The following is a 111,840-nucleotide window of genomic DNA, read 5'->3' on the forward strand; positions in this document are numbered from 1 at the left end:
ATAGGGTCCACCCTATACAATGTCTTTTTAAAAACTCTTTGAATTCAAATTAAGGAATCATATATAATTTTCGCTCTATTTAATTGAAATGTAACTGACATATATATTGTATAAGTTTAAGGTGTAAAACATGTTGATTTGATACATTTACCTATTGTAATGTGATTACCACCTTAGCCTTAGCTAACACTTGTTACCTCCCTTAGTCATTTCTTTTTTGTGATGAAAACAATTAATATCTAATCTTTTAGCAACTTTGAAGTTTATAATACAGTTATTGTTAACTATAATCACTATGCTGTGCATTCGCTCTATAGGATTTCTTCACCTACTATTTCCAAGTTTGTATATTCCAAACAGCATATCCCCAGTTCTCCCACCCCACCCACCCCCCCAGCCTCTGGTAACCATCAGAGGTAACCATCAAATTCGCTGCTTTTATGAATTTGCCCTTTTTAGATTCCACATATATCGTACAGTATTTGTCTTTCTCTGACATATCTCACTCAGCATAATGCCCTAAAGGTCCATCCATGTTGTCCCAAACAGCAGCGTTTCCTTCTTTCTCATGGCTGAATAATATTCCACTGTATATATACCACAAATTATTTGTTGACCGACACTTGGATTGTTTCCATACTTTGGCTGCAAGAAACATGGGAGTGCATGTATCTCTTAAAACTCCTATTTTCATGTCCTTTGGTTAAATCTCCAGAAGTAAAATTGCTGTATCATATGGCACTTCTATTTATAATTTTTTAGGAACCTCATATTGTTTTCCATAGTGGCTAAACCAATTTATATTCTCACCAACAGTGTACAAGGGTTCCCTTACCTCCACATCTTTACCAACACCTGTTATCTCTTGTCTTCTTTGTGATAGCCCTTCTAACATGTGTGAGATGATATCTCTGTGGTTTTGATCTGCATTTTCTAGATGATTAGCAATGTTGAGCATCTTTTCATGTACATGTTGGCCATTTGGATGTCTTCTTTGGAAAAACATCTGTTTAGTTCCTCTGTCCATTTTTATAAATCATATTAGTTATTGTTGTTGTGGTTGTTGTGTTGTATGAGTTCTTTATATATCTGGGGTATTGCTCTCATGCTGTGTCTTGCTCTCAAAAATAAATAAACATTAAAATTTTCTAAAAATAAAATCTAGTTTGTTTGATAGAAGTATTGGTACTCTGGCTTTCTATTGACAACCATTTTCATGATAAATATTTCTCTATCCTCTCACTTTCAATTTGCAGGTGTTTTTAGGTCTAAAATGAGTCTCCTGTGGGAACATATAGATGGGTCTTGTTTTTGTTTTTTGTTTTTTACCTATTCTGATACCCTATGTCTTTTAATTGGAGCATTCAGTCAATTTACATTCAGAGTAATTATTGATAGATACGTACTTAGTGCCATTTTATTTCTTATTTTGTCATTGTTTCTGGAGATTTTCTCTATTCCTTTCCAGTCTTTGTCACTTTGGGTCTTTCCTTCCCACTCAAAGAGTCCCCTTTAGTATTTCTTGCAGGGCTGGTTTAGTGGTCAGGAACTCCTTCAGTTTTTCTTTGGGAAATTCTTTATCTCTCTTCCTATTCTGAATGATAGCCTTGATGGCTAGAGTACTCTTGGCAGTAGATTTTTCCCATTCAGCATGCTGAATATATCATGCCACTTCCTTCTGACTTGCCAAGTTTCTGTAGAGAGATTTGGCAAAGCCTTCTGGGTCTTTGCTTATAAGTTGGGGACTTCTTTTGTCTTGTTGCTCTTAGGAATTTTTATTTATCACTATATTTTGCAAATTTAACTACAGTATGTCTTGGCCTGTTTTTGTTTATTTTGATGGGAGTTCTCTGTGCCTCCTGGATTTGTATGTCTGTTTCTTTCCTGAGATTAGGGGATTTTTCAGCTATAATCTCTTCAAAGAAAACCTTCTGTCCCCTTTCTCTTTTCTTCTTCTTCTGGGACTCCTATGATCTGAATGCTGTTATGTTTGATGGAGTCATTGAGTTCTATGTCTACTCTCATGATCCATCATTCTTTCTCTCTTCGGTTCAGCTTTATTATTTTCCGTAATTCTATCTTCTATATCATTTATTTGTTCTTCAGCTTCTTCCATCCTAGTGGTCATTACATCCAGCTGGTTTCAAATATCAGTTATTGCATTTTTCATTTCTGCCTGATTGGTTTTTCTTAATGGCTATTTATTTTGAGAGAGGGAGAGGGACAGCACGAGTGGGGGAGGGGCAGAGAGAGAGGGAAAGAGAGAATCCCTAGCAGGCTCTGCGCTGTCAATGCGGAGCTCGATGCAGGGCTTGAACTCACGAGCCATGAGATCATAACCTGAGCTGAAACCAAGAGTCAGATGCTTAACCAATTGAGCCACCCAGGCACCCCTATGCCTCATTGGTTTTTAGCTCTTTTATCTCTGCAGTAAGACTGTCCCCGATGTCTTCCATGATCTTCTCAAAACCAGCAAGTATCCTTAGGATTGTTGTTTTAAAATCTGTGTCAGGCATATTACTTGTATCTGTTTGGTAGGTCTCTGGCTATGACCTTTCCTTATTCTTTCTTTTGGGATGAATTCCTCCATCTTGGCATTTTGTCTAGGTCTCTGTCTTCTTCCCTGTGTTAGAAAATTCTGTTATGCCTCCTGCTCCTGAGAGTAATGGCTTTATGAAGAAGAGGTCATATAATTTCTAGGTCCTGGCACTTCAGGAAGTGTCTCTGGTGTATACCGCATGCACTCTGCTGCTGTGTTTTGGCCACTCCCTCAGGTCTGCTTGCCTACAGTGGGGAGTGTTTGGACCTTGGCCAGAATGTGGTGACTTTTAACTAGGTGTGCTCTCATCTGCTTGTTAAATGATACCTGATGTTATTTCCACTAGAACTGAAACTTTACAAAACCCTGTGGTCAGCAGACATGGTGTGTGCAGGGGTTTGTGCTGGTCTTCTTGGGAAGGGACCCACTGTGCTTGTCCTAAGGCACACTTGCTGTAGAAAAGCAGTACCAGCAGAACACAGAGGGGAAGGACTTGGGGTAAGCAGATTAGGCAGCCAGTGTTGGTGCTGTGCTGTTTACTGGTTTGTTTATGCAGTGGAGGGAAATGGCACCAGCCAGCTCCTTTGTGTCTGGAGATGGATGACTGTGCTTGCTGCTCTCAAGAAAGCCCTCCCAGAAGAGCAAATAATTTCCCCTTGTGCATCCTAGGCATTTTTCAGATCGCTGTTTTCACACTGTCTCTGGGTTGCTTGCCTTGCCTGAGGCAGGTCAATACACTTTGGGCTGTCTCCCAGCCAAGCCTGCTTTGTTTTTGTTTTTGTTTTACGTTTATTTATTTATACTGAGAGAGAGCAAAAGCTCGGGGGAGGGAGGGAGGGAGGGAGAGAGAGAGAGAGAGAGAGAGAGAGAGAGAGAGAGAGAGAGAGAGAGAATCCCAAGCAGGCTCCATGCAGTATCACAGAGCCCAGCTCAGGGCTGGAACCCATGAACTGTGAGATCATGACCTGAGCAAAAATCAAGAGTTGGATGCTTAACCAACTGAGCCACCTAGGTGCCCCAAGCCTGCTGACTTTTATAACTCCAAACTTTAGGGACCTGGTGTGGCAGGGACTTGCACTGGTCTTCCAGGAGAGGTTCTCACCAGGCTGGGACTGATGGAGGTTTGACTCAGAAGGGCAGTCATGCCAGAGTGCAGGGCTATGAGATTTGGAGCAAAGCAGGCTAAACAGCCAGTGTCCAGGTTAGCCATCCTCAGTAGGTGTCTTTGCACCTATGCTGAGGGGTGGAGGAGGGAAATGCCACCCACCGGCTCTTTTGTCCCTGGAGAGGCAATGCGACTTCTCACAGATGCACTCCAAGGAGGGAACAGTCTCTCCCATGCACCTTAGGTGATCCTCAGATAGCACCATCTGCCCTGGGGTTGCTTGTCTGCCTTTTCTTCCGGAGTAGGGCAGTGGCCTCAGGCCTCCATCCCAGCCTAGAACTCTAGCCACAGACCTCTAAAATTCCAGTATTTGAGCTCTGCTTATTGCAAAAACTCAGGAAAATCAGCCCTTCCAATTTTCCTAGCCAATGGCTTTGGGGAAGTGTTCTCTTTGTGCCTACCTCTGTGCACTCCACTTTCTCACCTTCCTCTGCAGCCAGGGTTCCTTCCCCTCCGCAGCACCCATGATCCAATTCCCCCCACCTCAAACTATGTCTCCACACTTCCTATCTTCCTTGATGTGGTCTCTTCTCTCCCTCTAGTTGTGCAGTTTGTTCTATCAGTCCTCGGGTTGATCTCTTGGGTATTCAGAATGATTTTTTAAAAGTTTATTTATTTATTTATTTTGAGAGAGAGAGAGAGAGAGAGAGAGAGAGAGAGAGAGAGAGAGAGAGAGAGAATATGCAGGAGAGGGGCAGAGAGGGAGAGAGAGAATCCCAAAAGAATCCCGACATGTGTGGCTTGATCTCACAAGCCATGAGATCATGACCTGAGCCTAACACTAAACTGACTGAGCCACGCAGGCACTCCGGGTTTTCAGAATGATTTGTAGTTATCTAGCTATGTTCGAGGGAAGAAGCAAGCCTAGGTTCCTCCTACTATGCTGCCATCTTAGCTCCCCTTAAAGTGATTTTTCTGAAGACAGCACAGTTGAGTCATGGTTTTATGTACCATATGACAAACATTCCTTTTACTCAGTATATTTAGACTTTAATTATTGATATGGTTTGACTTGGGTTACCATTTTATTATTCTCTGCCCTTTTCTGTTTCTATGCTCCACATTTTCTATCTTCTTCTGCATTGTTTGCGTATTTTTGGGTATTCCATTTTTATTTATATATTGTCTTTTTAGTCTATTACTTTGGTTTGGTGTTTTATTGTTTTGTTCACTTGTTTCAGTGTTGTTCTGGGAAATATATATATATATATATATATATATATATATATATATATAAAATCACAAACTCATGTGTGTGTGTATAAACTTTTGCATACTACTTTGAGTAAATATTTGACGACTTGACATAAAACATGGAAACTTTACAACTTTCCTTCAGGTCCTTCTGTCATCTCTCTTTATGTTATAGCAGCCATATGTATTATATGTATCTACATTGAAAAATCATACCAGGGGGCATCTGGGTGGCTCAGTCAGTTGAGCATCCAATTCTTGATTTCAGCTTGTGTTGTGATCCCAGGGTCATGGTATTGACCCCCACCTTGGGCTCCACACTGAGCATGGAGCCTGCTTGAGATTCTCTCTCTCTCTCTCTCTCTCTCTCTCTCTCTCTCTGCCTGTCCCTCTCCCCCACTCATGCTCTCTAAAATTCAATGAAAAAAAACTTATTATTTAAAAAAATCGTGCCAGACATTATGATTTTCTTATTCAATCATCATGCATATTTTAAAGAACTTAAATGGAGAAATACCATATTATATTTACTTAAATATTTACCATTTCTGTTGCTTTGCTTTCCTTCCTGAGATTTTTCATCTAGTATCATTTCTCATCTGCATTTCTTTTACAGTAGGTCTGCTGGTGATTAATTCTTAGTTTTCCTTCATCATTTTGTCTTCACATTTGAATTTTTTTCCCAGATATAGAATTTTGGATTGACAATTCATTACTTCCAGCATATTTAAAATGTTGTTCTACTGTCTTCTCACATACATAGTTTTTAATCAGAAATATGCAGTGATGTGAAACATTGTTCTCTTATTTATAATGTGAAATTTTTTTCTACTAGCTTTTAAGAATTTCAAAATCTATCTTTGGTCTCTTCTCTTATAGTTTAACTATTATAAGTCCAGTGACTTTCTTTTATTATAACATGTTTGGGTTTTATTGAGCTGTTTGAATATGAAAAATGTCCTTTTGAATCTGAAAAACTGGAGAAGTTTTCAACTATGATTCCTCCAAAATTTATCTTATACCTCTTTCTTCTCTCCTGGAATTCCAACAACACGTATATTAGGCTTTTTTATACGGGTCCAAAGGTCACTATGGCTCAGTTGAGATTTTTCTAATTTTTCTTTTCCTACTTCAAATTGGATACTTTCTACTGATCACTTTTAAAGTTTACTGAGCTGCCTTCGTCATCTCTATCTGCCATGATGCTCTTTGGTTGAATTTTTAAGTTTGTCATTGTATTTTAAAGTTCTAAAATTTCAATATGGTTGTTATTTCTCTCCTAAGAACTTTTATATTTCCATTCATTTCAAGAGTGTTTACTTCTGCTTCATGGAAAATGGTTATAATATTTGCTTTATTATTGTAACAAAATAATCTTTAGTAATTCAAACATCTGGAACATTTAGGGGTTGGCATCTCTTAATTGTCTTTTCCCTTGAAGTTGGTCAGATATTCCTGGGTCTTGTGTATCAGGTAATTTTGGATTGTATCCCAGACATTAAAAAAAATTTTTTTTTCTTGAGACAGAGACAGAGCGTGAACAGGGGAGGGGCAGAGAGAGAGGGAGACACAGAATCCGAAACAGGCTCCAGGCTCTGAGCAGTCAGCACAGAACCCGACGCGGGGCTCGAACCCACAAACCACAAGATCATGACCTGAGCCAAAGTCGGACGCCCAACCGACTGAGTCACCCAGGTGCCCTCCCAGACATTTTTAATGAAACATTAAGAGACTGTGGTTCCTATTAAAATCTCTGGAGTATATTGATTTTTTTTTTGTTTGTTTTAGCAGGCAATCAACTGGATTAGGTTCAAATCACAAAGTCTGCCTCACTTTCTGTATGTGTTGGTTCCAAAACATTGAATATACTGTTTGGGTCGGTCATTCACTAAGCCACTTAGAAATTAGTTGAGTTCTGAGCAATGTCTTTTCTGCACTTCTTTGGGTATATTCTGTGAATGTGCAGCTTATGGGTGACCCTCAAATTTTATCAGTTCATCCACAGAACTAAAGTGTCTCCTTTAGCAATGTCCTCTTCTCAATCTCCTCTTGAACTTTGGATCCTAAAGGCCCTCTTTCAAGTTTATTTGAACCAAAAGATTAGATTCTATCAGAGTTTTAGCCTCATACCCTATCACATATTTCTACACTACCAGATGACAATGGTGGGGTTACAGTGGTGAAAGTGAAACATACATTGGCCATTACTCCCACACTCTACATAAGAAAAGCTCTTTTCTCAGTTCCTGTATCTAGAGAAATGGGTTTTAACTCAGGACTTCATATGCACTCACGTTAGTGCAGTTCTACCAATGGTGTTGGCCTTGGGCAGGCACCAGGAAAGGGGCGGAAAAAAAGAAAAAAAGGGGATTACACCCCCCCCCCCATACTCTCAAGAATCACAGGGGCCCTCTTTTCTAGTGCTTGGGTCAGAAGATAAGCTTCTCTCAGAATTTTTACCTCTCTGTTTTCAGGTGTTTCCCAGTTTGGCCAACCATTAGTTTAAAGCCAGGAGATAAAAGGGGGGAATAGTAATAATGACAATAATAATAATAATAATAATAATAAATGGATTCACCATGCCACACTAATCGATCTTGAAGTTTTGACTTCCCTCCTTAATCTTCCTGCTATTATTTGCTTTTCAAAGCCCTCAGGTAGTTGCTCTGTGTATTTTTCTCAGAGTTTGATTGTAATCCATGGGGAATATAGGCTGTAGTGGACTTAATCTATCTTAGCTGCACCTGTAATGTTCCATTTATTTTTATACTTTATATTGAACTTATTAAATATGTTACATTTACATATGTTTTAAATTACACAACAAAAAGTTATAGTTTTGTTTAAACAGTCATGTGTTTTAAAGGCACTGGGGAAAAAAAAGATAACCCACACAGTTACTGTTTTGTGCATACTTCTTTTCTTCCTAAAAATGTTTTCATTTGATATCTTTCCCTTCGGCCTGCAGAAATTCCTTTGGCATTCTTTGTAGTTAAGGTGTTCTGATGATAAACTCTCTTTTTAATCTAAAAATATCTTCATTTGGCTCTCGTTATTGAAGGATTTTTTACTGGATGAATAATTTGGGGTTACTCTTTCTTATTTTTCTTTCAGCCCTGTAAGTATGTTGTTCAATTGTCTTCAGTCTTTCAATTTTTTAATGACAAGTCGGCAATCATTTTTGTCATTTATACATCTTCTTTCACAAATCTCTCTTTATATTTGCTTTAAGACAGTTTTATTATGTTGTGCCTCCCTGTAGTTTTCTTTGTTATTCATCCTTCTTAGAGTTCACTGAACTTCTGGGATTTATACATTTATATTTTTCACTTAATTTTTATTCAAAGGATTACTGTATCCTAGAGGATGGCATTCCAGCCTTGCAAAGTATGGCCTCCAACCTGGCATGTTAGCTGTGTCTTCAAAGGGCCTTTTGATGTTTTATCCGGTTGGCAGTTTTTGGTTGGTATAATATATAATACCGTGGAACATACGGTCATGAGCCCACTCCTGCATCTCCTTTAGAGAAAAGTAGGTTCCTGGTTGGATGGAATGTTATTGGGATCCATGACAACGGTCAAAAGCTCTGTAAGCCTTCATATGCTAGGGCTAGCTGAAGACTTTGTGGACAGGAAAGGTAAACCCATAATCAGAATATGTGTTAATTCCTGTCCAGTGTGGAAGCAGTTCTGCTTTGCCACCAAATGGTTGATTGGTCTCCTTGAGGGACTATGTCATATCTGGGATTCCGAATTTGTCTCTGTTGCTAGCAAGTTGAATATTTGGTGGTATTAATAGTTACATCATTTTTGGTAAATGAAAGCCCATGTTGTTTGGCCCAGAGGTAGCTTCTATCCCTGCCACCATAGTGCCACAATTAGTAAAACATGACAAGACTAAATGGTATTAACTGACCGCAACATTTTGTCTACCTGATCTGGTGTCGCTCACACAAGCTCTCTGGTGGGTACTAACATGAAATACAAGGTTGTTTACATACACTTCATGCCTACTACCATGTCTCTCCACATCCCTCTTCCTCAGACCTCCTTTTCCTTCGTCTTCTAATACTGTTCTTCTCAAATATCTTACCAATTGACAATCCATGTACCACTGCACATGAGTTTATATACGTTCTAACTTTAGGTCACTTATCCTTTCACACGACGTGGGTCACCAGATAGACCGATACATTTCTTACTCCACAGGGGGAATTTTCATTTGTCACTGTTCTTCAGGGCCACTCCTGAATGGGGTGATGGTATCCTGCCCATCTATTCCTGGCTTGCATATTGAATGAACACATACATGAAATCAAACTCGGGATTTCTCCTCCTCTATCTGCTGGTCATAAATGATCCCCCAGGAAGCCATGTACACACATGAGCTGAGGGAGAGGTGCTGATGCAACCATGGTGAATGAAATGGAACCAGGGTTACATACTGAGGTAGCTTGCTTGTGCACTCTGGTCCTGATCATACTTGATTCCAGATGTACCATTTTCATCTACAATGTTAGGACTTAGTGAGTCTGAGAGAACCCAACTCACAACGGACAGGTACAGCCACTATAGGAGCTATACCCTATAGGAGATGCATACTTAAGTATTTAGTATTGTATTTAAAAATGGAAAGAAATAGGGCCGCTTTGACCTAAACGTTCATTTTTAATTCTGATTTTAAAAGAATTTTTTTTTTTTTTTGTGGGCCTCCAAAAGTATTGTGGGCCCTAGGCATTTTGCCACCTTGCCTCATGGATGAGTTGGCCCTGCTAGGACACTTCTTGGACAGAAGTCAGTCAGAGTCGACGTTAATAGAAAGACAACTTACTGGGCACGAGGAATTTTGGGACGGAGATGTAGGCGTAAGGAAGAACAGGGCTTAATAAATTTTATACAGCCTTAAAATCTGAAAAACAAACCACTTTCGCATCCAAAGTAACAAGGTCTGAATCACACACAGAAACACAAGCACCGCGCGCGCGCACACACACACACACACACACACACACACGGTACAGACGCACAGTGGGTTCCCCAGTGTCACGGAGAATGAAAACCCAAACACACCTACACACACGGAGGCATCGTTTCTTTAAAACAAACGCATACTTAACACCCGCGGTGGTCCTGGCTCTACTGCAGGCGCAGGTGCCACCCTTGGGGCGCGAAGGACGAAAGTCCAGGCCCCCTCACAGAGCTCGCACCTAGGGAAATACGGTACCCAGGAGCCTGCTACCTCCACTTCCCGCCTGCAGGGTCGAGGCCCCGGAGTCCGCAAGCCCTTGCTCCGCGTCCTACAGCCTGGACTTACATCCCACTCGCCTTCTCCACCCACGCGGGACCACCTGAGATCACCGCCCTCCACAGGTCCGCTTCTTTTCCGCCGCGCGCAGGCGCACGCCTGCGTCTGCGCACTCTGAGCACAGGCGCCGGCACCGCCCGCTCCCTGCTGCCTGGGCTGCTCCCGCTGGACTGCATTTCCCAGAAGCCACCGGGCTCGCATTCCCCCTCGACCCCTGAGTCCTTTTCCGGTGTCCAAGCAGCTGTGGTCCCTACGTGGTGAGTAAGACCTATCCAAAGATAAAAATCAGCGGAGGCTTCCGCAGTCTGACCAGAGCGGGACGCAACCCGCGGAGGGGATGAGAGGCACTCCGGAAGAGAACAATCCGGGAGATGACAGGGCGTGTAGAGCCGGGAGTCTCAGGCCTGTGTCTGCGCGAGCAGCAGAGATTTGTGTGCCCCCGAGATGCATGCGTGCGTGCGTGTGTGTGTGTGTGTGTGTGTGTGTTGTGACAGCGTGTCTCCGTGACGTCGTCTGCGTTTGTATGCCAGTGACAGATACTTGATTTGTGCTTATTTAACTTCATGGCTTATGGGTGACCGACGGTTGTGTGGCCGTGTGGGTTGTCATTGGAACGCGCGGCTCTAGGCTCCGCGGATCCTCCGCTCTGTGTCCTCACGGCCACTTGGGGACGGCCGCAGATAAAAGAGGGAAGCCAGATTCGGGGCCTTAGAATGGAAGAATGGAGAATTATAGCAAGGTCACACAGACTTGATCCTGAGATGAGATTTTTTTTTTTTTTTTTTTTTTTTTTTGGAAGCTCGATGTGGCCCCAAGGCAGGCTTTTGGGAAGACCTGATGAGGCCCCAGGAGTAGGAGTAGGATCCCCCCTGGAAGCTCCTAGAGGTCACCTACATGTTTCCTAACCACAGCGTTTCCAGAACTCCGGCCCCAGGAACATGCTGTGAATTGGAGATAGATTCCACCCGAGACGTCAGTGATCCTGGCCTCTCTCATACCGGGAAGGTCAACACTGCTCTAGTGGCCTTTCTACTCCCAGTCTGGTTGTGTGTGGGGGACTGGTGTTAGAAGTTACTGTGCTATCCAAGAAAATCCTGATGTCTCATGATTGCTTTCTCTTTTCCCAGGGCTGCCAGTCTCTTAAAAAAAAAAAAAAAAAAAAAAGATACTGAGAACAAAAAGGATTTTTGTTACACATCTAAAAGTTAAAGTTCAGGTGAGTTTGTATAGCCTCATTATTCGTAAAATGCACTTTAATTGTAAAGTTATGAGACCCTTTCTTTTCCTTCTTCTGAAATGTCCTGCCTACCAGTGACATTATCTGTGAATTGTCTGTGAGGTCATGCAGGTGAATCATCCTTCTCGGGACCCCCCAGCCCTTCTCCCCATAATTTAATCTGTTGCCTACCGTTAGCTATTATGTTTCTAATTTTTGATCACCAACTAAATTAGTCTATAGTGAACATCATTATGCATAGATCTTTATGTCCTTTTACAGTCATTCCCTAAGGATAAATTTCTAGTTTTGAAATTTGAGTCAGATACCAGATATTTGCAATATATCCATATGCTTGTACTCGTTGGAATACAATGACAAAAAGATATAGTTGCTATCCTCAAATTACTTGTCATCCAGTAAGGAAATGAAATCAAAGTAGGAATAAGATAGACTATGTGAGAGGCCACTAGGAGAAATTCAGGTGATCTGCTTTAGGAGTTCACAGGAAGAGACACCATTCTGTCTCTAGCAGCCCTGTCACAATATGATCACATTATGCCAACTCCCTTGTGTCACCATACCACACTTTGTTTATTCTTTCTTGTGACAATGGGTCGTTCTCCGCATTTGACTGTTAGGAATAAACCTTCTATGAACACTCTTGTACAAGGCTTCATGTGGACATCTGTTCTTGGTTTTCCTGGGTATGTGCTTATGGGCGGAAGTGATTGACTTCATTTACTCTCCACTGCAAAGTATAGTTACTTTTCAAACTGGCCGTCACTTGATATTGTTAATCGTTTTCATTTTAGTCCATTCTGATAGATGCACAGTAGTATCTCATTGTGATTTTAATTAGCATTTTCTGATAAGTGGTTATGTAATATCTTTTCATATGATACTGTCCATTTTGATATACTCTTATTAAGTATTCAAATCTTTTGTCCATTTTTTGGTCTGTTTTTTTGCCATTTTCCTGTTGATTTGTAGGAATTATATACATATTGAATACAAGTCCTTTGTGTGTGTATGTAAGCATATGCATGCCTGTGTGTGTGTGTACAGAGACAGAAAAAGAAAGAATATCTTTCATTAGCCTAGAGCTTCTTACTTTATTAATGATATCTTATAATGAAGAGAAGTTCTTAATTTTAATCAGTATTTCTTTACAGTTATTGCATCTTTGTTCTGTTTAAAACATCTTTTCCTGGGGAAGAAGGGACAGCTCTTCCTTATGGTAGAATTCCAGGTGTTGAGTGTAGAAGGGAAGAGGAAGATAGAAAATGGCAATTAGGCAAACACCACAGAAATAGTTGTTTCAGACACAATCAACTGATAGATGCTGAAACTAGTGGGTGAAAATTTGAGGAGAGAAAGGATTTGTAGTGTCAAAATATTCCCCACGCTGCCTATTGACTACAAAGGGAAAGATAGTAACTTTACAGTGGGGAAACCCAGCAGAAAGCAGTCTAATCAAGTGTTCAAGGTTAACCTCACCAGTAATAAGGCATTGGCATCATGGGCCCTTTCTCATGGTGCGAAGAGAAGGACACAACATCATTGTGGTACTGCCAAAAATACGTGACCTCACTCCAATCATGAAAATATTAGAAAAACCAAGTGGGGGGACATTTGACAAAATGACTGGTATCCCCCCCAAGATGGCAAGGTCATGAAGATAAGTGCGGTAGACAGACTCCATGGTGACCGCTCGATTCCTGCTTGCTGGTGTCTGTGCCATTGCATAATCCCCACCCCGGGAGTACAAGCTGAGCGTCTGACTTGCTTTCAACCAAGAGAAAATGGCAAATGTGAGGGGATGTCACTCCTGTGATAAAGTTACATTATGGTCAAAGTCATGGTATGTCACTGTTGTGGTTATATCGTGTCGTGGAAGACTCCGTTATAGCAGACTAGAGCTAGACTCTCCTTCAGGGCTTGATGTAGTAAGCGGCCATGCGGGAGAAGCCCATATTGCCAGAAACTGCAGGTGGCCTCTAGGACCTGAGGGTGTCCACCAGGTGACAGCCAGCAAAAAGCTGGGGCCCTCAGTCGTATAGCTGCAAAGAAATGAATTCGGCCAACAATCCGAATGAACTCTGAAGTGGGTTCTTCCCCAGGTGAACCTCTGAATGAGAACACAGCCCAGCCAACACCTTGTTTGCAATTTATGAGATCAGCCTAAGGAGAGCATCCTGCTAAACTGTGTGCAAACTCTGGGTCCACAGAAATTGTGAGATGACAAATATGTGTTGTTGTAAGCTAAACTTGTGGTGGTTTGTTATGGCAGCAGTTGAAAACTATTACCGTGAGGAGACCATGGAGATTGGAAGAGACTAAGGACAAATAGTAGCTAAATGCAATGTGGGATCATGTATAGGATCCTGGAAAAGAAAAGGACAATAGTGTGAAAAACTGGTGATATTTGAATAAGATGTGCCATTTCTAGTATTGTCCCACTGTTAATCTCCCGGTTTTGATTACTGTCCTATGTAAGACGTTAACATTGGGGTGAGGGGTAAAAAGAACTCTCTGTACTATTGGAACTTTTCGCTAAGTCTAAAATAAGTAAAAATAGAAATTAAACTAAAAATGGGGGAAATTTTGCACATCCATAATCTTAAAGATATTTTCCTATTCTTCCAGAAGGGTTATTGTTTCAGTTTTCAAACTTAGGCGTATGATCCATCTTGAATTTATATCTCTATGTAGTAGAATCAGGGTCAAAATCATTTTTTTGCACACAGACACTCAATTGCTCAGGCACCATTTGTTGAAAAAGACTATCCTTTCTGACTTATATTGCAATCAGACTTTTTTGAAAAATGTGACTATATATGTGCAAGTCTCTGTCTGGAATCTGTTCTATTGGTCTGTTTGTCAATCCTGTGTCACTATCACTGTTTTAATTACAGTAGCTTTCTGTCATGTCTTGATATCTAGTAATGTGGTTTTGACAACTTTGTTCTTCAGAATTGCCTGGACTATTCTGGGTTCTTTGCATTTCCATATAAATGTAGAACAAGTTTGTTCATTTTCTGTCTTTTTTTTTTAATATAACTTGTCAAATTGGCTGTTAATTTTCTTTAAATAATATCCTGCTGATATTGTTGGAGTTGCATTGAATCATTAGATCAATTTAGAGAGAATTAAAAGTTAAAATTGAGTCTTCCAATTCTTGAGCATAGAATATGTTTCCATTTGTTTAATTGTTAATTTCTTAATGTTTTGTTGTTCTCAGTCTAAAAGTCTTGTACCTCTTTTGTTAGGTTTTTCCAAAGTGTTGTATTTTTTAGTGTTTTTCATAAACTGTTGGGATTTTGAAATTTCATTTTCCAGTAACTTTGCTTTAATACAATTAATTGTTTTATACTTTGACCTTGTATTCAACAATCTTGCTAATGAATTCATTTATCCTAATAGTTTGTAGAACTGAATTTTTTTTTCAGTGTTCAAAATCATGTTATCTGCAAATAAAGATGGCTTTACTTTTTTTTTTTCCAATCTTACCTTTCATTTCACTTTTTTTTTCTTTACGGTACTGGGTAGGTCTTATAGTATAAAATTTAATGGAACTGGTAAGAATGGACAACCTTACCTTGTTTCTGAACTCAGAAGGCCAGCGACCCGTATTTCACCTCTCCTATAATGGTAGCTGTAGTTTTATTCTGTAGATTCCCTTTAGCAAATTAAAGAAGTTCCCTTCTTTTCCTAGTTTGCCGAGAATTTTTATCGTGAACTGTGGTTGAATATTATCAAAGATTCTCCATCTGACAAAATGTATGAATGGCTTCCTCCTTTATTTTTTAAGTTTGGGAGGTTACATTGATTTTTTGAAAATTAAATGACCTTTGTATTTCTACATTAAATCCTTCTCATCGTCTATTATCACTGGTACTATTTGGTTTACTATGCTTCCTAATATTTGGTTTAATATGCTTCCATCTATGTTCATGAGAGAGATATGCTGTAATTTTCATTTCTTGCGATTAATATCCTTGTCAGGTTTTGATACTACAGTTATGCCTCATGATATGGTCCATTTTTTTTTTCTGTTTTCTAGAAGATACTGAGTTTTACTAGTATTTTTAATTCCTTCAGTGTTTGGGAGAATTTGCCACTGAAGCCTCTGGGCCTGACATTTTATGGGAAGTTCCTTAATAAAGGTTTTCTTTCTTTCTTTTTTTTTTTAATGTTTGTTTATTTCTGAGAGAGAGAGAGAGAGAGAGGGAGAGACTCTCTCTGGGGAGGGACAGAGAGAGAGGGAGACACAGAATCCGAAGCAGGCTCCAGGCTCTGAGCTGTCAGTACAGAGCCCAACACGGGGCTCAAACTCATGAACCCAGTGAGATCATGACCTGAGCCAAAGTCGGACGCTTGACTGACTGAGCCAGCCAGGTGCCCCAAAGATTTTCTTTCTTTAGTAAATACAACAATATTCAGAATTTCCATTTCCTATATCAGTTCAGTTAAATTTATTTCAAGGAATTTTAAAATGTCATCTACATTTTCAAGTTTATTGGCATGAAGTTGTTCATGAAATTCTGTCATCAATTTAATGTCTATAATATATGTAGTGATACCTCCTTTCATATTCCTGATATTGGCATTTATATTCTAGACCAGTATAGCTAGAGGCTTATCAATATTATCTCTTCAATGAAATAGTTTTTGGCTTTATTCATTTTTCTCTGTTGTATATGTGGGTTTTTTATGTCACTGGTTTCTAAATTTGCTTTTCTTTTTCTAGCTTCCAAAGGTAGATCATTGATTTTTAACCTTTATACTTTGATAATACATACATTTATGTTTAGCTGAAGGGGGTCAAAGAGTGTAAAGAAAGAATAAGCTAAGTGGACAATTATTACAAATGCTCACGCTGTCCACTGGGAGAAAATAAATTTCAGATTTATTAGCATTGACATAATTTGACACAGGGTTTCCATCGTAATTTCACTACTAATTTACTTGCTTTGTCAACATATCTGTAGTACATCTAACAACTATGATGGAGATTAAACAATGAGTGGCATTTATCTGCAGCATTTATTAAAAAAAAAAACTATAGGTAAAAAATGTTGGGCGTCTGGGTGGCTCAGTCAGTTAAATGTCTGACCTCAGCTCACTTAGGTCACGATCTCATGGTTCGTGGGTTCGAAACCTCGCATCAGGCTCTATGCTGACAACCCAGAGCCTGGAGCCTGCTTTGGATTCTGTGTCTCCCTCTCCCTGCCCCTCCCCCATTCACGCTCTGTCTCTCTCTCTCTCTCTCTTAAAAATAAATAAACATTAAAAAAAATATTTTTAAGGTAAAAAATATCTTTGTAAGTATTGGTTTGGTTGCATCTGACAAGTTGTGTTATATCATACTCTCAGGGTCATTCAGGTCTGGTTTCCATTATGATTTGTTTTTTGACCTGTATTTATTTAGAAGTGAACTTTTTATATTTGGAAACATTTGAGAAATACCTGTTTTTAAGTTCTAAGTTAATTCCAGAGGCTTCAGAATATATGCATTCTTTTTTGATATTAATCATTTGAAATTTATAGATGCTTGTTTTATGGCCCAGAATATTCTGATAAATACACTGTGAGCATTTGAAAAGAATGTGTATATAGTCTATAGTTTGGGAGTACAATGTTCAATTAGGTCAATTTGATTACTCCTGTTCAAAGTTTTACGGCCTTGTTTATTTTTTTTCTCTTCCTGTCATTGGTTACCAATGGAGGGTATTAAAATCTCAAACTTTTGAAAGGGTATTAAAATCTTAAACTATCCTTTAATTCTGTTGGCTTTCCTATACATATTTTATTTATTTTAATCTTTTAAGTTTATTTATTTTGAGAGAGGGAGCGAGCAAGGGAGGGGCAGAGAGAGAGGGAGAGAGAGAACCACAGGCAGGCTCTGCACTGTCAGCACAGAGCCCAATGTGGGGCTCGAACTCACAAACTGTGAGATCATGACCTGAGCTGAAACGAAGAGTTGAACACTTACCGACTGAGCCACCCAGGCGCCCCTCGCTTTATATATTTTAAAGCTGTGTTATTAGGTACATAAGAAATGTAAGACTCCCATTTTGTTCTTGTTGAATTGTACAACATGTCACTTATAATGCTGCTTGCATTGAAGCCCATTGTATCTGTTATTAATATACTAACATCAGCATTCTTCTAATTAATGTCTAATACATTTTTCCACTCTTTTATCTTTAATATGTCTGTGTCTTTATGTTTCAAATGTATCTCTTATAAGCAGCATAATTGATCCTGTTGTTCTTTTCAATCTAATCTGACAATCTTAGCTTTTAATTTTTTTTTTTCAACGTTTTTTTTAATTTATTTTTGGGACAGAGAGAGACAGAGCATGAACGGGGGAGGGGCAGAGAGAGAGGGAGACACAGAATCGGAAACAGGCTCCAGGCTCAGAGCCATCAGCCCAGAGCCCGACGCGGGGCTCGAACTCACGGACCGTGAGATCGTGACCTGGCTGAAGTCGGACGCTTTAACCGACTGCGCCACCCAGGCGCCCCAATCTTAGCTTTTAAATGCAATGTTTAGTACATTTATATTTCACTGTAATTACTGATAGAGTTTGATTTAAGTCTGTAATCTTGGGATATATTTTGTTTGTCCTATTCATTCTCATTTCCTGTCTTATTTTCAATTAATCAAGTATTTTTTATTATTTCATTTTATCTCTCTGTTAGGTTTTTCTGGTTGTACATCTTTGTATAATTCTTTAATTCTTTGTATAATTCTGTAATTCTTTAACTGAGCTATTTTTGACTGCATCTTTAATATAGTCTCCTTTAGATTAGGGCTTTTACTACATACCAAATAATGTGAGACCATTTTAAGTTTAACTCCATTTATGGTGTTACTGTCATTTCTTCTTCATCACAAGCCCCACAAGTGTTATTATTTTTGTTGCTTTAAAACGGTCCATCTGTTTAGTCATATTATTCATATATATACTGTCCTAACTTTTTGTACATCCCCACTTCCATCCGGGATTACTTGCCTTTAGCCCGATTGCTGTCCTTTAGTATTTCTTGTATTGTGGGTCTGTTAATAAGAAATTCTCCAAGCTTTTGTTAGAAAAGGTCCTTCTTTCATTTCTTTTTTAACTGTTTATCTATTTATTTTGAGAGAGAGAGAGCAAGCAAGGGGCAGAAGAGAGGGAGAGAGAAAAATCCCAAGCAGGCTCCACACTGTGAGTGCAGAGCCCCATGCAGGGCTCCATCCCACGAACCATGAGATCATGATCTGAGCCAGAATCAAGAGTTAGATGCTTAATTGACTGATCCACCTAGGTGCCCCTCACTTTCATTTCTGAACAATATTTTCTTCGGGTATAAAATTCACAGTTGTCATATTTTTCTTTCAACACTTTAAAGATCTGTTTCCATTCTTAGGCTACTATAATTTCTGTTGAGAAATGAACTCTTTCTCTTGTTGTGTTCTTATAACTGATATCCTTTAACAACATACTATTAAGATATGTTTTTAAACTTTGTTTTTCAGTTGTTTGGCCATGCTGTGCCTAGGTATGGATTTGCGCATTTTATCTGGTTAGGTTTGATGAGTTTTTTGATTCATACATCAAAGCATTTCACGAGATTTGTGATGTTTTTGTCCATTGCTTCTTCAAGTAAATTTCCTGTCTTCGTTTTTTAGGTGTTCAATCTCATGTCTTGACTATCTCTTGTATTTCTCTTACGTTCTGCTCTGTTCTTTCCTTTTTTCTCTCTGCGTAAGATTATTGTTAATTTGACTTTACATTGACAATTCAATACATTCTTAATTTTCAGTATTCTATTCTTATAAAATGTTCATGTGAATCTCTTAAGATTCTAAATCTCTATTGATATGCTTCATTTTGCAGTCTGACTGAGCCAGCCAGGTGAACCCCCCTCCCCCACTTTTTTTAAGTAAGCTCTACACTCAGCATGGAGCTTGAATTCACAACCCTGATATCAGTAGTCATGTGATCTACCAATTGAACCCATTTTGCATCCCATTTTGCCCATATTTTTCTTTATTTTTTTGAGCATCTTAATATAATGTTTTTAAGTCCTTGTCTATTAGCTTCATTATGTAGATAATCTCTGGATCTGTTTATACTGAGATTTTTTTCTATTGATTATCAGTAGCCTTCTCCTGTTTCTTTGCATGTTTAATAATTTTTATTGTATGCTGGCATTGTGGATAATATACAGATTCTGGATTAGGTTATCTTCCTTTAATGAGTTTACTTAAGGGTTTCTCATTAAAAATTTTTTTTTACTGTTTATTTATTTTTGAGACAGAGGGGGACAGAGCATGAGCAGGGGAGGGGCAGAGAGAGAGGGAGACACAGAATCTAAAACAGGCTCCAGGCTCTGAGCTGTCAGCACAGAGCCCGACGCAGGGCTTGAACTCACGGACCACAAGATCATGACCTGAGCCTAAGTCAGACGCTTAACCGACTAAGCCATCCAGGTGCCCCAAGGGTTTCTCAGTCTTAATGCTGTTGATATTTTCAGCTAGATAATTCTTTGTTGTGGGGAGGAGGGGGCTTTCCTGTACATTACAGGATGTTTCACAGCACCTCTGGTTCTCTACTCACTAGAAACAATAGCAGCCCTTTCCATATTTTGACAACCAAATATGTCTTCAGACATTGCTAAATGTTCCCCTGTTGAGAACCAATGGTCTGTACAGTCATTTTCAAAGTCTGCTTCACTTTCCTTTGCATGAATGCACTATAATTTATTTAATTAACCATCTATCTAAGTACCTTTAGATTTAGTACCTTTAGATTTCTCTCCAGTTTTTTCTTTTAATTTTAACTAGTATCTATAATATTCCTTTATACATCTCTAGGCAAATTTTACAGTTATTTCCTTTGGATGGAAACTCACAAATGGCCTTTCATGGATAAATTCTTATGGAAAATTCTACTTACATGTCTCAACTGCACTAGGTTTTCAGAAGTCCACAGGACACCATAAGAATGCTCTTAGGGCACCTGGGTGGCTGTTGAGCATCTGACTCTTGATTTCGGCTCAGGTTATGATCCCACTGTCATGGGATTGAGTGCTATATCAGGCTCCTCACTGAACAGAGAATCCCTGCTTGGGATTCTCTCTCTCTTCCTCTGCTCCTCTCCTGTGCTTGCGTGTTCTCTCGCTCGCTCTCGCTCTCTCTCTAATTAAAAAAAAAAAAGTTCTTTTCCCCACAACCTTACTGTATGTGGTACATCATCAACCTTTGAAATCCAACAATTGAATACCTGTAAATGTTAGTACTTTATTGCTTAAAAAACATCTCTTTAGTAAATCTTTTGATAGGTGAAGTTTTAATTACCTATTCTTAGGTTTCACACAAGGGAACAAAAAATCTGGGTCTCAAAGGCAATAGTTGGGGGGAGAAGTTGGCCCTATAATTATAGAAATTAAATTCAAAACATATCACTTCTACTTATTGTTCGTGATATAGGGAAGAGTCTTTAATTAAATGTTAATGTGTATACACTACCTATCACGTAAGGTTGCAAACATCTGTATGTTGCTGTGTGGTTTCAGTAAGCAGGAATTCACTCCTCTCTTGTGGGTACTGGGTGGGTTGGGAGCTGCGGGCACAGGCAAGGACTCGTGCCAGCAAAGTAGATCCTGATAGGGAAATCCAGGTTGGTTAACCCAGAGGATCTTAGAAGTCAAAGACTTCACATGGGCAGGCAGTTTTACAGTGGTCAAGGTTTCCAGGTTTGTCTCTACTGTTTTCTGTCTTTGGTGCAAAAGATTTTATGTCCAGGTCCATGAAGGATAAAGGTTGTTGCAGTTTGTGTTGTATGACTTGGTCTTTACCCTGGAACATAGGCCTGGATGGGGGAGGATCTATTCGGTATCACTGAACAACCCAGGCAGGGTTCAGTTGGCTTGGTAAGAATGAAAAATAAGGCACTGTGGGTGTCTGGATCAAGCTTTGGTGCAAGAGTGCCCCTGTTCTGTATCCACTCTTGTGTGGCTTGTATCTGTAGGTATGGGGAAGGGCTTGGGTTTCTCTGGACTTCTCATATCCCCTGATGTGCATTAATGTGTTTGGGAGGGTGGAGAGTGGGAAAGAACAGTGGGAAGCAGAAATAAAGAAGAAAAAAGAAAGGTTCTCCTACCTTAAATAATTTTTGGAGTTCCGAGATACACAAGGTCTCAAGGCCTCTTTTTCCTCTCTCAGCTCTGGCTTCTCTGAACTCAGCTTCCCTAATAGAGGAAACCTGAGGAAGACAGGTGGTTTGAAAACCATGGCCCAGGTAGGTGTCTCTATCCCGAAATACTGTGATTTTTAGCTCATATAAAACTTTCATTCTTTATCCCCAAGCCCCCTATCTAGGAAAGTTGTATCTCTGACCCTATTTCATGGTTTCTCCCCTTACAGAGAAGGATGATGTCCTCCTCATTTGCTCCTTGTTTTTTTAGAACTGATTTTCAGTTATTCATCAAATAATTCATTTATCTTCTATGTGTTCAGTCTTCTCTCGAGAGCATTGTTAAAGGAGTGAAAGAGTAAAGTACCTGGAAGGAAGTATTTGAGCTTCTCTTATCAGGTTTGTGGTTTCGTGAGATAGCAGTGATGGTCCTATTTGATCACAGGAGGGTACACTTTCTCCATAGTTTTCCAGGGAGGTAAGGGAGAATTGGGTGATGAATGTTCTCAGGGTCAGGTGTGAGATGAAACCTCAGCTTTGAAAAGCTTTTCAGTTTGGGTAGAAATGGTATTGGTGCCGAGAGACAGACAGACAAGACAGACAGACAGACAGACAGACAGACATCAGGGCCCTGGCTAAGGAATCACTGAGAACCGAATAAGGTAGTAAGGTCCATTTTGTATTGGAAGATAAATAGCTGGTCTTGAGTCAATCAGTGTTGGTCTGATCATCCTATATTAGTGTGTTCTAACTCAGGAACAGGAATTCAGTAAGGGATTGTAGAAAGGAAGATCATCTGGAACTACATGTCCTAGATGATACTGAACAGTGGGGAAAAGCTTAGGATTTGGGTCCACCCTAAATATCATAATAGCATGATACTTTACATTTAATATTATTTTAATAACATTAATAACACCTTAAGACTTTAAGAAAAATTGTATCTGATGTCTTTAAGAGGGACTAAATGAAAACTTTAACTTGTGAAAATAAAGGAGATGCTTATGATACACAACCTGACATATATTACATCTTGATAAAATTACTTAATTTTATAGAAACTATTTCCGAAGATAGAAACTTTATCAGCTTTTTGAAGTATAACTGACATATAATTGAGTGTATTTTGTCTCTTTAGAGTAGCTTTATTGAAATTTAATTTACAATAAATTGCTCATATTTAAAGTGTGGAATTTAATGAGTTTTGACCTATGTATATACCTGTGAAACTCTTACCATTATCAAGATAATAAAAATTTTTCTCATGTCCCTTTATAATCGCCCCCTCCTTACCTGCTCCCAACCTTGCCCTTTGTGTCCAGGCAACTGCTGTCTTCCTTTCTGTCACTATAGGTTAGTTTGCATTTTTCTAGAATTTTATATAAATGTAATCCTACATCATGTGCTCTTTCATTAGCTTATTTCATTCAGCATAGTTATGTTGAGATTCATCCATATTGTTGCATATCTTATTCCAGTATATATTCCATTCCAGTAGTATATTCCATTTAATTACTGATTAGTATTCTCGTCTCAGGATATACCAAAATTTTCCATCCATTCTTCTGTTGATGGATATTTGAGTTCTTTCCACTTAAAAAAAATTTTTTTTTTTTTATTTTACTTTTGAGAGAGAGAGACAGAGCGTGAGCAGGGGAGGAGCAGAGAGAGTGGGAGACACCGAATCCAAAGCAGTCTCCAGGCTCTGAGCTGTCAGCCCAGAGCCCGATGCGGGGCCTGAACCCACAAACCGTGAGATCGTGACCTGAGCTGAAGTCGGAGGCTTAACCGACTGAGCCACACAGGTGCCCCTAAGTTCTTTCCACTTTTTGACTACTACAAGTAAAGCTGCTGTGCCAAAATGCTTCATGCCAAAATCTTTGTGTGGACATATGCTTTCATTTATCTTGGGTGAACACCAGGAGTGGAATGACTGGGTAACGTGGATGTTTAACTTTTTAAGAAATAAACTGGGACACCTGGGTGGCTCAGTCAGTTAAGTGTCTGACTTCGACTCAGGTCATGATCTCGCAGTCCATGAGTTCGAGCCCCGCATCAGGCTCTGTGCTGACTGCTTCAGATTCTGTGTCTCCCTCTCTCTATGTCCCTCCCCCACTTGTGCTGTCTCTCTCTCAAAAATAAGTAAACATTAAAAAAAATTTTTTTAAAGAAATAAGCCGTTTTTCAAAGTGATTGTACCATTTTACATTCCCACCATCAGTATTTGAGAGTTCCATTTCTTTCCACATCCCTGGCAACACCTACCACAGTCTATTAAATTTTAGCCATTCTAATAATTATGTAGAATACTGTCTCCTAGCAGTAAGCTAGGGCAATCATAGAGTTCACTTCATTTGTTACTTATCTCTCAAGGATCACTACCTAATGTTTTCGTTTTGAAAACTATTGTCTCATACATTTTGTCCATGTTTTTGGTTATTTCACATGGGAAGGTAAATCCAATCCCTGTTACTCCATTTTTGCTGGGATAGATTTTTTAATTCATTTTGGGGAAGAAAGTGAACAATGCTCCTTACATATACACCGAGGAGAAAAAATGTCAGAACGTGCATTTACTAATAGTGTCTGATTTAGGTACATAGTAGGTAATGTGCTTATATATACTGTTTCGTTTAATTGGGAAAGTCTTGGTTACTTAATTCATTTTCGTACATTTAAAGTTTTCCTCTATTTTTAAAGAAATTTGTTGTACTCCAACAGGATTCTTCAAGACTGTGTTGGCACTCTACTTCAGAAGCTAATTTATTTATCTTCGTCTGATCGTGTCATGACCTTGTAACTCAGCTTACTTGTTTTTCTGTATTGCCCCCTTACTGCAATTCAGTCATTCCATCTTGAACATTTTTTCTTTACTGTTACAAATAATACGTGGGTTTGTCATTTCAGGTGCCATTGACATTCAGTGATGTTGCCATAGACTTTTCTCAGGAGGAGTGGGAATGCCTAAATTCTGATCAGAGGGATTTGTACAGAGATGTGATGTTGGAGAATTATACTAACTTGGTCTCACTGGGTAAGGACATCTGCCTGAAGTGATGTAGAATCTGCTGTCTGGAATAGCTGCTTTCTCCACTGTGTATTTTATGTTCTATAGCGAGAAACCAGATAAATGTCTCCATATTCATATTCTCCAAGGCCTAGTTTGACCTTTATTAGGTGGAAATGGGCATCTCTCTTCAGCACCTGAATCTTTTCTTTCATTTACCTCCCTCTGCCCCATCCAATTCCTTCTTTTTCTAAATCAATAAAGGTTTGAATTATTGGACTTTTTCCTGCATAACCAATGCAAAGGAAACAAATTTCATATTAGGTGTATGTCCAGAATATCTACAAATATTCCACTTTAGTTGCTGGTCCACCTACATGGAGAAAAGATAACATAGGGTCCTGGTTTTCTCTTTGCTACAAAAGAACCATGGTAATTTCTACAGTGTAGAATGAATCAAGAGTATTATCTGCTTAGTATTATTTTTGCATTTACAGCAGGAGAAAAGTTGTTTGCAGTGCTTTTATAGATTCTACTGAGAAGTGAAAGTCTTTGTTCAGTTTTTGGAAAATGCTTGACCGTTATTTCTCCTGGGATGCCAGTTATGGTGATGTTAGATATTTTGAGTGTATCGCACAGTTGTATCATGTATTCATTTCCCTTTCTCTCTATTATTTTCTGTTGACGTGTATTTCAGCTCATTTATCCCATATTCTGCTATGATGAGTCTGCTCTTAAAGATGGATTTTTCATATCAGATGTGGTCTTTTTCAGTTCTAGAAATTCAATTTGGTGGTCTTTTATGGCATCTAATTATCTGTTGAAATTCTTCATCCTTTTATTTACTTTATTTTCATTACTGTTTTCTCATCTGTTTTCTTAAACATTTTAATCAAAGTTATTATGGAATTCTTGAAGGCCTTCATTTTTTGTACTATCCTTGGGTATGATTCTCTTTCTTTTTTTCTCTCATTATTCGTCATCTGGTAATTCCTCTTTAAGTCACCTGGAATTGTGATTGTATGCTGGACATCGTGTTCACAAGAACTGAACAGTTTCCATATGATGGGATCTTCCACCAGAGTATTTACATTTTCCTCTATTAATTGATAGGATGGCAGGCTGATCACTATAATACAATCAGGGAATGAGCTGGGTCAGTGCTAGTTTTCAGTTTGGGTAATGGTCAGCTACCTCTTTTTTATCACTTTACTGCTAGCTGCACTCGGAATCAATGAGTTTCTACAGGGGAAGAGTAGTGGATCCTCAGGACCAAATCATCACTTCTTCATGGCTCTTATTGCTTATCTGTTTCGATGTTAAGCTGCTTCTCCCAAACGATCTTTAAAAAAAAATTCTTTTTAATGTTTATTTATATGAGAGAGAGAGGGAGCAGGGGAGGAGCAGAGAGAGAGAATCCCAATCATAGAGCCTGATGCAGGGTTCAATCTCACGGCTGTGAGATCATGACCTGAACCAAAATCGAGAGTCAGACGTTCAACCGACTGAGTCACCCAGGTGCCCCTCTGAATGGATTTTTTTGATTCCAGAAGAATTGTTGAGAATTAATAAGTGAATCATCCGCTTGGCATGCCAGGAAAAGAAGAGCATGACAGACTTAAAGAAAGTAGAAGAAAGGAAATAGTAAAAGAAAGTAGAAAGTAATGAAATGAAAGCCAAACACAAAAGAGCAAGTCAAATCAATTTGCTTCTCTCTCAACATGAATCCAGAAAAAAAAATCTGTGTAAGGAAAAAAGCCACCTCATTACAAACCTTGAAGCCGTGAAATACAGTATTTTGAAAATCATCCTGCCAAAAAGAAACGAAAAATCAAATGAAATAAATGTTTAGAAAATTTTAATCTACAAAAATTTCCACTCAAGAAAAAAACCTGAAAAGTCTCATAAGCACTAAAGGAACTGAATCAGTCATCAAGAGTCTCCCCCAAAATTAGAAGATTCAGGCCTAAATCATCTGTCATTAAAGTATAGGTGCAACAGTTTGAACATGTAAGAATTTGGGGAAAATATTCCCCATAAATGCTTTTGCATGTTGAGTCTAACAAAGAATAAACTATGGAGAGAGGGACAAACCATAAAATAGACTCTTAACGACAGAGAACAAACAGGGTTGAGGGGAGGAGGGAGGTGGGGGATGGGCTCAATGGGTGATGGGTATTAAGGAGGGCACTGGCTGTGATAAGCACTGGGTGTTGTAGGTAACTGATGCATCACTTTCTGTTCCTGTAATATTTCACTGTATGTTGACTAGCTAGCATTTAAATAAAAACTTGAAACAACAAAAAAAAAAGAACATTAAAAGATGAGAAGAGTAGCCATCTTTTTAAAATATGGGATATACTTACAATAGCTTTTTCCAGTATCCTTGCCTACTAATTATATTATCTGCATCATTCCTTGGTCTGTTTCTTTTGATTCATTTTTCTCCTAGTAGGGGTCACATTTTCCTGCTATTTGCATGCCTGATCATTTTTTATTAGATGCCAGACATTGTGAAGTTGACTGTGTTGGGATGCTGGATTTCTAATATTCTTTTACACATTTTTGGGCTTTGGTCTGGGATACAGTTATGTAATTTGGAATCTGTTGATCCTTTTGTGGTTTGCTTTTAAGTTTTGTTAGGGTGGGTCCAGAACAGCTTTCAGTCTAGGGATAATTTGCCCCACCCTCACCCCCACCCCACTGAGCCCGTATCCTTCTGTGGATTCTGTTTGAGGCCTCATGTGTTATGGGGTCTTTCCATTCTGGTTGGTGGAAACAGGAATTTCCCAGGCCCTTTCTGACTTCCAGGGGATGTTCTGCCTACTTCTATCTGGTAGTACATTCTTTGTTATTTGTTTCCTCACAGATGTCCAGATTCATACTCATCCAGCTTCAAGGAGATTCCTCTGCAGATCTCTAGAGATCTCTCTTCCTCCTTTCTAGTACTCCAGCTTGCAAATTCTGCATCTCTTTCTTTCCCTTCATTCTCTACTCTGTCTTCTCAACTCAGGGATATAGCTGCACTGTTTTAGTTTCCCCTCCTTGTGCTTTGTTCTGGAAATTCTCTTTAGGCAGTCAGATGTGGTACTTGTGGGGCACACTTCATTTGTTTCCCTTCTCTCAGGAGATTTCTGTCTGGTGCTGTTTTCCAATATTTGAAAGATACTGTTTCATCCGTTTTGTTGGGTTTTCTAGTTATTTAAGGTAGGAGGGTAAATTTGATCCCTCTTAATGTTACATGACCAAAATCACAAATTATTCACTCTGTCTTTGAGAGCTTCTTTGCACTTTAATACAAGAGGTTTTAGACTCACCTTATATCTTCCCTGCCCTGGACCAGGAATTAGCTATTTCTCCAAGGCACTCTAGTTCACATTAGTGGGAAATAGTTTACAGAGACTGAAACCTGGCCAACAGGGAAGCTAATTGTAATCACCTTTTTGTGGGCATAAATACACATTTTTAAAATTATTTCTTCTATGGAAATTGGTTTGTTTAGATTTTCCATCTCTTCTGGGGTCTATTTCTGTTATTGTCTTACGTTTTATTTTGAAATAATTTTAGATTCACAGAAGAGTTATAAATGTGGTACAAAGAGTTCTAGTATACCATTCCCATAATGATGAGAACATCTTACATAACCATGGTACATTTGTGAAAACTACCAAATTAACATTTTACAATTACTATAAACTAAATATTTTATGTAGATTTCACCAGTTTTTGCACTAATGTCTTTTTTTCTGTTTCAGGATCCAATCCAGGATACCACATTACTTTTAGTCATCACGTGTCCTTAGTTTCCTCCAAATGTGACAGTTTCTCAGTTTTTCCTTCTCTTTCTTGACCTTGATACTTTTGAAGATACAGTTTGGTCAGGTATTTAGTAGAGTGCCTCCAAATTTTGGGCTGTTTGTTTTCTTATGATCAAACTGAGATTATGGATTTGGGGGAAGAATACCAGAGAAGTACCCTTCTCATTGTATAACGGGAGTACATGATATCGATATGATTTATCAGTGTGCTGTTAACCTTAAAAACTTGTATAAAGTGGTGTCTGTCAGTTTTCTTCACTGAAAAGTTATTATTTTTGTTTCCTTTTCATATTCTATTTGTTAGGACCAAGTCAGTAAATCTCACTGGGGTCAGTTTTTATAAATAATATTTTCAGAAAAAAACGTCATCATGTACATCGCAAATGTATTTGCATAGTTCTTTAAGGATTTCTTAAACATTCTCTATTTCTTTATTGATGACTGACTGCCCGTTGTCATTGCGTTTGGATTGTCCTCCTATCTTTTGTTCCTTGAATAGGTAGGCTAGTGGTTTGTTCGTATGTGTTAATTGTACAGTTTTATTTAAAATTTGTTTTTATTGATTTTCTTTTTCTGCTTTCCTTCAATATATTTTATCATTCTTTTTCTAATTTTTATCTTTTCCTAATTTTGGATTTCATATTTAATTTATTCATTTTAATTCTTTAATTTTTCATTAGATGTACGCCTTTTGGTCCATGTGTTTGTAGCAATACAGTTGAAGGCCATAGATTCTGATGTGTTGTATTTTTACTATCATTCTTTTCAAGATGTTCTGGGGGTTCAGTTTGTATGTTATCATTCTCTAACAGTAGTTGTTGGTTTTTATTTCTCCAGAGAAAGGGCTTTGGCTTTTTGAGATTGCTACTCATTTTTCATTGATTCAGAGAATATTGTTTGCTTTACTTCAACTTTGTGAACATATCGTACTTCATTCATAGAAGAATCCCACTTGTCTTCACCTCATACTCGACCCATTTAGCACATGAGAGTCTTTCAGGCTGCTCCACCATCCAGACAGCCCATTTTTAGCCTACATTCAACGTATTCTTTGTTGCAGAGTCCCAGGCATTTGGTTTCCCAGGGTCTGTTCCCATGGTATTTAGTTACTTTATTTTTCCCCGACATCCTCAAGTTTAATTTCTCAGATGTTCATAAGCATTTAAAAATAATATTAACTGTTGCAATTCCTGAAATGCATTTCTGTGAAATTCAAGGACAATTTGCCTTGCCTATAAAGGAATGGAAGGGAGGATTTGGGAAAGTCATTAGAGAAACAAAACACAGTTAGCATCAGTAGGATGGATAAACAATGTTAAAGTTCTACTGACGAAGCTAATACACCATCTGATTATCTTGACTGAGATAAAGCAGAAAAACAATCATGACTCGGCACAGGAAGGATGGAACAATGTACGTCAATTTAAGGGGATAAGCAGGTGGAGAACGATCAGGTATCACCTCTTTCCATTTATATTTTTGACTAAGCTAGTTTGGATGTACATTTTTCTCACCTGTAAGGTAAATGATAGAGGAAAGCATGCTTTACTATAATAAGGCATGAGAGATTAGGATCAGCGAGAGATAGTTGATAACTGTTGCATCATTTTCAGAAACTAAATGGTTATTTTGCTTGGCTGTCTTCCCCAGTGACCTTGATTTTCATCCTTATTTACCTTTATTTTCATCCAAGTTATTTTTTAAAATTCAGTACTTTATTCTACAAGTAAGGACTTGTTTTGCAGTAATAGTTGCAAGAATTTTTGAGTTTTAGAGTAAGAAACTAAGTAGTAAAACAAATGAGAAAATAAGTATGTAATAGAGAAAAGTATTTTGAAGACAAAAAGTTAGGTGTTGGAGTACAGGATAAAGGATATGAATTTACTTAGAGTTAGCGGAGGCAGCCTTTCTGAAGAAGTGATTTCTAACCTGCAACACCTGAAGATAGTAATTTAAAGGGGTGAGGTGAGAGGATTTCTGAAAGGTGGAGCCCCAGGGAATGGGAAAGGTCATGGGACATCTTAGTAGCTGAAGAGATGCGTTGGGATAGTATATGGGGAACGAAGATGCCAAGGGCTTGAAATGAATTTGTGTAAATAAGACATCCTTCTTATTCATGATTGTGTATTTAGGTTTCATGCTAAGATAAAGACAACCCACCGAAAAAATTACATAGAGCCTCTGATAGATAATGTTAGAAGTGTAGATAACCAGAACCTACTCCTACAGAATCTGATTCAGTCTCAGTGGATCTCTAAAAGGCACTATATATAAAAAGCTCTCTCTGTAATTTTGACCCACACTAAATATGAGAACTACTGACTTTTTCTCTTTGCCTTCTCACAAACCTTAAAATTCTCGTATGAACTTTTATAATTTCCTGAGGCCTTCTTGCCTCTTAAAAATTTAATGACACGATTTTAGGATTTTATAACCCTTTTACTTCCAGTGAGTATACTTCTCAATTTATCCCTATTTTTACTCTAGAAGGCCCCTCCTCACCCCCAGCACAGGAAAATAGCATTTATTTTCTCATTTTCTTTCAGACTTTGATTTTACAACTGAGACCAACAAGTTATCTTCAGAAAAAAGCAGTTATGAAGTAAATTCATACCATCGGGAGACAATGAAAAGAAGTAAAACCTTCAACCTAATGAGGTTTATTTTCAGAAATGACCCACAGTGCAGAATTGAATTTGGGAGAGAACAGGGACCCAACATGGGATGTTTTAGTCAAATGACATTTATAAAACATAGATCTCTTCCTCTACATCAGAGAATTCACTCTAGAGAGAAATCCTATGAATGTAAGGAATGTAGGAGGGGCTTTAGAAAAAAATCACACTTTACTGAACATTTGAGAGACCACAATGGTGTGAGACCATATGAATGTAAAGAATGTGGAAAGGCCTTTATAGTTCTCCAGCATTTTATTAGCCATAAAAAAATGCACACTGATTTGAAACCCTATGGATGTAATGGATGTGAGAAGGCCTTTAGGTTTTATTCACAGCTTATTCAACATCAGATAATTCATACTGGTGTAAAACCTTATGAATGTAAGCAATGTGGGAAGTCTTTTAGACGTTATTCTCACGTTACTGAACATCAGAAAATTCATATTGGTTTGAAACCCTATGAATGTAATGAATGTGGGGAAACTTTTAGATTGTACCGACATATGTGCCTACATCAGAAAATGCATCATGGTGTGAAACCCTATATATGCAAGGAATGTGGGAAGGCTTTTGGTCATCGCTCAAGTCTTTATCAACATAAGAAAATTCATTCTGGTGAGAAACCATATAAATGTAAACAATGTGGAAAGGCCTTTGTTCGCAGCTATCTACTTATTGAACATCAGAGAAGTCATACTGGCGAGAAGCCTCATGAATGTAAGGACTGTGGAAAGGCCTTTAGTAGGGGCTCAAGCCTTCTTAAACATAAGAGAATGCATAGTAGTGAGAAGCTCTATGATTGTAAGGAATGCGGGAAGGCCTTCTGTAGAGGCTCTCAACTTACACAACATCAAAGAATTCATACTGGTGAGAAGCCACATGAATGCAAAGAATGTGGGAAGACATTTAAGCTTCATTCATACCTTATTCAACATCAGATAATTCATACTAATTTGAAACCACATGAATGTAAACAATGTGGGAAAGCCTTCAGTCGTGTTGGAGACCTCAAAACACATCAGTCAATTCATGCAGGGGAGAAACCATACGAATGTAAGGAATGTGGAAAAACCTTTAGACTTAATTCTCAACTGATTTATCATCAGACAGTTCATACTGGTTTGAAACCATATATATGTAAAGAATGTAAAAAGGCCTTTCGTTCTATCTCAGGTCTTTCTCAACATAAGAGAATTCATACTGGTGAAAAACCCTATGAGTGTAAAGAATGTGGTAAGGCCTTTAATCGTAGTGATCGTCTGACTCAGCATCAGAGAATTCATACTGGTGTGAAACCACACAAATGTAAGGACTGTGGAAAGGCCTTTACTCAATGCTATCAACTTACCCAACATCAAAGATTTCATAGTGGTGAGAAACTCTTGATGTAGTGAGAGTCAGAAAGCCTTTTAGCCATGGCACATCCTTTACCATTATCACTATTCCACCACCTAATGATGTTATGGTAAAGATTAAGTTATTTAACATAAAAATATAAATGCTTAGAAAGGCATCTGGCACATAGTGTTTGTTTACTAAGTATTGTGGTTTTTAAATGATAATCACTAGTATTACTGTATATAAATTCATGTGGAAGGAGGACTCTATAAGCATATTTTTTTCAGATAATTCATTCTGGACAAAATCCCATAGACTATATTAAACAAGACCCTTTTTATTCAAAGCTCAACCCCTTGAAGGTTAATAAGAAGAAACCCTGTGCCTTTATTGAATATTGAGAGTTTAGCTGTTGAAAAATTAGAAAGTAGTTTGCAGAAACTTTTCTTACAATAAATTCTGTAATACAGATAACATACAATCCACGTTCCCTACAATTGAAATAAATTAAAAACTAATAATTTGGTAGCCAAAGACATACGTTGACTTGGAAAAGTTTTCCTCAAGTTTTTGAAAGTTTCCAAACTTACATAAAAGGTACAGCAGTGTTACAATGATGTTTTTTGCCCTCCACCTAAATTCAATATCTAATATTTCTCTATGTATGAACATGTATATATACAGATGCACAAATACCATATATCATTCTTATTGCATATTGAATGTATTTTACATATATCATTTTGCTGTGTTTTTCAGTGAATGTTTTAGATATCACTTCACCTCTAAAAAGTCAACATACAATTCTTAGAATTAAGGATAATCTTCTAGATGACCATTAACCCACTGTTACCTAAAAAGACATTAACAATAACCCTATATTGTTTTACAATATTCAGCCCATTTACAAATTTCTCTGATTGTTTAATGAACATCTTCTAAAAGTGCTGGATTTTTAAAAAGTCAAAAACCAAACTAAGCTCATATATGTTATATGACTGGCTTATTGAGTCTGATAAGAATTGGTCAAGAATTTACTCTCCACCTCCTTACCTTTTTTGAAGACTCAGAAGAAGTAACCTACATAATATTGTTAATTCCATATTTGTCCTTTTTCTCAAGGTGGGCTTAACTTTTCCTCTTTCCTTTGTATTTATTTTGAACTGAAGGTTATGTCTAGAGGCTTGATTAGGTTTCAGATTACATATTTTTTACAAGACAACTTCATAGGTAATAGTGTACTTAATATTATACAATATCAGTTGGCATACCAGTGAAACTGTGTTTGGTCTCTTGGTTCATGTATTGATCACCATTTCTCTCCGTTGTACTGGTACATTTTTTCTTTGCAATTAGTAATCCACGGAAAGTCACATTGGCATTCCACTTGAAATTTAAATTGGTTATTATTTTAAAGAAATTAAGACCCCCCCCAAAACTCCTCATATTTTATATTTATCCATATATTTACTTTTCCCCATGCTCTTCATTATTTCCAGTTACCAATTCCCAATGGTCTGAATTTCCATGTGGTATCATTTTCCTTCACCTTAAAGAACTTTAGCATTTCTTAGAGTGCACATCTGCCGGTGATGAATTTCCAGTTTCTTTTACTGAATGCCTTTGTTCTTGAAGGGAGTATTTTTCTTAAAATAGACTTATGGGTTTTATTGTGTATTTTGAAAAAGATATTGTAACGCTGACTTCTTGCCTCCATAGATTATGATGAGAAGTCATTTGAATTATTTTCCTTCTGTGTCATTTCTCTTTGCATGTTTTCAAGATTTTGTCATTATCTCTGTTTTTCATCTGTTTGACTATGCTGGTCTAGGTATGGTTTTATGTTAATCCTGTTTGGAGTTCTCTGAGCCTCTGAAATCTGTATGCCTTTCCCCAAATTCCAGAAACTTTTATCCATATTCAGATTTTTTTTTCTGCCCTGGCCTCTCCTTCTGGGATTCCAAGTACTCATGTTAAATCTTTTGATATTATTCCACAGGTCACTTGTTCTGTTTTCTTCAACTGTTTTTCTGTTTTTCAGATTGGATAATTTCTATTACTCTATCTTCAAATTCACTGATTCTTTTTCCCATCATTTCAATTATGCTGTTAAGCTTATCTATCGAGTCTTAAATTTGAGATGTTGCACTTTTTAGTCCTATAGTCCTCATTTAGTGCTTTTTTTGCACTTTTTAGTCCTATAGTCCTCATTTAGTGCTTTTTTTATAGCTTCTATTTCCTTACTAAGATTTCCTGTTTCTTAATTGCATATTTTGACAATGCTTTTGATTCTGAAGAAAACCTTTCATATATCGATTCATGATAGGAAAATTAGTAAAATTAGTATTAACTTATGAAAAGTGTCACTTTCAGGAAATATTCCTACCCTTTTAGCTAAGTCATAAAAACAGTTTTTCCTTTCCTTGGAATTTCAGATTTTGTTTGTTCAAATGCAGTGTGATACTTGTGAGAAAGCAAATCACACTGTCATTTTGGGGGTCTTGATTATGAAATATTTGCCAAGTATTTTTAAATTTTTTTAAATATTTATTTTTGAGAGAGAGAAAGAGCACAAGTGGGGAAGGGGCAGAGAGAGAGAGAGACTGAGAGAGCACAGAGCCCGACGAGGGGCTCAAAGTCACAAACCACAAGATCATGACCTGAGCCAAAGTCAGACACTTAACCGACTAAGCCACCCAGGCACCCCACCAAGTTTGTTTTTTTTTTTAACGTTTCTATTTATTTTTGAGACAGAAAGAGACAGAGCATGAACGGGGGAGGGGCAGAGAGAGAGGGAGACACAGAATCGGAAGCAGGCTCCAGGCTCTGAGCCATCAGCCCAGAGCCTGACGCGGGGCTCGAACTCGCGGACCGCGAGATCCTGACCTGAGCTGAAGTCGGATGCTTAACCGACTGAGCCACCCAGGCGCCCCAAGGTGGTTTTTTTTTTTTTTTTTTAAGAAAGCCTCAGAGTTGAAAGTACCGTAAATCTTTGTATAACTCTTCCACCATTCAACCAATGAGCACTGGCAAAAAACATAAGATAAATAAATTCATTGTTTTCTGTTTCTTTCAACAGCTCCATAAATGACAATGATTCATAACATTTACATGTATATACCAAGACATCATACTTTTCATACTGGGAAGCAAGTCAATTAGGGAGACATTAGGCTCTTACCTTAAAATTCCAAGGAATCCACATTTTTTTTTTAAATTTTTTTTTTTCAACGTTTTTATTTATTTTTGGGACAGAGAGAGACAGAGCATGAACGGGGGAGGGGCAGAGAGAGAGGGAGACACAGAATCGGAAACAGGCTCCAGGCTCCGAGCCATCAGCCCAGAGCCTGACGTGGGGCTCGAACTCACGGACCACGAGATCGTGACCTGGCTGAAGTCGGACGCTTAACCGACTGCGCCACCCAGGCGCCCCCAAGGAATCCACATTTTAACAGCATGGCTGGAGCACCACCTATTGTAATAGAAATTTTTTTTTTTCATATCTAGAGGAAATTCTTTTTTTGACATATATAGAAGTTTTTTAATTATCTATGGCATGAATCTAATTTTGTAGGCTGAAAATTGACAACATTTCTATTTGATTTGGAAGTCTTTGAAACAAAATGTACCCAGAGTGTTAATTTGGCAATATTTCATATTGTACAACTCACCTAAAAACTAAAGAAGAATATATGTAGCTTTACTAATTTTGAATTAATCTTTAATATTGTTAGAAAGATCTTTTATGAGCAGTTGACTGGTGGCTTAATTAAAAAAAATTTTTTTTACTTAAAATTTTTTTAAATGTTTTTATTTATTATTGAGAGAGAGACAGAGCGTGAGCCAGGGAGGGGCAAAGAGGGGGACACACAGAATCCGAAGCAGGCTCCAGGCTCTGAGCTGTCAGCACAGAGCCCAACATGGGGCTGAAACCTACGAACTGTGAGATCATGACCTAAGCAGAAGTTGATGCTTAACCAACTGAGCCACTCAGGTGCCCCTTTTTTTATAAAATATAATGTTTAGTCTTCATATCCTAACAAAACTCCATAACTAAAATAATTTATCTTTCTATATTTCCATCTGAAAATTGATATTTTGTGTGTAAGACACAAAGCCATTTTATAGCTACACACAGTTATAAGCTCAGATTATGTTTCAAAGTTATTTAAATATTTCGGTTGCCCATTTAATGCTGCTTTCAGGTAAGTGATTTTATCTATTCCTTTTTGGTTATTGAAAGGAAAATTTTCATCAATTCTTTTTCCAAAAAATTTTCAAAAATTTTTTGTTTGTTTGCTCTGTTCACAGCAAATTGCAATTGGCATTTATGGTGAAATTCATATCACTTCTTCCAGCCTCTTATTTTTTACTACTCTGGCCAGAGTACTGGCTTCCTTTTGACTACAGGCCGTTAGTATGCTTTCATTTTAACTTTTAAAATTCGTACATATTTATTTAACCTAGAATAATTTAATTATGATTAAAGTAATAAGTATTTATATTTAATTGCCAATTATTATTTCCTTCATATCACTGCAACTCACGTTGTCTTCATAAAATACCCAAATAAACCCATCGATGGCTTGACATCAGCTACATCAGTGATGTGATTACGTGTAACACTAGAAACAACATCTACACAGGACAGGTACATTATAATACAAAAATAAGATCTATGCAGTGGTTGAAGTGAAATGTAGTCCTTCCAAAACAATAAAGTTGTCAGTAATGGCAAAATATGTCAACACTGCTTTTTTTTTTTTTTTTTTAATTTTTTTTTTTCAACATTTTTTATTTTATTTTTGGGACAGAGAGAGACAGAGCATGAACTGGGGAGGGGCAGAGAGAGAGGGAGACACAGAATTGGAAACAGGCTCCAGGCTCTGAGCCATCAGTCCAGAGCCTGACGCGGGGCTCGAACTCACGGACCGCGAGATCGTGACCTGGCTGAAGTCGGACGCTTAACCGACTGCGCCACCCAGGCGCCCCAACACTGCTTTTTAAAAAAGTTTTATTTATTCATTCATTTAAGTAATCTCTACACCCAACGTGGGGCTTGACCTTATGACCCAGAGATCAAGAGTTGCACACTCTTTGAGCCAGCCAGTTGCCCCTACACTGCTTTTGTTTGTATATTTAAATTAACTACAATTAGATAAAGTTTAAATCAATTTCTCAGTTACACTAGCCTTGTGTCTTAGAAAGTTCAGTTGGGTGGCCATATAGTATGTATTGGATATAGGACAGGAATGAGAAGAGCATCAGGAAAAACTGAATACAAAGTATCTGTCCAATATTACTAGGGACTGCAATAATCCAGGCTGCATATAAGGAAGATTCACTACAGCTGTGATGGTAGGGAAAAAAGTCAAAAATTTTTCATATATTAAGTAGAATTAGCAGGACGTAATGGGATGTAAGAGACCAAAAATTCCAGAAAGACTTTTTTTAAATTTTTTTTTTTTTTTTTTACATTTGTTTATTTTTGAGAGACAGAGAGACAGAGCACAAGTGGGGAGGGGCATAGAGTGAAGGAGACAGAATCCGAAGCAGGCTCCAGGCTCTGAGCTGTCAGCACAGAGCCCAGTATGGGGCTCGAATTCAAAAACCGTGAGATCGTGACCTGAGCCGAAGTTGGATGCTCAACCAACTGAGCCACCCAGGCGCCCCCAGAAAAACTTAAACACTGTAAGTGTACCTGTAAACTCCCATTTCAATTATTTAAAAAAAAATTTTTTTTAATGTTTATTTTTGAGAGAGGGAGACACACAGAGGACAAGTGGGAGAGGGGCAGAGAGAGGGAGACGCAGAATCCAAAGCAGATTCCAGGCTCTGAGCTGTCAGCACAGAGCCCAATGCGGGGCTCAAACCCACAAACCATGAGATCATGGCCTGAGCCGAAGTCGGACATTTAACCGATTGAGTCACTCAGGCACCCCTCAATTATTTACTCCTTAGCGTTTTTGTTCAATACTGGTATCCAAGAAGATGGTTTCCATGGTTCGTATTCGAATTAGGGCCAAGTGTGCTAATTATCTCCTATATTCATCCACTTTCTTCCATAATAAAAGAATGACCACTTCTTTATTTGCTTATGTGCATAACTCAGAATGATGATTCCCCCGCCTTATTATGGATCTTCTGTTATGGCCAACTGGAGACCATTGAGATTGTGTGGCAGTTTGGGGAAATCTGGCTGATATCTAGACACTGATATTTCCCTCCTTAGGGACATGCTTTTCTGCTTTTTTAACAATTCAAATAGTGCTAGATGACATTTTGGAAGACTACATGAACTTTGGAGGAAAAGGCATTAGTGGCTGTTATTTGAGACCTTCCTTGGGGAAGAGGAGCTAAGATAATTTATAGAACACTGTAAAATAGGAGCTTAAGTAAAATAAATGCTTCTAAGCTTGGGAAACATAAGCAGTGAGCATTAGCAGAAGATACTGGAATTATCAAAGCCTGCTATCCTTGGCTTTTAAACTGATTAGTCCCCCATGTCTATCTTTGGGAAGTTGAAACAGAAACTGCTTTGAAGCAGGTGGAGAAAGAGGAGCTACAGTCCATGAATGAACAGTGCTGACTTATCACGCCTAATTAGGCAACTTGCAGTAATTCCATTCTGCAGCTCGCACTTCACAGATCCGGACTGCTACCTCCAACCTCGGGAACCCTAGGTTCTTTCAAGAGTGGAGACAGAACTCTAGCCTATTAGATGCCATATCCTGATTCATTCAAAATTTGCAGAAAGGGGTTACAATTTTCCTTACAAAGGGTAGAATTGAAACTGGACCCAAAGAAGAGTCTGAGGATTGAGGTCTAGGCTAGGATGTTTGTCCTTAACCTTTCCTGACCTTAATTCCTGACAGAACCAGATACATGACTTAAGTCCTTGGCACTGTAAGGATGAAGGTTTTTGCCCTAAAGCTTGGGATAAGTAAATACTCCTGTGAACTCTTAGACCCAAATTATCCCCTTCAGACATGTGATTGGCCCTTCTCTCACCTAGCCCAGAAACAAATATTTTAAGTACTTCTTCCATGAGCCTACTATTTACTAAATTTGCATTAGTTCCAATCATGACCTCTGACACTTCGTGATTTCATTTCCTGTCAGGATTTTGGGACCAAGAACCTTCTTTTAACCTAGAGATAGCTCTTCTACTGAGGACACGGAGATGAATCTGAAATGTATGTCCCTTCAAAGATCTGCCTGTTGAGTTAGAAAGGAAGACCAATAAAATGACACTTATAATGCCATACAACTAAGAGCTATCAAATAAGAGTAAAGGGGGCAGAGGTAGGTAGGCACTGAAAACAAACAGAATCTGGCAGGACTTCATGAAATAATATGAAGACTTCTATTTGGAGCAGACTAGGTAACTTGAAAAATCCTACAAAATATCAGGAAATGCTCAGTAAAATAGAAAAATTATCTCAAATGCTGATAGATATTCTATAAATGTTATAGAGCTGAGTATCTGAGAATATTAAATCTGCACTGGGGCAAAAATGAAAAAGTTAACTGAAAAGGCAATAATGCTGGGGCTACTTGGGATGTTACAAAATGAATGGACCTGGAGAAAAAACAATGCTAGAAGCTACAAGGAGTAACAGACATATCCATACACATAGTGGGAGATTTTAACACATCTCTCAGTAAAACGTTCAAACAGATAGAAATTGCATGATCAATATGTTGATCTTATGAGCATATTATAAAAGCCATGTACTTAACAAGCACTGAATAAAATGTATATGGGTTGTTTAAAGATTGGCCAAGTTAGAGAACTCACACATCCTGATTTCAAAACTTACTACAAAGCTATCATCAAAACTGTTACTGACATAAGTGATAGACATACACATGAATAGAATAGAATTGAGAGACCATAAATAAACCCATACACTATACTGTCAACTGATTTTGACAAGGAGGCCAAGACCATTCGATGGGGAAAGAACAGTCTCTTCAACAAACGATGCTGGGAAAACTGCATACCCTCATGCAGAAGAATAAAGCTAGACCCTTGTCTCACACCATATACAAAAAATAACCCCAAATGGATCAAAACTAAGAGCTGGTAGAATTCGTAGAAGAAAACATAGGAGGAAATCTTCATGAAATTGGATTTGACAGTGATTTCTTGGATATAACACTAAAAGCACAGGAAAGAAAAAACAGATGTGTTGGACTTCACCAAGATTAAAAACCTTTGTATATCAACAGTTACTATAAATATAGTGAAAACGCGGCCCTCAGAAATAAAGGAAATATTTCAGGTTATCTATCTGGCAGATTAATATCCAGAATATATAAAGAATTACTACAACTCTACAACAAAACAACAACCCAATTTAAAAAGAGCGAATGAATATATGTATCTCCCAAGAAGATATGCAAATGGCCAAAAAGCACATGAAAAGATGATCAATATTATTAATCATTAAAGAAATGCAAATCGAAACCACAAATAGATACCACTTCACACTGAGCAGGATGACTATTTAAAAAAAGAAAAAGAGGAGTGCCTGGGTGGCTCAGTTCGGCTCGGGTCATGACCTTGTGATTGGTGAGTTCCAGCCCCACATTGGGCTCTGTGCTGAGAGCTCAGAGCCTGGAGCCTGCCTTGGATTCTGTCTCTCTCTGCCCCTCCCCGCTCGCACTCTGTCTCTCTGTCTCTCTCAAAAATAAACAAACATTAAAAAAATGTTTTAAAAAGAAAAAAAAAATAACAAGGGTTGATGAAGACGTTAAAAAACAGCAACATTTGTGCATTGCTGGCAGGAATGTAAAACGGTGCAGTTGCTGTGGAAAACTATGATGATTCCTCAAAATTTTAAATATAGAATTACCATATAATCCAACAGAGATTATAGAATTACCATATAATCCAACAGAGAGAGAGAGAGAGTGTGAGCAGGGGAGGGGCAGAGAGAGAGGGAGATACAGAATCTGAAGCAGGCTCCAGGCTCTGAGCTGTCAGCACAGAGCCCGACGTCGGGCTTGAGCTCACGCACTGTGAGGTCATGACCTGAGCCAAAGTCAGATGCTTAACTGAGCCACCCAGGCACCCCTAAAGATTTTATTTTTAAGTAATCTCTATACCCAATGTGGGGTGCAAACTCACAATCCTGAGATTAAGAGTCACATGCCTGAGTCAGCCAGGCACCTCAGTAAGCAGCTTATGTACAGCAATACAGAGATGAACACTCTGATATGAAAAAGAATGAGCTAAGGATATAAATGGAGATTTAATAAAACAAATGTGTACATGAAAATATATCTAAATTTATGACATGAGTAGAAACGTTACTAAATATTACGTATTAGCCTAAAAACTGGCAAACTTTTATAAAAATAATATCGATTGTACCATAATTTTTATGTGCTATCAATTCCAAGTTAATTTGGTGTAAAATAATCCATATACAACTTTCCTAAATAAATATGCCCTAGGGGCACCTGGGTGGCTCAGTTGGTTAAGAGTCTGACTCTTGATTTCAGCTCAGGTCATGACACCAAGGTCATGGGATCAAGCCCTGCATTGGGCTCCATGCTGAGCATGGAGCCTGCTTAAAATTCTCTCTTTCCCTTTGCCCCTCTCCCCTAATCATGAACTCTCTCTCACCCTCTCTAAAAAAGTTTTTAAAAAATAAGTATGTTCTAAGAAAATAAAAATAAAATAAAATATGTTCTTTAATCCGGCAACCATTTAAAAGAATATACTTCAGGGGCACCTGAGTGCTTCAGTCAGTTAAGCGTCCAACTCTTAATTTCAGCCCAGGTCATGATCTCACAGTTTGTGAGATTGTGATATCAAGCCCAGCTCTGGGCTCCAGGCTGATAGCATAGAACCTTCCTGAGATTCTCTCTCTCCCTCTCTCTTTGCCCCACCCCTACTCGTACAATGTGCACATGTACTCTCTCAAAATAGATAAACATTAAAAACAAAAACAAAAAATAAACAGAAAAAAGAATACTTTGCAGTAATGGATAGAGTGAAAAAAATTTTATTTTTCATAGGATTAATTATATTAGCAAACAATAATTATGAATAGGCAAATAAAGTATTCTAAAAATGGGAATCTGGGCAGGTGTTAATAATAGTAATTATGTAGAGGTATAATGGCTGATAGTCACAACATTTCAAGAAATAAGAAAAAACAGGTTACATACAAAAATAGGTCTCCCCAATTTTGTATAATTGTAGATGTGCCCTAAAATATAAATCTGTAACATAAACAGCATTTTTAAGAGTATATATGATACTAGACACTGGCTAATTCTAACTAGTTGATAAAAATTTGAAATTCAAGTTTCTTCATCCTTAGGAAGATAATAATTCCTCCTTTAATATTTGTATAATTAAAGATTATATATAAAGAGTGGTTAAGCCACAACCATTTCAGTTCAAATCCATGTCCCCCCTCTTGGAAGTTGGTGGGCCTTGGACAAGTTTTTTAACTTTCATAAGCTCTATTTTTCCTCTTTGTTATAATGGCAATATCATTACCATACATGCAGGGTTTTGTTTCTAGATTTAAATTGGTTAACTATATGAATCTTTTAGCACTGCACCAGACACATTAAGCATAAACATAATTTACTTAGTCCCCCTCCTTGGGGTAGGCATGTTGTCGCTGGAATAAAGCTGACAATGATCGTTAGGGTGAACACGAATTGCATCTATTGCTTTAGCCAAAATCCCCCTATCATATCAGAGCTGTGATGGTTAATTTTATCTGCCAGTTTGACTGGGCCATAGGTGTTCAGATATTTGGTTAAACACTATTTCTGGGTGTGTCTGTGAGGGTGTCTTGTATGGATGAACACCTGAATCAGGACTGAGTAAAGCAGATTGCCCTCCCCTGTGTGAGGAGGCCACACCCAAGCCAGGGAAAGCCTGCATAGAATTAAAAAGCTAAATAAGAAAGAATTCTGTGTTTGTTTTGAAGCTGGGACATCAATCAGTCTGCTCCTGCTTTCTGACTCAGACTCCAATTGGAAATTAAACCGTCATCAGCTTTAGCCTTCAAACTCCAACTGGCACTATATATGGTGATATATGTATCACTGACTCTCCTGGGTCTCCAGTTTGTCAAGTTCAGATCTTGGGACTTCTTGGACTGCCTACCTCTCTCTCTCTTTCCATCCTATTGGTTCAATAGATAATAGATAGATAGATAGATAGACAGATGGATTGACATACATATATAGTACTCTACAGATTTCATCTATCTATCTATCTATCTATCTATCTATCTACCTACCTACCTATCATCTATCTAATCTTTCTTTCTATCTTTCTATCTATCCTATTGGTTCTGTTTCTCTGGAGAACCCAGACTGATAAAAGAGCAAAAGAAATCTCAGGCATACAAGGGCTCAGCAATTCTGCCATTTACTGTAAGTGACCCACATAAGCTGTCTAAGGGAACTCTTAAGAAAGGGGATCCAGGGGCGCCTGGGTGGCTCAGTCAGTTAAGCGTCCAACTTCGGCTCAGGTCATGATCTCACGGCTCATGAATTCGAGCCCCGCATCGGGCTCTGTGCTGACAGCTTAGAGCCTGGAGCCTGCTTCGGATTCTGTGTCTCCCTCTCTCTCTCTCTGACCCTCCCCTGTTCATCCTCTGTCTCTCTCTGTCTCAAAAGTAAATAAACGTTAAAAAAAAAAAAAAAAAGAAAGAAAGAAAGGGGATCCAGCCAAATGACATTTAAACATTTAAATCAGAACTAAGCTTTCACAGAGGAGGAGGATGAGGTGAACACCCAGCACTGATATTCCCACATCTCTGAACCTCCTCCAGTTCCTCTCAGAGTCTCGAGCACTTTCTTTTCTTGGGGACTTTGTGGTACCAGGAATTCTCTTCCCCCTGGTCTTTGCCATAGGAATGTGTTCTCATCTTTCAAACCGTAGTGTGTTTATTAATTTCTCTTACAGGCCTTTCTTATATCCATATTTAAATCAATATCACCCATCATTGGTTCTCAAAAAAAATCCTTCTTGTTCTTCATTATCACTCATCATAATGTGTAATTTTATGTTTATTTATATTTGGATTTTCCTAAGTCCATCTCCAAAGGCCAAATAAAATGTCCATTACAGCATGATTGTTGACTTTTCAGTTATTCATCTTTAAAAGGAGTCAGAAAATTATGACCTATGGGGCAAATCTGGCCCACTTTTTTTGTTTGGCGTTGGCCAATCACCAGAGTAAGAATAGTTTTTACATTTTGAGGTTATGGGGTTTTTCCATTTTTTTAAAAAATATCTTTATTTACTTTTGAAGGAGAGAGAGACAGAGCATGAGTGGGGGACGAGCAGAGAGAGAAGGAGACACAGAATCCGAAGCAGGCTCCAGGCTCTAAGCTGTCAGCACAGAGCCCGATGCGGGGCTTGAACTCAGGAACTGTGAGATCATGACCAGAGCCAAAGCCAGACGCTTAACCGACTGAGCCACCCAGGCGCCCCTTGGTGTTTTTCTATTTTTAAGTGTTGGAAGAAATAAAAGGACAGTCCTTTGTGGAAGTTGAAAATTTTAAGATTCAATGTCATGTCAAATGTCATTGGACCATAGCCACACCCAATCATTTATATATCATCTATGGCTTCTTTTCATGCTACAACCCCAGAGCTCAGTAGTTGTGATCAAGAAGAGACCCCATGAATAAAGGAGTACTGATGCATAGGGGCACTTGTACCCCAATGTTTATAGCAGCACTCTCAACAATAGCCAAATTATGGAAAGAGCCTAAATGTCCATCAACTGATGAATGGATAAAGAAATTGTGGTTTATATACACAATGGAGTACTACGTGGCAATGAGAAAGAATGAAATATGACCCTTTGTAGCAACATGGATGGAACTGGAGAGTGTTATGCTAAGTGAAATAAGCCATACAGAGAAAGATACCATATGGTTTCACTCTTATGTGGATCCTGAGAAACTTAACAGAAACCCATGGGGGAGGGGAAGAAAAAAAAAAAAAGAGGTTAGAGTGGGAGAGAGCCAAAGCATAAGAGACTGTTAAAAACTGAGAACAAACTGAGGGTTGATGGGGGGTGGGAGGGAGGGAAGGGTGGGTGATGGGTATTGAGGAGGGCACCTTTTGGGATGAGCACTGGGTGTTGTATGGAAACCAATTTGACAATAAACCTCATATACTGAAAAAAAAAAAAAAAAAAAAAAGAGACCCCATGAAGGGGTGCCTGGGTGGCTCAGCCGGTTGAGCGACCCACTTCAGCTCAGGTCATGATCTCACAGTTCATGAGTTCGAGCCCCAAGTTGGGCTCTGTGCTGACAGCTCAGAGCCTGGAGTCTGCTTCGGATTCTGTGTCTCCCTCTCTCTCTGCCCCTCCCCCACTCATGCTGTGTCTCTCTCTGTCTCAGAAATAAACATTTAAAAAAAAAAAAAAAGACCCCGTGGCTCACAAACTACAATACTGACTGTCAGGCCCTTTACAGAAAAAAATCTGCCAACTCCTGCACTATATTCAGTAGGGAGAACAATGCCTGGCAGGTCATGGAATGGATTGGTCTAAGTCTGGTGTCGCACTTAGACATCAGGCATTTACCTCAAGAGCTAGACTTTTAAAAGCAATCATTTATACGTAGGCATAAATTTAACACAATATGACCCAAATAAGGAGACACTAGAAACAGAAGGGTAGAATAATTTTTTTAACCACATGATTTCAAAATCACTTCTTCTAAGAAAGCAACTAGAGGTTTTCCACCATATAAATGAACAGAAAATTAAAAATTCAACATAGGAGAGAAGTAAAGAAAATCACCATAGTCATGGTGGTAGAGGAAATCACAACATCTCTTGAGCAACAGGCATAAAAAGCATTAAGAATGGATAATATTGAAAAATTGTGGCCAAGGATAATGCAGACCCTTTCCTCCACAGTAAACACTCAGGAATAGTAAAAGTAAACTGAATGACAATTTTTATTGGTGAAATCCATAATAATGGCATATGGGTGACACTGAATTATGAGGCATTAATGGAATATTTTCAGTCTTGAATGTCTACTCTGAGGCAATATATTCTGCTATTTTATACAGAATATCTGCCCACGAATACAGAAGATGAAAAATGTAGTTGTCTCTGAAGAGTCATTGTATAGGAAAGGGGACAGAATAACACTTCTTTTGTATTTAGCACTATGTTTGTGTGCTATAAAAATAAACTTAGCAAATAAATTCCCCCCAATTCTACTTACACCTTTGACTTCATTTCCACATTGCCAGCCTTGACCTTCTCATCCTTGAAACTAACAGAATTCCAGGAGCTAAAAGAGTAGGCTTCTCTGACTCTGGGAACAAAAAAAAAAACAAACACTTTACAAGATTAAACCATTAATATTTCCCCTGTCCCTCATAGGTGCACACACACAAAAAAATCAGATGATAAAAAGGTACTAGTAAATGTTCTAATAATATTGACTACTTCAGAATTTTTGTTGTCTTTGCAAAATAAACGCAAACCTCTGATTAGTCTGTGATTATGTTTGGTGGTCTTAATATATACATTTAATTTTAAATTGTCATCTGTTTTGTGACATGTGTACATGTAAAATTTTTTGTTATTGTTAAAATAAAGGATCACTGGTTCTTTCTTCATACATGCATAAAAAGATAACGAAGGGGCACCTGAGTGGCTCAGTGAGTTGAGTGTCTGACTCTTGATTTCAGCTCAGGTCATAACAGGGTCATGGGATTGAGCCCCATGTCGGGCTAGCGTGGAATCTGCTTAAGATTCTCTCTCTTCCTCTGCCCCCTCCCCTGCTTGTGCTCGCTCGCTCACTCTCAAAAAAAAAAGAAAAAAGAAATCTTTGAGCCTGATCTGTTTATTTAAATAAAACCTTCAAGAGTCTGTGATTAACTTAAAGTAATACCAGTGATTATTTCAGAAATTACCTGTGACCCAATTTAACAATTAGGATAAAAGCAGACATACACTGTTGGCTAATGGGAAATGTTCCTTGCTCCTAAAAGTCACAAAAAATGATCTCTCATACTCTTTGTCCTGAATATTGTCATGCCTGTATATAATGTCTAAAATGTCTGTCAGCCATCATGGTACCCTAGTCAACACTGAGGAATGCATAGTAAAAAACAGAAGAGAATCTGCGTCTCTGAATATTTCCTTTTGCTGATGAATCAAAAATCTCTGGAAACTCCTCTCCTCCCAAGAGCCTGTTATTTGACTCAGTATACTTCCTCATTGCTTCAGCTAGTTTGGTATTCTGATTTTTCCTGAGTATATCCTAACTACATCAAATAACTAAGGGTCATGGCCCATATTGGGAGCTAGAGAGGCAAAGATAAAACTGATTCCACCACAGCCATCACCCAGCTCATGTCTGCTGGGGGATGAACACACACACACACACACACACACACACACACACACACACACACAGTCACTGCCTATCACTGCCCAGGTGTTACATCCTGCCCTGCATGTTTTACAAATGCTTTGTGAAACCAGATACCCCTAATGCATCCAATGTCAGGAGCAAGGAGTAGAGAAATTGCAAGAATATCCAAACAGCTAATACATAATCAGAAAAAAAAAAAAAAAAAAAGGAAATGCAAACCATGATACCTACCAGAGTAGCAAACATTGTTTTAAACTGATGCCAAATGTTGTCAAGGATACAGAGAAAGCAGAACATTCATACAACTGTTGGTGGGAGTGCCAGTTGGTACACTTGTTTGGGAATGTATTTAGAAGAATTAAAGTTGAACACGAGCATATCCCTGACCAAACCCAAACAACTCCACTTCCAGTATGTGGAGAAAGACATGTACAAGTATGATCATAATAGTCTGATGAGGAGCTCTGACTTCCCAACATAGTATTCCCAAGAACACATAATGAAGGGTTTTCAATGAGGGGCCATGTTGGAATGCTCGTTTATGTGGATCGTGACCGGTACTACATGGCTGAAAAGTCTCCTTAAAGGAACTATGCTGGGCACTCTGAATTTGTTGTGTCCAAAGCAGAATTCAAAGACAAGAAAAATCAACAGATAGAACTAGAAATGTGATTAAAGATCTCCAATTCGAAACACCCCAATACAGTTTTAAAGAACAGGTAATTGCAATACAAGTGTGTGTGTGTGTGTGTGTGTGTGTGTGTGTGTGTGTGTGTGTGTATACCTTAAAAATAACACTATTATGTAGTCTCACTCATAAAATCTCAATATTCTAAGTGGGAGCAAATGAAATCCAGCAGTGCATCAAAATACATACAAAATATATATCAAAGTAAAATAAATATATCAAATAAAATACATCAAAATATATACACAATTAACCTGGGTTTATCTGGGAATGGGAAAAAGATTCAAGAGAATCTGTCAATATAAATTATCATGTTAACAAATTAAGTACTATACGTTGCAGGAAGGGATGGTGAAATGACATTTGGTAAGACTCAGGAGCCATTTCGACTTAGCTACAACAAAGATTTTTACTCACGAGTAAGAGAAAACATTAGAAGGCAATTGTTTGAGAGCATCATGCTGACTGCCCATTCCCTCATAGCTCCCAGGCAGGTTTGGTGACTGAAATGCCCAACTTTAGGGCCTCTAGTTATGGCAGCATTTCCCAATACAGTTTCATATCCCTAAGATGGAAATACATAATGGGAATCTGTATTTCCATGGCAAAGTTTGAGATACACCAACTTAAAAGAAGTTGAACAACTTTATTCACTAGAATATTCTTTAGTTTTCCAATAAATTGATACGGTGCGTTTGATTTTTCCTTGAGAGATTTAGTAAGTGCTACTTCATCAGCTTCTTTAACCAGGGATTCCCACGATTTCTCAAGCACTATTCAGTACTGGTAATTTTTGACACATAACTTCAGAAGTTCTGGGACAATTTTAGTGGTATAAATGGTTTCTGTATATTGGCTTAGGGTTTGTTATTTTGATAGCTTCTTAGTTCAGTGTGACAGGGACCATGTAGATACTGGGGAAAACGAGGCATAGGTCTGGCCCTCCATTTGGCCAGATGCATCTTGGTTTTCTCCAAGACACTTTAAAAGGCATTTTCCAAGGAACAGAGCTTCAGGCACATTCTACAGGTTCTGATACGCAATTTCATCATCACTTTTCGAACAACCTATAATTGTTTCAATGTTCTCTTTAATTCAGAACTTATATATACATATGATAGGACTACATTTTCAAAAGTAGTTGGCCAAGTAGTTGTATAATGGACCTTTATGATGGGGAGCTCTAGCAGTCACCATCGGAATCAAATGAGCAAACTTAGTTTTGGCAAGTGTCTCTGGTGTTGCAATATGAAGTACCTATCACCACCTATGATGTATTTGGCCAAAAATGTTTAAGCTTCTGGCTCTAACTTGACTTTATCAGAGATACAAAGGACAGAGGCACACTTCAATTTCACCACGAGGGAAGAAACAAATCTAGAATGCATAGGATTCTACAAACCAGCTTTCCTTAATTTTCAAAAAGTCTGTTCAAGGGGGTGCCTGGACGGTCCAGTCGGTTAGGCATCCGACTTCAGCTCAGGTCATGATCTCACGATTTGTGAGTTTGAGCCCTGTGTCAGGTTCTGTGCTGACAGCGTGGAGCCTGGAGCCTGCTTTGGATTCTGTGTCTCCCTCTCTCTCAAAAATAAATGTAAAAAAAATTTTTTAAGTCTGTTCAAGATTAAAATCTAGAGACATGAAAACCAAATGCAATGCATGAATATAGATGAGATGCTTATTAGAAAATACAAAGCAGGGGCACCTGGGTGACTCAGTTGGTTGAGCATCCGACTTCGGCTCAGGTCATGATCTCACAGTTCATGAGTTCGAGTCCCGTGTCAGGCTCTGTGCTGACAGCTCAGGGCCTGGAGCCTGCTTCAGATTCTTTGTCTCCCTCTCTCTGTCCCTTCCCCACTCATGCTCTGTCTCCCTCTGTCTCTCAAAAATGAATGTTAAAAAATAAAAAAAAAATAAAATAAAAAGAAAATACAAAGCAATAGGGTAGCTTGGGAGTACTGGGACATATAAAGTTAATATAAAAGAATATTACAGAATTATTGATAATTTTCCTGTATGACCATGGTCTTAAAGGCTGTGCTTATTCTTTAAAAATCTTTTTTGAGAGGAAGCACGAGCAGTGGAAGGGCAGAGGAAGAGGGAGAAAATCTCAAACAAGCTCCACACTCAACATGGAGCATGACACGGGGCTCAATCTCACAACCATGAGATCATGACCTGAGCCAAAATCAAGAGTTGGACACTTAACTGACCAGCCACCCAGGCACCCCAAGACTGTTCTTATTCTTAAAAGATGCACGCTAATATGTTCAGGAAGGAAGTGTCATAATTTCTACATCGTAAGTCAAATGACATGAGTATACATACACATATGTACGTATAAATTCATAGAGAAAACAAATATGACCAAATATTGACAATTATTGATTCTAAATAGAATATATGGATATTATACTATTCTTTAAGTTTTTCAGAGTGTCTGAAATTTGTCCTAATAGTATCTGGGGAAAGAATTCCCAAATGCACAACTTTTTGTTTCTTTTTAATTTGTAATTTATCTTGAAATGTGAACAGAGAAATTTTAACTACTGGCTACCTCTCTGTTGGGATTCATTACAGGCAAATTGCTTTACACCCCCTGCGCTTCAAGAGGTACATTCCCAACATCTTAATGCTTTCTAAATCCACATTTCTTTTCAGCCTTCATTTTTTTATGCAGCTTAAGGGATAAACTGAATAAAAACCCTTTCGAGTTTTTCTAAATTGTATCCATAATGGACTATCTGAAATTTAGATGGATGAGTAGTTATGAAAGCTTTTCTAAATTTATTACACCAATGAGCATTCTCTTCCTAAGAATTCACTGTAGTAATACTAATGATGAGGATAATAAGAATAGCAAGTTTGTATTGAGCATACGCTACATACCAGATATTCTTCCAAAGATCAGATGCATACTAAATCCACCCAATCTCTGCAACAGGACAGAAAGTTACTATCACTAGCATTTTAAAGATGATGCCCAGAGGGGAGGAGCATTTTGCCCGACATCCCAAAGGTAGTAAGGAAGTGGAATTGTGATGACACTGAGTATGGTTTGTGCCATGAAGGAGGGATTTCCTACATTTGCTACATTAATAGGGTTATTCTCTAGGAGGAATTCACTTAAGTTTTATAAAGATTGGATAGGGGCACCTGGGTGGCTCAGTCGTTTGAGCGCAGACTTCGGCTCAGGTCATGATCTCGTAGTTCCTGAGTTCAAGACCCGCATCGGGCTCTGTGCTGACAGCTCAGAGCCTGGAGCCTGCTTCGGATTCTGTGTCTCCCTCCCTCTCCCTCCCCCACTTTTGCTCTGCTCTCTCTCTCAAAAATAAAATAAACTTAAAAAAAAAAAAAGATCAGGTAGTGTTAGAACGTTTCTATACCTTCATTAAACAAACATGTTTATTGTAAATTCTCTATGCTTTTATAAGCATAAGGAAGTTGTGTCTCACATTAGCCAAATCATCCTATAGTGTGAATATTCTGCCATTCTAATCAGAGAGGTGACAGTGAGGGGTTTCTTATTCTAATTAAATCGTCTTGTGACTTGTGTCATGTTCTTGAAACTGTGAATGTTGTCTCTCACGTCATTTCTGGAAAAGGGCAAACTTCTTCATTTCTAATCATTCATAAAGTGGTTGATACTTTTATAAAATATAATTTTATGGCAGTAACAAATTGCTATAAAAGTTTCCAAACATTTACTCTCGCTGTCTGCATTCATCTCATGATGGACAGGTAACAATTTTGTGGACTGGCAGTAGGCTCTAGACAAGTTTTAGTAGTACTTCTCTAAGGGCCTTCCTACATCCCAATTTAAAGGGTTTCTCACTTGGATGAAGTCTATGATGTACCCTGAGATACTTATCACATCTCTAAGTCTCCCCACATTCCTTACATTCATAATATTTCACAGCAGTATGAGTTCTCTAATGTGCAGAGCAAAAACTGAATTACGATTAGGTTCTTCCTACATTCCTTAAAGTGTTTCTAACGAGTATGAATTCTCCAATGTTTACCAGACTTTGTGCCAAGAATAAAGATCTTCACACGTTCCTTACATTTGAATGGTTTCACATCAGTATAAATTGATGTTCAATAAGATTGTACAAAATCCTAAAGGCCTTTTCATATTCCTTACATTCAAAGCATTTCTCCCTAGTATGAATTTTCTGATACATCAAGTAAACTGTCCACACAGGTAAAGGTTTTACACATTCGCTGCATTTATAAGTTTTCTCAAGAGTAAGATTCTCCTTGTATTGTTCGTACACATAAAAAATGTGTTCACATCTCTTCAATCATGAAGTTTCATCAGTATCAATTGTCTCATTTAAGTTGCCCGTATAAAGGCTTCCCCACATTCTTTATATTCATAAGGTTTATCATTACTATGAGTTCTCTCATGTTGAACCAGGTTTGAGCCATTAACAAAGGTCCTCCCAAATTCCTCACATTGATAAGGGTTCTCACCAGCATGAAATCTCTGATGAACAGTAAGTTGATAGCCACTACCAAAGGCCTTCCCACATTGCTTACATTCATAGGACTTCTCACCAGTATGGATTCTCTCATGTTTAACAAGGCTTGAAGCCCAACTAAAGGCCTTCCCACATTCCTTACACTTAAAAGGTTTCTCACCAGTATGGATTTTCTGATGTTGCGTGAGGTGATAGCCACGACTGAAGGCCTTCCCACATTCTTTACATTCATAAGGTTTCTCGCCAGTATGGATTCTCTCATGTTGAACAAGACTTGAGCCGCAATTAAAGGTCTTCCCACATTCCTTACATTCATAGGGCTTCTCACCAGTATGAAATATCTGATGTCGAGTAAGTTGATAGCTACTACCAAAGGCCTTCCCACATTCTTTACATTCATAGGACTTCTCACCAGTATGGATTCTCTCATGTTTAACAAGGCTTGAACCCCAACTAAAAGCCTTCCCACATTCCTTACATTCAAAAGGTTTTTCACCAGTATGGATTTTCTGATGTTGAGTGAGGTGATAGCCACGACTGAAGGCCTTCCCACATTCTTTACATCCGTAAGGTTTCTCGCCAGTATGGATTCTCTCATGTTGAATAAGACTTGAGCCGCAATTAAAGGTCTTCCCACATTCCTTACATTCATAGGGTTTCTTGCCAGTATGAAATACCTGATGTCGAGTAAGTTGATAGCCCCAACAAAAAGCCTTTCCACATACTTTACATTCATAAGGCTTCTTGCCAGTATGAATTTTCTGATGCTGAGTAAGTTGATAACCACGACTGAAGGCCTTCCCACATTCTTTACATTTATAAGGTTTCTCACCTGTATGAATTATCTCATGTTTAGCAAGGCTTGAGCCCCAAAAAAAGGCCTTCCCACATTCCTTACATTTGTAAGATTTCACACCAATATGAATTTTCTGATGTTGAGTGAGGTGGTAGCCACGACTGAAAGCCTTCCCACATTCTTTACATTCATAGGGTTTCTCACCAGTATGGATTCTTTCATGTTTAACAAGACTAGATCCCCAACTAAAGGTCTTCCCACATTCCTTACATTCGTAGGGTTTCTCACCAGTATGAAATCTCTGATGCACGGTAAGTTGATAGGCACTAAAAAAGTCCTTCCCACATTCACTACATTCAAAGTGTTTTTCAGTCGTATGAGTTCTCTCATGTTGAACAAGTTTTGACCCATGACTACAAGCCTTCCCACATTCCTTACAAATATAGCGTTTCTCTCTATTATGAATTCTTTGATGTGCACTAAAAGATTTGCTTTTTCTGTAAGTGGGCATTTTTTCATAGCTAATTATCATTTGACTAAAGTATGCCTCTTGATGTCCCTGTAGCCCCTCCAATTTGCTTTTGCACTTAGAATTATTTTTGAAAATGAATGCCTCAAGGCCAAGAGTTTTACTTCTTTCCGTCCTCTCCCATTGGGAAAAATGTATTTCAAAAATGTCTTTTTCTGAAATTTTATTTTTGGTTGCATATGTTGACTCCAAATCTGAAAGAAAACAAGAAAACCACATATTTTATTTCGTTTACCAGAAAAAAATTTAAAAAACCCTCAACAGAAATACAAGGCAAATTAGAAATAATACCCATTAAAAAAAAACGAAAGAAAGAAAGAATACCCATAAAAGAACTGGATTATAAGACTTCCTGAGCTCACTCCTAAGCATCAAGTGTCTACCCTGTTGGAACAACAATCTCAGTTTTGACTTTTCAGCTCTTATGTTCTTAATGTTCTGATCTGACAGTTTTCTGGAGGATTCCTCAAAGATCATTTTAACAAGTTCCTTATCTTCCTGTGTGGATGACCCCTTACACAAAATGCCTTTCCATCCAGCAAGCCCTTATGTGCACAGGGGTGGTTCGGCTGAACTTTTTCACAACTATGGCGGGTTGGCATCATCAACTGGAATCTAGAAAATCAAGCACACCTGAAACTAATATTGTATGTCAGCTACACTTAAAAAAACAAAACACTAAGCTACATAATACTCCACAGGAATTTTTCTGAGGGATTGGTGTTGGGATAAAAGCAGACAAAACTACTAAGTTCCAAGGCTCTACTGGAGGTGAAACGTGTGAAACAAAACCAACTAAAACTGTAATAGAACCTCCACTTAGCTCAAATCCTGATACAATCAGAGAGATAAGCACATCAGTGGTCATGCAGGAAGTTTACGGCAAAGAACAATTTTTCAATCTAATTTTAAACCAGAAATAAACTGAAACTAATGAAAGCTAAGCTCAGCTCTAAGCCTGGGGGGATCTGAGTTATCAGCCCCTCCCCCTAAATAGCTGATTTGAGAAACAGGCAGGGATCTATTCTTTACTGTTCTTCAAAATGTCTGGCACACAATGAAAATTTATGCGGTAGGTGAGGAACAGGGACAGTGTGACCTAAAATCACACCCCCAGCCCCCCCAAAAACACAAAAGAGACAAAGAACAGCTGACGTAGATATTAGAATCAGCAGGCAAGGCCATTGAATTATATTTTACAGATTCTGGAAGAAAAGATAGAGAACAGATGGGAAATTTCAGCAAAGAAACACAAACTCTAAAATTATAAAATGGAAATTCTACAACTAAAAAACCCAAACTGAAGCGCAAAGAGAAAAAGGATGGGGAAAAAAAAAATAGAGTCAGACCTGTGCAACAATATTAAACAATCCAACTTCAGACAACAGCAGTTCCAGAAGGAGCCAAATAAGTACTTGAAAAGATTATTATTGTCATATTCTTAAAATGTATGAAATGTATAAATAAGCAATCTACTTTTTAGCAAACTGCAAGGAGAATAAATACAAAGAAAAGCAACAACTGGGAGCATCATAATCAAACAGTTGAAAACTGAAAATAAAGGAAAAATAATAAAAGGAGGCAAAGGGGGGACATTAAAGTTAGAGAACAACTATAAGAATTGAGGCTGACTTCACATCTGTAACAATGGAAGCTACAAGACAATGGAATGATATCTTTAATGGCTGAAAGAAAGAAAGCTTTCAACCTAAAGTTCTATATAAAGTACAAAGTATTCTTCAAAATGAAGATGAGAGATTTCCAGCCCCAGCCATGAAGAAAAATCTGGTATTAGACTTACTCTCACACTATAAACAGCTCTAAAGCTATAAAACAGTATACTAGATGGGGCGCCTGGGTGGCTCCGTCGGTCAAGCAACTGACTTCGGCTCGGGTCACGATCTCACGGTTCGTGGGTTCAAGCCCCACGTCGGGCTCTGTGCTGACAGCTCGGGGCCTGGAGCCTGCTTCAGATTCCCTGTCTCCCTCTCTCTCTGCCCCTCCCCCTCCTCGTGCTCTGTCTCTCAAAAATAAATAAACGTTTAAAAAAATTAAAAATCAAACAGTGTGCCAGACACAGGGCTGAAAAACTTTTAGAGACAATTCTTAGGAGAACTTTATATTCACCCTTTCTGCCTGGCTGCGTCCTCCAAAATAAGGTACAGGAAAATGAAGTCCAAATATACAGCAGTGGTTTCACTGGGCAAAGGATACTGGTATCTGAGTTCAGGACTGCTAAGGCAGCTGGAATTTGTAGCTCATGGTTTAGCAAGTAAAGGAGCCATGAATCTGTAACTAAATATTAATTTGTGCATCCATACAGTGACTCTCCACAAGGTACTTGGAGTACCAACCCAGACTGAGTGGAAAGAGGCATTCATCTGAGGCCTCACAAAGCCCATATAGTGAAAGACTCATCATCTGGTGCAGTAGTCCTCAAACTTGGTCTCAGAACCCCTTATACTCTTAATTATTGGTGAATTCTTTGCTTGCTCATGCATAAGTGTATTTGCAATACAAAATATACAAGGTTAGTATTTTTATGTAATGGTGATTTTATGACATCTTAGGTGACTTATTAAAGGGTAGAGGAGTACTGTGGGATAGGTCTGTGGGAAGTAATTTTAATGATGTTTAACTGGTCATAGATAAACTGTAGTAACTATTGCTGCTTTACTTAACGATGTTTTATTTCTTTGTATCCATGAACATTTGGGTATAAGAACTGTGTGTACATCCAAAAGGAAGTCACAGAATTTAAACTGACCAATCTAATCTTACAACTACCTTGAGATGGCCAAATATAAACTAAATGCAATGCACTTTTGTATAGCTTAGCATCAATAGATAGTTCAGTAAACTTGAATTTAGTTCAACCAATCTGAACTGCCATGCAAGAGCTTATATTACAATTACTTGGTAAGGAAGGCTTAACAATATTAGTAAATGAAAAGAGATTTAACTACTTTTTAAATGTTAAAAAAAAAAACCAGGGCACCTGGATGCCTCAGTCGGTTAAGCATCCGACTTCCACTCAGGTCATGATCTCACAGTTCGTGAGTTTGAGTTCTGCATCAGGTGAGAATGAGCCCCACTTCTGGCACCGTACTGACAGTGCAGAGCCTGCATGGGATTTTCTCCCTCTCTCTCTCTCCCTCTCTCTCTCTCCCTCTGCCTCACCCATTTGCTCCCCCCACCTCAAAAAAATAAAATAAAAACACTTAAAAATAAATAAATGTTAAAAAAAAATCACTGAGGGCTCAAAAGAGCTTTTGTTTGTGCAAGTTAGATATTCCAATATTTACCATACTAGAAATTAAAACGGAAAAATTAAAGATATTTATTAATTCACTTGAAAATAATGAATCATTCTCTGTCAGTACAATAAATTTATAAAAGTTACATTTTCTAAAACAAAAAAATAAGTATCTTAATTTTTTGTGACTCTCTTTAATATATGGCTTAACAGAAGTCAACTGGATTCTCGTATCTGCTTCTGCATTCACTCTATGGCAATATGCTATTGTGACTGAAGTATACGAAGGAAATCTAGCCTCCCACATATATGCAACTGTTATTCTTTGATACTGTGGGTATGTTACTGTTTGATGCTACAGTAAAACTTGAGAAGGGATAGTTTCATAAAGGTCAGTTGCAAGGTGAAATATGCAAATATACCCATGAACTTTTCATATTAAGTTACCTTAAAATCCACTGCACTTTGAATGATCTTTTATCCGGGCATAATTTTGTAATATTGTGCACTGGTCATGTGAAAAATGGTGGCTCGTGGAGTTATGCAGATCTTCGAAATGTTCACACATCTCATTACATAATATTTAAAAAATCATGTGTTAATGTTACCTTCTATCTCATCAGAAAAATGTTTATGTATTGGGAAGTTGTAAAAGCTCAAAATGGTAGATGTAAGTTTGACACAATTCTAAGTTTTACTTCAAAGTCTGAATTCTATCACTGGCAAAAAATACTGTTACTTGTCTTTCAAGTGGTGGGCTCACTTGTGAGAAAATTTTTCTAACTACCTAAGTCTCAATAATAGTGTAATAGTTCATCTGTTAGTGGTGTCCCATGAAAAGAACAGCCAGTTTAACTCACAATTCAAACACCTGCACAAGTGGTTTTCCTCAAGGCACGCACCACACTTGGGTATACAGCAGAAGAGTTTAATGAATATTTCCCATTTCACCACAAAGGATATTTTTTAAATGCATATTCGAGGGTCAAGAATACAGGCTCATGAGCCAGACTTCCTTGCAGGCTCAATTGCTGCAACCTTCTCCCACCGGCTGTGTGACCCCGGGAAGTCACTTACACTATATGTGTCTCTGTATTCTCATCCATTAAAAGGGGATAAAAACAATACTTGCCTCATGGGGATGTTGTGAAAGTTAATTAAGCTAATGTACTTGCTCTGCTTAGAACACAGCCTGGTTTGGGGAGCCTGGGTGGCTCAGTCGGTCGAGCAGCTGACTCTTGATTTTGGCTCAGGTCATGATCTCAACAGTTTGTGGGGATCGAGCCCCACGTCAGGCTCTGCACTGACAGCATGGAGCCTCCTTGGGATTCTCTCCCTCTCTCTCTGTCCCTCCCGAGCTCTCACATGCACATGTGCTCTCTCTCTCTCAAAATAAATAAACTTAAAAAAGAGAAAACAACACAGCCTGGCGTATGGTTAGCACAGTGTTAAGTGTTAATATTGTCAGAGTTACTATTGTTATTTTGCTAACAGGAAAAGAAGTTTCAGGAGACATTTTTAGGATTGAATTCGGTGTAGAGTTTAACTTTGTAAAATACAAGGTTCACAGATCGCAACTTTCAGCTTCCAACATGTTGAAAGGAATGTGTTCGCTTAGTGTGAAATGAATTGTTTATTCAATCCTCCACCGCATAAAGTGAAGGGGCTCTTTTGAAAGTCGGAGTACATCAGGACCCTGTTTCTAGCTGCACTCTCTGCATGTGGGTCAAAAACTAACAAAGAGCAGTGCTTCTTTGATGTGTATAAAAATCACTCAGGGATCTTGTGTAAACGTAGACCCTGTTCTGCATGTCTGGGATAGGACCTGGCAACTGTATTTCTTTTTTTAATACTTCATGCATTAATTCATTCACTTATATATGTAAGTGATGAATCACTAAATTCTATTCCTGAAACCACTATGACACTATAAGTTAACTAACTAGAATTTAAATATTAATTTGGGGGAAAAAAAAAAGACAAGCTGGTAGAAGCAGCTGATGTTAGGTATGTGTGTAATATTTAACAATAAAAAACCTAACCCCGGGGCACCTGGGTAGCTCAGTTGGTTGAGCATCCAACTCTTGATTTCCCTTCAGTGAGATCAAGCCCCACGTCTCAAACCCCTACTTGAGATTCTCCCTCTCCCCTCCCTCTCTTTGCCCTTCCCCCGCTTGCTCACATACTCTCCTTCAAAAATAAATAAATGAACTTAAAAAAAAAAAAAAAAGCTAAAACCCCAGTAAACCAAATAAAGGCTTCTAATCACTCAGAAAACAATCCACATTCCTCCCCCAAACCAACAAAACCGCCGACCGTCTGGGCCCTGCCTATCTCCTTCACTAACTTCTTGGTATCCTCTCCTTCACTAACTCTGTTCTGGTCTTCCTATGGTTCCTCAAACATTAACAATCACATTCTGAGGAGCAAGCACACAGATAATCGTTAGACACGTTCAAGTTAAACACAGCATGAAACAATGGTTACGAACTGAATGCCCCATAATGCAAATCCCGCTCCTTGTAAAGAAGAGAGGCCACTACAGGAAAAGCCAGAGGAAGGTGTGAAGGTATGGGACGATCAAGGAGCTTGCTGAACCCATTTCTAGTCCAACAAATATTAAGTTGTCCCTCTGAGAACAGGGAGAAGAAATTGACCTGGTTTCTTCAAAGACAGCCCTATAATTCCCACAGGGAAAGCCAATGCTGCAGAGAAGATTCTCAAGTATTTCAGGCAGATGACCTTACCCAATGAGACCAAGTTACTATAGTTCTCCAACATCACATCCACGTACAAGTCCCTCTGAGCAGGGTCCAGGCACTCCCACTCCTCCTGAGAGAAGTCGATGGCCACATCCCTGAAAGTCACCAAGCCCTAAAACCAAAAACCCATACATTACTTGGGGAATTAAAGAAATTTAAGAACTTAAGAAAATATTTCTAAGAGGGGGAAAAAGGATTACGAAGGATAAACCGCAAGAAGAGGAAAATGTAACAATCAAGTAGGCTGGAGGCCTGTGATACATATAGGTAGAGAAAAGTAAAGAAATTAGTACAACTAAAGCAGAGTGTTACACATTCTAGAAGAATCCTGTTACAGCAGGAAAAATTTCTTGGATGTTGTGAGATAGGTAACTAAGCTACCTAGACTTGTCTGGTAATATATAAAATAATCCCAGTTTCTCTTCTATTAAATAAAAGTGGTGTTGGGGGGGAGGTTGTTTATGAGTATGTAAACATACATACAACCTGCTATGTGCCTGCCTCGTAAATTCTTTATAAACGTAAACTGCTACACCATCTTTTCCCTTTCAGGCTTTAAGGAACAGAAAACACAAATAAGAAAATTTTTTTCCCAAATGCACTATAAAATCTCTATTTCAGAAAAATGACTTCCATTAAATTACAGATTATCATTAAGCCTCAAGTAAACCATTCCATTAGATTACAATGTAAGCATTTTTTTCTTACACATCTTACAAATACAGGTTTTTATTAGCTGCATTCAGTTCATCATATAGGTATATGAAATTAATATCTCCATTATATTTATACATTTAGGTTGAACAAAACTTCTAAAGACTTTCTTAATTCTAGAAATCTACTATCATCCAGTATTTAGAAATCTCAGTCACCTTCTTCCTTGTTACCATCAACCACACCTCACCTGACACCCTCCTCATTCCCAAGCAGGAGACTGCCAATAGAGCACATCATATATGACACAGGTGTCACCAAGATCTGTGCATCGTGGTCAATAACCAAATGGACTCTGACACTGGTGTTCATTGATTGGGGAACCACACTTTCCCTGGAAAGACCCACTCACAAGCCCCTGCATCCAAAAAGCCTTGCAAAGCCTCACAGAGACTGAGGCTGAGCCCAAGAATCTTATCTCTCTGGGAGACTCAGGTCCATGAAGAAGTTCCAAGTTTGCCTGTATGACCAAATGGGACCCTCATCACTGACTCATCACACCACAGACCTGAGATGGGAATAAGGAATTCTGATAAGGGAAATGGCGCAGCCCTAGTGGACCAAAGACAGAAGTGATAACGAAGGGCACCACCCAAGACAGCCTACCATGGATATGTCCTAGGTAAACACCAAAGCTCTTCCAGAGAAGGCACAAGCAACTGAAATTGTTCTCTTGGGTGACCATCCAGCTGTCTAAGGGCATTGTATCCTGACTGGCTTCTTTCCTAGATGCCAGCCAATCAGCACCTTAACCTGAAAAAGGAATAACTGTTGTTTTCAAAATGTCTACAGTCTTCATTCTCCCGTTTTTCCTTCCCTTGTAAATAAATCATTGGTGTTTTAATAGATGATAGCAGTCTACTGCTGGTTTTCCTTGTATATAAGTAAAAGTGTGCTGTTAACTACATTTCTTCAAGTTATTCTTTGACAGAAGCTCAAGTATTTCCCTCAAAAGATTGCATCCCTTCGCTGCTCTTGATAGAAGACCGAGCACACAGATGCTGAATGTGTTCAATGACCATGACGACACTGAATGGAAAGGCACATATGAAGGACACTGGGCTACTTGGCCCTATCCTTTACTGGAATAGGGGGAACTGAGAGGCAGGTTCAGGAGCGGGGTTCTGTTATGCAGAAAGCATTCAGATAATTAAGGAAAAGATTCATATGACCTAAAAATCACAGTATTTCAAGGAGAGAGAAATAACCAACTTACATCAGTCATGGTTCTAGAATTGCAAGAACTAATTAATAATCCATGGGGTTCCTCTATTGGTGAAGCACAGAATCCAGAAAAGTCAGAGCTGGGGAGGGGAAAAAAAAAGCTTTAGACCAGATGTGAAGTGATCCCATCTTGACTTAAGCTAATATAAACTTCTACCTCTGCCATTCCTCCTCCTACCCCCCACACTCCCACACCATCTTTGAAATCTAAACTCTCCCCTCAAACCCAAAGGTCCTTCAGTAGGAAGGTTTCTGGCAGTGCCTGATACTGGGGATGCTGATATGAGACTGAGGCTGGACCACCGGTCCTTCCCAGACCAGATCTCCCTCCCACCATTCTGCCTCTCCGAGCTGAGAAAGAGGAACACAGTCCAAGTGAGAACATCTTTCATGGGCTCGGGGCTCAAGAAGGTTGGTCAAGACACAGGGGTGGACAGGATGTACAACTGCCTGAACCCAAAAAGCTGACCTCTTAACGCGTTCAGAACATACACGCAACAGAATACGAGAAACTAAGCTAAGTCGGGGAAAATAATCAAAATATACTGTCAATAGAAAATACAGCTTGCAGGATGTATAGTATGATTATATTTATAAATCGTATGTGTATAACAATATAGAAAAGACTGACAATCACATGTCCACAGATGAAAAAAGTGTTTAGGAAAAAAAAGTGTTTAGAAAGTTATACATCTATATACAATAAGGGTTTTCTTTTTATTGTGGTCATAATGTTCTTTTTGTTTAAGTATTCTGCATAACTGTTGTAGCCATGGCCATGCATTATACTAACCATATAATTTCTACATACACTCCCGTTTTGCCTAGAAAAAAAGTGGCTGAAATTCCCCCAAGAAATGTCATGGATATATTGATGAGATCTCAATCCTGCTTCTCTTCATGTCTTCTGACACATGGGTTGATTTTATATCTGAACTTGTCTTTTTAGACAGGATACTTTCCTGATAATTGCTGAACTGATCCTACTGGTCTCACGTAGCAACTAACATTCGTAGGATACAAACTACAGGGTATCCAACACGCAGGACAAATTCTATTTGCCTCTGCAAAACCAGTCGTGACCCAACAGTATTGCCGGTAATTACCTTCCTATGAGTTTCCAAGACAGGTCACCTGAGTTGTTTCTTGGCCTTTGTTGCTGGCAGCCTTAACTTCATTCCGATGTAAATTTAGTCTTCCTTGTCTTAAAGGCAACAACCATGTCTTTCAGTTACTGTATCACTACCCAAGTCCTATCTCAGGGTCTTAGATTTGGGACAAATTTTAACCCAAAATTCCCTTATGGAAACGTGTCCTTAAATAGCTAGAGACGTACAGATGTATACACAAGAATATTCAACCAAAAATCATTTATGAGATAACCAAGAATTAGAAACTACCTAACAGTAAGCAAAAGGTTTGCTCAACTGTGGCCTGCTGTGCCCTCATTAGTTTGGTGGTATTAGACCATATTAATTGAAGACACACATAATTCCTTGGTGATACAGGCAGGTTTGTAAAGGATACACAATGTGGGAAGTCTATCTGAAATTAAGATAAAGGCTCTGGTGTCGACTTTCAGGATGTGAATCTGGGCTCAACAGTGACCAATTTCTCAACACTTCTATTTCCTCGTCAATAAAAGAATAAGAGAAGGATAGGAACACTGTCTACTACAGAGGGCTGCACTGAAGATTAAGTAAGAAAATCCACATATAATACTGGTGTACGATAGGGGCATCTGGCTGGTTCATCCGGAGGAGCATAAGGCTCTTGATTTCAGGGTCGTGAGTCTGAGCCCCATGTGGAGTGCAGAGATTTCTTAAATTACAAAAAAAAAAAAAAATACTGGGGTGCCTAGGTGGCTCAGGTAATAAATACAGCGTCCGACTTCAGCTCAGGTCATGATCTCACAGTCCATGAGTTTGAGCCCCACCTCAGAGCCTGAAGGCTGCTTCACATTCTGTGTCTCCTTCTTTCTCTGTCCCTCCCCCACTCGAGCTCTGTCTCTATCTCAAAAATAAATAAATGTTAAAAAAAGAAACAAAACAAAAAAAAACCTAGTGTACGATAATTACTTAACCTAAGTTTTAGCCATTATTATTGAAAATGGAGATTACTGTCCCTTATTCTGTTATAATAAGAAAAGTTAATGACCCTTTCCGTATTTTCATAATAAAATCCATGCTTCTCAGGTGTGTTTTCTTACAAAGTTAACTAAAGTTTCACAGTCCAGCCTTAAGCCCACTATTCTTCCTAAATAACAACATAAGCACAACAGGTTCTCAGAAAGACACAGAGGAGATATCCCCCACTCCCAGAAGCTGCAGATAGAGACAGGACTCAACATCATAAAGCTGGCTCAGAAAATACAACCCAATTAGATGTCAAGAGGAGAACATTAACCAGAGGTGTGATCTTGTTCTGTGCAAATTGGTGGTTTATTAAATGTCCATAACTATAACCTTCTTATTCTACCTTCTGTTATTAATATCTGTCCTTGGAAATATTATTTGTAAAATAGGTTTTTATAAGACAGAACAGACACTGCAAATTATCACTATTTTCTGTGGAAATAACCTTTAAAATAATCTAATTCTGAAAGTCTGTCTTTGAGGCTCTTGTAATTAACTTTTAAATGGTGTTTACATTCCCAAAAGCTGTGAATACTTCAGGTTTTTAAATAAAGAAGAAATCACTAACACTTCTCTCTTCTTCCTGCACATTCAAGAGTAAAACAAAACCCACACGTGGGTTGGACTTCTCCATCAAAATAAAAGCTAGAGAGTCTTCAATTCAGTTGTATCACCAATTACTGTTATCTTATTCAGCAGAAACAAAACCAGACACATAGGCTCACAGGAAAAAAAATTTTTAAACAGAAATGCACCAAAATATTAAGAATGATTAACTCTAGGGGTGCCTGGGTGGCTCAGTCAGTTAAGCGTCTGACATCGGCTAGGGCATGATCTTACGGTTTGTGAGTTTGAGCCCCACGTCAGGCTCTGTGCTGACAGCTCAGAGCCTGGAGCCTGCTTCGGATTCTGTGTCTCCCTCTCTCTCTCTCTCTCTCTGTCCTTTCCTTGATTACGCTCTGTCTCTCTCTCAAAAATAAATAAAACGTTAAAAAAATTTTTTTAAAGAATGATTACCTCCAGAGGATGTAATTCTAACTTCCTTCTCTATGTTCCCTGGATTGTTGAATTTTTTTTGCAACAAACCTGCATTAATTCCATGACCAGAAATATAAAGATATTTCCAAATGTAAAAAACTGAATGATAGGGAAGGGGCATATTTCAGTCATTAAGAAAACTGCAAAAAACAGAGCCAACCCTGAAGACCAGTGGGCCGGAAACAAAGTACACTGACCAGCTGTTGAACGTGCTGGAGCTGGAGCTGACCCCTACACTGAGACACGTTCACTATCAAGGTTCCCCTGAAACCAACACACCAGTTACGTTAAGTCACCTTCAAAGTCTGAGGAAGGAAATATACGCACATAAATAGAATAATATTTGGTACAGAACAGATGCTCAACAAGTGTGGCTACACCCCTCCACCTGTTCACTGCGGTCAATTAAAACATTTTGGAGACAATCCTTGAAAAATGTCTTTCAGGGGCGCCTGGGTGGCTCAGTTGGTTAAGCATCCGACTTCAGCTCAGGTCCTGATCTCGCAGTTTGTGGGTTCGAGCCCCGTGTAGGGCTCTGTGCTGTCGGCTCAGAGCCTGCAGTCTGCTTCGGAATCAGTGTCTCCCTCTCTCTCTGCCCCTCCCCCACTCGTGCTCTGTGTCTCAAAAATAAAATAAACATTAAAAAAATTTTTTGAGAATAATGTCTCCCATAACTCTTACTGAATGGGATTCATATAGAACTCACAATATTCTTGTGGACTTTTGTTTATAACTATTACTTAATATTTTATTACTTACATTTTCCTTCTGATTCTTTATAAACATAATTTTTATCAAGTACACATTATTCCATTACAGGAGACAACTGCAATTTACTTCACTGTTTCCATATCACTGGACACTAATCTTGTAAAATCTCCTTCCCAGCTATTAAATCCTAATCCCGGACCAATGGAGCTGGATCTTTTTTGGGTCACGTACATTCGACAATCTCATGAAATTATAGACATTTTTGCCCACTAAAAGAAGAAATTTACAAATATTTATAAAAATTCGGTCTCAAATCCAAGAGATTTGTGATCATCTGGCAATTATAAATGGGACAAAACCTCAGGTTAAGATTTCCTCTACTAGATCATTTGAGCATCTGGTCACTTTTTCAAACTTGAATAGCTGGCTATTAATTGAGAGTAAGGTCAATAAGGGGCGACTAAGAAGAGAGATGCATGAGCAGGGTAGGTCATTCATCAGGAGGAAAACCCAGGATAGTCACTACTAGTAATATTTCAGGCCAAGAAAGCAAATATTCTCATGATCTAAAAACGAAAGTAACTGTGTGAATAAGAAAGAAACACAAACTCACCCTGATCCTTGACTTCAAAATATGCAACAATTCTTCCCTCCTCCTCAGGATCCTTCTTAGAAACCCGGCAGCAGTGGGAGTGGGGGTGGGGGTGGGGGTGCGGGAGGGGGACACCGAAAGACTCATGAGACACCAGCATTTCTTGGAGCACAGACCTAACTAAAACAAAAAAAAAAAACAAAAAAGGAAAACCGAAACACCGCCTAGAGCCGTATTCACCTTCAGCCACACAAAACCCAACGGAATTGAAAGGAAGGAAGGTTGCAACCTGTCTCTGAGTTGACAGCAACTGCTGGGCACGAAGGTCTGGCTGCTCTGAAACATGTAGCTGGCTCCCAAGGAGCTCCGAGACGCGCGCCCCTTCTACGAACCTTACCTCTGGGGCCTCCCCCATCACGTCTTCCTAGAAGCATGTCACGAGGCCACTTCCGGATGTACGATTCCCATCCCAAGACTAGCCCTATGCCTTCTTGGCGTGAAACGTTCCCTCTAGGGCTTAGGGTAGGACCCCTTTTCTTGCGGGCATTTAACTTTGGCAGGCCCAAAGAAAGTCTAGAGGGAACCCAGAGCACACAGCCAAAGCAAAACCACAAGGCCACGCACCCCATCCACCCGGGCACACATTCCCAATCGCATATACACCATCACGGAGGCACACCCCGGCCCTGCCACGCACCATCCTGCTCAGCCGCTAGCGCACACCCAGGCTGGAGGCTCCGAACGCGACACACCCGGTCCGCTAACCGGGCCTCCTCACCTCGGGCGCTTCCCGAAGTCACCCCCACACTGGCTGCGGCTTCTGACCCGGCGCTGACTACTTCCCCCGACGCGAGCAACTCACTGCGCGGAGCCCGAGAACCTTCAGGACACCGGAAACGGACCCACAGGCTTATGGGAAATAAGAGACGGCAAGTCCCCGGAGGGCGAGAACCGGGCCATCCAAAGAGCTCTCCGCGGGCAGCCCCACCCCGCCCGGAAGAAGACCTGTGCCCGGAGACTTTTGGGAAATGTAGTCCACGGCGGGCAAATCCTCAGAAGCTGGGACCCAGGACCCTTAGAATGCTCCCAGCATGCAACTCGGCTACGCCTAGCAAAGGCGCTTTTTCCAAAGTCAACCCGAACTTCTAGTTTTTGCTGCAGCGAGTAGGTCCCGGCTAGGCGAACGTCACATCTCAATAATCTTCGATGTGACTGAGGGAGAATTAAATGGTTTTCAAGGAAGGCTGAGGAATGCATTCTGAGAGTGTTAGAGATTGGAAGGGGAGCGTCGGCGGAGAGGGGCGTGGGGGGATATGACCAGGGACTTAGGCTTCAATGGGCGGCAACATCGCAAGTAAGGTCCATGGGAATAACCCTGAGCGAGGCCACGGGCTTACCTGGTTTACGAGGGACTCGAGTAGGGTCTGGCGGGTTGAACAGATGGACACGTGTGGCTCTGAGTTTGTGGGTCCAATTCGGTGACTAGGACCTCGTGTGGAGTTGTTTATATTCATGGGATAGTTTCTGCTGGTGTGAATCCTTGTTTCCTTACGTGTAAGGTGGTTTCTGTTAGAGATTATATATTTTTTCAAGAGAAAAGCAACAATACGTGGTCGTGAATTGATACTGTGATCATGTGCAAAGGTCCCTGTAGGACTGAGAGATGAGATCTGGGACATTGTGTGTTAATGTCAGTAACCGAGGACAATTTAGTATTTGTGAGGTTTTTTTTAATAGGCTTTTCGTTTGCATACTATGGTGATTATGAAAGTGGATCACTGTCCAGCTGAGATCGAAAAACAGTGCAGTGTTGTGTGGCTTAGTATGTGTTAGTTTGATGATCTGACTGCCAATCACTATATGTACCTGGAAAATTGTAACTGTTAGGATAGTGAGTTTCATTATTTCCACAGTTTCATTATCTATAAGAGTGGTACAATTACATCTTCTTGGAGCATCAAATTTAAGATGCAGAAAAATATTTACAATTTATCCGCCAAATAATTTAGATATTTTATAATGAATCAATGATGCTTTATGGGAAAGAATGCAAATTGGCATAATGTTTTAAAAGCAAGAAGAAATCAAAGTCATATCCGGTCATAGAGTGGCTGCTGTAGGTTTCCATTCTTCTGTGATGTTAAGGGTACTTAACCAGATAACTTTGAAAGCCCTAGACTAAGGAAATAATTTCCTGATTGTGAACGCAGGTAGATTAGAACAGAGCCCAGAATTAGGGAATCAGATGTACTAGTTTATAGGTCATGCAAGGCAAGGAACCTGTTTGAGACTACATAATTAGTGCATCAGAACACTACTTGTCTTATTTCAAAAAGTGGTAATTACATTTTGTTATATCCTGAGTATACAAAAACCACTTCCTAAACAGTGCCTGATTCCTCTCTGTTGCAGTTGGCAATTTTGAACCTAAATATTTGTATTTCTTTGACATTTCTGACACTTTTCCTTCAGATATCAAATAGTAGATAGAAACAAAGATAAAGAGCTAATGGTTATACTGTTAGGGAAGAAGATAAAATTCCTTTTCTAACACAATTTCAGAAGAAACTCCTCAATATTCCTGGGGAGAAAAATGTTTGTTTGTTTGACCTTTTTTGTTGTTGTTGTTTCTCTTCCAAAAGTCTGTCTTTTGCTTCCCCCTAAGTGCCTTAATCACAGCCACAAATTCTTAAAATGCTTTCCCTGTCATCAAACACAGTAGCATTGCTCTCATTAATATTGCAAGTAACAAATCTAGAAATGAAACACACCCATCAAAAGTAGGGTGAACAATTAGGTCTCGAGTACCTTTACATCGGAATAGTACATAGCAGTGAAAGTTACTGAATCTATCATAACATGAGCATTGAGCCACAGAAATATACCTGCAGGATGTTTCATTCATAAAATTTTAAAAAGGAAGCAAAACAATGATATTTTGTGCTTAAGTGGAAGATAATGGAAAACAAGGGCATGGTGAATAAAATTCAGGAATGTGGTAAGTTCAGAGAGGAGGAAAGATGAAAAGGTAGTTTTTAAAGGGATTCAAAGCTATTTCATGGCCCCATGGGCTGCTCTGAAAAGCCATCTTTGCATTGTTCGGGTAACCCGCTCTCCCACCTCGGGCGCATGCCTGCTCCCTGATGGTCCTCCAACTCTCGCTTGCTTTTGAATCTGCTGCATGGGGCCACTGGCATGCCCCATCATTTCAGGCACGGCCGTGGACCCCAGCTCCGATATCACCACCAAGGACTTACAGAATAAGAAGGAAGTTGTGAGGAGGTGGAGAAGGGAAGAGCTGCACCTGCTGATGGGAACACTAATGAGGAAAATCAGGAGCAGGAGGCCGACAATGAGGTAGATGAGGAAGACAAAGAAGGGGAGGAGGGAAAGGAGGTGGAGGGCCGAGGTGAGGAAAGAGGATGGAGAGGAAGATGATGAGGCCGAGGCAGCTACGGACACACGGGCAGCGGAAGATGGTGAGGTTGCTGATGTCGACACCAAGAAGCGGAAGATCGATGACGATGACTAGACAGTGAAAAAGGGAAAGTTAAACTTGATAAACAACGACAAAAAATGCCACCAGGACCTCTTCAGCCCCCACGTCCAGTCTCAAAATGTAAAGAGGGTCATCTTTGGAGAGTCCCATCGTGGGGAGCGCCACCCCCAGATGACCTCTTGCTCTGCCACACCCCCCCCAGAACCACAGCGGGAATCTGCAACAAGGGAGGAGAAAAGAATCAAAACTTAGCAGCGCCTGAGAGGCTCAGTGCGTCCAGCCTCCCGCTCTTGATTTGGGTTCAGGTCATGATCTTACACTTGGTGAGATGCTTCCCTGCGCCTGCTTGGTAGTCTCTCTCTCTCTCTCTCTCTCTCTCTCTCTGCCCCTCCCCCATGCAGACTCTCTCTCTCTCTCTCTCAAAATAAATAAACTTTAAAAATGTTAATGAAAAAGGGCCAAGATAAAATTTCTTTTTCCCCCTTTTTTGTCTATGAAGTTGCTGTTTATTTATTGTTTGTCCTGTTTGAAGTGTGTGTGTGTGAAACAGTGTTTTCCAACAATAAACTGGAATTTTATTTTGCTGAGTTGTTCTTACAAGAAAACAAAGCACAATTATTTTATGTATTGTATTTCTTAAACTGGATTCTATTACAAAATTGTATACTGTTATTTTGATGTATTCCTCATTAGTTATAAATATTTGTTTATTCGTGATGAAATCTTAAAACTTTTTTGGTATAGGAATTGAATGCAACTGTGTGTGTTGGGAGGGGGATATGTACACCCGATTTTTAACATGTTCTACACAAGGGGACTGTGGGAACTTGTGAAGGTATGTACAGAATAGAAACTAATAGATAACCGGTGTAAAAAGAAATTCCAGTTAAAAGTGTAAAAGGCATACCTACACCACTGTTATTTACATATGTGTGTTAAAAGATAGCTAAAAAATAATAATTATTATCACAAGGTAGTAGGCTTTCAGGTGTTTTTCACCTTATATTTTATGGCCTTCATTTGTTGACTTAAAATCTATTTTGTCTGGGGCGCCTGGGTGGCTCACTTGGTTGAACATCTGACTTGGGCTCAGGTCATGATCTCACGGTTTGTGAGTTCGAGCCCCGCGTTGGGCTCTGTGCTGACAGCTCAGAGCCTGGAGCCTGCTTCAGATTCTGTGTCTCCCTCTCGCTCTGCCTCTCCCCCGCTTGTGCTCTCTCTGTCTCCCCAAAATAAATAAACACTTAAAAAATGTTTTAAATAGCTATCTGTATTAAACTAACAACTGCCTAATTTCACTTGCAAAGAAATACTCAACACTTTCACCTTTCTCCCCTCACCTTGTTATTGATGTCATACATTGTGTCTTTTTATATTGTGCATCCATTAACATATTTTAATAGTTGCAGCTTTTTTATACTTCTTTTAACTTCTAAACCATACAGTGATTTCTGCACCACCATCACAGTTTTATAGTATGCTGTATTTGTCTGTGAACTTACCAGTGATCTTTATACTTTCATACGCTTTTTTAAAGTTTTATTTATTAAGCAATCTCTACACCCAATGTGGGGCTCGAACTCAGGACCCTGAAATCAAGAGTTGCAAGTTCTTCCAACTGAGCCAGCCAGGCACCCCTCATATGCTTTTTTTTTTTTTTAAGTAATCTATGCCCAACGTGGGGCTTGAACTCATGATGTAGAGATCGAGAGTTGCATGCTCCACCAGCTGAGCCAAACCAGGAACCCCTCGTATGCTTTTATGTTACTATTTAGCATCCTTTCATTTCAACTTGAAGGACTCTCTTCAGCATTCCTTGTAAGGCAGGTCTAGTGGTGATAAACTCCCTCAGCTTTTGCTTTTCTGGGAAAGTCTCTGCATCTCCTTCATTTGTGAAGGATGGTTTTGCCAGATATATAAGTTCTTGGTTGGCATTTTTTTTTTCTTTCAGCATTTTGAATATATTATCCCACTCCCTTCTGGCCTGCAAGGCATCTGCTGAGAGCCTTATGGGGTTTCCCATATACATGACAAGCTGCTTGTCTCTTGCTGTTTTCAAAATACTCTTTGTCTTTGACTTTTGACAATTTGATTATATAGTCGACTCTTGAACAACATGGGCTTGAACTGTACAGGTCAACTTACACACAGATTTTTTTTTTACGAATGCAGTACAGTACTGTACATGTATTTTCTCTTCCTTATAATTTTCCTAATAACATTTTCTTTTCTCTAGTTTACTTCATTGTAAGAATACAGTATATAATACAGATAACATACAACATATATGTTAGTCACTATTTATGTTATCAGTAATGCTTCTGGTCAACAGTAGGCTATTAAGGTTAAAGGAAGTCAAAAGTTATACATGGAATTTCTTTTGACTGCCATGTTGAAAAGATGGAGTCAGTGCCCCCAATTCCCACATTGTTCAAGACTCAACTATAAAGTGTCTCAGTGTGGATTTCTTTGGATTCATCCTAGTTGAAGTCTACAGAGCTTCTTGATTCTAATATCCATTTCTTTTCCCCAACTTGGGAAGTTTTTAGCCATTATTTCTTTAAATAAGCTTTCTGCCCCCTTCTCTTTCCTTTCTTCTCTGGGACTCCCATAATGTATATATTGGTCCACTTTATGTCATTCCATAAGTCCTTAGGCTTTCTTCACTTTTTTTTTCATTTTTCTTTTTATTTCTCTGAGTGTATAATTTTAATTGATCTATCTTTGATTTCATTGATTATTCTGCTTGATCAAGTCAGCTGTTGAACCCTTCTAGTCAATTTTTCAGCTCAGTTATTCTTTTGTCCTAAAATTTCTTTTTGATTCTTTTTTTAATAATTTCTGTCTCTTTGTTGATGTTCCTATTTTGTTCATGCATCATTTTCTTGAGCATGTAAAGCATCTTTATGATGGTTATTTTGAATTATTTTTAAGTTAGTCATATAACTGCATTTCTTTAGGACCAACTTCTGGGGGGTTATTTTGCTCCTGTGTTTAGGCCATGCTTATTTCTTTATATGTATGATAACTTTGTGTTAAGATTCATGCATTTCAAAAGACAACCACTTTCTCCAGTCTTTATGGACTGGCTTCATTTAGGAGAAGACCCTTACCAATAAGCCTGGTAAGAGATTCTGGAAGACTCTGAGACCTTTTTTAGGAGGGGTGCAACTTCTCTGGGCCTGTGTGTACAATTTCTCAGTTAGGTTTGCCGGTTTCTTTTATAGAAGTATGTAATCTCTTACTACCTCTGGTATAGGTTTGTGGGACTGCAAGTTGTCTCATTCTATAGCAACAAGCTTTCCTCTCTCCCTTGTTCTCAATGGCCAGGAGGCATCCCAAGTATGCTGACTCCCCATCTGTGCCCTAGTCAGGTAAAACAGATACCTGTCCCTCAGACAGCCTTCTGGATGGCATGGAGCTGGGTGCATGCTCCACCTTTCTCCCTCCCTTCCAAGGGAGAAGCCTCAGGTTATGCTCTTTCTCCCGATCAAACCAAAGCATACTGACTGCAGCAAGCTGTTCCCCACCTGTTTTTTTTTTTTTTTTTTTTTTTTTTTGTTCTCAGCAGCCCTCAGGTATTCAAGCTATGCTGGTTCTGTAAGTGCTGTGGATGAAGCTAGACAGAAATGGGCAGCCCTCTGAAGAGTCAGAACACAGGATGCATGAGTGGTAGGCCTCCCTACCAAATAAGAGGCCTCAAATTGTGTATATACATATATATATATATATATATATATACACACACACACACACACACATATATAGTATATAATTATATAATATATAATTATACAATAACATGTTATAATATATCATATATACACACATTTATATAATATATCATATAATTATACAATAACATGTTATACAATAATATCTATGTTATATATATATATAATAAATATAATATAATTATACAATAACAATGGTATACTACTTGGTGATCAAAAAGAATGAAATCTTGCCATTTGCAACAATGTGGATGAACTGGAGGGTATTAGGCTAAGCAAAATAAGTTAGAGAAAGCCAAATATCATATGATTTCACTCACATGGATTTTAAAAAACACAGCAGATGAACATGGGGAAGAGAAGGAAAAATAAGATAAAAACAGAGATGGAGGAAAACCATGAGATGCTTAAATACAGAAAACAAACAGGGTGGCTAGAGGGGAGGTGGGGGGGGGATGAGCTAAATGGGTGATGGGCATTAAGGAGGGTACTTGTTGGGATGAGCACTGGGTGTTATATGTAAGTGACGAATCACTGGGCTCTACTCCTGAAATCAATACTACACTGTATGTTGGGGTGCCTGGGTGGCTCAGTCGGTTAATGTCCAACTTCGGCTCGGGTCATGACCTCACGGTTCGTGGGTTCAAGCCCCACGTCGGGCTCTGTGCTGACAGCTCAGAGCCTGGAGCCTGCTTCAGATTCTGTGTCTCCCCCTTCTCTGCCCCTCCCCTGTTCGTGCTCTCTCGCTCTCTCTCAATAATAAATAAACATTAAAAAAATACTACACTGTATGTTAACTAACTTGAATTTAAATACATAAATTTAAAATTTTTTAAAAATCGGTGAAAGGAAAAAAAGAACTTATACAACTCAATACCAAAAGAACAAATAATCCAATTAAAATGTGGGCAGAAGACATGAACAGACATTTCTCCAAAGCAGACATACAGATGGTCAAAAGAAACATGAAAAGATGCTCAACATCACTAATCATCAGAGAATGCAAATCAAAACCACAAGGAGATATCACCTCACACCTCTCAGAATAGCTAAAATAAAAAATACAAGAAACAAGTGCGGGTGAGGATGTAGAGAAAAAGGAACTTTCGTGCAATGTTGGTGGGAATGCAAACTGGTGCAACCACTGTGGAAACCAGTATGGAGGTTCCTCAAAAAATTAAAAATAGAAATGTCATACAATCCAGTATTCCACTACTGGGTATTTATCCAAAGATATTGTGGCACCTGGGTGGCTCAGTCGGTGAAGCGTCCAACTTCGGTTCAGGTCATGTTCTCTCAGTTCGTGAGTTTGAGCCCCGCGTTGGGCTCTGTGCTGACAACGCAAAGCCTGGAGCCTGCTTTGAGTTCTGTGTCTCCCTCACTCCCTGGCCTCCCCTGCTCACTTTCTCTCTCCCTCTCTCTCTCTCTCTCTCTCTCTGAAATGAATAAACATTTAAAAAGGAATATTAAAACACCATTTCAACAAGACATATGCACCACTATGTTTATTAATTACTTACAATAGCCAAATTACAGAAGCAGCCCAAGTTTCCATGGATAGATAAATGGATAAAGAAGAGGTGGTATCTATATACATTGAAATATTACTTAGCCGTAAAAACCGTGGAACCTTGCCATTTCCAATGACGTGGATGGATGTCAAGTGAAATAAGTCAGTCAGAGAAAGACGGATACCATATGATCTCACTCGCCTGGGAAATTTAAGAAACAACACAAAGAAAAAAAGCAAACCAAAAAACAGACTCAGCTATAGAAAACAAACTGATGGTTGCCAGAGGGGAGGGGAGTGGGGGGCTGGGTGAAATAAATGAGAGAGATTAAGAGTACACTTACCATAATGAGCACTGAGTTGTATGGATTTATTGAATCACTATATTGTACACATGAAACTAATATACCATTGTACGTTTAACTATACTGGAATTTAAAAAAAGACTCTAGAGAGAGTAACATCTGAATTTTTACTTTCAGAATTGATACGGTGAATTATATTAACAGACTTTGTAATGTTCATGCTTTGGTTTCTAGATTAATCTTTTCTCGATTATGTTGATGGATGTGGTAAATTGACCCTCAGGATCAATCCACTGTGTTCTCAGTGTGCCTTCCTGAACTGAGGAAGCTGTAATGCTAAAAAATATAAACTCCCACTTCCTTTTTGGCTAGGTTAGTGGGAGTGGACTAGGTTTTAAAAATTCTCTTAAATTTTTCTTTAAATCCAAATAAAATTTAAGTTCTCTTAACACTTGGCTGATGTTTGGAAGATAGAAGTGAGACAGATGCTATTTTCCTGCTGATTGCTCTGTCAGGCAAGGTTGTGGAGATAATGATCTTATTTACAGAAGGTTATATCCCCAATTATTAGCTACTAAAATGTTAAAAGCCCGATGAGGTGTCAGTGGCAAAGGTTTCTAATGCCCAGATTTAGCTATGGTGTTGGGTCTTGAACATGACAGTTCCGGTGGTACCCTCATGACATCCCCCCCTCCTGTCTGTGACAGAAATCGACTGCAGAAATACAATTTCCAGTTTGGCCATCTTTTACTTCCTGAAAGTCCTGTCTAGATCTCTTTTCTCTAGTACATTTGATGATTTTGTAAGCCTGTGTTTATTTTCTTAAATTTCTTTACACTTTAAATTGGTAGGGTAAATGCAGATTCCAGTATTTGAACTTTGCATCAGCTTCCAGAAAGCATTGTAGATAATGGATGACAAAAATGGGCCCGCAGGATGGGAAATCAGAGATGGCTGAGTTTGACGGCAGTCAGGATCGCGTTATCAGTACAAAATACTCAGTTCCCACAGCCCAGCTGTGCAACAGTTAACAGAATGAAGTAACTATTCAAAAAAAGGCTTTCACACAATGAAAGCCAAACGACAAACTCTTAAGCATGGCCTGTATAGCTTATAATCTCCTTCATGATCTGCCCCCGTCACTTTTCTGATCCCATCTTTTACCATTCTCCATATTACCTAGTATATTTCTTTTAAAAAAAAATGTTTAAACATTTATTTCATGAGTATTAATTTCCTTGCAGAAAACAGAATTTCTGCCAATTACACAGTATTCCAATATGACAAAAAATGTATTTGTACACATAAACCTTGTTCAACAAAGATGTTCTCTTTGTAGGTCCAAACTCAAGAACAGGCCTAAACTGGCCTTTATTATGTTCATTTATTATGGGTAGATTTCCCATTTTACAAGCAAACCTCTATGTATGGGAAGAGCTTCAGGGTGTCAGAAAGTCTTTAGCATATATTTCCTGATCCCAGGGGCACAGATTTCCCCTGTTGTCCATCAAATGACACCCACTTGTAACTGCAGGGCATTCTTCTACTCCAGAGTTAAATACATAACAAATAGACGAGAAAACTACATAACAAACAGAGCTAAATACATATAAAGACATAATGCATACAGAATAATCCCCTGGTAGCCATATATGCCCTCCAACCTTATCAAACCGTAATTTGCTTACTGTTCCTCAAATAAAATATCCTAATCCCTATCTCTTTACCATTACCTTCCTCCCCCCGCCTTTTTTTTCCCTCCCAGTTTCCTTCACCTGGAATTCTATATAAACTTCTATCCAAATACCACCATTTCAAGGACCAGGCAAGGTCCGATCTCACCACTAAAGGACAAAGTCTTCCCTGACTGTCCTACCCTATGGTAATCTGACCCTCTTTAATCTTTTTTTTTTTTTTAAGGACCCCTGGTTTCTTTTATTCTGAATTGCTTAACACATCCTCAACAAACAAACGCAAAATGTAACAACAACACAACTAAAAAACCCAGATCAAACGTGAGATAAGAGGAAAAATGCAGTATCTATGGGTAACACACAAGTAGGAGACAGAGAATGCCCCAATTACATTATCTACAACCAGGTAAGGAAACGCTAATCTTTGAATGGACTCTGGAGTCCACATCTGATTGGTGAGTCAGGAAGATTGTGATTTAGATTTAAGTGCTAAATGTCATTCCATTGCTACTTCATGACTTCCTTACAATCTAGGTCATTCTCTGACATTATATCTTTGAATATTGTGACCCTCTTTAATCTTTAAAGAGCATGTGGCTGTAATATTTTTTTCTGCCTAATACTGTTAATTAGCTTTTCACAAGTTTTTTGCTTATCTTGCAATTAGATTGTAAGCTCCTTTTTTTTTATTAAATATAATTTATTGTCAGATTGGTTTCCATACAACACCCAGTGCTCATCCCAAGATTGTAAGCTCCTTAAATGCAGATTCCTGTATTTTGTTTTCCTTATTTTCTTCATGCATCTAAATAGTAGATACTCTACATGTCCCAGTTTTGAAAAGTAACATGGTCAATCCAAACATGACCCAACACGTTCATTTAGTGTTCTTTAATGGATTTTGCTAGAACCGCGTTCATACACTTTTTTGTATACACATAGATTTTCTGCCAGCCCAATATATTTCTTTGAGGTTTTTATATAGCAGAATTCATCAGCTTACTCTGTGTCCCAGCCACAAGACTGCAGTTGTTCATCCTGTGGGAACTCAACTTCAATGTCATAAAATTTGAATCATCCTTCTTCTAGCTTTTCTCAGAAAGCTCATATATGATGCTCTTTCTTTGTTTGTTTGTTTTCACATGTTTAGTTATTTTTGAGAGAGAGAGACAGAACACGAGCAGGGGAGGGGCAGAGAGAGAGGGAGACACAGAATCTGAAGCAGGCTCCAGGCTCTGGGCTGTCAGCACAGATGTGGGGCTCAAACTCATGAACCACGAGATAATGACCTGAGCCGAAGTCAGATATTTAACCAACTGAGCCACCCAGGTGCCCCATGATTCTCTTTCTTTGGCAAGTCTCTTGCCATCTACTTTGTTCAAGTCTTCCTCAGGATCAAGTGTTGTTTCCCATTGAATTTGTTCCACTTTTTTTTTTTTTTGCCAGACTTTGCCCCCACAAGTGACCTTGAAAAAACGGAATAACTTCTCTAGCTGCCCCAGGGACACTTGTTCCAGGTAACTCTTGTGTCACGGATTATTCTGTAATTGTTCAGCAGTTCTGTTGCAATCTGAACACTTTGAAAAGTTTCAGACTAGCATGACGCGTTGGCAACTTTCCCCCTTTATCTCATTCTCATAGAGGAAGATAATAGCTGGAGTCTGGAACCTAATTCCACATCTCTTGGCAATGCACATCCTTCTCACATACACTTCAGGGTAAATCAGAGGAAATCTGATGAAAAGGTGTTAGTCCTTAGTGACTTCCCGCTGGAAGTGGAGAGGGAGACAGGGAACTCCCGATCCCGCTCACAGGACTGCCCCTGGGAGTCGGGCGTACCTAATATATTTCCATAATATTTGCCAGTGTATCATTTAGAGATTCATTTGACGGAAAAGCAAACAAACCCTCCACACTAGCTTAAATACATCTATTTTGATCAAATAAATCATCAGTGTTTATACATTACGACCATTAACCGCTGAGCTATGTGACGTTTCATGTTAAATTTGTATTCTCATACCAATTTTAACTTCCCCAAATTAGAATTCGTGTGTTTTAATATACTTGGCTTCTCCGTGTACAAACTCTTTATTCATTCCCAAATTTTCAGTGGAACCCATCAGGAATTCTATCAGTTTAATTTTCTTCTTTAGTACATTCCTCTGCCACCAACTGCACTATGTAATCTCTAGACTGGCTATACAGCTGTCAACCTAGGCTTTCCTTTCTCTACCACTGAACAGATCTCATTATCTCATATCGTTGAATCTCCAGTTTCTAGGGATCCATATTTTCTTCTTTTTCCCTTACTTTCTTTCTTTTTTTTTTTTTTTTCAACGTTTTGTATTTATTTTTGGGACAGAGAGAGACAGAGCATGAACGGGGGAGGGGCAGAGAGAGAGGGAGACACAGAATCAGAAACAGGCTCCAGGCTCCGAGCCATCAGCCCAGAGCCTGACGCGGGGCTCGAACTCACGGACCGCGAGATCGTGACCTGGCTGAAGTCGGACGCTTAACCGACTGCGCCACCCAGGCGCCCCACTTTCTTTTTTTTTTTTTTTAATTGTTTAATGTTTATTTCTTTTTGAGAGACAGAGACACAGAGCACGAGTGGGGGAGGGACAGAGAGAGAGAGGGAGACACAGAATCTGAAGCAGGCTCCAGGCTCTGAGCTGTCAGCACAGAGCCCGATGAGAGGCTTGAACCCACACACCAGGAGATCATGACCTGAGCCGAGGTCAGACGCTTAACCCCCTGAGCCACCCAGGCGCCCCCTTTTTCACTTACTTTCTTTACAGAGTTTGGCCTTCAGTAATTCCTGGGAAAGCATTAATAGAGTATTTTGAGACCTTGCCTTCCTGAAAATACCTTTATTTTTTTTAGAGATTAAAACAAAATTCTAACATTTATTTATTTTTGAGACCAAGAGAGACAGAGCATGAACGGGGAAGGGTCAGAGAGAGAGAGGGAGACACAGAATCTGACCAGGCTCTGAGCTGTCGGTACAGAGCCCGACATGGGGCTCGAACTCACGGACCGTGAGATCATGACCTAAGCCAAAGTCGGACGCTTAACCGACTGAGCCACCCAGGCGCCCCTGAAAACACCTTTTTTTTTATATCATCCCTGAGTTTAGTTTGACAGGCATCCAGGGCGCTTGGGTGGCTCAGTCGGCTGAGTGTAGGACTTCAACCCAGATCATAATCCCTCGGTTTGTGGGTTGCAGCCCCATGTCAGGCTCTGTGCTGACAGCTCAGAGCCTGGAGCCTGGTTCGAATTCTGTCTCCCTCTCTCTCTGCCCTTCCCCTGCTTGTGCTCTCTCTCTCTCTAAAAAATAAACATTAAAAAAATTTAGTTTGAGGGGCACCTGGGTGGCTCAGTTGGTTAAGCGTCCTACTTCAGCTCAGGCCATGATCTGGCGGTTTGTGAGTCCGAGCCCCGTATTTGGTTCTGTGCTGGCAGCTCAGAGCCTGGAGCCTGCTTTGGATTCTGTGTCTCCCCCTCTTTCTGCCCCTCCCACACTCATGCTCTGTCTCTCTCTGTCTCTCAATAATAAATAAACGTTAAAAAAATTTTTTTTAATTTAGTTTGACAGGTATCCAATTTGAGTTTGTAAATCATTATCTCAGAAGTTTGACAGCATTGTTCCATCACATCCCAGTTTTCAATGTTGCTCTTTAGAAACCTGAGGCCATTTTGATTTTCCTCCCTTTGGGTATGGCCAGTTGTTTGCTCTCCAGAATCTTTAGGAAGTTGTTATTTCTCTCCAATACTTTTTTCTCATCCAAGTTTTTATTCAAATTCCAGTGAGTTCACATACAGTGCAAGATTAGTTTGAGGTGTAGAAGCTAGTGATTCATCACTCATATATAATACCCAGTGTTCATCACAAGTGCCCTCCTTAATACCCATCCCCCATTTAACCCATCCCCAGTCCACTGCCCCCCCAAGCAAACCATCAATTTGTTCTCTATAGTTACAAGTCTGTTTCTTGCTTTGCCTCTCTTTATTTCCCCCCAATATTCATTTGTTTCTTAAATTCCACATAAGTGAAATACATACAACGGAATATTACTCAGCCATAAAAAAGAATGAAAGCTTGCCACTTGCAATGCCATGGATGGAACTATAGAATATTAGTCTCTCCAATATTTTAAAATTTAGATATGGGCTTATTTTGATCCTTTTCCCATTAAACAAATAGGCCTCGTTAGTCTGTCAATGGATGTGACAAACCATCTTGTAGAATTTCTTTGATGTTATTCTCCTCTCCACATTTACATTTCTTTCTCCCAGCGCTATTATTCATCCAGTAAAGTTTTGCTGTTTTTCTAATGTTTCCAGTGTTCTTTCCCCTTCTTCCAATTTCCTAGAGGTTGCTTCATATTACCTTCCAACCGCTCTGCCTGAGTACTTTCTTCTGTCATGGTGCTGATTCCCAAAAGCTCATTTTAGTCTTCTATCATTCATTTTAATAGCATCCTATCCTTGCTTCATGCATGCAGTGGAATTTCATATCTCATCAATGATATTACTTACAAATTGCAGGACTTTGGTCTACTTCCTTAATATGTTTTCGTTTTTCCATGTTACTTCCCCCCCCCCCATCCCTGTGTTTTTCTATCAAGGTAGAATGTTTCTTCAAATGGCTGCTGGCCTTTGGCTGATTCATATTAAAAGATGAGGCCTCTAAAAGCGAATTCAGATCATGTGTGGTAGGGCACAAAGAGTATCCAGTGGGCCTCCTATTAAGGTTATTATATAGGTCCTGCCATGTCATTAGGGTGAAGCCAAGTGTCAATATAAGTGAGCCCATTTTTCTTGGGTTATGCAGTTTCTGCAGAGAATAGAACATATTTTGCTACATTGGAAGGCAATATTCAACAAGAAAATAAATGCATTTAGAAAATTGAATCACGAGACAAATCTCACATTGAAACATAACCAGGATATATTTTAAATGAGGCCACAGTTAGACTCACAGTTGCCAAATATTTTGTACTCAAAAAAATTGTGGAATGAAGGGTAGCTGTTTGTAAACGGACTATTTGGAGATTTTTGTCTTACAACTGACAAAGCCTTTAATTTCATGGCTGATGAGCACATAGGGGCTGGAAGCTGGAAAACAAGCAGAAAGGAATGTACCGATGTTCACCAGCTGCAGGCTTGGGTTGACAAAGCAAGTAATATAGAGTGATAAGAGGGAGGACAGAAAGTAAAAGGAAAGAAACAAGCTCACTAGAAGCAGGACAGTAAAAGTGGCAGTGGTCTCTCGGGAGGCTCTGGGAGAGAGACTGGTGTGGTGAAGGTATTGGACTCTCTGCTTATGTCTTTGCAGGAAGAGCACTATGGAGACACTGGCCCAACCCATGGGTCCCAAACACAAAATATCAAGGAAGGTAAACAGGAATGCACAGAGTGAGCTTACGAATGAATTGGACCCTTTGACAGAACACAATCCAAAATCCCTTTTTGTAATGTTTCTAGTACTCCCTGGGTGAGTCACTTTCACTGGCACGACAATATTTATCAGGAGATGAAGAATCCAACAGAGGCAACAGGAGGGTTGAACAAACTTAGGAGCTCTCAGTTTGAGTTCTGCCCACCTGGGATTGTTAAGACTAATAGTAATAGCCTGGAAGCCACTCAAAAGGCAGGTGGTGCAGAGAGAAACCCCTCGGGCCACCCTGTGCGTATAAAAGACAATCTTACACATAGCTTCTCCCAGGAAATTGTCCAAACAAAAAGCAGCCAGTGTCTGAGGGATTCCCCTAGAGAAAAGGATCAGAAAGTTGGCTAAGGCCAAATGGTTGAGAATTAGGTCTGTACGTCTCTGAGCGTGTTTAGTGAACAAAGTCAACACATAGATATAAAGGAGTAAGGAATTCCCTAGGAGCCCAGTTCCAGTCTGGAAGAGAAAGAGAATCCCCACTACAAACTCACAAGAAGCCATAATGTCAATGCCCAGAAGGAGCTTGTTTTATTCAAAGCCAGATGATCTAGAGAGAAATAATATGTGCATTATTTTCTTTAGCATGGCAAATTCATTATTAACAAATTTCACCTTTACTCCTCTTTGCAAAATCCTACTTCATATTATTGGATGTACAAATATTGAGTCGAACTACTCTGAAAGAGGAATCTAGTTCTCTTCCAAGAGTATACGATTTGCTAGCATTTCATTTAGGGTATGTGGATGCACATTTATGAATGACAGTTTTCTAAACATAGGCTACCCAAGGGTAGGAAATGGTAAGTTTATGGTCCCAATATTTCACTTCCTTTTCCCCACTCTGTAGTTTAAATATTTTAGATTCTCTGCCAACTTTTACATGATCTGAAAGTTTTTGTTTCTTTTTAAAAATTAGAAAATGCTGGGGCGCCTGGGTGCTCAGTCGGTGAAGCATCCGACTTTGGCTCAGGTCATGATCTCACAGTCCGTGAGTTCGAGCCCTGCGTCAGCTCTGTGTTGACAGCTCAGAGCCTGTAGCCCGCTTCAGATTCTGTGTCTCCCTCTCTCTGACCCTCCCCCGTTCATGCTCTGTCTCTCTCTGTCTCAAAAATAAATAAACATTAAAAATTTTTTTTTTAATTAGAAAATTCTATGGTGTGACCACTGTTCTCCCATAATAAATGGTTTATGGAGCCAGGTAATGTCAACTCCATTGACTAGGGCAGGCACCCCCTAATTCATAACAGCCTTCGTGAAACCAGGTTTATCCGTTCATGTTAATGGCTCAACCCTGTAAGGTTTGAACTGACAGTTGTCTCTTTATACACAAAAAGCTTTGGGAAATATAAGGACACAAGATGGATGTTAACAGATTTCTCTGTGAGAATGCCACTCAGTTCACAAAAATAGGTAAAATATAGAGGATATGAATAACGTCGTCAGGCTGCCTGATTTAACAGATTTTATGGAATAATTTTAAACTGAAAAAAAAAAACATTTTAAAATTAAACTATGCATTCTCCTAATTTTACTGAAGACATTAGAAGGAAGACAGCACTAAAGATAATGTAATAAACAGAAATAAAAATAACTATAATTGACAAAAATATAAAAGATATATAAATGAGTCTAACATTGGTAAATATGGCCAAGACAAAAGGGAAAAAACTAACAACTTTATAATGGTAAAGGAATATTACAGTAGATATAGTTAGGCTTTAAACATCATAAGAGAATATTACATGCACAAGCTTTAGAAACATTTTTGTTGATGGATGCAGAAGAAGGAAATAGTTTTGGAGAGCTTTGATATTCTGCACTTGCTTCTCCCTTATATCATAGAGGATATTTCTTGATCCCTATCCGTAGCACTAGATAGCCATATCTCAGGTGGCATGACATTGGAGGGGGTTATCCAGGAAGATTAAAAGTCTTGCTGAATTGAGAAAATGATGACATCAGATGTAGGATAATCAGCTCTCCCCAGACGCTCTCTTCTTTCTCCACCAAAACCCAGAAAGGCAGATTATGGAAGAAATCTCCCCCATAAAGTTCTGCTCCCTTGTTAGTGTTTAAAGTGGAGTCCCTGGCCAGAGAAATTTTCTAGAGGAGTTGTAAACAGCACTGCAGCTGGTCTTAAGGGTTAACTGCCTTCAAGTTAACACACAGCTTATTTGCTGACCTAAGTCCTTTGATCCATAGCAGACAGATAACTGGCCTTGAGGAGAGAAGGACCAGAATTTTCCTGTGCTACAGAGGTCAGCAAATCTGTTTGAAGCCACCTCAATTTATAATTAGCCTAGCAATTTTTTTTTCTTTTAGTAAAATGCTCTGCTTTTTTTTAGGTCACACAAATGATTTTCCTGACTTCCCTTTGTGTAGCTGTGGATCTTGCCCTCCTTTGCAGAAAGAACAGAGTCCTGCACATCACAGAACAGAAACTGGAGCCCCTCGTACAACCCACGAGCACAGAGGTGATATTTGTCGCTGGCACCATTGACTCCACATGTAATCAAGAAATGTTACAGGGGTGCCTGGCTGGCACAGTCAGTGGAGTATGCGACTCTTGATCTCAGGGTTGTGAGTTTGAGCCCCATGTTGGATGTAGAGGTTACTTTAAAATAAAATAGAAAGAAGAAAGAAGAAAGAAGAAAGAAAGAAAGAAAGAAAGAAAGAAAGAAAGAAAGAAAGAAAGAAAAGTTACAGACTACTTCACTGCCTTTACTCATCCCTAAACCTCTTTAAAATACACTGGGCCAGGGGCGCCTGGGTGGCTCAGTTGGTTGAGCATTGACTTCAACTCAGGTCATGATCTCATGTTTGAAGAGTTCGAGCCCTGCATCGGGCTGTGTGCTGACAGCTCAGAGCCTGGAGCCTGCTTTGGATTCTGTGTCTCCCTCTCTCTCTTCCCCTCCCCCACTCATGTTCTGTCTCTCTCTGTCTCAAAAATAAAATAAACATTTAAAAAATTTAAAAAAAAAAACAAAACAAAACAAAGCCCTGGGCCAAGCAGAAATCTTGGACAAGTGCTCAGCTTCTCCCCAGATGTACGGCCTCCTGAATAAAGCTGAGATTCCTTTCTGATCTAAACTGTCTCTTGAGTATTGGCCTTTCAAGCAACTGGGCAACCGAACTTGGGGTTCAGTGCAGGGTTTTTAAAAAAATTTTTTTAATGTTTATTTATTTTTGAAAGAGAGAGAAAGACAGAGTGTGAGCAGGGGGAGGGGGAGAGAGAGCGAGAGAGGAAGACACAGAATCGGAAGCAGGCTCCAGGCTCCAAGCTGTCAGCACGGAGCCCGATTCGGGGCTCGAACCCATGAACTGCGAGATTGTGACCTGAGCTGAAGTTAGAGGCTCAACTGACTGAGCCACCCAGGCGCCCCTGGGGTTCAGTGCAGGATTAGTGGTTCCGTGGAACCTGGGGCTTTCTGACCTACAGCTCTTCCCCTCTCCTCTCCTTACGCTGAGCAAGGGCACCAAGAGCCTTGTGACTTTTCCACAAGAGAGAGATTACCAGGCAGGGATGGAAAATGCATGCTCCCAGACTCAAAAGAGAGTTAAGAGAGGGAAGGACATTTCTCTAATAATAAGATTTCATATATTTTTGAGTTTTCAGACCATGTTAATGCTCTACATTTTCCAAAAATAAAATATGAAACCACCAAGGACAGGTGCCTGGGTGGCTCAGTCAGTTAAACGCCCGACTTCAGCTCAGGTCATGATCTCGCAGTCCGTGAGGTCAAGCCCCGCGACCAGCTCTGTGCTGACAGCTCAGAGCCTGGAGCCTGCTTCAGGTTCTGTGTCTCCCTCTCTCTCTGTCCCTCACCTTCTTTCTCTCTCTCTCTCTCTCTCTCTCTCTCTCTCTCAATAACAAATAAACATTAAAAAAAAAAAACACCCAGAAAAGAAAAAAGAACACGGACATCCAAATATTTAGGATCCAGGCTTCCTTTGTCAAAAAAGAGTACTATATATAAGGGCAACAAAGGGCTGCTAGCTATTTTCCCTTTAATGAGTCAGTCGTTAAAGGGAAAATAGCAGGAAGTCATATACTCAGAAAAGGCAGACCTAAAGCCCTTCTTTAGGCAGTGGCCTCTAGCCGGGTGGGGAGAAGCCAGGTGGAAGCCTTCACGTGGCTCCTGCAGGTACCAACAACTAATGTTAAAAATAACCCTATATTCCATGGGCTCTTTGCTGGGCCCTGCCCTTGTATGGCACATTTTCCTGATGGCATGTTTCATTTTCCCATGTCACACCAAGGGCAGGGTAGGGTCAGACCTAGGGATAGTTCCCTGAATTAGAGCCCCAAACTCAGGATTTCCTGTCTTAATGCCATGGCCCATTTATGACACTGGCTCAGCACTGGGGATGTGGTCAATGAGTGGCTTTATGTCCATTATTGATTCTGGGAAATAAATTCAGGAATATCTCCCTCCTTAAGAGAGTTAGAGTCAACAATTACACTTCTCTCCTTTGGTCTAAGAAGAACCTGAGAAGAATATGATTTATGCCTTTTCCTCACACTGCCCAAAGGGATGGCTTTCTTCTGAAGCCAGTTTTGACCACTGACAAAACAAGAAAAAAATGTCATGCTTAAAGCCAGACACGTATCTTATTTATTCATCATAATATTCCTACAGTGGAGAGTCTGCGGTCCCCAACTTTAAAGAGAGGGTTTAAAAGGTTGGAAGAGAAAGGAGGAGATTTCTGGCAAGTCTGATAGTGAGACAGGATGGACAGGAGGTTTCAGGAAGCCAAGAACAAAAAGGAAATCAAGGGAAAGAGGATAACTCCAAATAAAGTATAAACACGAGATATATTAGTGCCCTCCTGAAGGTACTGTATTTCTCTCTAATCCTCAGATTTAATATCGCACGCATCGCTTCCCAGGTAAGAAGTATATTAGGATTCTAAGATAAAGCTCTAACACTGAAAGTGACTTTTTCTGATATTTTCTAAAAGGAGGAAAAAGAAAAAAAACTCACCAAGCAGATCTCTGCTACCTGGATAGTGAGTCTGTCACTGCCGAGGTTTATGCCTGAGAGTGTGAGAAAGCACCTGACTCCAAGTTATAGATAAGGGACACCATGATCTCATTTCCCACCAGTGCAGCAATTATAATGTCACCAGTAGCAATGACGGTGTCTACAAGGGGAATTGATAATATCCCGGAGAAACTGTTGGCCCAAGATAAATAAATAACATGAGCAACACTTAGTGAGAAAAACCCAGAGAGACCAACATAACTTGTAGAGAAACTTTTCTGTGATATGTGGAAACAGACATGTCTTGAGAATGGTACAGAGGTCCCTTGTGTGGATGAGTGCAAACTCCCATGTCCCCACGGTGACATTTTCATCTACCAGTGTCTCCTTGTCTGACTCCACAAACTTGACCTTTCAGCAGCCAACGATTCCTTTTGCCTGTTAGCTCTAGGAGGGCCTCTTGTCATCCCACTGCTGAACAAGTGATTGCTTTTATTTATTTTTTTTAAAGCTTGTTTATTTATTTGGGGAGAAAGAGAGAGGGAGCAGGGGAGCAGCAGAGAGAGAGGGAGAAGAAACCCAAGCAGGTTCCATACTGTCAGCGCAGAGCCTGACTCGGGGCTCGATCCCACAAACCATGAGTTCATGACCTGAGCTGAAATCAAGAGTCAGAGGCTTAACCGACTGAGCCAACCAGGTGTCCCCAAATAAATTAATAAACTTTGAAAAAAGTAAAAGTCAGCTCTTGAGGTAAATGCCTGACGTCTAAGTGATACACTGAATTTGGACCAATAGATTCCATGATCTGCCAGGCATTTGTCTCTCTACTGAGTCCAGCGTTGCCACACTTCTCCTGGAAAGGGCCAGATGGTAAGAATTTTAGACGGGGTCTCTGTTACAACTACTCAACTCTGCCATAGCAGTGGGACAGCAGCCATGGACAATATGTAAGCAATCCAGTGTAGCCGTGTTCCAATAAAACTTTATTTATGGGCGGTAAAATCTGAACCTTATAACTTTCAACTGTCCATAACTATTGTTCATCTTTCTTTTTCCAACCGCTTAAAAATGGAATAACCATGATTCTTAGCTCACTAGCCATGCAAAACAGGTGGTGGGTCAGATTTGGCCTGGGGTCAGAGTTTTTTTGATGCCCGCTATTGATGAATAATCAAAGAGTCAAAATTCTTGCCCTAATGGACATTTTATTTGACTAGATGGCAGAGAAATAGAATAGTTGGAATATCATAAACATAAAATTACCCATGTAATAAGTACTGACAAGAACAAAAAGAGGAGGTTTTTTTGAGAACCAGTGGGGGGTGATCATGACGTGACTTGGGGTAGAAGAAGGCCAGTAAGAGAAATCTTTTTTTCTGCAGTAATTAAGCTGCAGTTCAAAAGAGGATGCGTGTCTCAGGCAAAGACAGGGAGAAGAGAATTCCTGCCGTTACAAAAGCCTCAAGAGGGGAAAGCGCTTGGAGGCTTTGAAAGGAACTGAAAGGTCAGAGCAGGAGTATCACTGCCTGGTGTTCACCTCCTCCCCCCTTCACTGAAAGCTTAGTTCTGATTTAAATGTTATTTGGCTGAATGCCCTCTCCTTAGAGTTCCCTTAGACAGTTTAGATGGTTGGCATAACTGCTGAGTTCCTCCAGGTCTGAGACGTCTTTCTCTGTTCCTCGGATGTGAAGATTTTTCCCAGTGTGGCTGTCACTGGTGGTGTCCCCACCCAACAGCCATCTTCTTTGATGGAAAGAATCACAGGTATCTTTTTTTTTTTTAATTTTTATTTAATTCCAGCCAGTTAACATACAGTGTTATATTAGTTTCAGGTATACAAGATAATCATTCGAAATTTTCCATACCACACTCGGTACCCATCACAAGTGCGCTCCCTAATCCCTATCACCTATTGAACCCATCCCTCCACCCCTCCTCTCTGGCAACCATCAGTTTGTAAGTTTGTACTCCGTAGTTAAGACTCTGACGTAGAGGAATCTTCTTCTACTCATTCCTTCTCTACAGAACTGACCAAATTAACATTTTTAGATCTTCTATCAGATTTTTCTGTACACTGAATATATGTATAAAGATCACCTATTTTATATAGAAATGGGATCATGCTGTTCTCTTTGCCCTCTTTGCTTGAACACAACTCCTCTATTTTAGGTCAGTATTATAGAGCTCTAACTCATTCTTTTCATTGCTGAATTATTGTCTAAGCCAGCTCTGCCCACCATAACTCTCTGTGACTTTGGGAATGTTTTATTTACATCTATATTGTCCAATGCAGTCGCCACTAGTTACATTCGCTAAGGAGCTTTTCAGCTGTAACTAGCGTGACGAAGGAACTGAATATTAAATTTCATTTGATTTTAACAACTTTAAATTTAAATAGCCACAAATAGCTACCATATTGGTCAGCATAGATTAACAGTTCCTCAGGAAGTGAACATTGAGATTGATTTGAGCTCTTCAGTATTACAAACATGGCTTTAGTAAACATTACTGTGGCCACATCTTTTCCCTTCAAGTCAGAAGTTTTGTGGGGTATGTTCCTATATATAAAAACACTGGCTGTTAGGGGGTTGCCTTCAGACATCGGGATAGCTACTACTCAATTTAATTTTAGAAAGGCTGTCTGTAGTCATTCCCAACAGCGACCTACAAGAGTTCTCATTTCCCCACATTCTGAAAAATATTGTATGCTATCTACATTTGTTTTTGAAATTTGATAATTGAGAACGTGGTATGACATTTGTTTCTGTTATCATTTTATCGCTTCAGCCCCGAATGCACGCTTCAATATACGCTCTGGGATAAACAAAGGGATTGTCCTAAGTATTTCTCCTTCAAAGTGAGCGCAATAGCACGCTCTACCAGAAGAGGGCGCCGGAAGGACACTTAGGAGCAAGAGATCAGACTTTGGAGAGCTCCCCCATCCCCAATCAACAAAAACAATGAATCAAGCCTAATTTGTAGTGACTGTCAATTCCCATAGTGTAAACAGTCCCATCATGGCCAATTTCTAGCCACCAAAGTGGTATCGCCGAAGGTGGAGCTGGGAAGGGATACGCAGCAGTACATCGTGATAAAGTATTTTCACCATACACACACTAAAGACATAATCTCAAGAGCACAGATAATAAAATAATTAGAAAGTGATGCGTTTGACTATTTGTTAGCGTAGTTTCTAGTGTATTTATTATACGTTTACATAATTTTAAAATAATGGCTGTGTTCAAAACAAGTGTCAAGTGTTCTGAGAATCTGCCAGTAAGAACTGGCTCCCACACACCGCTGCATCCGTCTACCGCCACTCAATCCTCTGACGCACCAGGCACACATACGTGTACACACACACACACGCCACCTGACCTGTTCCGAGCCCTGCTCCAAGGGCTGGAACCCTTCACTGGCCACCATACACAACACTCCGCCTTACCGACCGCGGAACTCAGGGGCCCACTAGCCCTGGACGTGCGCCAAACTACCCCACGCTGACAGTTTTCCCTGTGCAAGGCTGGCTCGAGCCTACACCTGCGCACTGAGAGACTGACTACAACTGCCAGAAACCCCCGAGGCGGGGCGGTCCAATGGCCCTTGGCTTTCCTAGTCTCCTGCTTTTCCTGCACTGGATTACATTTCCCATAGGCCACCGGGCCCGAATGATGGAGCGTCTCCGAGGTCCCCTAGAGCATCCGCGGGCTCTAGGGTTCCGCGTGTGAGCAAGTCTTTGAAAAGGAAAAATCAACACAGGTAGAGAGTACGTAACACAGAGTACGTAAAGCCCTCTGACCCCAGCCGACGGTGGGGTTAGGAGGTGGAAGGCGTGAGCAGCTGAGGGAGGTGATGGTGTGACAGACTTGAGGGAGAAGGTGGGCAAAATAGGGTCAGGTGTCTCCCTGGCTCACGTGATGTAGGGACAGGCGTGGGACAGAGCCCGAGTGTGTTTTCATGATGGTGAGGCACACACATGATGGAGGGTTTGGATGTGAACATTGGGCGTGTGATAGAGTCAAGAGTGTGTCACACTGTGGGAAAGGTGATGTTGTATTTGCATGACTGGGCACACGAGAGGGCAGGGATGTCCTATGACAGGTGGGATGTGGTGTGTGTGTGTGTGTTCAAATCATTTAGCTTGTTAAAAATAACCTGCAGGGGGAAACAGTAATAAAAATAACCCGCAGAGAGGGAAGGGAAACCCCTTGCCTACTCCAGGATTTTTATTTAGGAGTGAAGCAAAATGACATCTTCCATTTGCTTTTAGTGGTTGGACAACAATAGATAGATAGATAGATAGATAGACAGATAGATAGAGATAGAAAAAACAACCACAAGTTATTTGCCTCTATCTATCCATACCTTTGCTTACTGCCCTTCCACACAGATTCTCTGCTAGCCTTGTGACTTGCTCTGGCCAATGAGACAAGTTAGCAAACATAACTTGAGGAGAGGCATAAAAAGTACTTGTTGATTGGAAGTACTTGTTGATTGCCCTTTCTTGCTGCCCTTTAGAACCTTGCCACTCCTATATGAAAAAAGTCCAGTCTAGCCTGTTGGAGGATGAGAGGCCATGTGGAGGAGAACTGAGGCTTGGATGACAGCCAGCCAACCATCAGTCCTGTGAATGGGATCATCTTAGATCATGCAGCCACCATCCAATCCACCAGCTGACCATTGACACATGATAGGTCTTGACAGTGATGGGTCAAGTCAATCCTTACCAGAAGATAAAATGCTTGTTGTTTTAAGCCAGTAGGTTTTCTTTGCAACTTCTTATGCATCAGAAGATAACTCGTGCAGAAATACAGATAGAATAAACAAGTATGACAGCTGTTAATAATTTTGATCTAGATTGTAGGAATTTAAATGATCACCGAACCGATATTTCAACACCTTTGCACCTTTAAATTTTTCCACAATACAATTTAAGAAAATGGCCTTTATTTTCATGATATCATGATTCTCTACCATTCCATATTATCCTTCGTTTCAAAGCTAATCTATGAAGCATTGCTTGTACTATGTTAATTCAAAATATTCACTTCTTGATTTTATTTACAGCTTTGTTAAGCAAAAAGGAGAAGATTTAATAAATCTTATTACCATATTTTAGACCAGTGTCAGAACTATACAAATGCTGCCAAAGAAAGGGATTTGATCATGCCTTCGGGTCTAATAGCCTTTTATGTGTTTGTTGTGACTTTTCCTGTTAAAATACTGGTATCTTTCTTCTTGGACCAGTTTCTAGGTCCACAATCTTATCTTGTATTTGTCCACTAAGGGTCTGGGAATCTGGGAATTGTATTTAAGATTTCCTCCATGCCACTAAGATCATTCCTAATTAATGAAAAATCCATTATTTGCAATTTCCAAAGCACCCTCGTATTTTTTTCCTCAGATCATCAAATGCAAAAAGGAAAAAGGAGAAACCACCAAACTTTGTTTTAATTACCAGCTATCTTGAAAGTGCTAAAACTCAATAAGACTCCCTATTCAGGTGCCTGGGTGGCTCAATTGGGTGAGGATCTGACTCTTGATGTCAGCTCGGGTCATGATCTCAGTTTGTGGGATCAAGCCCCCTGTCTGGCTCCATTTTGAGCATGGAGCTTGCTTGGGATTCTCTCTCTCCCCCTCTCTCTGCCTCTCCACTGCTCTCTCTCTCTCTCTCTTTCAAAATAAATAAATAAATATTTAAAAATAAAAAAGACTCAGTCTACCCCCATGGCTATCCCACTATTTTTTCATGTGTTTATCCAACAAATTGGTTCTTTTCCCTCCTATTGTCTAACATGTTAACACAACCAGGAGAACTCTAAGTAGTCATGTAAAACTTTACCCAATATAAAACTTAATGATTTAAAAGATATCATCAAGAACAAGATACTGATGAAGCATTTCTAGAGTAGACTCCCAGACAGATGTGCAAGGAAACTGACTCTGGTCAGAGGATTTGAGAGGTATCTCACGGCTTCTTGACCTCCTTGTCTCTCCCCCATACACCCAGGCCCCCAGGATGTGGAGTTAACCCTGATGAGCAGTTAGGCCCTGAGAAATTCAGTTAGATCCCTGCCTAGATGCTGGCCTTGAATCCTGGAGGCTACATGGTTGGACAGAGGGCCCACTGCCCATGACCTTGATGTTTTGCTGTTGTGAAGGTGATAAATTGAAGGGTTTAGGGGGATGATATAGACTCTGAGAAGTGTGAACAGAGGTGATATTCAAACTATACAGCAACATCAGGAACAGACAAGAATGCGTACTCTATTCAATCTCATACTGTGCAATAATACAAGAAAAAGAAAAAGCACAAAGATTGGAAAAGAAGTAAAGCTGTATTTACAGATGACACAACTGTACATAGAAAAGCCAAAGGAATCTACAATTAGAACTAATAAGTAAATTTAGAAATGTTGGGAGATATGAGGTCAATGTTTACACATCAATTACATTTCTATAAACTAGAAAACAATTATAAAATGAAATTTTAAAGTAATACCATTTAAAATAGTATTAAAAAGGAATGGGTTTGGAGCACCTGGCTGGCTCAGCCAGTAAAACATGCAACTTTTGATCTAGGGGTTGTGAGTTCAAACCCCCATTAGATGTAGATATTACTTAAAAAAAATTTTTTTTAATTTAACAAAAAGGTGGGGCGAGGGGGGGAGGTTCAAGATGGTGGCATAGGAAGACCTGAACCCACCTCCTCTCCTGGACACAACAAATTTACTGATTCATATGGAAAAATTTTCCTCTGAAAAGAACCTGAGAAATAGGTAAATAGTGCTTCCACAACAAAAGATAAAGAGACTTTCAAGAAAGGTAAGAGAGGCAGAGACACAGCCTAACCCAGGACTCCCCACCCAAGACACAGTGACCCCACAAGCAGGAGGGATCCCAAAAATATGGAACATTCCCTCAAGGAGTGAAGGAGGGAATGTTCTACACCAGGAACCTTACTGGGTTCCAGTAATTTCCTGGTTCTGGGAGCCAGTACCAGAAAAACAATCCCCCAAAACATCTGGCTTTGAATACCAGTGGGGATTAAGACCAAGAGAATCACTGAACTATAGGTAATAGAGATCTTGCTCTTAAAGGCCTTGCACGCAAACCTACTCGCCATGAGATCCAGCACAAAAGCAACACATTGAAAAGTGCCTAGATTTGGGTGGGGGGTGGGCCACATGGGTGATAGATATTAAGGAGGGCGCTTATTATGATGAGCACTGGGTGTTGTGTGTAGTTGATGAATCACTGAATTTTACTTCTGAAGCCACTATTACTACTTCTTAAGTACGTTAACTAGAATTTAAATAAAAATTTGGAAGAACAAATAATAAAAAAAATTTTTTTTTAATTTTAAAAAACCTGAAAGGTGCCCAGATCATAAATGAGGGAAACCCATTTACTAACTTCCAAGTGGTGACTGGAGAGGCAGGAACCTGCAGGGACTTTACTGGGGGCAGAAGCACTGGAAGACACCGTTTTTGCAATCTCATCCTAATTTGGTGACAGAACCAACAGGCAAGATTTTTGGTGCCCTCCCTCTAGCCAGCTAGCACTGGAGGAGGAATTAGAGCACCCTTTTTACTGCTTTCCCTTCAGTAAGAAGAGCTAGTTGTCAAGTTATTTATTCCTGTCTTTCTCAACTGTGATTTTTGTTTTTTCCACCCCACAGTAACCTGGCTGGATGAGCACCCCATAGTCTACACCTCCTACATAGCATATAAGCCACAGATGGGCCAAGTTCCATGCATCTGTCCTCCCTTTGCAGAGACCAAGCCATAACCAGGACAGGCAAGTGGCTCAAGCCCCACATTCCCTGCCCAGGAGCCAAGCTGCAACCAGGCCAACTAGTTCCCCGAGGCCCACGCTCCCCATGCAGGAGCTGCAACCCTATCATGGCCAAGAAATACACAGCCCACATGAGAGATGGCTAGAGTGCCTGGCTCCAATGACCAGGGGAGACTGTGCTTTGGGGCCACACAAAACAGCTCCTACACAAGACTATTCCTCTAAGAATAAGGGAGGTAACTCCTTCACTCATACATATGGACAAACACAGAGACAGGCAAAAGGAGAAGACAGAGTGATATGTCCCAAACCAAATGAAAAAGGAAATCCCCATAAAAAGAACTTAATGCAATGGAGATTGTCGCAGACTATGAATCTGAGGTTCTGTATTGTCCAACAGGAGAGCAAACACAGAACGGAATATGAGAGAGGCTAATGTTTGGGAGGACAAGAGCCCCAAACAGGGCTTTAGTCTCCGTATTTATTGAGCTCTCAAGATCTTGCAAATATGGTGAATGTGAAGAAAACAATCAGATAGTAATCATTAACTCACGTGAGTAAGAAGCAAAGGGTCTGGGGGCAAGTGGTGTTTGTGATCAGGTACATTGGCAACAAATGGAGAGTAATTTCCGGCAGGTGATATAACAAGTCACTTGTGATCCTATTCCAATATCTCAGTAGCTAACCTTGGGTGCTTTTGTCCCATGGTGGCAGCTTTCCTCCCTAAGCTTTTTTCTAACCCATTTATGTAGATAAAACCTATTTCCTCACAGGATATAACCTACCTACCTGATAAAGAGTTCAAAGTAATGGTCATAAATATGCTTACTTATCTTGGGAAAGGAATGGATGAATACAGCAAGAACCTCAACAAAGAGAGTCTCCGTCTCTCTCTCAAAAGTGAATAAACACATTTTTTTTAATTTAAAAAAACTATAAGAAAGTGCCAAACAGACGTTATAACTGAACTGAAAAATACACAGGGGGTTTCAACAGCAGAACAGATGAAATAGAAGCGCAAATCAGCAATCTGGAAGACAAAGCAATTGAAAACACCCAACCAGAACGGCAAAGTAAAAAAAAAGAAGTAAAAGAAGTGAGAATACCTTAAGGACTTCAGGGATAATATCAAGCAGACGAACATTCACATTATAGGGGTCTCAGAAGCGCAGAAGGAGAAGAGAGAGAGAAAGAACGAGAAAACGTATTTGAAGAAATAACAGCTGAAAACTTCCCTAATTAGGGGGAGGACGTAGACATCCAGATCTAGGAAGCCCAGAGAGTTCTGAAAAAGATGAACCCAAAGAGAAACACATTGAGACACATTATAGTTACAATGGTAAAAGTTAAGGATAAAGAATGAATCTTAAAAGCAGTAGGAGGAAAAGCAACATACCATGTATAAACTCCATAAGGCTATCAGCAGATTTTTCAGCAAATGCTTTGTAGGCCAGAAGAGAGTGGCATGACATATTCAAAGTGTTGAAAGAAAAAAATTGCCAACTAAGAATTCTTTATTCAGCAAGGCTATATAACATTGAAGAGTAGATTAGAAGTCTTCCAGACAAACAAAAGCTAAAACAGTTCATTATTACTAAATTTGCCTTATGAGAAATGTTAAAGGGACTTCCCTAAACTAAAAAGAAAAGGCACAATTAATGATAAAATACTAAAGTAAAAATCTCACTGGAACAGGTAAATAAATAATAAAGGTAGTGCATAAAATACTTACAAAGCAAGTATGAAAGGTGAAAGACAAAAGTGGCACAATTAATTTAAAGTACAATAATTAGTGAAGGGATACATAAAATAAAAAGATGCAGAATGTGTCATCAAAAACATAAAATGTTGAGAGTGTGAAGTAAAAATACAAAGCTTTGAAATGTATTCAAAATTATGTTACCATCAACTTAAAAGAGACTGCTCCGTACATAAGATATTATATGTGGACCTCATGGTAACCACAAAGAAAAAACATAGTAAATACACAAAAGAAAAAGAGAAAGGAATCTAAATATAACACTAATGAAACCAGTCAAACCAAAAGAACATAGAGAGAAAGAAGAAAGGAACAGAGAGAAACTACAAAAACAAAAAACAATTAACAAAATGGCAATAAGTATATATCTATTAATAATTATTTTAAATGTAAATGGATTAAATTCTCCAATCAAAACACACAGGGTGGCTGAATGGATTAAAAAAAAACACACACCAAAAAACCAAGACACTTCTACATGCTACCTACAAGAGACTCACTTCAAACCTAAAGATACTGCAGACTGAAAGTGAAGGGATGGGAAAAACATACCATGAAAATGGAAATGAAAAGAAAGCTCAGGTGGCAGACAAAACAGACTCTACAACAAAGACTAACAAAAGACAAAGAAGAGCATCACATAATGATAAAGGGGTCAATCCAACAAAAGGATATAACATTTGTAACAATTATCCACCCAACACAGAAGTACCTAAATACATAAAACAAATGTTAACAGAAATAAATGCAGAAATAGACAGCAATACAATAATAGTAGGACATTTTAATAACCCCACTTACATCAATGCATAGATCATCCAGATAAAAAATCAACAAGGAAACATTAGCCTTAAACAATACATTAAACAGAGAGACTTAGTAAATATATACAGGACATTTCATCCCAAAACAGAAGAATACACATTGTTTTCAAGTCCACATGGAACATTCTCCAGAAAGATCACATGTTAGGCCACAAAACAAGTCTCAATAAATTTAAGAAGATGGAAATCATACCAAGCACCTTTTCTAACCACAATGCTATGAAACTAGAAGTCAATTTCAAGAAGAAAACTGGGAAAAACGCAAACACATGGAGACTAAACAACCAAGGCATCAAGAAACCAAAGAGGAAATTAAAAAATAGTTTGTGACAATGAAAATGGAAACAATGTTTCAAAATCTTTGTGATCCAACAAAAGCAGTTCTTAGAGGGAAGTTCATAACCTAAAGGAACTAGGTAAAGAAGAAAAAACAAAACTCAGAGTTAGTAGGAGTAAGAAAATAATAAAGATCAGAGTGGAAATAAGTGAAATAGGAATGAAGAAAGAAAGAAAGAAAGAAAGAAAGAAAGAAAGAAAGAAAGAAAGATCAGTGAAACTAAGAGCTAGTTCTTTGAAAAGATAAACAAAATCAACAAAACTTTAGCAGATTCATCAAGAAAAAAAGAGGGCCCAAATAAATAAAATCAGAAATGAAAGAGGAGAAATTACAACCAATATCAAGGAAACATAAAGCATCACAAGAGAATGCCGTGAACAATTATATGCCAAAAAATTAGACAACCCAGAAAAAGTGGATAAATCCATAGTAACATACAATCTTCCAAGACTGAATCATTAAGAAATAGAAAATATGAATAGACAAATTACCAGTAGTGAAAATAACCAACAAACAAAAGTCCAGGTCCAGATGGCTTCACAGGTGAATTCTACCAAACATTTGAAAGAAAGTTAATACTGGGGTGCCTGGGTGGCTCAGTTGGTTAAGCATCTGACTTCAGCTCAGGTCACGATCTTGTGGTTTGTCAGTTCAAGCTCCGCGTTGGGCTCTGTGTTGTCAGCTCAGAGCCTGAAGCCTGCTTCAGATTCTGTCTCCCTCTCTCTGCCCCTCCCCCACTCACGCCTCTGTCTCTCTGTCTCTCAAAAGTAAATAAACATTAAAAAAAGAGAGAGAGCTGCTATAAACATTGGGGTACAAGTGCCCCTATGCATCAGCACTCCCATATCCCTTGGATAAATTCCTAGAAGTGCTATTCCTGGGTCATAGGGTAGGTCTATTTTTAATTTTTTGAGGAGCCTCCACACTGTTTTCCAGAGTGGCTGCACCAATTTGCATTCCCACCAACAGTGCAAGAGGGTTCCCATTTCTCCACATCCTCTCCAGCATCTATAGTCTCCTGATTTGTTCATTTTGGCCACTCTGACTGGTGTGAGGTGGTATCTGAGTGTGGTTTTGATTTGTATTTCCCTGATGAGGAGCGACGTTGAGCCTCTTTTCATGGGCCTGTTGGCCATCTGGATGTCTTCTTTAGAGAAGTGTCTATTCATGTTTTCTGCCCATTTCTTCACTGGATTATTTGTTTTTCAGGTGTGGAGTTTGGTGAGTTCTTTATAGATTTTGGATACTAGCCCTTTGTCCAATATGTCATTTGCAAATATCTTTTCCCATTCCGTTGGTTGCCTTTTAGTTGTCCATCAACTGATGAATGGATAAAGAAGTTGTGGTTTATATACACAATGGAATACTACGTGGCAATGAGAAAGAATGAAATATGGCCTTTTGTAGCAACGTGGATGGAACTGGAAAGTGTTATGTTGAGTGAAATAAGTCATACAGAGAAAGACAGATACAATATGTTTTCACTCTTATGTGGATCCTGAGAAACTTAACAGAAGACCATGGAGGAGGGGAAGGAAAAAAAAAAAGTTAGAGAGGGAGGGAGCCAAACCATAATGACTCTTAAAAACTGAGAACACGGGGCACCTGGGTGGCTTAGTCGGTTAAGCGTCCGACTTCGGCTCAGGTCACGATCTCGCGGTCTGTGAGTTCGAGCCCCGCGTCGGGCTCTGGGCTGATGACTCAGAGTCTGGAGCCTGCTTCCGATTCTGTGTCTCCCTCTCTCTCTGCCCCTCCCCCGTTCATGCTTTGTCTCTCTCTGTCTCAAAAATAAATAAAACGTTAAAAAAGAAAAAAAAATTAAAAAAAAAACTGAGAACAATCTGAGGGTTGATGGGGGGTGGGAGGGAGGGGAGACTGGGTGATGGGTACTGAAGAGGGCACCTGTTGGGATGAGCACTGGGTGTTGTATGGAAACCAATTTAACAATTAATTTCATTTAAGGAAGGAAGGAAGGAAGGAAGGAAGGAAGGAAGGAAGGAAGGAAGGAAGGAGAGAGAAAGAAAGAAAGAAAGAAAGAAAGAAAGAAAGAAAGAAAGAAAGAAAGATTAATACCCATTCTTCTCAAATTATTCCAAAAAAAGTTGAATAAGATGAAATACTTCCAAACTCATTTTACAAAGCCAGCATTATCTTGATACCAAAGCCAAAAAAAAAAAAAAATACAAAAAAAAAAAAAATTAAAGGCCAATATCCCTGATGAACATAGATGTAAAAATCTTCAGCAAAATATTAGCAACCTGAATTCAACAATACATTAAAAGGATCATACACCATGACCAGGTGCGATTTATTCCAGGGATGCAAGAATGGTTTAATATCCACAAATCAATTGATATGATACACCACGTTAACAAAATGAAAGAAAAAAATCATATGAACATCTCCATAGGTACAGAAAAACCATGTGACAAAATTCAACATCCATTTATACTAAAAATTCTCAAAAAAAAGTGGGTTTAGAATAAACATACCTCACCATAATAAAGGCCATAGATGACAAACCCACAACTAACATTATACTCAGTGGTGAAGAGCTGAAAGTTTTTTCTCTAAGAAAAACAAGATAAGGATGACCCTCTCACCACTTTAATTCAACACAGTATTGGAAGTCCTAGCCACAATTAGGCAAGAAAAAGACAAAAAGGCATTCGGATTGGAAAGGAAGAAGTAAAATTATCACTATTTGCAGATGACATGATACTATGTATAGAAAACCCAAAAGACTCCACAAAATAAAACCCTATTACAAAGAATAAATGAAGGGGTGTCTGAGTGGCTTAACCATCTAACTCTTGATTTCAACTCAGGTCGTGATCTCATTGTTCATGAGATCAAATCCACTTCAGGCTCTGCACTGTCAGTTTGAGATTCTCTCTCTCTCTCTCTGCCCCTCCTTCTCTCATGCTCTCTCTCCCTCTCCCTCTCAAAATAAATAACTAAACTTTAAAAGAAAGAAAAATCACAAATGAATTCAGTAAAGTTGCAGGATAAAAAATATGCTTCATTTCTGTATACTAATAATGAACTATCAAAATGGCATATATACAATGCCATTTACAATTGTATCTCCCCAAAAAAATACCTACGAATAAATTTAACCAAGGAGGTGGAAGACCTGTACCTTGAAAATATAAGACATTGATGAAAGAAATTGAAAACAACACAAATAAATGAGAAGATATATCATGTTCATAGACGAGAAGAATTGATATTGTTAAAATGTCCATACTATTCAAAGCAACCTACAGATTCAATGCAATTTCTATCAAAATACCAATGGCATTTTTCACAGAACTAGAACAAATAATCCTAAAATCTGTATGGAACCACAAAAGACCCTGAACGGCCAAAGCGATCTTGAGAAAGAACAAAGATGGAGATATCCCATGTCCTGATTTCAAACTATACTACAAAGCTATAGTAATTCAAACAGTGTGGTGCTGGCACAAAAACAGACACATAGATCAATGGCTCAGAATAGAGAGCCCAGAAATAAATCCACACTTATCTGGTCAATTAATCTATGACAAATTGAGCGAGAACATACAATGTGGGGGGTACAGGGGAATGGTCTCTTCAATAAATGGTGTTGGGGAAACCTGGACCACTACATCCAAAAAGAATGAAACCAGACCGCTGTCTAATACTATATACCAAAATAAATTGAAAATGGATTAAACACTTAAATTTAAGACCTGAAACCATAAAACTCGTAGAAGAAAACATACACAGTAAGCTCTTTAACATCAGTCTAAGCAATATTTTTTTGGATATGTTTCCTCATGGAAGTGCAACAAAAGCAAAAATAAACAAATGGGACTGCATCAAACTAAAATGCTTTTGCATATGAAGGAAACCATCGACAAAATGAAAAAGCAACCTACGAAACGGGAGAAGATACTGGCAAATGATATACCCAATAAGGAGCTGATACTCAAAATATATAAATAGTTTATATAACTCAATAACAAAAACCAAACAACCTGGTTAAAAATGGGTGAAGGACCTGAATAGACATTGTTCCAGAGAAGACATACAGATGGCCAACAGATACATCCAAAGATGCTCAACATCACTCACCATCAGGGAAATGCAAATCAAAACCACAATAAGATACGACCTCACCCCTGTCAGGATGGCTATTACAAGAAGTAGCAAGTGGTGGCAAGGATGTGGAAAAAAGGGAACCCTCATGCACTATTGGTAGTGATAGTAAATTAATGTAAGTTGGTGCAGCCGCTATGGAAAACAGTATGAAGCTTCCTCAAAAAATTAAAAATAGAATTACCATACATACAATCAAAAAAAAAAAAAAAAAAGAATTGCCACATAATCCAGCGATTCCATTTCTGGGTATTTACCTGAAGAAAACAAAGACACTAAATTGCAACACTAAGTTAACTGCAGCACTATTTACAGTAGTGAAGATATGGAAGCATTTAAGTGGCCATTTATAGATGAACAGATAAAGAAGATGTGGTGTGTATATACAATAGAATATTACTCAACTGTAAAAAAAAAATGAATGAAATCTTGCCATTTGCGACAACATGGATGGAACGAAAGGGTAGTAGAGTAAGTGAAATAAGTAAGACAGAGAAAGACAAATACCATATGATTTCACTTACATGTGGAATCTAAAAACAAAACAAACAAAACAGAAACAGACTCATAGATACAGAGAACAAACTGGGGGTTTCCAGAGGGCGGGGGAACAAGGGAAATACATAAAAGAGGTGAAGAGGTAAAAACTCCCAGTTATAGGGACACCTGGGTGGCTCAATCAGTGGAGCATCTGACTTTGGCTCAGGTCTGTGAGTTCGAGCCCCGTATTGGGCTCTGTGCTGGCAGCTCAGAGCCTGGAGCCTGCTTCAGATTCTGTGTCTCCTTCCCTCTCTCTCTCTCTCTCTGCCCCGCCCCTGCTCATGCTCTGTCTCTCTCTCTCTCAAAAATAAACATTAAAAAAAATTTTTTTAAACTTCTAGTTACAAAATAAATGAGGGGAATGTAATATATGGCACAGAAAATACAGTTGATAATAATAACTTTGGTGACAGAGGGTAAGTAAATCATTTCAGAATATATAAAACTATGGAATCGCTGTCTTGCACACCTGAAACGAATATAATATTGTATGTCAATTATAATTCAATTGAAAAACATTAAAACTAAATTATCTAGAAATCAATATAAAGGGAGATAGGAAAGGCCTACAGTAAATGCTATAAAATGCTGGCTTGGAAAAATCGAAGACAAATAAATAGAGAGATATATCATACTCATGGACTGGAGACTCTGCACTGTTAGCCCGTCAACTCTCTCCAAATGAATCTATAGATTCAACACAATTCCAATAAAAATCCCAGCTAGCTTTTAAAAATATAAGTTGATAATTCTAAAATATATATGGAAAGTCTCAGAATAACTCTGACAGTCTTTTTTTTTTTTTTTAGTGTTTATTTATTTTTGAGAGAGAGGGAGAGAGGCACAGAGTGTGAGCAGGGGAGGGGGAGAGAGAGAGGGAGACACAGACTCCAAAGCAGGCTCCAGGCTCTGAGTTGTCAGCACAGAGACTGACGAGGGGCTCGGACACATGAACCGTGAGATCGTGACCTGAGCTGAAGTGGAACGCTCAACCAGTTGTTGAGGCACCCCAGCCCTGACAGTCTTGAAGAAACTTATACCGCTTTATTTCAAGACTTATTCTAAAGCTACGCTAATTAAGTCAGTATGGTAAAGACCTAACGATAAACAAATGTATCAGTGGAATAAACCACATAACAATGAATATGCCCTAGTACAACCAAACAGAACCAATACCGGCCACAGAGCTGTGCAATGTCCTTCAGGTCCCCTGCATTGTCTGGTGATAACCCTTTCGTTGCTGGGTTGTGAGGACGCCCAGAGTGGCTGGTGAGGAGCTAATAAGCTGGATGGAGTTGGAGGGTTTGGGGAGGAGCACTGGACTGCCTGCCTGAGAGCTGCAGGGTCTTCAAGGAGACCAGTCTGGGTGGCGTGAACATGGCCACGGAAGTTGGGGAGAGACAAGAGTAGATTTGTAAGATAGAGCAAATAAAAATACAGGACACCTAATAAAATTTGAGCTTCAGATAAATAGTATAAGTATGCACTGTAAAATATTTGGGACATACTTATACTATAAATTATCTGCTGTTTACCAGAAACTCAGATTTAAATTAGCATCCTATATTTCATCTGGCAATCTCAGGTGGGGGCAGTGGAATGGACCCAGGAAAGAAGGGCCAGGAAATGACAGGCAGGGGAAGAGGGGGCTGGAAGGTCAGCTTGGAGAGAGTGGGAAGCTTGGGAAAAGCAAAAAGAAAGAGGTGGGGAAAAAAAGGGGTGGGAGTGGAAGTAAGGCTGGGGAAATAGTTCTAGAACTGAGACAGAGGTAGGGGGAAGAAAGCTGTGGTAGGGGGAAGGGGCACAAGGGGAGTAAGGGAATCTATGATGGGGGAGAGGTGGAAGGGCCGAGAAAGGGTAAGCAATGGAGATCCTTGGAAAAGGCAGAGAAGTTTGGAATATAGAGGGAGCTTGGCATATCCAGAAGGTTGTGGATACAAACGGAGGAATCCAGGGGTAAGGGAGACTCTTCTGAGGGTTCCTCCTAGCATTCACCTGAGATCCTCTGGTCCCTCCATACACCAGTGCAGACTGGGGGTGGGTGTATACACTGGTGTGGCCAGAACATGGCCAAGTCCCCCCTAAAGTTCAGCCATCTCTGCTCCTACAAGGAGAACCTGTGACTCCACCCCTCATCCTGACCCATTCCTGGAGATCCTGGAAGGTCAAAGAAGGCAGGCCTCCTAGAATTCAGCAACTCCTGCCCCCTCCCACATCCAAAGGGAGAAAAAGAACTCAGGGAAGAGGAAGGATTCTCTTAAGGACACAGTAAACGCAGAGTAGAGCCTGCATCTCTTGTCACACACCTGATCACCTTCCAATAATTCCTTCCACTTTGATTGCCTACCCCTAACCCCAAACACACCTTTAGATGGTCCTAAAATTCACTCTTATCTAATTTCCAAGTCCTGCTACTCCTAGCTATGGATCTCTTCCTAGAAGCCTTCTGACTGTCTTCCACTTTGTTATTAGTCGATTCTCCCCCAACACCTGTCCCACTTGTGTGTGGCTTTCCACAGTCACCATGTACAGCTGTTCATGTTGGACACTGTACAAGAAAGAGCCTTATACTTCAAGAGGTGCCATTCACATCATAGACATCTTAATTATTTTGAAACCATTTTTTTGTAAATATTTGTGTATTTTGTTATTCTTTTGCTGATTGCAAAGTAAATTATAATTTATTGCAATCATACTCCAGCAGATGGCAGCAAAGTGTCTTGGTCCAACATGGTTGGTAGCTACCACTTAGGAGAAATCAGCTTGAAAATGGAAGGACCTTGGAGCACCTGGGTGGCTCAGGTCATGATCTCAGGGTCATGAAATCAAGCCCTGTGTGAGGCTCCACAATGGGCATGGAGCCTGCTTAAGATTCTCCCTTCCTCTCTCTCCGCCCCTTTCCCCAATTCCTTCTCTCTCTCTGTCTCTCTCTCTCAAAAAAAAAAAAAAAAAAAAAAAAAAGGAAAGACCTTGTATGGTGACACATGTAAACTGGATTTCTGGTGATCATTTTGCAATACATACAAATATTTTTTAAGTTTATTTATTTATTTTGAGAGAGACAGCAGGGGAGGGGCAAAGAAAGAGGGAGAGAGAGAATCCCAAGCAGGCTCCAAGTTGTCAGTGCGGAGCCTGATGTGGGGCTTGAACTCAAGAACCATGAGATCATGACCTGAGCTGAAATCAAGAGTCAGATGCTTAACCATACAACCCACCCAGGTGCCCCGCAATATATAAAAATATTGAATCATTATGTTTTACACCTGCAACTAATATAATGTATGTCAATTACACCTCAGTAAAAAAGAATAAAAATAAATTAATAAAAACAAAAATTTTTTAAATACTCACAAAAAAAGAAAGAAAATGGAAAGCATTGTTGATCTCATATAATCTAAAATAGCCTGTGCTTCTGAACAAGGATTTGCTTTTCACCTGACGTGCAGAGCATTTTTTTTTATCCCCTTTTTTCCATAGTGGTTTTGCCACCAGAACCCAGGTATGAAAACCACCACTAAAGCTAAACAGAAACAGGAAAGGAAAAGGCTCATATCATATCATTGGACACGTAGATTTGGGCAAGCCTACCACTACTGGGCATCTGATCTACACATGTGATGGGACTGACAAAATAACTATTGAAAATTTTGAGAAGGAGGCTGCTGAGATGGGAAAGGTTCCTTGACGTATGCCTGGGTCTTGGATAAACTGAAAGCTGAACACGAACGTGGTTATCACCATTGATCGTTCCCTGTGGAAATTTGAGACCAGCAAGTATCATGTGATCATCACTGATGCCCCAGGACACAGAGACCTTATCAAAAACGTAATTACAGGCACTTCTAGGGCTGGCTGTGCTGTCCCGATTGCTGCTGCTGGTGGCGAATTTGAAGCAGGCATCTCCAAGAATGGGCAGACCCGTCCATGAGCATGCCCTTCTTCTGGCTTACACACTGGGCGTGAAACAACTAATTGTTGGTGTTGACAACATGGGTTCCACTGAGCCAGCCTACAGCCAGAAGAGACACGAGGAAATTGTTGAGGAAGTCAGCACCTATATTAAGAAAATTGGCTACAACCCCAGCACAGTTGCATGTTTGCCAATTTGGGGTTGGAATGGTGACAACGAGCTGGAGCCCAGTCGCTCACAGGCCTTGGTTCACGAGATGGAAAGTCACCCGCAAAGATGGCAATGCCAGGGGAACCACACTGCTTGAGGCTCTGGATTGCATCCTGCCACCTACTCGTCCAACTGACAAGCCCTTGCGTCTGCCCCTCCAGGATGTCCACATAACTGATGGTATTGGTACTGTCCCTGTGGGCCGAGCGGAGACCGGTGCTCTTAAACCCAGCATGGTGGTCACCTTTGCTCCAGTCAAGGTTACAACTGAAGTAAAGTCTGTTGAAATGCACCATGAAGCTTTGAGCGAGGCTCTTCCTGAGGACAGCGTGGGCTTCAGGGTCAAGAACAAATCTGTTAAAGATGTTCGTCATGGCAGTGTGGCTGGTGACAGCAGAAGTGACTCACCGACGGCAGCAGCTGGCTTCACAGCTCAGGTGATTATCCTGAACCATCCAGGCCACATCAGTGCCGGATATGCACCTGTGCTGAATGGTCACACGGCCCACGTTGCTCACAAGTTTGCTGAGCTGAAAGAGAAGATTGATCGTCATTCTGGAAAAAAGTTGGAAGATGGCCCCGAGTTCTTGAAATCTGGTGATGCTGCCTTCGTTGATACGGCTCCTGGCAAACCTGTGTGTGTTGAGAGCGTCTCTGACTATCCTCCCGGCGGGCGGTTTTTGCTGTTAGTGACGTGAGACAGATGGTTGCTGTGGAGGTCATCAAAGCAGTGGACAAGAAGGCAGCTGGGGCTGGCAAGGTCACCGAGCCTGGCCAGAAGGCTCAGAAGGCTAAATGAATGGAATCCCCAATAACTGCCACCCCAGTCTTAATCAGTGGTGGAAACATGGTCTCAAAACTGTTTGTGTCAGTTGGTCTTTTAAGCTTGATAGTAAGACGTTGGCTAATGAGGGGCACCTGGGTGGCTCAGGTGGGTAAGCGTCCAACTCTTGGTTTCGGCTCAGGTCATGATCTCAGTTTCTGAGTTCGAGCCCCGAATCAGGCCCTGTGCTGGCAGTGCAGAGCCCATTTGGGACTCACTCTCTCTCTCTCTCTCTCTCTCTCTCAAAATAAGTAAAGAAACTTAGGGAAAAAAGACTGGTTAATGATAACAATACATCGTAAAACCTTCAGAAGGAAAGGAGAATGTTTTGTGGGTCATTTATGTGTGTGTGGGTTTGTGTGTGTGTGGCAGTTTTAAGTTACTAGGTTTTTTAAAATTTTTTTAACGTTTATTTATTTTTGAGAGACAGAGAGTGAACGGGGGAGGGGCAGAGAGACAGGGAGACACAGAATCCGAAGGAGGCTCCAGGCTCCAAGCTGTCAGCACAGAGCCCGATGCAGATCTCGAACCCATGAACTGTGAGATCATGACCTGAGCTGAAGTCAGATGCTTAACCCAACTGAGCCACCCAGTCTCCCCAAGTTATTTGTTTTTAAAATCAGTACTTTTTAGTGGAAGCAATTGAACCAAAAATCTGTCACAGAATTTTGAGAGCCATTAAAACAAAAGTTTAATGAGAAAAAAAAAAAAATCCCGGTTGGTGGCTTAGCTTTGGCCGCGTTCAGCATTTCATACTGCAGTTCATGTTTTCTAATTATTTGCCATACCAGACTAGAATTATTGAGTTCCAAATTTAAGTCCACACATCCTTTCACTTGGCATGAATCACTATATAATAATTAATACCCAATTTACCCTTAGTAATCCACAAAGAATGTTTGTGGGTGGAAATTGAAGAGTATTGCTCAACAGTCTGTTAATTATATTATTATAGCAGTTGTTTATTATTGCTTTAACAATTTCATCAGTATAGAAATTAACTATTATTAAGTTTACTGACTTGTCATCTACATATTATTTTAAGATGTTAAGATTCTATGGTAAAATATCAACCCTATTTGACATCTATCAAGAAGGAAAAAATAATCACGACTGGAAAATGGAAAGCTATCATAAAACTAATTGGATCACAGAATACATTTTTGCAAAAAAAAATAAGGTGGCAGGGAGAAAAAAATTTTCCACAGCAGCTATTTCAGCAAAATGTAGCTAAATGCAAAGTTATTAATGATTGACATGAATTTATCTCCTACCCTTATACAAACCGTGAAGGAAAAATTTCAAGAAATGAGTGGAAGGGGGAAAATGAAAAATCCTTTCATTAATATGTTTTTGCCAATCCAACCATCTAATTCAGATATTAGACTCCTAAGTTTAAGTTCTTAAAATGTCAATTTTAATATTGGTCTCAAAATATTAAATAAAATTTAATAATTTTAATATGTTTGAATATTAAACACTTAAGCTCTTAAAAATTATTCACCTCAAAGGGTGCCTGGGTGGCTCAGTCGGTTCGGCATCTGATTCTTGATCTCGGCTCAAGCTATGATCTCACGGTTTTTGAGTTTGAGCCCTGAATGGGGCTCTGCGCTGACAGGGCAGAGCCTGCTTGGGATTTTCTCTTTCCCTCTCTCCACCTCTCCCTCTCTCTCTCTCTCTCTCTTAAAATAAATAAATAAGCATAAAAAATAAAAAAATTTTAAATTATTCACTTTAAGTAAAAAATTTTAACTTTTGAAGGACATAGTGGTAGACAGAAACATGATTTCTAAGACCTGTTCAGGAATGAAGGCCTTGCCTCTCTCAGTGGCTGTTCCCACGGGGATTACCTCAGCTACTGAGAGTTCCCCTGGGGTGGACCTAGACTTTGTTGAGAATGAATTACAGCTCAACTTCTCCCTCTGTCCAGTCCTGCTCCTTCACCTCCCTTCCACGATTGTTGGTCCCAAGGTCCTGAGCACTGACCTCTGTCTCGGTGTCTTGTCTGCCAAACAGCCATGCAAAGACTGGCAACATTGATCACATATTTGAAACTACGAAAGTGAGGGCACGATAGTGCGCATTACTCAAAGCCATGATCTGATTTATTATATATCCAACGGAGTTCAAAGCAGGGTCCCCAACAGACGTTTGTACGCCCATGTTCGCGGCAGCATTATGCACAATGATAGCCAAGAGGCTGAAACAATCTGTGTGCACACGGACAGATGCATGCATGAACAGAACGTGGTATATACATACAATGGAATGTTATTCGGGGAGCCTGGGTGGCTGAGTCGGTGAAACATCCGACTTCAGCTGAGGTCATGATCTTATGGTTTATGGGTTTGAGCCCCAGGTCGGGCTCTGTGCTGACAGCTCAGAGCCTGGAGCCTGTTTCAGATTCTGTGTCTCCCTCTCTCTCTCTGCCCCTCCCCCACTCACACCTGCATCTCTCTTTCAAAAATAAATCAACATTTAAATAAATAAATAAATAAATAAATAAACATTAAAAAAGCAATGGAATGTTATTCAACCTTAAAAAGGAAGGAAATTCTGATACGTGCTGCAACATGGATGAACCCTGAAAACAGGCTAAATGAAACAAGCCAGTCACAAAAAGACAAATATTAATGATTCCACTTAGATGAGGTATTGAATTTCCATTCAAATTAATTCATAGGAACAAAGTAGAATGGTGGTTGCCAGGGGCTGAGGGGAGGGGGCTGGGGGAGATGCTATTCAACAGGTATAGTTTCACCTCATCCCAATGGAAGATGAGTAAGTTCCAGAAATCTGCTGTAGGACATTGTGACAATACTGTATTGTACACTTAATGCGGCAATCCTCAGGCAACCCCTCCCCCCAATCTAGGGACATACTAATATGGCACATACTCATCAGGACCAAAATGGCTCCAAAGACAAGCTCTAGAGTTTCAGTTTTGCAAGATACAAAAGCCCAGGAGATCAGTTGCACAACCACATGAATAACTATACTTAACACTGCTGAGCTGTAAAAAACAAAAAAAATAAATAAGATCGGATATGAAGAAACTATACATTGATGCTGCAGGCAGCATCTCTGTGAAAATAGAAGAAAATATAGGCACACAATGTGCATGAGTCCATTTTTGGCGAAGCAGTGATGTGGGCTCCAGGGCAAAGCTCCACAATTCTGACAACTTATGGAAAAACCGTTTATGCAGAACATAAAGATTGGTCACATGTGGTATTGCACATTATCTAGGCGATGACATTTAAGAAAACATTATAATCATAGCATGTTTGACTAATGAAATCATTTTGAATAAGATAAGGAATACTGTTTCTCAATTATTTTGCTGACAAAGCCTGCTTGTAGTTAACAGATCAGTTAGTAATGGTTGCTAGATGAGCAGATTTCCAGACTGCACCAATTCCTAGATGTAGGAAAATTGGGGAATTTTGTCCACTTTGGGGAGATAGTTGATGGCACATTTACTAACCTGCTTAAGGAAACCAACTTTGGTGGAGGTGCGTCAGGGGGATCATTTGAGAGGTCAGATATTTGCAT

General features: G+C 39.5%; 3 protein-coding genes and 2 pseudogenes across 16 annotated transcripts; 2 read left to right on the forward strand and 3 right to left on the reverse strand.

The window, feature by feature from the left end:
• The first annotated feature begins 8,469 nt into the window (after positions 1-8,469).
• ZNF404 (zinc finger protein 404) lies at positions 8,470-33,076 on the forward strand. 2 transcript variants are annotated; one of them, XM_007086618.2, is made up of 6 exons: positions 8,470-8,535; positions 10,156-10,459; positions 11,330-11,418; positions 21,637-21,712; positions 24,515-24,641; positions 30,979-33,076. In XM_007086618.2, exons 4-6 carry the CDS (start codon positions 21,704-21,706, stop codon positions 32,499-32,501), a joined length of 1,659 nt encoding a protein of 552 aa, XP_007086680.1. In that variant the 5' UTR covers positions 8,470-8,535; positions 10,156-10,459; positions 11,330-11,418; positions 21,637-21,703; the 3' UTR covers positions 32,502-33,076. The 2 variants fall into 2 exon arrangements, with proteins under 2 accessions (XP_007086680.1, XP_042824299.1); XM_042968365.1 differs by lacking the exon at positions 8,470-8,535 and adding an exon at positions 8,734-8,861.
• Positions 33,077-52,744: 19,668 nt separating this feature from the next.
• Positions 52,745-67,761, reverse strand: ZNF283 (zinc finger protein 283). 13 transcript variants are annotated; one of them, XM_042968364.1, is made up of 7 exons: positions 67,557-67,761; positions 66,800-66,851; positions 63,409-63,506; positions 62,295-62,382; positions 61,685-61,831; positions 60,350-60,476; positions 52,745-54,540 (listed from the first exon to the last, which is right to left on the reverse strand). In XM_042968364.1, exons 5-7 carry the CDS (start codon positions 61,685-61,687, stop codon positions 52,874-52,876), a joined length of 1,797 nt encoding a protein of 598 aa, XP_042824298.1. In that variant the 5' UTR covers positions 61,688-61,831; positions 62,295-62,382; positions 63,409-63,506; positions 66,800-66,851; positions 67,557-67,761; the 3' UTR covers positions 52,745-52,873. The 13 variants fall into 13 exon arrangements, with proteins under 13 accessions (XP_042824298.1, XP_042824289.1, XP_042824292.1 ...); XM_042968355.1 differs by lacking the exon at positions 61,685-61,831 and having other exon boundaries at positions 67,641-67,761; XM_042968358.1 differs by lacking the exon at positions 61,685-61,831 and having other exon boundaries at positions 66,800-66,854; positions 67,641-67,761.
• Positions 67,762-78,411: 10,650 nt separating this feature from the next.
• Positions 78,412-81,950, reverse strand: LOC102959595 (annotated as a pseudogene).
• Positions 81,951-82,567: 617 nt separating this feature from the next.
• On the reverse strand, positions 82,568-83,476 carry LOC102969077 (vomeronasal type-1 receptor 1-like). The gene has a single exon (XM_007086617.1). The coding sequence runs from the start codon at positions 83,474-83,476 to the stop codon at positions 82,568-82,570; it is 909 nt and encodes a 302-aa protein (XP_007086679.1).
• Positions 83,477-105,169: 21,693 nt separating this feature from the next.
• Positions 105,170-108,261, forward strand: LOC102959307 (annotated as a pseudogene).
• Positions 108,262-111,840: the final 3,579 nt, after the last annotated feature.

The sequence above is a fragment of the Panthera tigris genome, chromosome E2 (genome assembly GCF_018350195.1).
Source record: "Panthera tigris isolate Pti1 chromosome E2, P.tigris_Pti1_mat1.1, whole genome shotgun sequence".
Lineage (NCBI taxonomy): Eukaryota > Metazoa > Chordata > Mammalia > Carnivora > Felidae > Panthera > Panthera tigris.

Bases quoted from the DNA above. Each gene is read 5' to 3' on its own strand.
- ZNF404 (XM_007086618.2), top strand. The intron at 24,642-30,978 runs GTAAGGACATCT...ATTTTCTTTCAG, and splicing joins TACTAACTTGGTCTCACTGG to ACTTTGATTTTACAACTGAG.
- ZNF283 (XM_042968363.1), bottom strand. The intron at 54,541-60,349 runs GTAAGGTCATCT...GTTTTCTTTCAG, and splicing joins TAGTAACTTGGTCTCATTGG to ATTTGGAGTCAACATATGCA.
- LOC102969077 (XM_007086617.1), bottom strand. From the start codon at position 83,476: ATGGCTTCTTGTGAGTTTGTAGTGGGGATTCTCTTTCTCTTCCAGACT.